At 36.1% G+C, this 144,179-nt stretch overlaps 2 protein-coding genes and 1 pseudogene across 4 annotated transcripts; 2 read left to right on the plus strand and 1 right to left on the minus strand.

The window, feature by feature from the left end:
• Positions 1-20,685: 20,685 nt before the first annotated feature.
• Positions 20,686-82,783, minus strand: EXOC5 (exocyst complex component 5). 2 transcript variants are annotated; one of them, XM_004738840.3, is made up of 18 exons: positions 82,647-82,783; positions 63,068-63,162; positions 62,276-62,423; positions 60,069-60,263; positions 55,873-55,937; positions 52,601-52,629; positions 51,318-51,427; positions 46,002-46,046; positions 45,754-45,894; positions 44,671-44,753; positions 43,425-43,634; positions 41,506-41,653; positions 31,665-31,773; positions 27,667-27,787; positions 26,367-26,453; positions 23,997-24,105; positions 23,587-23,802; positions 20,686-22,911 (listed from the first exon to the last, which is right to left on the minus strand). In XM_004738840.3, exons 1-18 carry the CDS (start codon positions 82,671-82,673, stop codon positions 22,723-22,725), a joined length of 2,127 nt encoding a protein of 708 aa, XP_004738897.1. In that variant the 5' UTR covers positions 82,674-82,783; the 3' UTR covers positions 20,686-22,722. The 2 variants fall into 2 exon arrangements, with proteins under 2 accessions (XP_004738897.1, XP_044925793.1); XM_045069858.1 differs by lacking the exon at positions 23,587-23,802.
• Positions 82,784-82,982: 199 nt separating this feature from the next.
• On the plus strand, positions 82,983-102,940 carry AP5M1 (adaptor related protein complex 5 subunit mu 1). Of its 2 annotated transcripts, XM_004738839.3 has the most exons (9): positions 82,983-83,113; positions 83,295-83,422; positions 88,344-88,989; positions 93,314-93,541; positions 95,103-95,242; positions 96,102-96,187; positions 96,273-96,391; positions 99,244-99,340; positions 102,232-102,940. In XM_004738839.3, exons 2-9 carry the CDS (start codon positions 83,349-83,351, stop codon positions 102,312-102,314), a joined length of 1,473 nt encoding a protein of 490 aa, XP_004738896.1. In that variant the 5' UTR covers positions 82,983-83,113; positions 83,295-83,348; the 3' UTR covers positions 102,315-102,940. The 2 variants fall into 2 exon arrangements, with proteins under 2 accessions (XP_004738896.1, XP_044925806.1); XM_045069871.1 differs by lacking the exons at positions 82,983-83,113; positions 99,244-99,340 and having other exon boundaries at positions 83,153-83,422.
• Positions 102,941-109,314: 6,374 nt separating this feature from the next.
• Positions 109,315-113,949, plus strand: LOC101686118 (annotated as a pseudogene).
• Positions 113,950-144,179: the final 30,230 nt, after the last annotated feature.

Raw genomic sequence — 144,179 nt, forward strand, 5'->3', positions numbered from 1 at the left:
GAGTTGAAGAGCTGTCAGAAACCACCTTTGAATTTGTGGTTCCATGTATGTCTCTTTCCTTTACCAATCAGAACTGTGAAACAACCTTTTAGGGCTCAAGACCAATAGCAAGACAAGGAGAATATTTTTCCCGTGTCTTCCTAATGTGACTACTCAGATATTAATATCATAATACCAATCATATGCAAAACAAGAAAATAACCACAATTAGCAATTGGTAAAAAGTGCCATCTTACACTGATTTCCAGCACATTTGAAAGCAGAAACTGACACAGAACCCACTTAGAGAGTATGACCAATAGTCTCAGATAGCCACTCGAGAGGGTAAAGAAAAAGTGATAGAAATGGAAATTTTAGCCTTCAGCACACTGGTACTATCCTCCTTCAGGCCACCAATACGCGTTATGATCAAAGGAAAGGCAATTTTAAATTTGTTGGGCAGAATTTTTCCCCCAGCCTATGGGCAAGGCTGTTTTATTTGCTTGACCCTCTCTAGTCCTAAAACTATTTATGGTCAGATATTACCAGACGTGTGAAGAGCCATGGAACAAAATTAGGTTTCTTTTAACCAAGGATAGGGAAAATAAGTTAATTTCATGCTATTTCTTGAGGTCAGATAACAAAATGCACATTTACCCAGGCAGAGAAATCATAAGCCTTTCTTCCCAAAATTGTTAGGGCTGAAAGTGAAAGCCGCCGAATCGAAGTTGATGAAGCGAAGATCTAAGAGGGCGGCAGCTGGGTGCAGAGCCCAGTGACAGCAGGTCAGGCTGCTTTCAGAGCACAGGGCCATTGATGACGGTGCCTTCACTGGGTGACTACTATGAGAACTACTACTAAGAGAACCCCCTCAAGATCATCATGTCTACTTGTAGTGTACCCAGGAGAGAACAGCTTCCTGTTCTCTCCTGGGTACAGGTGTCACAGCTTCCCAGGTAGCTGATTTCTAGATCAGTGGTTCTCAAACTTCAGTGAACATCAGAATCATTGGGGGGTTGGGAAGTGGGTTGCTTATTAAAACACGGACTTTAGGCACGTCTGGGTGGTTCAGTCAGTTAGGCGTCTGTCTTCGGCTCAGGTCATGATTTCAGGGTCCTGCTTCGGGCTCCCTGCTTGGTGGGGAGCCTCCTTCTCCTTCTGCCTCTGCCTGCCGCTCCCCCTGCTTGTGCTCTCTCTTTCCCTCTATCAAATAAATAAATAAAATCTTAAATAAAAAGAACACAGACTTTATACTTCCTATTGAATTGTATTTGTATGGTAGATTCCATCATACAATATGGATGAGCAATCACAAGTCCTACTAATGTAGTTCTAGCTCTGAGGTTGCCTTGGATTGATGTTTTGGGAGACTCTTGGGAGACATCTGCAGGGAATTAACAGATGAAGAAATGGGCCCTTTAAGGGCTGAGAGATGGGTGGACCCAAAGCCACTAAGATGGTTTAAGAGGAAAATGGTCCTATATCCTCAAAGCTTACATAGCTCACTCTGATGATCACAGACTATAGTGGCTTAATTTGGAGCCCTACCCAAGGTCAGATCCACAGACCCAGGAATCCACACAAATCTTTCTGATGCCAGATTCTAGGGCAGAGCCCTCACCAGAGGCTGCTGACAATGACTCTCAAGTCGAGGCCTCAGGCAGACCAGAGGATGATCTCAGCACATTTGTTCTGAAATGACCCATCAACCAAGAACAGATACATTAAAAATACCCGCAAATAATCCAGCCCTCTTTCATGCTATGCTGAATTGTTTAGCAGGTCTTTTTCCTGTAGGAGGGGGCTGGAGAAGAGGATGGAAATCCCTTGCCCAGCATGTTATAGTTTACAAAGCGATTTTCACATATATTGTCATTTAATTTTCGTAATTCTGCAAGGGTACTCACATTGTTCCCATTTTACAGATGAGGAAATGGCCATCAGTACCTTTTGCCCAAGTTCAAAGACTTGAGAGTCAAACCACCAACACTCAGAGGCTCAGGGCATGTTGCCACAGCGCCTCTCAGAGGCCATGAACAGAGGTACAGCCGCAGCCCTGGAAAGTGTTCCAAACAAGTCAGGAGGACAACCAGCAAGATTACTTAAAATCCTCCGTGCCAAGCAAAGTGAGAAGCGAATGAGGCAAGGGGCAAGCCGTTTGGCCAGCAAATAATGGAGAAACAAACAAAGGCCAGATAAAATTGGATTGATGCTGTTGTTGTTGTTGAAAGACATTTACACAGTGATTTCACTGTAACAAAATAAGACATTTCTCTGAGGGCGCACTTCCAGGTTCTGACGTGAGCTCTCCTAAGGGATCTGTCATCTCCTGACAGAGAGACGACGCAGATCTCTCACTCATCACTACGCCCACAGACATATTTAATGCTCAATTTTTTGATAGTTTCCAGGAAGACTCAGTACTACAGGAACTAAAACTGCTATTCGAAGTGGTCAACCTCTGAGAGCCAGTGACGTTGAGAACGCTTATTGAGCCAGTTTTAAAATATGTATTCATGACGATGCTCTTCTCCCATCAGCTCCTTCTCCTCCTCCCTTCTTATCTCTCTTATGTCCTGGGTCAGAGCCAGCCTGAGGCAAAACTGACAAATAAAGTTTATTTTCAGCTCTACCTCCTCATTCCTAATCTCCGCTCTCCCCATCTTCCTCTAAAAACCCCAGGTACTTCTTCCTACCTCCCTTCACCCAAGGATTCAGTTTTCTTTTCTTCCCAATCAAAATATGCCCTCCAGAAAGGATATGATCAAAATTTTCACCCTCTAGACCAACGGTCCTCAACTTTGGCTGCACACGAAAATCATGTTTTTAAAAACAATATAAATACACACACACACACACACACATTCACACACATACATCAGTACCTGATGTGTGTATATATACACATACATACATACATCAGTATATATATATATGTATATACTGATGTGTGTGTGTGTGTTTGTGTGTGTATGCACGTGTGCACATGTGTATACTGATGCCTGGGCTCCACTCTGGAGTAAATGAATCAGAATTTCTGACATGGAACCCTGGCTTCACTATTTAAAAAAAAAAAAAAATCTCCAACTGATTCCATATATAACCAGGGTTGAGAATCACTATATATACAAAAATGGAAAGGTTTATTATATAAGTCTTTCCAGAGATTTGTATTTTGTATTGTAACACAGCCTTAGTACTGGCATTTTCAGGGAGCCCCTAAGATTAATGCAGAGTAGAAGGAGAATTAGAGGACAAGAAGACGACCCTGGCGTTGAAATCACTCCCTGCCTCCAGCGGTTGTCATCTCCCTTGTGAGCTTTGTGGGATTGGCCTTTGGAGGGTCCTTCAAATGTGTATGTGGCTTATGTTTGTTCTATCTTATGGCTCACCTCTCAAGCAACCGCCCCTTGACTGGTGTCATGTTGCCTGCGATCAGAGCCCCTTCATTTATCTCTATTTTTAATCCATGCTGTCAGATTATTTTCTTTTGTGGGCTTGATTCAAATACCTGTCCATGACTCCCAGCATTCGACTAGCGTAAGGGGTCCCAATCTCTTTAACATGGTAAATGTGGCAGCAGTGGTTCTCAGGTCTTTCTGTAACGAGAAAAATAAAAGCTGGCTGTCACTTTCTGGGCAAATCTCATGGGGTGGCAATTTGGTAGAAAGCGAAAGCAGGGTCTGGCTCTCAGCTTTGTCGGCTCTGAACCTCAGTTTTATTATTGTACCTGAGAGTAATCAGGCCTTCAAGAGGTGGCCCATACTAATTTACCACACAAGTCATAATCCCAATGGACTCATTTTTTTGAGATATTGGATTGCAAAATGGACTACTCCCATTGTCCAGGCTATGCCTCAGCTTAGAAAATTTAATTAAGGTCAAGGGCTTTATTAGTGAGAATAAAGGTAGAGCAAAAGTACATAATAAGGCAGTGCCTCTACAACATACTTTTTTGAGATCTCATCTGGAAATTCTAGAAAACATTTTAGCCATACTCTCTGCCTCTTTTTATCCTTGTCTTTGAAATAGAGACTTGCTTTCTTTCTGAAAGTCAAGACTTGGGGAATGATGGAAGGATCAGTACAAGAGCAGACCTTTGTTGAGGCATATTGCTGAAGACAATCAGTTACTCTGTATCTGATTTAGTCTTTCCAACCAGACCAGTGGTTTTCAAAGCCTTCTGCACATTAGATTCACTTGGGAGCTTTAAAAAATCCTGATACCTAAGCCACACTCTCGACCAACTAGATCAGTATCTCTAGGGGTTGAAGCCCAGAACATCAACATATTACGGGTTCTAAATATGCTATAGAAACGTATCTCTAGTGAACTCAGGTTATTTTTTTTAACACCCCCCCCCCGAAAAGCCAAGTTTGGGAACCCCTGAACTAGGTTAAACCAATTGGCATATTCACAGTCAGATTCCCTTCTTCCTTAGACAAGTTTGGAAATAATCCTTTACTTCCCTTTTCTGTCTGCCATCCTGTTTGGGAGAGTTCAGGGTAAGGAAAGCTTATATTTCTATGGCAAACACTGCAGAGGCCTTTATGTATGTTGTCTCATTAGTTCTGAATATAAACTGCACTCTCTAACCCACAGGGCTGAGCTTCCTAAAAATGCATATGTCAACCACAGCCCTCCCCAGGTCTCCTTAAGCAGAAACACTGAAATTGGGTGCTGGAAATTTGAAGGTTTTTCAAACTCCCTAGATGAGCTGATTCAAAGCCAAGGTTGAGAGAATCACTGAGCCACATAGATCACCTAGATCTTTTGCCACTTGTCACAACATCGATCTTTATACAAAACAGATTATGGGGTGTCCCAACCAGACAACCACCTGTGGTACCAATATATCAAGAAGTGTCAAAAATACCACAGACTATATGGCCAGTGAACTCAGGTCTCTATACGTACCTCCTGACATATAGGGTAAAATGCAACATGGTTCCATTTCTACTGAAGTAGATGTCCTTCCAGAAGAAATTAAGGGGAAGAAAAGGAAAGGAGAAGACAGCAGAGATGAGGGGAGGGCAGTGGAGAAAAAGGAAGGGGAAAGAAGGCAGGGGAGAGGAAAGAAATGAAAAGAAAAAGGAATAGGAAAGAAAGTATTCTTGCCAGTACTGACCTACATCGCTAAACAGATGTTGAACAAGTATGTTTGACAGCCACAGTCTTCCCATAAATAAATCGAGCCCTAATTTCATATCAGATTTTCACTGATGCTCTTTGGATTGGTTGTTTCCAGGTAGATCATATGATTATATAACAAAGCCAATAATGCTGTCATTTACTGAGCACTTACTACACTTCCAGTGCTAAATCTTACTACAACTTCCTGCTTCTTACTGAAACTCTTTCCATACAGGGAGAGCACGCATTCACCCCTTTATTCATTTGCTCAACTTATTGACTGCCTGTGGGAGAAAAAGGCAGCGTGTGACAATGGTGAGTACACAGGCTTTGGAATGAAACAGCTTGAACTTGAGTCCCTGCCCAGTAAGCTGCTGGTCCTATGCCTTTGGACAAGTGATTGACTCCATCCAATCAGAGTTTCCTTCTGTGTGCAACAGGGATATGTCACCACAAACATGCAAGTCATTAAAATACTGAACACAATGTTTGATAAGTCTTCAGTAAGAGTAATAAGTATCAGAGACTGTTATTATGGCTACTATGGGTATGAACTAGAGGAGGTGCCAGACACCTTTATCTCATGAGCAAATTCACCCACCCATGTGTTTATTCATCTATTTAGTAATTTAATCAGTCAACAAATCATTCTTTAATGCTGTGCTAGGCTGTGGGAGCTCACAGGAAAGAGAAACAGACAATAAATAGTGATGAGAGCTGCAGTGTGTGTGTGTGTGTGTGTGTGTGTGTGTGAGTGTGAGGCATCCTGGCAGGGCAGAGGGAGGGAACAGTGACCTTGCTGAGGGCAGCAGGCATTGGTTTCATGGCACAGGAGATATCAGAGCAGCATCTCATAGGAAATGTGTAGCCAGTGATGTGAAGGTGGGAGTCAGGGGGGCGAAGAGGATGGCAGGCAGAAGGCAAGCCATGTGACAAGATAGGTTTCTGAGATGACGGCCATTGATCACTGACCAGAAAGGAAGGTCCTTGACTTTCCCCTGGATTTGGCATTCTGGGAGTTGAGATTTAATTTTTGAGACTGCAGACTTAACGTTTACCTCCTATACGTCTCAGAAAATCCTCATTGAGATTTGATGAATTACCTTATGAAATTTCTTATGAATAAATTGAGCAAAGCTGTAGGCAGGTAGTGTTTCCAGAAAATTTTTGCAATCGCTCAATCATTTAGTGGCAAGAAACTGCAAGACCAAGGGCAAAAAGGAAATTTGAGTTTAATAACTGTTTGCGATGGATATTCCAATATGATTTTCATACAACTTTTCTATCACTTGGATTTATTTTATTAGCCTTTAAATATCAAACGCATGATTCTGCAGCAAAAACAGGCTTTTGAAATGTTAACAAAAAGAAGTATTATCAACATTCACTTATTAGGTTAGAATATATTCTAAACACAAAGGATCCCATCACTGGGGTTTCTATGGGAAGAAAGCTCTGCGGATAGAGATAGGAAACACAGACCAAACCTGCAGCACTTCGTGTCACTCAGTGACACCCACTCCAGAGGCTGCAAGTTTCCCTTTCAGAATTCTGCATGCCCCCAGCAGCCAGGATGTCTCCCGGGAAGTATATTTTAGCCCTTAAATCTGGGTCTTTGCAACATAATGAGGAAAAACAATATATGACTATACACGAGAGTGGCTATCTCTGAAAACCAGGATTGAAGGCAATATTTACCTTCTTTATGTACTTTTCTGTACCTTCCACTTTTTTGGGTAATGAATGGATTTATTTCTTAAAGTTTTACCCCAAGTCATGATTTAAAATATCATAGTGAGATATTTTGAACAATAAATCACTTGAGCTTCATATCTAGTCCTCACTTCTTGTGAGCCCCATTTTGCTTTAAGGCAACTGTGAGAGAGACATTAATGCTAGGACTTAAATGCCTTAATGAAAATTGCTTTGTTGTCACTGTTGTAAAATTCACCTAACTTTCATCCTTGTGCATTTTCTTTTCTTAGTTATATTTTGATTTGGAGTTTATGATTAATTATATTTTAATGCTGTGTGCTTTTAAATCAATTTATTATCAAAACTGATAAAACAATGGAAATTCAATAGCAGAACACTGATGTATTCCCCACAAAGGCTTTGCTAGAAACCTTTAAATAGGAGCAGGAGGCTTGGAGGTAATTCCTAAAATTTCTCCCAAGAACTTACAGCAAATTGCACGAAGCCAATAATGACAACATGTTGACCATTTGTAAATACCAATGGCTAGTATTATATTTTAAGAATTGAATCAGGATTAATATAATCTTACAGACTGCTTCTCTTCTCAAGAAATTAAATTATAAGGGGAAAACGTCATCTCCTGGTCATAGTCTTACAACAGCAAGAAACATTTTAATTGTAAATGTGCCTTTTAGAGCCTTTAAATTTCAAAAAGATGATGAGGAGGACGGATCCCGTGTACTTACTAATCTGTAAATAGAGTACCAGGCCAGAAATCAATTCTGAAATGCGGCATCAATTGCACAGGCTTCCACTTAGTTTTAGTTGAATAAAAGCCCTACTAGATACGCAAATAACATCAAACTTGCCAGATTAAAGAGAGGCCCCTCATACTCTAAATCATGATTGTCAATCATCACCCAGGATTAAGGGATATATTTTAAAAACCTAAAAGCAAGCGCTTCCTTTTAACTTCTGCCTACTGCGCATTTTGGATTATCGCCCAGAAATAGTATTACTTGAAACAAGACTGCCTCCCTCCTACCATCTATGAGAAGTGCATTGTTACCATCTGCTGTTGTCTATTTGGAATAAAACTCAGCAAGGCATGCAGCTTAATGTGCAGAGCCCTTCAGCAGACTATGCTGGTGTTTCAAATGCAGCTTCACATTTAAATGGAGCTGGTTTTCAGTTTAGTCAGTGTTTTCTCAACGTTGCTATCCTCCCCACCAGAAAGAAGCAAATTAGTCTCAGAACTAAGACGACCACAACATATTTACATTGTAAAGTGGAAACTTTAAACCCTGCAGTGACCAGTGAAGCTTTACTTGTAAACTCTCCAGGTTTATTCAGGTGAATAATTTTCCCATTTTGTATTTTCTCATTAGCATTAGCCGCCCCAGACATTCATATGACTTTCACTATTAGGAAATACTCTTTTAAAAGGCAAGTGTTCTTAATGAATAATACCCAAAAGATGTAATCATCAAAGGGTAATAAATGTATATATATCATGTAAGATATATATAAACATATATGCATGTGTAATATATGTTAGGGAACCTTTACAAAGAGCTGTAAGAGGTCTAAAAAAAACCATATTCTGTGAATTTATATGAAATCGATGTACAAATAACATCTATAAAGAAATACACAAGAAATTGGTAATGGTTTTCTTCAGTTAGTGGTGGGGTAAGACTGAGAGTCTGGAATGGGAAAGACAGTTATTCGTCTACATTATTTTGTGCTTTTTAACATATAAATGTATTAAACACTTTTTGTTAATAACCAAGAATGTGGTTATTTAAAAAGGTGAAAAAAAGAAAAAGAATATGTCCTGGTTCTTTAAATGTAAAACAAAATCACATTCTAGGACTAATCTTATAAAAAAAATAACCTTTTAATAAGATTATTAAAACAAAGTGTTAATTTATGAAAAGTTCAGCATTCTATTAAATTGCTAACAAAACACTGAATTACAACCCAACAGGTTGCTTCATTGAATTTATTCATCTGCTCCTGGCAAGGACATTCCAAATTTGAACTTAATTAATATTCCTTCTCCTGGTTTCCATAGTTTCTTTTTAAGCATGAGTACCAGCAGAAACTGGCAGTAACTTTACCCATATTCTCAATAATAACCCCCCCCCAGCTGCCAATATGTATGAAAAGGAAAATTTTTTTATACTTAGAAGAGCCTCCCTTTTCATGTCTTTTGTTTAAAAATATGCTGGTAACATTTCTCTCTCCCCCTTTCTTATTTTGTGCATACAGTTTGACACACTTAACTCTTACCCTGCCTTTGGTTCAGACAATGCTCAGCTGAAAAATGAATGCTAAGAGTGGTATTGCCATTTTGGATCTGAACAACAGCTTTCCATTCTACCTTCCCGTAACTGCAAAATTGCAGCAGTCTGTGAAACTGGAGCCTGACAATGAAGTGTTCTGGTGGAAACCACTATCATGGCTTGAAATTTATCCAGGAGCAGAAGATTCCTTTGATTTTACTCTAACACCCAAATGAAGATCTCCTTAGCCACTGTAAACAAAGAAACACGAATTGGTAAGGAACTATGCCTACATGAGTGAATGGCATATAGGTCCACTGAGGTGGGTCGTTTGAGCACAACTAATTCACTGTATTTGCACGATTTCTTTAAGGCTAGCTGTTTTCCTAGAGTCTGAAATGGAAAGAAGCAGTCTTAGACCTAGTCTTGGACCCCTCTTCCTGCCTCATCTCCTCTTGGATCCATGCTCATCCTGGCTGGGCTGATTGTCTTCTGTGAATCACAACGTCTCCAGAAGTATGCTGCCACGCTGCCGCAGCCCATCAAATACTTCTGTGTCCACTTAGTTTTAGTCTAGACTGTCCGGCTTTTTCTGCCACGGTGCTGTTATTTTCCTGATTTTGCTCTTATTTTTCATCTAACTGCTCCATCTCCAGGTATTTGCATGTCCTGCACCGCTGGTGAAGATACTTCTGCTGATCAAATGTGTCTGTTGTGGTTTATAATAAGATGTATAGCCTTATTGATCTGGGAGGAGTTCCATTTTCCCTGGTTTGTGCGAATCAAGTCTGGACCACACACCACATCAGCCAGTGTGGTCCCTGCTCATGCTGCCCTTTGCATTCAGTTCTCATTGGCCATTGGTGTCGATGATACATATGTAGACCCCACCCAAGGGGACACGGGGTTATTGACCTTTCTAGCTACTTCTCTTTGGTCTTACTGACAACCATAGCTATTCCAACAAGTAATCACAGAGCAGTGTGTTCTCATGGCCAATAGAGACCTTGTCCTGTCCACTACTACTCTAACTTTCAGACTCACTGGTCTGTTTTCTCCAGAAAGGGATTATGCATCTGATTCCGATGAGTTTCAGAATAAACTTACAAGCGAAGCACGGCCAGGAATACAATATGCCAAAAAACACGTTTCTAGTTGTATGTTTCTCCAAAAATTTCTCCCTTCTATGATTATGAGTAAAAGGACAAAATAATGGATTAAAAAAAAAAACAATTTATTTACTTAGTTAAGTAATCTCTATACTCAACATGGGGCTTGAACTCACAACTCTAAGATCAAGAGTTGCACACTCCCCCAACTGAGCCAGCCAAGTGCCCTCAAATGCTAGATTTTTAATGTGAAAAAGAGGTGCTTTGTACTGAAATTGCTGTTCTCCCAGAAAAGTCCTAAGGAATAAGTTCAAACACAATTTAAATAAATTAAAAAAGAAATGTGCTGACCCTAAATAGAAAATGCCTATTTAGTATCACTGAAGGACATAAAACCAGATAGAAAATCATACCATCTTTTTGAATGGAAAGAACTTAATATTTTAAAAATACCTAATTCTCCCAAATTAGTATGCCAATATACTGCAGTTTCAAGTAGAATCTCAACAGACATAAAAATTGCCCTCTACTTATATACATACTCCCTTGTCCCATCAGACTTCACTTGAGAAGCATAAGTTCAAAGATAAAATAAGAATTTCAAGATGTCAGCAAAACATCAAAACAAGGTCAGTCCCTTCTGCATGGGCCATGTGCAACTGCAGATTGCACACATACAAAGCTAATCCTGCCATCCTGACCTCCATATTTAAAGTGGAAACTCCTCCCTGCCAAGTCTTCTTTTTCCCTATATCCAGATCTATTTTATCCCCCAAAGCATTTATCACCATCTAATGTATTTTAAAATTTACTTGTTATACTGTTGGAAAAAAATTATATTGGCTTCTGCTGCTAGAATGTAAGCTCAACAACAAATGGGGTTTTTGTTCACTGATATATCCCCTGTGCCTAAAACAGTGCCTAGCATATGGTAGGTATTCAGTAAATATTTGACTTGAATGAAAAAAATAAATCAAGTGCCAACAGGACCTCTATGCCTAGGCTAATAAAACTCTATGAGGTAAAGTTTTGTAGTGATTCCTCATTAGAAATGTGCTTTGTTAAACTTCTGAATTTGGGGCACCCTTCCACAAAGAGCAAAGGAAACACTGCGACCTCTCTATTCACACACTTGTATTGCTGCTCATTCACAGATTTGTTAATTGTGTAAAAGTATCCTTAAAATGGGCCTAAGGAGTCTTTACTGCCTGTCTTGGAATCTGGACCATGGACCAGGTTTGGGTCTGGGCTAGCCTAACGTTTAGGCAACATTATCAACTGGCCAATGAATTCTTACCCACTGGCTCTAAATAAGAAAGGAAAGCCTCACTCTCCAAACTCTTTATGCTGATTAGGTATTTTTGCTCATGTTACAAAGGGCCACATTAATGTTCAATCTATACACTGAAAGTGAAAAATATCAATTTAAGGGTAAGAACAAGTTGAAAAGATTATACCAGTCGAAATCCATGGCTTGATTATTAAGAGTTATTAAGAGTTTAACTCTGAGCAAGATTACTGCAATTTTTCACTTTTTCAGTATTCTGGCTCATTTGTTTTATAAATGATCTAGCTTTGGGGGATTGCTGGATAGTTAGGATACCCAGTAGTAGATAAACGCATTATAATTTGAGATGTACCCTTTGTTTGGGGAAAATTATGCAGGATAAACTCTTCACCAGTTGATCTTGAAGAAACATGTGAGGTCATCAGAAGTCTAAATCCAGATGTTATCATCTAAGCAGCTGATTTTCTCAGAAATGTAACATGGTAGAGTTAAGAGTTACGGGCACCAATGTCTCACTGCCTATGTTCAATTGTTGCTCTATCTTTGCCTACCTAGGTAAATTTGCACTGGATTTTTCCATGCCTTGACTCTTCCATCTATAAAATGATGACAATATTAGTATCTATTCACAGAGTTTTTCTGTAGACTGGGTGTAAAATCATTAAAATAACATCTGGCACAAAGTAATGCTTCATGAGTGTTAGCTATCATCATTAGTTCTGTTTAATAACTGAATGTGATTGGTGTTGGCTAAGCTTGACTCCTGAAACATTGGAAAAATGCTTTCCTATATGTAGATTTAGATAGAGGACTCTCAGTGCTTCTTTGTGGTATTATTAAAATGAACTGACTTGGGCTTTGAGAAATCCACTCTACTGTAACTGACCTTCTAGTCCCTCTCTCAATCATCTTAAAGCAGAAAAATGAAGGGGCCTTGGAATTAGGAGTGGGAGGGGTCAGAAAGAACTTCTTTGGGTCTGGATTTGGAGCATGAAAGTTCTTGGAGAGTTTTTTAATGGGCATTAAATTGGCCTCAACATTTGGGAGCTTGATAGAAACTCCACAGGGTCCCGGATATTGAATTTGGGTCTCATGAACCTGAGAAAAAATCACTGCCAATGGCAGAGTAAATCACTTTTGGAGCTGTTCTTTGGTTATCCCCCAAGCATTCAGTAAAGCTTTATTAACACTACAACTTTAGGTTTGGGGGCGGGGGAATTGAAGGTGTTGGATTGGAATTGCTAGAATTTCAGTATTTTTAAAAAATTGACCTTGTGTAGACTTAGCCAGGAAAGCAGCACACTACACTATCTATCTCTGGTTATACTACGTTGTATATTTCTGTAATGTTTGGAGTATTTATAGTATATACACATTATTTTAGAAATGAGAAAAGACAAAAAATATTACATATACACAGGTCTTAAGCACCTACAAAAGAAATACCATGGTAAGCGTTTTATTTTGAAGTCAGATAATGGTAATTATTGAACATGTAAATGATCCAACCATAGGAAGTCATCTATATACTTCCCAATTTAAACTTTCTAAAGGACTGACTTTGATGGGGAGGGAGGGGAAGAGGTGTCATTCCTTTTGAGTCTATCCAATATACCTATACACTAAAACACTAAGAAAGCTTTTTTTTTTTTTTTGTCTAAAGTAAAATACAAAAACTGAACAACTACAAAATCATCAAATAATATTATTATTCAGATTTCAAAATCATTCCCCTATTTCAAAGCCAACAGAATTTTTAAATTCTGCTAGAACTTCCAGTATTTCTGAAAAAATACAGATTAAAAAGTTTAAATTTTTTATATGATCTTAACCAAGTTCTCCTCATGAGAGAACAGATATTCTTCTAGCACTCTTTCTCTCTAAACCTATTTTGCTAAGGTATATGATATTATACATTATCATGTAAACCAATGTTAGCGTTCACCGGGATACGGAAGCTAAGAATCTTGGAATTGCCTTTGATTCCTTCTCTTCCTTGTCCTCCACATCCAATAAGCAATAGATAGGTCCTATTGGTTTACTCTTCCAAGCGTTTCCCGAATTCATCACCTCCTCTTCATTTCTGTGCTACCCCTTAGTTCAGGCCTTTACCTTCCAGATTAAAGCAGTAACCATGCTTCTGCTCTCTTCTCCCCTCTCATCCACTGCATACATTCCTATCAGTCATCTTTTAAGAGAGGTTCATGTCATTCACCTGCTTAATCATCAATGGTTGGTTTGTCATCTTCATGATAAAGCATAAACAACAAGCATAACATTTAAGATTCTTAATAAGCTAATTCTGACCCAAGTATTCCACCTTTACTTTCCTTTTTTGATAGATTACACAGTTGGAATTCTATTCAGTCTTGCCATTCAATGAATATACCAGAGACTCATGTGCTACATACTCTTGAGTGAGATACTTCCATCTGGAATGCCCTACCTCCTGCCCCATATCCTGACATATCCTTGCTTTTTAAAGCCCAACTGAAATGTAACCTTCTTTAGGGAAATCTTTTTAGAGGTAATAAAACAAAGTAGTTAAAACATTGGCTCTGGAAGCTTGTGGGTACCATTTGAATTCTGACTCTATCACTTTTTGGATATATATAACCTTAGTCAAGTCATCAAACTTCTCTGTGCCTCAGTTCCCTCATTTGTAAAGTGGGGATAATAACAGTACCCACCTTGCAGCATGAGAATTAAGTGAAATAATTAAGTGACTTAGTAGGTATTTAATAAATGGTAATTTGAGTAGTTTTAATTACCTACCTCACCTCCATCTGCCCACAAATTTGAAAACAGTTTCTCTGAGATTTTGTAGCACCTGGTTCCATGCTACTATTACCGTACTTATTATAGAGCACTATGGTTAGTTGCATACATTCTCTCATTACACTAGATTCTTGAGGGCAGGATCTTATTAATATCCTTAACTTCTAATGCAATACCTAGCAAAAATAGAATTTCAATGTTTATTAAATGAAGAATGAATGAATGAAGTGATGCTTCAGGGGATTGGAAACTCCTTTAAAAAGCTCATAGAAATCAGTGAGATGGCACCTGGGTGGCTCTGTGGGTTAAGCCACTACCTTCAGTTCAGGTCATGATCTAGGGTCTTGGGATCAAGTCCCGCTTTGGGCTCTATGCTTGGTAGGGAGCATGCTTCCCTCTCTCTCTCTCTCTCGGTCTCTCTGCCTACTTATGATCTCTCTGTGTCAAATAAATAAAATCTTAAAAAAAAAAAAAAAAGAAATCCGTGAAAATGGAAAACAATCCTAAGTATCTCTTCTCCCCACTTTACAATATTTGCACAAGGTTACAAAGCCAAGATGTGCATCTGCCATTTGTTTGATCAAGAGCCTTAACTTTTAATCATTGGTCATTGCATCCTGGTAGCTTAGGGCTCTCTCATATTCTCAGCTGGGCTCAGAGGTGGCTTGTTGAGCTAATCTATTTCTGACATCACTATAAGCTCTTAATAGAATGCCTGCATCTTCTTGGATTCAGAATCAAAGAGTTTTGGTAATCATAGAGACCTAACAAGGAAACTGAGAGTTGAGTAATTTGTCCATGCACAGACTCCTATTTCACATGAAGTTCATTATAACATGTATTAAATTCATCCCAGATACTGACCCTTTTCTCATATAGTCTGTCTTACTAAAACATATACATATTTTGGCCTATAAAATGACAAATGTATGATCCCTTTCCCTCTGAGCTTTATTAGTAAAGATATCCTATTGGTATCAAATTTGCATTCACACAGTTTCTCTGAGGTATCCTTATCTTTAATTAGTAACTACTCACAGTGGGAAAAAGAAGAACATATGACATGGGCTTCAAATTTAATTTTCAAAATTAAAGTGCCGTGTTTTGGCATAAACACTTTAACCATTCTCAATGTGACTTTTCTCACTACAGTAAAAGAAAACACACCAAAAAATAATTTTTTCTGAGTGATTAAATTATGAGTAATTTTTATTTAAAATTTTTACATGTTTTCTGTAATGACCACTTTCATTCCCCTTTGTCCTAAAGCCAAAGCTTTGGTGGCTGAATGGGGTGAGGAAGCCCTCCAGAGTGGGAGAGAAACCCAGTATGCACTGTTGGAGCTCAAGTGGAGTGAGAAGGATGTTACACAGGAAAGGGAGTGTATGTGTATAAATTAAAAAAAAAAAAAGTGTGTATAAACAAAACCCCCTAGCACTGTCCACTGATAGTGAGTAGTGACAGTGACATCTCAGTCATCAAAAACACATCTCACACACAAATCATGGTTTCTAGATACCAATTCCCACTAAATGGTAGAGAAATTGCTGATTCTAGGGCTGGGGTGAGGTAAGTACAAGATGAGTTTGGGAATCCCATGTGCCTGAGGAAGTGCTTTAAAAAATGATGGCAACATATCAAAAGAGCATAGGAGCCAACATGAAGGGGCTTGCACTGGCTAAATGTGGGACAATTTGAGATTCAAAGGAAGTAACAGATAATAATCCACTGACTGGAAAATCATGAATTCATACTGGTATCAATAAATTGAAAATTTGATTAGCAGGATATATACACAGCTTCAACTAATTCTCCCAAAAAATACTTACAAAGAAAAAAACCCAGTAACTTCATAGTGGAAAAGCCTGATACATAAACAAGTGATCAAAATAAACATCAACAGAAATGGGGCAAAATGAAATTATGCACTATCTAACAGAATGCAATGAGAACACAGAATTGCTTCTATAATATCCTGCTAAAGAAGCACAGTTAGAATCTAACCAAAAGTAAACAGGCAAATCCAAATTTAAAGACATTTTGCAAAACAACTGGCCTATAATCTTACAAAAGTCAAGGGTAGCAGAAGTCAAGGAGAGACTGAGGAACTGTTAGAGTAAAAGAAACAAGAGATAATGCAGCCTAAGGCAACATGTGATTTTGAACTATATCTTCATACATTAGTGGGACAATTAATGAAAATTAAATAGGGTCTGAGGGAGAAATATGTGTTAATTTCCTAATTTTGATGGGTGTATTATGGTTATATTGAAAATTTTCTTTTTGGAAATATAAAAGTACTGTAGGGTGATAGGGCATCATGACAGCAACTTAATCTCAAAGTGGAAAAATTTTATTTGTACAGTATTTACAACCTTTCTGTAAGCTTGAGATTATTTCAAAATTTTTTTCTTTAGAAAGCAGAATGCAGAAAACTAATCAATAGATTATTCTTAAAGAGCTGATAATGTAATTCAATGAGCTATATAACTCCAAAAACATAATTATAATGAAATTTCTCCAATTCCTGTGTCCACTGTGCACATACAGGTTCACCAAAACTGTCTTAGTTTTATGTCATTAATTGACCCAGAAATTTTTCACATGACTTTCACAATCTTATTTAAATGGACATACACACATACAAACACACATTCTTCCTATCAGTTAGGATAGTGATATGTTCATAGGTGCTGTTCAGTAGAGAGAAACTATGTGAGTTCTGTTTTTAAAATCAAATAAAAATGTAGATATTATTATAAAAATAACTTCTCCCCCTGGTGGCAAAAAATGAAAGTACATTTTACTGGAGAATCCTAATATAGAGGCACTTAGTATTATTCCTTATCAAGTATTTTCACATATTTTAATGTGAATCCTCTAAACAGCACACAGCATTTGCAAACAATACACTTAGAGGTAGTGTCACAGTTCTCCTTAGGTCAGCACTGTTCAGATTCCGTTTAGATAATATTCTCTACATCAAAAAGCTGCAGATTTGATAGAATTTCCACTACAAAATACCAGAGTTCAAAGGAACCAAATTTACCCACAATATAAAAGATTAAAATGATAGGCAGGTAAAAAGGGATGGTCTCACTTAAAGGCACCTGCCTGTTTAAGATTACAGGGGTTATCAAGAAGGCTTCCTACCTCTCCAAGTTTAATCTAAAAAATTTTACAGTCCACCATTGGAGGTTAATTCCTTGGGAGTTGGTTCCATCCAATCTTCAGACTTAGCGTATTAATATGAAGATACTCTGGAAGGGATAAGACATTTTCCTTCATTTAAGACTGCTAATAGTGAAAATAAAAGGAAGTCATTCGTCTGAGCTATAAATAAATGAAACTTAACTTACTCACTGCAGATTCCTAGCCCTATTCTTAACCCTCCACACTTCTTCCTATTAAGTCACCTATTAAGTCACTGATAATTCTGTTTTACTGACCTTCTCATGATTATAAAGTAATTTAAGTGGTTTTTCAAAGTAAACTTAATTCCAGTTTCAGACTTTTAAATTAAAAGTGGCTCAGTTGGATACTGTTTCTTCAACATAGTAATATAAATATTAGTATCTTGACTAAAATGAATTATTGACAATTTTAATACATGTTGCACAGTACATATTAATATAGAAAAATACGTTATCAGCAGCATAATGTTGACCATGTTCTAATCCATTCCACCTGCTCAAATATTAGCGCAAATAATTATATATTTGTAATGCATCACTGCTGTCTAGCACAAATCTATGCTTTCTGAATAAATGACTTTCCTCTGAGGTTATTTGGTGTTTGGAGTATGATGTGATATATTCATATTTAAATTGGCTTTGTATGGTGAGGCAGACTGCAACCATCTAAGACACTTATAAAATGAACAAGTATGGTTAATTACTTTTCCCTCCCCTCAAAAGTGATATTTATCACAAGAACTGAAGTTTATGTTACCACCCAAATAAAAGTGTTAAAGTATACAGGGCCAAGTTTAAAAATATCAACCTTGTTAAGCCCAGGGTTATCAGCCTAACTGCTCCAAATCACCAGTTAGAATTCTTACACTGTTATGTGTAAGGTTTCTTTCCCATATACACTTGAGGAGTTGTTTCTCCCCTAAATTTGGAAAGAGAAAGGACTTATCAGTGGTAAGAGTAAAAGAGTTAAGGCAATTTTTAAAAGATTAAGCATGCAATTTTTGATTACATGAAAATACCTACCTATTGCTAAGACAGAGTACGTTTTCCCTGTATTTTCACTCCAGCATTAGTCACTTAAAAACTACGAAACACATTAAATAATTAACAGAATTGGCAAACCTATAACATTAAAGTAGTCTTGTTTTTGAAGGTAAAAATATTGATTTCCTCATATCTTCCAAGGTAGAGTTGTCATTTACTCCTATGTTATAAAATATGAAACAAAATATCTGGGCTCTTCCTTCTGTAAAAATTCGTAAGCAGACCTAGTACTATAATTATGTAAAATAATATTAAAAAGAACTTTTTGGTTGAAATATTTCTACTAAATATAAACTTAATATTAAATTAAAATTTCATGACCACTTATAAAATTTTAAAAACCAAATTTAAAAAGTATGATCACACACTGGGCACATTAAAAAAACCAATAGTAAATTAGCTACTGATCCTGTGTACTAACTTCATAGTCTAAACACTACAGTGAACCAAACATTGGATGAGAAGAGGATTAGATTAAAAAAAAATTAATAAGGCTATCAAAACTAAGAGCCTATTTAAATGTTAAACAAGAAGAGTGTACAGAACATAGAGTGAGAAAGACTTAGGTTTCAATCTGAGCCTTTTATTAGCTATAGACCTTGAGTAGGTCTACTTAACATTATTGTGCCTCAGATGTTTCATCTGTCAAATGGAGGTAATAGTACCCAACTCCTAAGGCTGCTTTGGAATCTAATGAGATCATGTATACAAATGGTTAGCATAGTACATGGAACCTGACTAGATAAATGTAACTATCATTATTTTTATTATGCATCAAAATTTTAAAATTGCTGTTTTTACTTTAGGCAGAATTATTTACTCTAACAACATAGACTGGTCTTTTCCTCCAAAGTACACAATATATTTCAGGTCCAATTTTCTCAGGCAGAAGGGAGTACTACAGGAACTGAATATAGTTAAGCTAATTTCACTTGGATAAAAGCATAAAGTACTTTTGATGTTAAATTCTCCAAAAGAAATCATAAGAATTCAGTACACTTCTAGGAAACATCTCACACTTCTGAGTCAATGAGTTAATATATGGGTAATACACACCATAATTTTGTATTAAAAAAAATTAAATTCCCAGAAGTGAGCTTTTTAAGTCAATGACAAATTATGCCCTAAGTGAACCTTGCTTATTCTCATATGTTCAAGCATGCCTTAGCCACTACCTTATAAACATGACAACCTTAAAAGGCTTTGTGGCATTTCAGGAATCAAAATCTCTTTATCCAGATACTAGTAACCATTCATCATCACAGATGAAAAAAAGGCATTTTAAGGAAGCAGTAAATTCTCCACTTTGAGTCGGTCTGATAATTCAATTATTTCATGGTAAGTCAGAAGGCTGATATTCAGATAGTGAAATATTTTAAACTATAGAGGAAAGAAAATAATTTAAATGTATCAAAACAGCTCTTATTTAAAAAGGGAAGGTGCTAGATGCTCAAAAAGAGGCTAAATACTTGAAGTAGTCAACTATCTAAAGGTCCATCCAAGCATCATTTAATAATTCTTCATAAGGGCTATTCATCTACTCTGGTTGACTGTCATTTTCAGTATCATAACATACACACTAGACTTCTTAAACTTGTGTTCTGTATTTCACTTTCTGTACCATTTTATGCAAACAGAATATACTCAAGTTGAAGAAATATAATTTGCAGTGTTTTGGTGCATATTTGCAACTTCCAAACATTACCTAAATGTTGCCTTTTAGCTCATGTGGAACTGTAGAAAACTGTAAAGATCTTCCTTATTCAATGTTGGCTAAAGTTAATAATACACAAAGTTCTGATACTGCTACCTAAAATTTTACCATGTGCACATGAAAAACATCTTACTTATTGATCATCTCTTTTGAGTCATAAATTGTGGATATAATTTTGTAGTGGCCACAAATATAAAAAATACTTTAAAAACTGGAATACAAAGAATGCAAGGAATGCATAAGGGTTTATAAAAAAACCCATTTTTTTCTTAGAGAAAGATAATCAGTTTAGGTTAAATTTCTAATCTTAGCTATAAAATACTTTTCTGCTAAAAAAGGAAGTGAGAAGACCTATGCTATAAAAAATAAGGAACATCTTAAAAACTTGAATAGAAATAATTTATAAAATTAAGTACAGATATCCTAAAGATGTAAAAATGGAGTGAAATAAAAAAACAACTGCAGGGAATTTGTTTATTAAAGCATTAATGTTAACACTTCTAAGTATTCACTTACGAGTTTTCTTTGTCACTGCCTTGGTCAATGGACATAATGGAAAATATTGCACAAAACTCAAGCATGGAAATAATAATTAACAAAATATCTTTGCAACATGTATAGGCTTTACATTTTAAAAATTAATCCAAACAAAATAATTTGAAGCACTTCTCCGATTCGGAAGTCTTAAAATGTTTCTCATGTTTTATTTAAGTTTTTTTTTAGTTTTGTTTTTGTTTTTTTTTACAAATTGACACTGTGTACAAAGATTTCAAATGGCCAGTAAAACTACTGCTTTAAAATTGTTGGCTTTAAGTAACAGAGGTATAATTTGAATTCACATCAGAGCTTTCTAAAATGGCAATAGTACAAGCATATGACTTTTTCTAGTATCCAAAATCTGTTCTGGCTTCCCTTGGCTAAGGAATAGAAAACTAGACAGCCTTCTAAAACTGCCACGATTTCCTGAAATGCTTTGATAAAAGTTGGCATACTTTGTTTCTCTTCCTTACCTTGGTAACACTGGGCTAAACAGAAATTGAAGAATATTCAGTCAATAGTAATTTAAACAGTAACTAGTGCTGTACCTGGAAGTTTTGGTAAAATTGATGACCATTCAGAAACATAGTCTTAATAGAAAAGTAGTTTGTCAAAATTAGGCCAAAAATCTTCTTAAAGGGAAAAAAAATGCCAAGAATGAGCTGAACATTAAAGTTTATCTGTTCCTAGATGATTATGAAAAACACAAAGGAAGCTGAAACACTACATATAGATAAGAATGAATTCTTACAGAGCAAGTTTATAGAAATTGTAGAGTAATAGCCTTTCTACATTTCCACTTGATGTTTAAAATTTTATAAGTGATTTATTATGTCACCACATTAAGCCAATCCAATCAATTCCAATCAGTAAGAACTGCTTCAGAAATACCTTGAAAAAGATAATGACAGAAACTATAGATTTGAAAAGCAACCAATTTTTACAAAGCTCATCTCCAGATGTAGAATATGTAACGCTATCAATTCCTGGTTCTCCTTAAAATAGATTACTTATGTTAGCCATCCCATCAAATTCCAGTTTAGCATTAAGAAAGAAATCTTAAAGGACTGTACTGTTGCTAAACACTGTCGATATTTCTCATATTCACCATTTAGACTATACCTCATTTTATTTCCCTTATAATATTAAAATAATGAATAAATAGGGTCCTTCAGTTAAGGTCCTCCACCTTATCTTAAGTGAAATATAAAATAAGGCAGACTTATTAATTTCTTGCTAGCATTGGCTTAAAATCCGTTTACAAAATAAGAAATAGTAAACTTTAAGGTGTTTTTTTTTTTTTTTTACCCAGAAAGCAGATGTATCCTGATCCACACCTAGTATCTACATAAAGCATTTCATCATTTTAGTTTAGTCTGTAACAGTTTTCTTGGAATATTATTATACCTCAGAAAAAAATCCAATTAACCAACTACAGAAATTATGTTCAATTACTAACCTTTTGAAAGAGGCAAAAGTTCAATAGGAAAACCTAAAATAACTTGTTTAACAATTACCAAGTGCTGAAAAGGTCATTAAAAATTGGTAAATAATAAATGCAGTTTTGTTGTATTTTACCATTAATGCAAAATAGGATGGTGAAACTTCCCAATAGAATGTGTTAAAGAATATCAACTGGAACACTGATAACATCACATTTGTCTTCTGACACCAACATTTTCCAGGATGAAAACAGTGACATGTAGTTTCACAGAATATGAAATTTAGAATCTGAAATTTGTAAGTTCAAGAACAGAATTAAAACTCAACTTAAGGGGAAAAAACAAAATATGGCCAGTAGTGTCCAAATTTCAAATAAAATCTCAAGGGTAAGTATGGCTGCTGTTTCTCCAAACAGTCATTTTTCCATAAAATGTTGGCTGTGTCATAAGAAGTCTCCTGTGCTTTCTATCAACCAAGGCCTGCTGAAGTACAACACGTTTCCCTTGCATATTCAACCTCAGCTGAAATGTCGAGCAAGGCGGGCAGATCTATAGTCAGCACGAAGTTGTACAAAGGAGTGAAGAATGTTCTTGTCCAGATTAGCAAGTTGTTCTCCTGAGCAGACTTGCTTTAAATTATCTGGGGCAACTACCAGAAGATTGCAAAGTGCATGCAGAGTATCAAAAAGCTGTAATACCAGTGGAATCTGAATTGAAATAAGAGAAGAAAAAAATAACATTGACACAAAACAATTTTTAGTTTTATAATTATTTTATAAATTTTTCTCATTTACATACTGTTAAGACTTACTAACGTGGGAGGATTCAATATTAAAAACTATAAAAACTCCTGAAATTGTTAAAACCTAAATATTTTAGACATTAAATAAACTTGGTATAATCTTTTTGAAAAGATCCATGCCAATTTCCTTCAACAGTTGTCATTTATACTTCTATGGATTAGAATTAGTTACCATTAATATAGCACTTTTCTTAAATAATTTAAGCCTTAAGGAAAACTGATTTCACAGAGATGTACATGAAGAAAGAACTTATTTTCCTGATGTGTGATATATACACAGCATTGGTTATGGAAGTCACAAATGTCATTTGGACTGTTGAACTGAAATATGGCCTTGTCTAAAATACAGCACAGAGCAAAAATGTGTTAAGACTGAAAATATGATTAGAACATTACTCTTTCAATTAGGAAATGTTAGATCTGTCTCACTACAGTATCAACAAGTTTTAAACTTTTCAGTAGTGATTACAAGTCAGCATGCATTTTTAATGGTCTGACTTATGTTCTTGAGCCTATTTACAAACTTATGTTCTTGAGCCCATTTATAAAATTTACAAGTTTTATATTTGTGAATACATACCTTGAAGTCTTTGGCACACTTCCTATATTCAGCTACATCACAAATTGCTAACATGCCACCCCCACAACTGTACGAATATTGTTGAAGATGCTCATAAATAAGTCGATGAAAACGTACTCCAAGTTCCATCAAAACTGTATCCACATTCTTCCCATCCATGGAATTTTTAATCTTTTCCACTTGCTTTCTTACATAAGCACAGACTTTAACACAGGCCTGTAAAATTTTTTCTACACTTATTACATAGAAATGTGTATCAGCTTAGCTAATAAGAAAATACATACAGTGTCTCATTTAATCTCTAAGTATAAAAGAAAATACTTAAAGCGCAGTAAGACACATCAATGAAAATGTTAATGAAAATATTATATATAGATCTTCTTACTAGTATACTGAATTATTTTACTCACATTAGTATATTGAATCAAAACATTGTTTTCATCCTCTGGCTTAAAATCTGTTTTCTTTTGTTCTGCAGTCAAGATATGCTTCATCTGTCCAATCATACAATTTAATGTCCTAAAGAATTAAGAACACCATGCATTTTATCCATTTATTTTAAATTTCCTTTAATTTATATTATTTATACTAAATTAAATTATTTAACTTCAGAGCACCATAAAATTATTTACTATCGGTAGACTTTAGATTTAAAAAAAAATAAATTCTAGGCCTTGCTAGAAATGAACTCTTGGTTTTATTAGCTTCCTGCTCTTGCCCAATACTTTAATTATGGTAGTCTTAAAGATGTGAGAAACCTGTCACTAACTTACTTCCTTAACAACCATATATAGAGGGGCACCTAGGTGGCTCAGTTGTTAAGTGTCTGCCTTTAGCTCAGGGCATGATTCCAGGGTTCTGGGATCGAGCTCCATATTGAGCTGGCTCCCTGCTCAGTGGGAAGCCTGCTTCTCCCTTTCTCACTCCTGCTTGTGTTCCCTCTCTCGTATCTCTCTCTGTCAAATAAATAAATAAAATCTTAAAAAAAAAAAAAAAACCAAACCACCATATATAGAGACTGGTTAGGAAGAGGGGACGATAGAGGATTTAAGACAAATGGCCAACGTTTGGAAGAATTGGTGAGAAGAATAGGAGTTTCACAGTCTAAGGATAAGCAGGAAGCTGAACAAATGGTACTAACGATTCAGTGGGGAAATGAGAACATGGGTTTACAACAGCACCGATAACGTTCAAGTTATGTGTTACTATCCCAACAGCGGTCAGCCATCTAGTTATGGGAATAAAAGAGACTGCACTGATCCAAAACCTTGGATCTGCAATAAGATAGGTAAGGTTAATGGAAACAGATTTTATGGTAATTATAAGGGACTAATTTAAGAGATGGACCAAACAACCAAAGCATAAAAATAAAGAAAGAAAAGGATAGTAGATTGGCAAAAGATAAATATATTAAGGGCTGGAGTTTCTGATGAGGTCAGAAAGCAGGTTATGGAGTTGGAAGAACAGGAGATTGTGAGCAACGAGTGGGATATTCAAGTTTGAGGTTTTTGTTACCAATGATAATGAGATCTAGTAGGATATGAAATTAAGTAGCTAAAGTAAAGATGATCAAGAAAGTGAATGGGTCATACATATGGAAGTAGAAGTAACCTAAAATTTAAGGTTAAAAGAAAAACTGTAAGCCAGATGCCCAAACCCTCAATAAATGCAGGAGACTAACATAAATGATTGAGAGACACAGCAATAAGAGAAGATGATGTGAGTTTTAAAAGCAAGGGGGTTCTGACCTAACACCTATAGATGGATACTGGTCTGAAAATATCAGAAGGTAACAGATGAATGCTCTGCTCACCTCTTGGCCCCATGGTACATGGGTAAAATATGAGAAGTTCACATTCATGAGACCACTACAGAATACTGTGCCTTCAATTCATCAACTAGTGCAAAGACTCTGAGATTAAGGCTCATACAGAAAAATATTAAGAAGACGCCAAGAAAATACATCTTTCCTGTATCTCTGAAATTTTAACATATCTAACCTCCCCATGTCCCTAGCATACACCAAATGCTTGAAGTGGTAACTATCATCATTAATATATGCCTACCACATCATCTCGAGAAAAGAGACCCACTGCTCTATAATATTAATAAGGTGATTAACTACAAAAAAAGTTACAAAAAATGTTTGAATACAGAATATGTATTCACTTAATGAAATTTACAGAAAATTAAAGCATTTCAGATAATAAGCCTGAAAATTCTAAATGAAAATAAAATCCTCTATGTTACATACCATTTTTAAGGAGTTTGGACAGAGAGAGGGAAAGAGGAGGAGGAGGAGGAGAAAGTGGTGGCCTATAAAAATGGTTTTCAATTCAATCTAGTTTAAAAGCATACCTAAACATACTGAAAAACATTTTCAGGATGCATTTGTAATGGTATTCTTACAATTTAAAAAACGTAAGAGAAAAAGGGGGCTACTAGCTGGCTCAGTTGGTGGAGCATATGACTCTTGGTCTTAGGGTTGTGAGTTTGAGCCCCACGTTGGGTGTGGACTTTAAAATAACATCTTAAAGGAATGCCTGGGTGGCTCAGTCAGTTAAACACATGACTCTTGATTTTAGTTCAAGTCATGAACTCAGAGTCATGGGATTGAGCCCTGTGTCTGGCTCTATGCTGAGCAGGGAGTCTGCTTGAGATTCTCTTTCCCCCAGAGCTCTCTTTTCTCTAAAATCAATAAATAAATCTTTTTTAAAAATCTTAAAGAAATTAATTAAAAATAAACATAAAAAACATAAAAGGTAAAACTAACAACTTACCTATCAATGCCATTATCCAATTTCGTCTCCATTTGTTCAATAATTTCTTTTTTCTTCTGAAGGCATTCAGATAACTTAGGAGAAGAGCTATTAAATGTTTAAAGGGAAAAAAAAATCATATTAGCAGCCTTATAAAAGTTTTTCATATGCACATGTCTATTGTTATAAACATTTATAAATACACATGTTTTGTTTTAATTTGTTCACAAATCCAAGAAGCACGTTACATAGTAATTGCTATGCCCAATTTAATACTAGGAAATTAAGTAGTATTACTATGCCTAACAGTCACACTAGGAAAAATTAACCAGTTATATGAGAAGGAAGAGGAAGGTTTAGATTTGTTACTTTCATGTAAGAGAAGATATCCCTTAAGAATATAAATATATGTGATTTTGAAATTTTGGGATTATTTGGTTCCTTTTTAATTAAATATCTAGATTAACAGTAAAACAAAAATGAACAAACCCCAAAGGCTATTACCAGAGTCTTAAGAATATAATAATTATACTAATTAAAATTTGGAAACTAATAGCCAATCCAGTTGTATTTAGCTTTCCTATATTATGAAAACAAATTTGACAATCACATTTGCCTTCTGAATGCCATCTAAATGTCAAAAACCACCTAAACTATTAAGGAATATGCAACCCTAATAGTCATGTGAATTTTGCACCAAAAGGCATTACAGCTCTTAAAATAGTACATTTCCTTTTAAAGTGTGATTCAGGGATCACAAGTTATCTTTATCTTTGAGATTGTTTATGAACTCATTTCTTGGGATATCAATGTGTACAATAAAATGTTTAAAATTTTATCTTTTGGGGTACTTGGGTGACTCAGTTGGTTGGGCAACTGCCTTCGGCTCAAGTCATACTCCTAGAGTCCCAGGATAGAGTCCTGAGTTGGGACTCCCTGCTCAGTGGGGAGTCTGCTTCTCCCTCTAACCCTTCCCCTTCTTGTGCTCTCTCTCTCTCATTCTCTCTCTAATAAATAAAATAAACAAATAAAATAAAATTTTATCTTTTACATTTTTCCTCTTCTTAAAAAATATTTTTCCTCTTTAATAATAGTACACATACAAATTTTATAAGGCATGTTCATGTGCGTATACTCTACAATATTTAATCCTCACATACTTTAGAAGTTCACATAAACTGATAGGAAGATATAAACCAAATCTTATTTAATGCCTTATTAAAATCTGTCCAATTAATCTTATGAAATTTTTGCTGTGTACCTGTATACATATAGCATTATAATTGTCACTGAAATACCAAGAAAAATCAATTTGACTAACCTTATTAGTGGCATAAGGTGATCATTAAACTGCTTGTCAAAAAGATGAAAAATAGTATTGGCCTGTTGCACAACATCCAAAAAATAGAGATTTGCATTCCTAGAATCTGAAGAGGGAATTCCTAAAATTGGAAGGCATGTACGTGTTAGAATCATACTTGAAGAAATTCATCTTGGCAACAGAAAAAAGAACGTGGCATAATAAATAAAAGTAAATCCTATTTTAATAAATCAGCAATGATTTTTGTGGAAAGAAGAATAAAATTAAGCTCAATAACTTAATGAAGTGAATCTAAAATTTTTACATGAAAAATTTCACCATCTACCCCGTCTTCATTATTTGCTGAGATAAACCGAAAAATCAATAAATGAATCATCTTGAACTGTATCTTCTCCTTTCCTTTCTCATTCTCAAGTCTAGTGGTTCCATATTAGCCATGCATACATTTCCACCATTTTTCTTTTAATAAGTCCTCATTATCTCTGGTAACAGTTAAAATAATTTTTTATTAGTTTCTTGGGTTCAAATCACTCTTCCCTGCTATGTATTGTTGCCAGAGTAACATACTTAAAGTTACACATTTTACTCATCTTGCTCTCCATTATTTCCTCAAAAATATTCAAAGTTTCCTCACTGCCTACAAAATAAATTCTTCATTTTCAGCAGGATACTCAGCCGACTCAATATGCTAACTCCAAAAGAAAGCTGACCTCTCCAGACTTCAGTTTCCTCTTTTTTGTAAAAGAGCAATAGATAAATTCTAAGGTCCATTCTAACCTTAGATGTTTATGTTTCTAGCTAAAATTAAAAGGCATAGTGGGTTTGGGAAAATATTCACATATGAGAAAATGAAATTAATAACTACAATTCTTTATAGGATGATGATTTTTTTCAAAGTTTTAAAAGTGAAAACAAAGATATTTCATTTTCCCATAAAAGTCAAAATCACCAACTGATAAGAAAATTAAAGGCTCCAACAAAAACTTACAAGGGAAAATCCTTACTATTAACAAAAGATATTAAAATTAAGGTAGTTATTTATATATGTTTTTAACCACTAAAGTTTTTAAAGGAGTATTCAATGTTATGCAGAAGAACAGGTACAACCATATATACCAACAGCAGTGTAAATTAGTGTAAAAAAACACTTTTGGAAAATTCTATATGTATAGAAATTTTTAAAAATTGGTAATACACCTTGTGTTGTTTTTTTTCCCCCCATTTTTTAAAAGTAAACCCTAGCCTCTATATGGGGCTCAAACTCATAACCTAGAGATCAAGAGTTGCATGCTCTACAAAACTGAGCCAGCCACCTCCAGTAACACACTTTGATCTGCTAACTTCACCTCTGGGATTTCATACAGAGAAAATAATTCAAAATAAGGAAAACACTTTAAGCTCTACAATGTTCACTGCAGCATTATTTATATTGCCAAACTGCTGAAAAAAATCCAATATGTCTAGTAATAGGAGATAGTTAACTTCATTTAACTTTATAATATATATATATACATACACACACACACACACACACACACACACATGACAAAATTTTGAACTATCATTAGAAATAACAGTAATTGCTAATTAAATGGCTACATGGAAGAAAACTTACAAATTATGAGACATTTTCATCCTACCAGTAAATTTTCTAAGCCTTTCCAAATCGTGAATATAGTTACTAAAATGAAGATATTAGATTTCCATATGAGCTAAATAACCATATGGATTCAAATTATTGTTACTTTTTTCATTATCTCTTTCAATTTTCTTAGTATCTTTGAGGTATTATTATCCCAATACAAACTGCCACATTAAGTCATTTGCAAATGGCAAATGTTAAACACCTGAAGTCAAGAGTCCGCTATAATTGGGGTGCCTGGCTGGCTCAGTTAGAAAAGCATGTGACTCTTGATCTTGGGGGTCATGAGTTTGAGCCCCACACTGGGTATTGAGATTACTTAAGAAAATAAATAAACTTAAAAAAAAAAAGTCCACTGTAATAAGTTTAAAAAAGAAGCAGGATAAAAATGCTTCACAAGTTTACTGAATTATGGGTAATTTTGCTTCAGTGTTAAAAAAAACTTTTTAAAAGGATGTGATATACAATCAACAAACATTTTTGAGCATCTACTATTTGCTAAGGACTAGATAATAATGGTGAATAAGGCAGATAAAATTCCTAGCAAGGGGCACCTGGGTGGCTCAGTGGATTGGGCCTCTGCCTTTGGCTCAGGTCATGTTCTCGGGGTCCTGGGATCGAGTCCTGCCTCGGGCTCTCTGCTCGGCGGGGAGCCTGCTTCCCTCTCTCTCTCTGTGCCTGCCTCTCTGTCTACTTGTGATCTCTGTCTGTCAAATAAATAAATAAAAGCCTTAAAAAAAAAAAAAAGATTCCTATCCAGAAGAGCATATATGCTGTTCTCTTAAAATACTTTCTCCAAATACTCCATTTAACTCTTTTACACCATTCAGCTCTCTGGTTCATACATCTCCTTGGAGAGGCATTATCTAACCCACCTCTCTAAAAAAGTCCTTTGCTCCTGAATTCCTCCTCCCACCTCCCCAACACTTCTCACTATCTTTTACTCAGTTTTTTCTTCATTGCACTTTCTAGTCATTTATCTATCTTATCTAAGAATGAAAGCTCCATGAGTACAGAAGTAGGCACTTAAAAGGTATGTGTTAATGAATGAATTCTGGTAAATGGAGGCAGACATCAACAGATGAAAATTTCATTGTGATAAGTGTTATGAAAAACACTAATTGAGTGATGAAATAATGAGTAACTAGGCTGAGACTAGAGGGTTATCTTAGTTAGGGTAATCCACAAAACCCTCTTTAAGAAGATGATATCTTAGTTGAGATTAGAGGTTGAAATGTTGGGCATGAGAAGACCTAAAGGAAAAGGAATTGGGAAATAGGGGGAAAGCCTGAATCAGGGGGGAAAAAAAAAAAAAAAGAATGAGGGCCAGAGGGGCTGATGGCTAAGGTAGTGAGAAGAAGTACAATATGAGAAGTGGATGTACACATAAGAAGATGACAGATCAAAAGCCATGTTTTTGTAAAGTTTGTTATTCTTTTCCCCCTAAAAGTACCAGTAAATTCCTAAAGGGTCTTAAACAAAGAAATAATAATCAAACTGACTGTTAACATGGAGTCAGTCATGTGGAGAAGTGAGAAGACACAGAAAGACCAGGTAGGAGTGGATAAAGATGATGGTATTTAAATTAGGGTGGTATCCGTAAAACTTGAGAAAAGTAGATGAATTCAAGTTATTTCTGAAGTATACTGATAGAATTTGCTGATAGACTGGCTATCAGGATTGATGAAAAGGAAGAATTATGGCAACTCCAATGTTTGGGGCCTGCGCAACTAGTAAATAGTAATGCTTTTTAAGGACATGGGGAAGAATGAGAGTGGACCAGGTTTAAATGGAAGACGAGAGAGTTTCAGTAGGGATATGTTAAATTTGAGATGCACACCGAACAGGTGGAAAGTTCAAGGAGGAAACTGAACTAATGTGGCTGGAATTTAGGAAAGAAATCATTATTATCCTATTAATACCAGTAAACCCAAAAGACGAAAAGCAAAGGAAAAATTTTAATATGAATCTATTACTTTCCAGGCTTATTTTGGAATATTTTCCTTTCTAAACTTCACATTACTCAATTGTTTCAACCAGAACTGTTTTCACCTTCAGTTCTGCTCCTCTGATATTTTATAACTTAAGCATTGTACCTCATTCTGTATACACACACTATAGTGACTTATGTAGCTTACCCTGTCCGCTTGATGTAAGTAATGTGAGAGAACTGTGTCTTTGTGTAACTTTCTGCACCTGACAAGTTCTTGCATTACAGATGCTCAAAAAGCATTATTCATTGCATTGAACTGAATTTGACACATATATAGTGTTGAATATATACAACACATTATGTGTATAGTTAAGCATGATCAAAGAATTTAACACAAAGTATAATACAAATAAATATACTTACCAGCAAGTCCTGTTTCCAAAGCATAATCAATATGTTCAATACATAAAAATTCCACAAGAATGGTAAAAATTCTAAAGGCATTCCTTGGTAAATCAGAAGGATCAGAGAGCTTCAAAAACAAAAACCAAATACATCACTCCTCCAGTCTTTTTAAAAAGTGCTTTTTTTTTTTTTTAAAGCAATCAACTTTGTATAAGATATAGCCAGTATTCAGGTATCAAAACAATTACTTATGCCTCTTCCTCTCCACTCCCAATGCCTTGCTCACATACACTGACACATAGTTACAATGCTCCATATTTACATACAATTCTCCTGGCTTACATCAATGTTTTTCTCACCTGGGTTGCAATCCATTAGTGGATTGTGACAACAAAGAAAGAGGGAAGCAATGAGATAATCAACCGGAAATAAAGTACAAGGTACATATTAAAGCCAATATAGTTTTATGAAATAAATACACACAAAAACATCATATACATACACATACATGTAACAAATGTCCACTGACTGCTATGTAAAATCCATTTCTTGTGGGTTGTTGTCAAAGAAGTTTCAGAGTCACCAACTTTAAAAAAAGCTACTCTAGCAAAACTCAGAATAAAAAGGATACTTTATTCTATTGAGGGGTAGGAATAGGGAAATCAGTAACAAATGCACTATAAAATATGACAGGTTCAAAGCCCAGTTTCATCACCCCTAAGATATAACTTAACCCCCAAAAGGCCTTAATTTCTTCATCTGTAAGGTGGAAATTATGTTAACATTACTTACATCCTAGTCCTGAGGTGAGAATAAAAATATAAAAATCCACGTAAGTATTTTAAGCACAAATGGTACACAGTAAACTTAATAACAATAAAATGTTCATTTTTTCTGTTATACTGCTGATTATTAACTACTCAGAAAAATTATCAGTAATTAGAGTGAGAAAACTATCTCTCTTTTAAAAAGTTAGAAAACTACCTCTCAAAATCTTATTATTGCTTCCTATATTATTTATCAACTGATTGTTGCCTCTGTAATTCATTTACCTTTAAAGACCCAATTTAGGTCTTTAAATTTGGTATTACCCAAAATTCCCTTACTGACCTTAATACCACCTCAAAATTTACTCTTCACTAGTCGCTCTACCACTATCCTCACCTCCCTTTTTTGCTCAGTCATGCTCAACAGATGCTCTTAACAAGCAATAAAGAATAAATTTTCCACCCGCCTATATACATTCATATATCCATGCATAATCAATAGAAGAGGTAGACAGAAAATTGATAGGCAAAGAGAAGATGTAAACCACTGTGTCAATCAACGACCTGAGATTTATAGAATACTCCATCTAACAACATCAGGATATACATTTACAAAGTTGGATCATATCCTGGTTTAGAAAACAAGTCTCAACAAATTTAAAATGGATTCACATCATACAAAGTACATCCTCTAACCATAACAGGATCAAATTTGAACAAATAACAGAAAAAACTAAAAAATACCCCAATAGCTGACAACTAAAACACTTCTAAATCACTCATGGGAGTATTTTGAACTAAATGAAAATAAACACAACATATCAAAATCTGAGGTATACAGCTAAAGCTTACCTTAGAGGGAAATTTATAAGGCTAAATGTTTATATTGGAGAAGGAAAAACTGTCTCAAATCAATAACCTTAATTTCCACCTTAAAAAACTAAACAAAGAAGGGCAAATGAAATCCAAGTAAGCAGCAGAAAAGTAACAGAGTGGAAATTGTTAAAATGCAAAATGAATAATCAGTGACACCAAAAGCTGAATCTTTGGGAAAATCAATAAAACTAATAAACCAGACTGATCAGGAAAAAAGATACAAATTGCTGATATCAAGAATGACGAGGTGACATCACTATAGATTTTTCTGATATTAAAAGGGTAATAAGGAAGTATCATGAACAACTTAATCCCAACACATTCAAACATTTATGTGAAATATACAAATCCTTAAAGACAAACTACCAAAGCTCAATTAAAAAGAAATAGGTAACTTAAATAGTTCTAAATCTATTTTAAAAATTGGATTTGTAGTTAAAAACTCTCACAAAGAAAACTGCAGGCCCAAATGACTTCACTCATAAATCCTACCAAACATTTAAGGAATAAATAATACCAATTTTAAACAAATTCTTCCAGAAAATTGAAGAGGAAGAACTATCTTCCAACTCATTCTACAAGGCCAACATTGCCCTGACAACCAAAACTAGACAAAGACATAGTGTGAAAAAATATATGTGTAAGTCAATATCCCTCATAAACACAAACACAAAAACTCTAAACAAAAAAATTCAGCAAACCTAATCCAAAAATATATACATAGGATAATACATGATGACCAAGAGGGTTTATCAAAGGAATGAAAGGTTACCATTTGGAAATCAATGTAACTCAGCACATTAACAGAATAAAAAGAAAGCATGTGACAAAATCCAATAACTAATCTTATAAAAACTTGGAAAACTAAAAATAAAAGAATTCCCTCAATCTGATAAAGAAAACCTATGATTAATGTCATACTTAATGGTGAAAGACTCAATGCTTTATTCTTAAGATCAAGAATAATATAAGGTATTTGCTCTCATTACTTCCACTCATCGTTGTAATGGAGGTTCTGAGCAATGCAATAATGCAAGAGAACAATATAACAGGTTTCTATACCAGAAAGGAACAAGTAAAACTGCCTTATTGGCAGAAAACATGACAGTCTATTTAGTAAATCCTGTGCAACATACACATACACACACACACACACACAGGCTATTAGAACTAATACATAAGTTTGGTTAGGTGTAAAGTCAACAAACAAAAATCAATTGTTTTTCTCTACACTAATAATAGAGTATCCAAAATATAAATTAAAAAAATACCACTCACATTAAAATAGCACTAAAAATTACAAAACTCTGGTAAGGAAAATTAAAGAAAACTTAAATAAATTAACAGATATACTTTGTTCGTAGTGTATCTAAAAACTCAGTATTACTAAGATGTCACTTCTCCACAAATCCAACCATAGATTCAATGCCATCAAAATCCCAAACTTTTTTCCCCCAGAGACTGAAAAACTGATTATAAGACCAATGAGAATACAAAATAATTTATAAGAAAATATTAGAGGATGGACACTACCTGATTCGAGACTTACTAGTTACAATGATCAAGACAGTGTAGTATTGGCACAAAGAAAATAGTTAAGTGGAATGGAATAGAGTCCAGAAACAGATCCACATACAAACTGTCAAGCAGTTTTTGACTAAGGTTCTAACGTAACTTAGTGGAAAAAGGACCATCTTTCCAATAACACTTAAAACAACTGGAGAGCTAAATGCAAAAAAACCCCTGAACTTTGATCCATACATCATGGGACATGTATAAGTTAACTCAAAACTAATTACAGAACTAAATATAAAACCTTAAACTATAAAACTACTAGAAGAAAACATAATAGGATATCTTTGTGACCATGGTTTAGGCAAAGATTTCTTTCATACAAAATACCATCCATAACAGAAAAGTGTAAAATTGGATTTCACTAAAATTAAGAACTTCTAGTCTTTGGATGCAAGGGTGGTTCAACATTCACAAATCAATCAGTGTGATAGAACAAATCAAAAAGAGAAGAGAGAAGAACCACATGGTCCTCTCAACTGATGCAGAAAAAGCATTTGACAAAATACAGCATCTGTTCCTGATTAAAACTCTTCAAAGTATAGGGATACAGAGAACATTCCTAAACTTCATAAAATCTACCTATGAAAAACCCACAGCAAATATCATTCTCAATAGGGAAAAGCTGACAGCCTTCCCTTTGAGATGAGGAACACAACAAAGATGCCCACTCTCGCCACTGTCATTCAACATAGTACTAGAAGTCCTAGCAACAGCAATCAGACAACAAAAAGAAATAAAAGGTATTCATATTGGCAAAGAAGTCAGACTCTCTCTCTTTGTAGATGACATGATACTTTTTTTTTTAAGATCTTATTTATTTATTTGAGAAAGAGCACGAGAGAGCAGAAGATCAGAGGGAGAAGCTGACTCCCTGCTGAGCTAGGAGCCCAATGCGGGACTTGATCCTGGTACTCCAGGATCATGACCTGAGCCAAAGGCAGTTGCCCAACCAACTGAGCCACCCAGGCACTCTGACAAGATACTTTATATGGAAAACCCAAAAGACTCTACCCCCAAACTACTAGAACTCATACAGCAATTCAATAATGTGGCAGGATACAAAATCAATGTATAGAAATCAGCTGCTTTCTTACACACTAACAATGAAAATATAGAAAGGGAAATTAGAGAACTGATTCCACTGATTATAGCACCAAGAACCATAAGATACCTGGGAATAAACCTAACTAAAGAGGCAAAGGATTTGTACTTGAGGAACTACAGAACACTCCAGGAAGAAATTGAAGAAGACACAAAAAGATGGAAAAGCATTCCACGCTCATGGATCAGAAGAGTAAACATTGTTAAAATGTCTATACTGCCTAGAGCAATCTATACTTTCAATGCCATCCCGATCAAAATTCCACTGGCATTTTTCAAAGTGTTGGAACAAACAATCCTAAAATTTGTATGGAACCTGAAAAGACCCTGAATCGCTAAGGAAATGTTGAAAAAGAAAAACAAAACTTGGGGCATCATGTTGCCTGATTTCGAGCTTTACTACAAAGCTGTGATCACCAAGACAGCATGGTACTGGCACAAAAACAGACACATACATCTGGGCAGAGAGCCCAGATATGGACCTGCAACTCTATGGTCAAATAATCTTCAATAAAGGAGGAAAAAATATACAGTGGAAAAAAGACAGTGACTTCAATAAATAGTGCTGGGAAAATCGAAAAACTACATATATAAGAATGAAACTTGACCATCTTCCTACACCATATACAAAGATAAACTCAAAATGGATAAAAGACCTCAATGTGAGGCAGGAATCTATCAAAATCCTAGAGGAGAACATAGTATACAAAGGAGTATACTAAGTAATACCCCTTTGACATCAGCCACAGCAACTTCTTTCAAGACATGTCTCCAAAAGCAAAGGAAACAAAACTGAAAATTAACTTTTGGGACTTCATCAAGATCAAAAGCTTCTGCACAGCAAAGGAAATAGTCAACAAAATAAAGAGGCAACCCAATGAATGGGAGAAGATATTCATAAATGACACTACAGACAGAGGGCTGATATCCAAGATCTATAAAGAACTCCTCAAACACAACACTCAAAAAAAAAAAAAAACAGATAATCATGTCGAAAAATGGGCAGAAGACATGAACAGAAACTTCTCCAAAGAAGACATACAAATGGCTAACAGACACATGAAAAAATGTTCTTCATCATTAGCCATCAGGGAGATTCAAATCAAAACCACACTGAGATACCTTACCTCAGTCAGAATGTCCAAAATTAACAAGACATTAAACAAGTGCTGGAGAGGATGTGGAGAAAGGGGAACCCTCTTACACTTTTGGTAGGAATGCAAGTTGGTGCAGGCACTTTGGAAAACAGTGTGGAGACTCCTTAAGAAATTAAAAATAGGGATGCCTGGGTGGCTCAGTGGGTTAAGCCTCTGCCTTTGGCTCAGATCATGACCTCAGGGTCCTGGGACAGAGCTCCACATTGGGCTCTCTGCTCCGCGGGGACCCTGCTACCCACTCTCTCTCTCTGCCTGCCTCTCTGCCTACTTGTAATCTTTCTCTCTCTCTCTGTCTCTATGTCAAATAAATAAATAAAATCTAAAAAAAAAAAATTAAAAATAGAGGTAACCTATGACCCGGCAATTGCACTACCGGGTACTTAAAAATAGAGGTAACCTATGATCCGGCAATTGCACTACCGGGTATTTAACCCAAAGATACAGATGTGAAAAGAAGGGCCATATGTATCCCAATGTTCATAGCAGCAATGGTCACAATTGCTAAACTGTGGAAAGAGCCAAGATGCCTTCAATAGATGAATGGATAAAGAAGGTAAAGTCCATATATATGATGAAGGCCTAAGTATTAGGCCTCCATCGGAAAGGATGAATACCCAACTTTTCTATCAACATGGATGGGACTGGAGGACATTATGCTGAGTGAAATAAGTCAAGCAGAGAAAGTCAATTATCATATGGTTTCACTTACCTGTGGAGCATAAGGATTAATATGGAGGCTATTAGGAGAAGGAAAGAAAAAGTGAATTGGGGGAAATCAGAGTGGGATTGAGATGAGAGACTGTGGACTCTGAGAAACAAACTGAGGGTTTTGTTTGTGGGGAGGGGAGGGGGAGAGGGATTAGTTGAGCCTGGTGGTGGGTATTAAGGAGAGCACGTATTGCATGGAACACTGGGTGTGTGGTGCTTAAACAATGAATCATGGAATACTGAAAAGATAAAATAAAATAGAACTTCTAGTCTTTGAAAACACTGTTAAAAGATGAAAAAGACAAGTCACAGACTGAAAGAAAACATTTGCTTATCATCTATCTGATAAATGAATATGTCATTTATTATCTACGAATATATCATTTATTATATCTATGCATATAGAACTCTCAAAGGATAACAAGAAAATAACTTAATTTTTTAAATGCACAAAATACACAAAATACACCAAAGAATATGTACAAATAGTAAATAAACACATGAAAAGATACTCAATTAGTCATTAGGAAAATGCAAACTAAAACTAAGATATTACTACACCATTAGGCTATCTAAAATTAAAAAGACTGATCATATCAAATGTTGGAGATCATGGGGAGCAAATGAAACTTTCACACACTGATGGTGGGAATATCAAAAGAAGCAACAACCTTGGAAAACAGTTTGGGAGTTCCTTTAAAAGAAATACCATATGACTCAGCCATATTGCTACTAAGTATATACCCAAGGGAAATGAAAGCATATGTCTGCATAAAGACATATCCCTGAATGTTCACAGCAACTTCATTCATAATAGTCAAACACTGAAATCAATCTAGATGTCTATCAATAAGTAAGGAGATATACTGTAGTATATTCATGAAAGGAAATAAGACTCAGCAACAGAAAGGAGTATACTAAGTAACATATACAACACAGATAAATTTCTAAAAAAATCATGCTGAGTGAAGAAACCAGAAACACATGTACATATTATAACATAGTATTCACAAAAAATTCTAGAAAATTAATGAACCTCTTAAAGATATCCTATTTAGCTTTTAAGACTCAGTCCTCAAATGTCACCCTCCTTTTGAAAACAAATCTACAGTGACATAAAGCAGATCAGTGGTTCTCTGAGGAAAGAAATGAAGGAAGAAAAGGGGTTTATAAAAGGACAAAAGGAAACTTTTTGGGGTGATGGATCTGTCCATTATCTTGGCTGAAATTAAAGCTTCAGAAATGTAGACGTAACTTATCAAAGTTATCATATTGTGCAGTTTAAATAAATGTAGTTTACTAAATGTCAAAGGTATCTCAAAGTTATTAAAAAAAAAAAAGGAAAAAAAGCACCAATCTGTGTATTACACTGCCCTTTTTAAATAATCCTTTAAAGCTTGCATCATCATCATCTACAAGGTGAGATCTAAATTTTCAAGCATGGTATGCAAAAAGTCTATTTATCTTTTCAACCTCCTTTCTCATTACTCTCCCATGTATATTTTTATTTCAAGCATTTTATGCTGCACAGCTGATCTTTGCATACTACTTTTTACATGAACTATTCTCTCCAAGAATCACCTTCTTGAAGATAACTTATGTAGCTTTAAGACTCAGGCCTAAAATGTTCCCTTCTTTTTGAAACCTTTTCAAATAAATACTCTTCCTCAATTCTTTAACCAGGCAGAGCTGGTTGCATTGTCTTTGGTTCCAGCAAGGTGTACCTATTTTGCACTGATCATTTATATGTCTCCCTTCTTTCTCTACAGTATGCAAAAGTAATATATATGTCTTATTTTTACAAACTCAATGTCTAACATATCAGCTGCTACAAAGTAAACATGTGTTTCTTGGATCAGATTGCATTGAACTTCCAACTGAATTTCCATCTTTTAATTTCCAGACAAAAGGTCATGATACAGAGCTAGTTACTATGATGCAAACAATATAATGTTGACAGCTTTAGGTTCAATAATCTTTAGAAATATTTTAACATTATTTCCAGCATTCAGAAAACTAGAGACAGTAATTTACCAAATACACCCATCATCCACCTAGATGTGTTGTATATTAACATTTTTCCAAATGTACTTCAGATTTTTTTCTTTTTGCGGGGGAGGGAGGAAGGGAAGTCCTACATATGAATAAAGTCCCTTAGGTACTCCTCCCTCATGGCAAACACTACCCTGTATCTATCATGTTTTTGCTTGTGCACATCCCTAAACAATATGAGGTATTCTTCTACTTTTTAAATAACTTTATATAGTGGTATTGTACTGAATATATCTTTCCCCCATCTTGTTCTTTTCTCTCAACACTGTATTTTTGAGATATATGATACATATAACTCTAGTTTAGTCATTTAAATTGTTCTATAGCTTTCTAGTGTATGAACAATGTCAATTTATCAATTCTCTTTTCGAGGCACACAATTTGCTTCTGATTTTTCACCATGATAAACAATGCTGCCATGATGTTAGACATGGTATATAGACCCATGAGTTTCTCTAAGGAATTCTCAAGTTACTATCCAAACTATACCAATTTTTACTTCCACTGGTAGCATAAGAAAATTTCTATTGCTCCTCATCCTTACCAACACTTAGTATCATCAGACTTAATTTTTGCAGACTGAATGAGAATAAGATAGTCATTTTCCCATTTTAAGTTTCATCTTCCTATTAGTGAGACTGAATATCTTCCTGGTAATTTACATTTTCTGTATTTGTTTACATGTGTTTATCAAAACTTCTTTCAAAATAACTTGCATATATTATCTCCTCTTTGTAGGTAAGGAATCTGAGCTTTAAAGACATTAGGTAATTGGCCACAAGAAGTGGTTGAGCCAGCTTTTGCGTTCTCTGGCTGATTCCAGAGACCTCACTCTTGGCTACCACATATAATGGACTCAGATGATAGTTACTTTATGTACTGAGAACCCCGACGGGCATTTAATAGTCTTTGTTTTCTATTTATTTATATTTAAATGAGTAATTTATACTGATTTACTGTCCATCAATATAAAATATAGCCCATATATATCAATACAAATAAAAAAATTAAGACTACCTCAACTCTCCATTCTATTGCTTAAGAAGTATGTATCTCAGTTTCTTCATCTGTAAAATGGAATAAAAACCTCACAAGGTTGTTACAATGATGAATTGAGCTATTGGATATCTAAAGAGCATTGGGACATAGCATATGCTGTACAATTATTTCCCACTATTTGTTTTACATAATCTTCTGCTAGTAATATTGGTTACAATACCTTCTCACAGGCTGTGACTTATCTGTTTCCTTTGTTAAAGTGTGTTTGTTGGACAGAAATTCTAAATTTTAATGGAGTCAACTTTTCCTTTGCTATCTGGGTTCTTAAAACACCCTTCTTTCCCTAATGCTCTCTTTCTTTATGAGATGGCTCTAAATCTGCCTTTCATATCTTGATTTAATATCGCTTATAGAAGAAAAATTTGTATATTCAACTTTAAAGTTATATTAAAATATGCTTCTAAATAATTTTAAAATAATTCTGTTCTCCAAAACAAACCCTCTATCATTTTTTATTACAAAAAATAGTTATTCCTAACCAGAGAGCACATTTATATATTATAAACAAGGCAAAGATTAAAAAACACAACCATGTAAATAAAATAAATTTATAACTACTCTTACCCTATGACATCTTTCAAAGGCTTGTTTGGTTTCTTGTAAAAGATTAACCACCACTTCTTGAGATAGGAAAGTTTCCCCATGAGTATCGATACTTGGCCCCAGTGGTAAGTTGGTACGTTGTCTAATTTTCTCTTTCAAATCCTGAATACTAATGCATCATAACAACAAATGAAAAGAGAACACTTTACACAGATTTCAAGTACTCTTCAACTTAGTATACATCATCAGAAAAAAATGGACTAATTGCCAGACCTAGAAGTTCTAATTCCAATAATTAGTTCTACAAAGTAAAATAAGCCTTCATCTTTTAATCTTTTTAAAAAAATATTTTATTTATTTATTTGACAGAGAGAGACACAGTGAGAGAAGGAACACAGCAGGGGGAGTTGGAAAGAGAGAAGCAGGCTTCCCGCCAAGCAGGAAGCCTGATGCGGGCTTGATCCCTGGATTTTGAGATCATGACCTAAGCTGAAGGCAGCCGCTTAACGACCGAGCCACCCAGGCGCCTCAAGCCTTAATCTCTAAACAGAAAATTATCTTCTGAAAAATGAGTATATTTGGAGTTATGACCCTTAAATTCTCTCTCTGCTCTATAATTCTGACTCAACAGCCAAAAGTTTCTTGTTTGGTTTCCTTATAAAGTGGACTATTCCAAATAAGTTAATATAACTAACGGTCCTGCTTAAAATAAACTTTAAAATTTCATGTTTTTTAAATACATTTAGTCATTTGAGCATATTGCACATTTCTTTATCATTATTAAAAAACAAGATATATTAAACATAATTTAGCTTTTCTTAGTGACTGAGGGTTACTTTGAACATTTACTATATGGTGGTATCTCTAGAAGATTGGATTTCTTTTGCTCCTAGAATACCTAGCTCTAGACCACTATGAATTTTTTTTTTTTTTTTTTAAAGATTTTATTTTTTTGAAGCCTGGGTGTCTCAGTTAAGCATCTGCCTTCAGCTCAGGTCATGATCCCAGGGTCCTGTGAATGAGCCCCGCATCAGGCTCCCTGCTCAGCAGAGAGCCTGCTTCTCTCTTTACCTCTGATCCTTTCCCTGCTTATGCTCTTTCTCTCGCTCTCAAAATCTTTTAAAAACAAATAAATAAAGATTTTTTTCTTTTTTAAGTAATCTCTACACCCAACATGGGACTTGAACTTAGAATCCTGAGGTCAAGAGATGCATGCTCCACTGACTGAGCCAGCCAGGCACCCCAAACTATTACTTTTTTTTTTTTTTTTAATTCTCATGGTTGTTCTTTAGTTTATCTCTTCCCTTACTTGCTGCTGCCTTTCAGATGTCACTTCTTACTCCTAATTATAACCACTCCCTGATCATGATTTAGTATATGACCAACTGGGAAACAAGAAACTGATTTGAGTGTACTCTATATTCTAATTATATGGGTCTGCTTAAGTCATTCTGCTTCATTCCAGAATCAAATGGGTTGAGATCTGGATAAGAGGTACCACTAATCCTATAGCAAATCATTTTTTTGTAGTATGTGAATAATTACAGGTTTCAAGATATTAATTTTATCCCCAGATCATCAAAAAGCTCAAGGTATCTAAACTGTAAACTATTTGCTGTTTTTTCCCCCACACCTGCAACAACAGAAACAACGTATTTCCTAGTTAATAACCTGGAATAATTCACTCAATCTGGGGGGGAAAAAAGGAGACTATAGAACTCTTTATAGTGCTGGTATTCTGCTTTACATTTTAATTATATTATGTTGCATTTCAACACGTGGCTCAAGAGACAGGATTTGATCAATGGTGTAAATGAGCTGAGTTAAAGGAGTTCTTCACAGAAAACTCACTGACTGTTAATATTTGACAACTTTGTCCAAATATAATAAAGTTCTTAAAATCTTTAGCTTTAACTACAACATTTAACAAAAACACTTACCCTCCTGTGCCAATGGATCTCTTCTGATGGTTTTTTGAGTCATAATAGCGCTGTAGGATCATAGCACTTCTGCTTTTCAAATATCCAGTCTCCACCTCAATATAGTTCTCCAAATAGGAAATGAAAATGGATTTGATAAGCTTAGACAAGAAAGTCTGTTTATCAGTACCTAAGTTAAACTCCATCAACTTGCTGGAAAGATTTGTGGTTCTTTTCATGGAAAAGGGGGAAAAAAAGATTAATGTATATTTTAGGTATAGTGACAATACTAAGGAATATATATTTTTACAATGTGATTTTAATAACATGTTAAACCACCATTTCTTAAACCTTGAAAGGCACTTAGGATACAAAGAGCAGCTGCACAGGGCTATATGTAATGCAGAAAGGGTATTACAAACAACACTGCAGTTTAGAAAACTGACTACAGATAATTTTGCTTCTCGGAGAGGAAACTGAGGCAACCAACCAGTCTAGAAATGGCAACAGTGGCAGAATGACTTCAATATGTTCTAATGCCATTCCTGATATGGTATCTACGTCAGAATACTGAGAGATCTACTTTCTTTCATTCTCTTTTTTCTTTTTCCATGTAGACTTTCCTCTAATTTTTTTGTTTCACATTATTAAAGACAGGCTCACGATAAAAGTTTTCAAATAAATACTTGGGATGGACTTCCTGACTATGATTAATTTTGAAAACCTTCCTCTCAAAATGATAACACTGATGAACAGCAAAAGGACTGGGGGGAAAACTCCACAAGAAGCTTCTGATACAGTATTTCCAAATATTACACTTTCGATTACAAAGCCCAAGGTAAATTTTTATATATACTTACGGCTGAAACTGTCATTTGCTAAGAATTTGTGACTTTCTCAATTTCTAACGTTTTAAATGCCAGATAAATGTAATTATACTATCTCTTAGAGAAAAAAGAATGAAAGAACAGTGAACTAGCTTACAATTAAAACCAGAAACAAAATTTTTGAGTCTTAACGTAAAAAAAAAGTTAAAGTACATGACTATACAGCATAATATCCAATTCCTTAAGTTAACAAGCTAAAAATACTGCTCTTTGTACAATAGTAGTCTATATAACTAAGATTTAATGCTAAAAGGTATACTGCTATCTGACAATCTATTACTCAAAAATTCCTGAATACTTCATTTTCTATTAAAAAAAAAAAAAGGAAAGGAAATCTGAGCTGCTACTATTTTCCCATTTTCTAGCAATTAAAAGTATACCTTGTATATAAATCATAGAGATTTTTGAGATACTGTTCTGCATCAGACTTCCTGCATTCTTCTAACTGGTCTTTCACAAAAGTCTGGAAAAAAAAAAGTCAACATTTTGTCATGTAAGTAAATACATTTTTCTCTAAAATTATTCTACATTCTTTAATTGCTCTGATTAAAATACAATGGTAAAGGCAATGCATGGAAAATATACCAATATAAAAAAAATAAGGTTTTTAATTTTTAATGCTTCTCATATTTACATGTTCATCTATAGCCCTCTTGGGAATAAGTATTAAGAATTTCAAAATATCTTTTCTTTTGAAACTGGCCCATCTTGCCTCATAAAGTACATTTAAAAAGCAAAACCTGAGGTTATATTGATATAGTCAATTCCTTAAAAGCAGTATTTCCCAAACTGTGGCCTGGATATAACCCTAGTGTTCCTTGAGACATTAACAGATACTACTCTAAAATTGGGAAATGCTGTACTTTACACTCCTGTTTCCAGAGAATTACAATACACATTAGTACTTTCAAAGCATATGAAAAGTCCTGAATTATGTTTCAAAAAAAAACACATCAGTGTTGCTTAATCCATTAGTAAACACAGTTTGGGAAACGTTGCTTTAATGTATAATGCTATGGGAGTCAGGTTTGTAAATTAAATTACTGTGTTTTTTCTTTTAATATTAGTACATATTATAAAAAAAAATTCTACAGATTGCACTTGCAATTTTTACTCAACTTCACATATGCCATCTATTGGTCAAAGTGAGCACCGAATAAAAATTAAAATCTGAGGCTACCCCTCTATCCCCTCTATAACCTGTTACAACTACTACTGCTATTGGAATAAATTTCAAACGTGCTCTGATGATGCTTAGTGATTATGATTAGTACCTTTTTTCTTGATGAACAGTATTTTTTTAAAAAAGCATGATATTGTCATTCCTTTCCCCTTCACTGAATAAACAGATTATTATCCCAAAGGGCATTATATGAATAAACTAAATTTAAAAAAACTTTAAAAACAGAGGAAAAAAATTCACATATTGCTTTAAGAACCATTTAGTTGATGTTTAAAATTACCTGCAGTTTGATTTCAAATACATTTTGAATAAGTTTAGCCAGTACTGTTTCTGGATTACTAAAGATATCTCCAACTTGTTTGTTCACCCGTTGACAGAGTATTGCTGCATCTTCAAATATATCATTTCTCAAGTAAGCACCCTAAATAGAGCCATTTTACATAGTGAATATATAGTTTTTAAATGGTTCTAAAAATACAGATTAGCATAAAATAAAATAAAATCCAATAAAGTGTACTATTATGTTACCTCTTGGCACTGCTTTATATAAACATCAACACAGTGGGAATAACCCTATGAAGAAGAAAGAAATACATTATCACAGTTCTGGTTTAACTATAATAATAATCATAATAGTAATAATCTCAATAAAAGAATTATTATATGCAATAAAGCTATGTCTATGTCCTAATGAATCACCAATAGTAATAGTTATTGGACTTAAGTAAAATTAAATGTAGAAAACTAATAACATAGTATCTTCTCTCAGTTGCTTCCTTTGAAATTGATCACCTGGTTCATATCCTTATAGCACTTTAGAATGAAAGAACACTGAGATAAGATTTCTGTAAAGTCTTTTGCCCTATGATCACCTAGCCATCTCCTTCAACTCTAAAACATGTTGTGTGCATGCACCCACACACCGATTCACAATCTTGAAAAAGGGTTTACATACGTACATACGTATACCTTGTATGTATGTACATGTATACTTATGTATGTACTTCCTTCTTTACTCTCTTGGGTTCAAAGCATTTGTGTTCCCCTACAAGAATTTGAACAGAGCTGTACTCAACTGGCCTTCTGGAAATTTACTTTTAAAACTGAATCTATTTTAGCAGAACATATTTAAACAAATAATTTGTCATATTAAGCTCTCTATAATGATTTTTATTCATTAACAATTCATACATTAAAAACAAGTAAGCAATGCAAAGTATACTATTGTTTAAAGAGCCATTCTCAATACTCATACAGGTATTTTACTTAAATGAAAAGTCTAAAAAATTACTTCTATTTCCCTACTTAGATACAAATATAAAGTTTTTTATATATATTTTTGTATGTATTTATTCTTTTCTTTTAGATTTTATTTAGTTAGTTAACATACGTCATATTATTAGTTTCAGTGGTAGAATTTAGTGATTCATCACTTACATATAACACCAAGTAATCATTACAAGTGCCCTCCTTAATGCCTGTCACCCATTTACCCCATCTCTCTCCACCTCCCCTACAGTAACCCTGTAATCCTTATAGTCATGAGTTTCTTGGGGTGCCTGGGTGGCTCAGTCCGTTAAGCGTTCTGCCTTCGGCTCAGGTCATAATCCCTGGGTCCTGGGATCAAGCCTGATGTTGTGCTTCCTGCTGAGCAGCGAGCCTGCTTCTCCCTCTTCCCCTGCTTGTACATTCTCTCTCTATCAAATAAATAAAATCTTAAAAAAAAAATAAAAATTCCTTACGGTTTGCCTGCCTCTCTGTTTTTATCTTGTTTTTCCTTCCCTTCCCCATGTTCACCTGTTTTGTTCCTTAAATTCCACATATGAGTGAAATCATATGCTATTTGTCTTTTTCTGCTTGACTTATTTTGCTTAGCATAATACCCTCTAGTTCCATCCACATCACTGAAAATGGCAAGATTTAATTCTTTTTGATGGCTTAGTAATATTCATACATACACACACACACACACACCCACACACACACACCCTCATCTTCTTTATTCATCAGTTGATGAAAACTGGGCTCTTTCCATATTTTGGCTACTGCGGACATTGTTGCTATCAACCTTGAGGTGCATGGGCCCCTCTGAATCAGTGTTTTTGTATTCTTCGGGTAAATACCTAGAAGTGCAATTGCTCATTCATAGGGTAGTTCTAGTTTTAACTCTTTGAGAAATCTCTGTACTGTTTCCAGAGTGGCTGCACCAGTGCATTCCCACTAACGGTGTCCCTTTCTCTATATCCTCACCAACATCTTGTTTCCTGACTTAATTTTAGCCATTCTGACTGTTGTGAGGCGGTATCTCATTGTGGTTTTGATGCTGATGTCCCTGATGCTCAGTGATGTGGAGCATTTTTCATGTGTCCACTAGCCATTTGTACGTTTTCTCTGGAGAAATGTCTTCTGCCCATTTCTTGACTGGATTTTTGTTTTCTTTCAGTGTTGAGTTTGATAAGTTCTTTAAAGATTTTGGACACTAACCCTTTATCAGGTATGTCATTTGCAAATATCTTCTCCTATTCCATACATTGCCTTTTAGTTTTATTGATTGTTTCCTTTGCTGTGCAGAAGCTTTTTATCTGGATGAAGTCCCAATCATTTTTGCTTTTATTTCCCATGCCTCTACAGCCTCTACAGAAATGTTTAGTAAGAAGTTGCTGTGTCTAAAGTCAAAGAGGTTGCTGCCATGTTCTCCTCTAGGATTTTGATGGATTCCTGTCTCACATTTAGGTCTTTGAGTCATTCTGAATTCGTGTATGGTGCAAGAAAATGATCCAGTTTCATTCTTCTGCATTTGCTGTCCAATTTTCCCAATACCATTTGTTGAAGAGAATGTCTTTTTTCCATTGGATATTCTTTCCTGTTTTGTTGAAGATTAGTTGACCATAGAGTTGTACGTCCATTTCTGGGTTCTCTATTCTGTTCCATTGATCTCTGTGTCCATTTTTGTGTTGGTACCACACTGTCTTGAAGATTGCAGCTTTGTAATACAGCTTGAAGTCCAGAATTGTGATGCCACCAGCTTTGGTTTTCTTTTTCAACATTCCTTTGGCTATTCAGGGTCTTTCCTGGTTCCATACAAATTTTAGGATTGTTTGTTCCAGCTTTGTGAAAAATGATGGTGTTATTTTGACAGGGATTGCACTGAATGCACAGATTCCTTTGGATAGTACAGACATTGTAACAATGCTTATTCTTCTAATCCATGAGCATGGAATGTTTTTCCATTTCCTTGTGTCTTCCTCAATTTCTTTCATAAGTGTTCTACAGTTTTCAGAGTACAGATCTTTTACCTCTGTGGTTAGATTTTTCCTAGGTATCTTATGGTTCTTGGTACAACTGTAAGTGGGATTGATTCCTTGATTTCTCTTTTTGCTGCTTCAATATCGGTGCACAGAAATGCAACAGACTTCTTTGTGGTTTTATTACCTGTGACACCGCTGAATTTCTGTATCAGCTGCAGCAGTTTTCTATGGAGTATCATATCATCTGCAAAGCATGAGCTTGAATTCTTTGGTAATTCGGACGCCTTTTCTTTTTGTTGTCTGACTGTGGAGGCTAGAACTTCCAGTACTATGTTCAACAATAGTGGTTAAGAGTGCACATCTCTGTCATGTTCCTGACCTTAGAGAAAAAGTTCTCAGTTTTTCCCCACTGAGTATGACAGTAGCTGTGGGTATTTTATATATGGGCTTTATTATGTTTAGGTATGTTCCATCTATTCCTACTTTCTTAAGGATTTTTGTCAAGAAAAGATACTGTATTTTGTCAAATGCTTTTTCTCCATCTATTGAAAATATCATACGGTACTTATCCTTTCTTTCATATTAATGCAGTGTATCACACTGATTGATTTGTAGATATTGAACACCCCTGCAGCCCAGGAATAAATCCCACTTGGTTATAGTGAATAATCCTTCTGATGTACTACCGAATTCAATTAGATAGTATCATTCTGCATCCACATTCTGTATCCACATTCACCAGGACTGTATATTGGTCTGTAATTCCCCTTTTTAGTGGGTTCTTTTAAAACCTTCTGGTTTTTGGATCAAGGTAATGCTGGCCTCAAGAACAGATCTGGAAGTTTTCATTTCATTTCTATTTTCTGGAACAGTTTCAGAAAAACAGCTAGTAATTCTTCTTTAAATGTTTGAGAGAATTCTCCAAGGAAGCCATCTGGCCCTGGACTCGTCTGTTGGGAGATTTTTTACTACTGATTCAATTTTTTTTGCCGGTTATGGGTGTGTTCAGGTTTTCAATTTCTTCGTGTTTTAGTTTTGGTGGTTTATTTGTTTCTAGGAATTTATATGTTGGCATATAATTGCTCATAATATTCTCTTATAATTGTATTTCTGCAGTGTTCCTCTTTCATTTATGATTTTATTTATTTGGGTCCTTTCTCTTTTGTTTTTGGTAAGTATGGCTAGGGGTTTATCTTTTGTTAATTTTTTTTTCTTTTTTTTTTCTTTTTTTTAAAGATTTTATGTATTTATTTGACAGAGAGAAATCACAAGTAGATGGAGAGGCAGGCAGAGACAGAGAAGGAAGCAGGATCCCTGCTGAGCAGAAAGCCCGATGCAGGACTCGATCCCAGGACCCTGAGATCATGACCTGAGCAGAAGGTAGCGGCTTAACCCATTGAGCCACCCAGGCGCCCCAATTTTTTTTTTCTGATAATCACTCTTTTCGTTGTTGTTGTTGTTGTTAATTCTTTCAAAGAACCAGCTCCTACTTTTGTTGATCTGTTCTACTTTTTTTTTTTAATTTCTATATCATTATTTCTGCTCTAATCCTTATTACTTCCCTTCTCCTGTTGGATTTAGGCTTTATTTGCTGTTCTTTTTCCAGTTCTTTTAGGTGTAAAATTAGGTTATGTATTTGCTTCTTGAGGAAAGTCTGTATTGCTATATACTTCCCTCCCAGCACCACCTTTGCTGTACCCCAAAGGTTCTGGACTGTCATGTTTTCATTTTCATTTGCGTCCAAGAATTTTTTCAATTATTCTTTAATTTCCCGGTTGACCCATTAATTCTTTAGTAAGATGTTCTTTACCTTCTATTTACTTGTAGTCTTTCCAAATTTTTTCTTGTGGTTGACTTTGGTTTCATAGCATTGTGGTCTGAAACTAAGCAAACACTATTTCTTTAAGCACTTTCTTTGTAGAAATACAATGCCATACAGGGATTCTTTCCCTAATTCAAATTCCAAGAAGACAATATTCCTTTGTATTACCATATGATCCTCTGAATTTAATTTAAATCTTTTACTAGTTACATTCCATCTACTCTCTGATTCCTACATTCCACTAGAAATTTAAAGCTTAATCTTTTTTTTTCAAAGATTTTTATTTATTTATTTGACACAGAGAGAGATCACAAGTAGGCAGAGAGGTGGGCAGAGAGAGAGGGAAGCAGGCTCCCCGCTGAGCAAAGAGCCTGATGCAGGGCTTGATCCCTACCCTGAGATCATGACCAGAGCGAAGGCAGAGGCTTAACCCACTGAGCCACCCAGGCGCCACTAAAGCTAAATCTTCTTGCTTTCATCCTATTACATGTTTGACTAAAAACATAAATTATTTAAAAACAAGAAGACAGTATGATTTTCTCTGTCAACCTATATAAAAATCAACTGACAAAATATCAATATTTTTGAATATAAAATAATACCTAAAATTTAATATTATTTATGTGAAATATATATTCAAATATCAAAACAATAAAAATTGTCACTGTGATACAGTTATACAACTATAATAAAATCAGAGACTATACTATACAGAATTTATATAATTTCTACAATCTTAAAAACTAAACTTCGTTTTTATTAATTACTATTTACCTTAAAATGAAGCAAAACTGCTGCTACTTCTCTCATTCTGGAGATTTCACCTCTTCTTTGAGCACTAGTAAACTCCTGAATCAGTTGGCATTCTAAATCATGGTATTTACCTAAACATAAAAAGAAAGTCATTCATCTACAATGGGACATTCAAGGTATTCAAGTTATTTACAAACATATAAATTATTTACAAATATAATGACAATGGATCTACCTTTCTTTTTAAAGAATTACAAAAAAAAAGTGAATCTAGCCTTATAATGTACCATGATACATAAATCTATTATTTTCAACACAATAAAATATTCCCAACCAGTGATCTGATTACCATTTACCAGTGTTACTTAAAAAATCAGTTAACTGAGATAAACCTCTGGATTTCATTTTTGATAATAAGAGATAGGAAAAAATCTTAAACCTAAAGCTATAGAAAGGGTGAAGAGGACTATAAAACTCCTTACTAGAGATCAGAAGTCTTTACCATGAACAATGGTGGATTCAACACCAAATCTCACCTTAAGATAATACATAGCATCTGATTCACTCCATTACAGAGGCTACTAATGTTCTGAATGAAAACCTGAACTTTGGACTTATCTATAGTAATCAAAAACAGTGCCAGGAAGTCCAACTATCTATGTCATTCTGATGTAGCACTTCTTGGAAAACAAGTGGCTCTCTGAACCTTCTATGCAATGGCATCCCAAACATGACCCAGGTTACCACAGGAGCCTGCAAATATTGTGGCTTTTCCAGAAACCTAGACTGACCTACTTAAAATATAACCCAAAGATTGAAAAGAATAAAACTAATCATGTAAGGAGTAGTATCAGTACCAAAATGCTTATATGCACTTGGCCTTTAAAAAAAACACCTTCTTGAGACATATATGTATGGATATAAAATAATCTCCAAGATACATTGTTAAATTAAAAATACATGGTATAAAACTATTTGTATAGTATGCTAGCCAATTATTTTAAAATAACTGGGGACAGTAGAACTAAATTCTATACACACACATGCACGCACGCATGCACACCCACATGATTTTTCCGATGCTTACATATCTACAGCACACTGAAGAATACACAAGAAACTGGTAATGATTATTTTAAGGAAGAGGAGTCAAACTCAGGGATGGGGAGGGAGGATGACATTGTTTCCACTATCTCTCTTTTTACTATTTTTTTTTCTTTTACACAAGTATTTTTATTATCTATTTAAAACTAAATACTTTAATATGCTATTTTAAATACTTTTAAATACTATTAAAAACTTACTTGCAATTTTGGATTTTACTTCTGAAAACCTGAAAGATAAAAATCAATAATAAGGTTCATTAGTAATGACAAATATACCATAGTAATCTAAGATGTTAATAAAAGGGGAAAAAAGAATCTGGGGAGTATAAGGGAACTCTTTTTACTAAAGGTCATCACTGGGAAGAAGAGATGGAGGGAGGGAGGAAAGGAAAAGGAAAAGAGGGAGGGAGGGAAGGATGGAGGGAGGGAAAAAGGGAAGAAGGGACGTGAAGAATAAAGAAAGAAAGAAAGCAGGCAAGACAGCCAGTCAGCTAGCCAGCCAGCCAGAAGAGAAAGCAGGCCAGGTAACAAAACTGAACTGGGGCAATTCAGATGGGGTAACTGGTTCTCATTAATGAAATTCTCATTGAATAACCAGTAACTTCTTTTTTTTTTTTAAAGATTCTACTTATTTTTTTTTTTAAAGATTTTATTTATTTATTTGTCATAGAGAGAGAAGCGAGAGCAAGCACAGGCAGACAGAGTGGCAGGCAGAGGCAGAGGGAGAAGCAGGCTCCCTGCCAAGCAAGGAGCCCGATGTGGGACTCGATCCCAGGACGCTGGGATCTTGACCTGAGCCGAAGGCAGCCGCTTAACCAACTGAGCCACCCAGGTGTCCCAATAACCAGTAACTTCTTATAGAGGGAGAAGTTCTATATGAGACATTAACAACTCCACCAGCTCCAACACTGAGCTACTATTTCAACACATTATTCACTAACATTTTAAATTCCTTGATACTTATCTATTTGCCCCTTCTGTTGGATTTTTTCACATAAAATTTAAAAGAAAAACAATGATAAGTATATGAAAAATAAAAAGGATCCAGCAACATGTCTTACAGACTAACCATTCAATCTTTGCAAATTCAGAAACCAAAATATCACATACTAGCATACGCTTGAAATTTTTAAAAACTTAAGTATTGGGGTGCCTGGGTGGCTCAGTGGGTTAAAGCCTCTGCCTTCGGCCTAGGTCATGATCCCAGGGTCCTGGGATCGAGCCCCGCATCGGGCTCTCTATTCAGCAGGGTGCCTGCTTCCTCCTCTCTCTCTGTCTGCCTCTGCCTACTTGTGATCTCTGTCTGTCAAGTAAATAAATAAAATCTTAAAAAAAAAAACCAAAAAACTTAAGTATCAAGGGAAAAGATACATCATGGAAAATTAATGTTGAGAGATCCTATGCAATCAGTTTGGAGAGGAGGATAGCTGGCAAAAGAGATGGCAAAGGCAGATAAAGAAGGTAATAAAAATTCAGAGTTATACAAAATTGATGTATCAAAGTCATGGTGGATTAGAGAGTGCATGTAAGGCCATATGATCGTTCTGAAAAAATTAAATCTAATTAGGACATATATTCAATTCCAAGTCTCGGTAGAGAGGCTAAAACAAAACTGTCAAGAGAATTATATAGGTGAGAAGTGAAAGATGATGAGTATATATAGAACAGGATGGACAGATTATCCAATAATTATCAAGCACCTTTTGTGAGCCACACATTTAACCTACTTAAGTAAATGGTCCAACTCTGAAATGAGATAGAGAGGTTTTGGGGATGACTTTAAAAATCATTGCTCATGAAGCACCTGGCTGGCTCAGTCTGTACAACATGATTGTGAGTTCAAGCCCCATGCTGGGTGTAGAGATTAGTTAAATAAACTTTAAAAATCAATCAATCAATCAAGGAGATGGGAATGATAGTTCTTGGTGAGACTAAAGCAATATACTGTAATATTTATATTTTGAAGATACCATTTCTTTTCTGATTTTTTCGAAGTATATATATTTTTTAAATACTCTATTTATTTGAGAGAGAGCAGGGGAGGGGTGGAGGAGAAGCAGACTCCCCGCCAAGCAGGGAGCCTGACACAGGGCTCGATCCTGGAGCCCTCAGATCATGACCTGAGCCAAAGGCAGACACTTAACTGACTGAGCCACCCAGGCACCCCTCAAAGTATATTTTAACACAAAATATGAGCTCAATCTCTTCAATAAATTTTAGTAACATAACAAAGATTTTCCCTAAGATTTTCAACTATGTTTTAATGACTTAATATTTCTTTATAAAATATATGAGACTATCTTTCTGGCCCTAATAAAATATTATGTTAATAAACAAAACAGAGGGTGCCTGGGTGGCTCAGTGGGTTAAACCGCTGCCTTCGGCTCAGGTCATGATCTCAGCATCCTGGGATAGAGTCCCGCATCTGACTCTCTGCTCAGCAGGGAGCCTTTCTCTCTGTCTACTTATGATCTCTGTCAAATAAATAAATAAATCTTAAAAAAAAAAAATAAACAAAACAGAATTATTCAGAAAAAAAATCATGATTCGTCATGCTGGGAAAAATATGAGATTATTAGCAATAGCTAAATGATACATGACCATCACAGCTCATTCTACATGATGACTCAGAGTTTGCGGGTAGGGAATTCATTCTCACCCTATGTTTGTATTGCAAGCTTTAAGTACAGCAATACATTTATATTCTACCTGTACCCAAGGATCCCCAAGTACTGCCCCAAATAATAACAGATATATTGTCTGTTATATGAAGACTTGTTTTTTTCAGACATTCATGAGGAAAATAAGATTTTATTAAAAAGTCCACCATTCTATGGACTGAAGGGAAATCATGAAAAAAAATCTTCTCCATAAAGTTTCTTTTAAAATGAAACCATTAATACCTGACTTAGCAACGGCCATAGGGCCTTGCATCTAAAGCAAGGTTTCTGAACCTGGTGTCCCTAGGGAAGAGTCTGTGGCTAGGCCAAGAGTCTAAAATTCCATGAAGTTGCATATCATAATCTGTGTGTATCTGAGTTATGAGAAGAAACTTTACAGCTTTTATCAGCTTTCTGAAGGTGTCTAAAACCCCCAAAAGTTTAAGAATTCTTATCTACATATAAGAAAAAAACAGCTGAATGATCCCATGTTTAAATTTTCCCTGTCCTCTCCCACCCAGGTAATCACAGTCCAAAAAATGAAAATTCAAAATAATCATGTTAGTAAATTTCAAAATTCTCCTTCAGCAATTTCTTTTCAGAAGAGACAAAGGACTAAAAGTACTTCAAGGTATATCATTAAATGTAGATATTAAGAGACTACATTTCTTCAGTCAACTATTATATGTGTTGTACAAAGGGGTTACTCAATAAATTCTTGTTGAATAAGCAAAACCGTACAGGGAAAAATACAACTTTATCTATAAATTATAGCATATTTTCAAATTAGCTCTTGAGAAATAAACTTGCCTGTCAAAAGGTAACTCCTGGGCAATTAGGTGCAACTTCTGAATGATGTCTGCTGCCTCCTTTATCTATTCAAAAGTAAATGAAAGCAGTAATTAAAAAAAAAACCCTATGCATATCAAAAACATTTTTATAATTGAAAATAGCCCACAGACCCTCATTCCAACAATTTTCTTTTAAAATTCACAAAAATAAAACCTTGCGAGCAACAGAAAGACATCTGGGATATCACTAATACAAAGTCAATAAAACATAATATTTGTCTCTCTGGTATTGAAATTTTGTGATTTTATAATGCCACAGTCCCTTCCTAATGAAACCTGTAGCTCAAATTTACTTGGAAAAAACTTAAGTCATTGTTTGCTAAAAGCAAGAATTTCTCTTCTGGTTTATGAACTCAAAAAAGACAAATAAGATTTATGAAAGTAATTCAGATCATATTACTGCATATATGTTACTTTAAGCTAAATGCATAAAACAATAAAAATACCTGTCATTTAATAAATACATAAATTTATAAAACTTGTTCTAAAAGCAAAGACAGAATTTAATATGAAGTCTCCTGAATGAAATATGGTACAAAAATATGTTTACTTATTTATAAGTGGTAAAATTAAAGGGCTAAGGTCAAGGGTCTGAAGTTCTTATTAGCAAATATGTGACTGTGATTACTTACACTAATACGTAGGGTGGTTATGTAATAGTCACTTTTTCTTTAAATGTCACATAAGTACTGAGTTTTATTTCAGCACACCCTTAATAACTGATTTTATGCTCATTCTCTATTACACTAAAACACAAAAAAAGACTTAAAAACATGAAGGAAGAGCTAAAAGCATTACTATAGCTCTTTCTAAGTATCATGTGAAGTCTGGAAAGTAACAGTGGTTAACAGCAGGGTCAAAGAATAAATATCACTGTTCTCAAACAGTGATTATAGATTTCAGTTTCACTTATCTCTTCTCTCCTAGTCAGCAAGTGACTGTCATTTTCAGTTATCACTCACTCAATCCTGCTGCACATGGGCACAGGTACTACTGCAGTATCGCTTTTCACCATGTCATTTAGTTGGACTAGCAATATCCATCCTTTTCTCCTCACCAATATCCCCTTCAGAAAAGACCTGCCTGGACCACAGCCATTTCGATGTTTCCATCAGAAATTTGTTCCTATCTTTTAAGAGATGGAAGTTCCCATTATGTACTGTTTGCAAACTTTGCATAAATGCAGTGGGAATATAGTAGCAAATAACACTTAATTTTATTGAATTTCTATAGGTAATTGTTTTGGAAAAATCATTTAAAGCACTATAGTTCTTAGGGTCGTTCATCACTTAAAATGTACTACAACAGTAAGTACAGAAGTTGTCAAACCACAATGTAATCATTTGCTAAATCTCGAGTGAGGTGAGAGACCAGCCATACTAGCAAATGGTGTTAAAGATAATCAGAGTCATCAGGCGTTATCTACATGAAGCACAATAAGCTGTGATTCTAGGAACAAAAACAGCTAACATATTTTGTAAGAACAGAGGTAAGAGGAAATATGTACTATGGACATAAAATAGGTCTTTCCTAGGGAAGAAAATTAAAGATTCTGAGAAACAAAGATTAAAAAAACAAAAATGGCTATGGAGCAGGAAGATATCTTCTCCCATTCCAATTCCTTCCACAATCATACACTTCCCTAGCTATGTGGGTGATTTTCTTTCCTTTGGGAAGATAGAAATTGAGATAGCCAGAAGGTTATCTGATAATTAACAGTCTAATACCATATATGAGTTCCTAAGTATAGTTAACTGTGATAGTACAAAGCCAAAAATAATGATTCACAGTTAGCAAACAGTAACTCAAAACTTATGGAAGACATGAGAGAAAAATAAAACAATTGGGGGGAAAAGGAACAAAATATAAGAAAAAGAGACACAGGGCACTTGGGTGGCTCAGTCAGCTGAGTGTCCAACTCCTGGTTTTGGCTCAGGTCGTGATCTCAGGCTCATAAGATTGAGCTCCACATCAGGCTCTTTGCTCTGTGCTTAGGAGTCTGCCTGAGATTCCCTCTCTCTCCTTCTGCTCCCCCTTACCCCCAATGTGTGCACATTCTCTCAAGTCTTTAAAAAAAAAAAAGAACACAAGATGAAAGAAAACGGAATATAAAAAAGAGTAAAGCAAAGGAGAAGAGGAATTCACTTAAAAACCGTAGGTCTATACTTAGACCTCAAAAATTATAGTTAAGTGACCAAGTGAATGAACTAGCAATTTGAAGACTTCTTCCAATTAAAACCTCAAAATTTAACAGGTAACAATAATACCAAGAACTATACAATTACCTGAGGATAATAAAAAAAATTTTTTTTAGGATTTTATTTATTTATTTGACAGACAGAGATCACAAGCAGGCAGAGAGGCAGGCAGAGAGAGCAGGAGAGGCAGGCTCCCTGCTGAGCAGAGAGCCCAATGCGGGGCTCGATCCCAGGACCCTGGGATCATGACCTGAGCTGAAGGCAGAGGATTTAACCCACTGAGCCACCCAGGTGCCCCAATTGAAATGTTTTTTAAAAAATGTAAAGAACCTAATTTCAAGATGTAAAATATTACAAGTAATACAAATCAGATTAAAAATATGCATGTTCAGGCATATTTTTTCCCCTAGATTATAAATGGCTGCCTTGGCTGCATTCAGATAAACAGGACAACTCACATTGGATAAATTATCTACATTTGGTTTATAATAGCATAAATAGATTTCATAATCCTATAGGTATAATCCAAGGTAATCCAAGTTATAAAATTTAAACTATATACTTTTCATGTTTAAAACATATTTATAATATGCATAAATATATACTTTTATATTATAAATACATGTTTATATTTAGTAAATATAAAATAAAACATTCCATAAACTATCCTGGAAAACAGTTCATTGTTTGAGCATGGGGTGTGTGTCTGTATATATGCATATCTACTCTTCTGCTTAAAAATCACATAAATCTAATAAAAGCTAGATATGGCCACTGTTTAACAAGTGTTTAAATATGATAATGTTCTTAATGCTAATCTTGTCAATTCAATTTTATACTATAAACGCAACTGCTCATACTAATTATTTATTTATTTATTGAAAGATTTTATTTATTTATTTATTTGACAGCTAGAGATCACCGGAAGGCATAGAGGCAGGCAGAGAAAAAGGAAGGAAGCAGGCTTCCCGCTGAGCAGACAGCCCGATGAGGGGCTTGATCCCAGGACTCTGAGATCACAACCTGAGCTGAAGGCAGAGGCTTTAATCCACTGAACCACCCAAGAGCCCCATACTAATTATTTAAAATACTGTCCTTTCCTTACAGGAATTTTGTAAAATATGTAACTGTTTCTTCAAAGATCTCTAAAAATTATAAATTCTATAAGCCTATACAGTTCCTACTCACAAAAATGTATTGCTTAATTCAAAGTAAACTTCAACAATACCTAACTTTTAACATTCCACAATCAAAAATATTCCATGGAGTAAACTTGGAATAATTCAGGGAGAACTATATTTATATATTAGAGGACAATGTTACTATATGCATATACTATCTATTAGAATTTTTTCATGCATTTTGATTTTTCTCCATGGGAGGAAGAAAGTCACCTAAGTATCTTCCTTTCAAGACTGTAGAACAGCCAATACTTAATACTTAGACCAGTATTAAGTGACTTGTGCTATGAAAAGGATTAATATAAACAATTCAGATTTTTCAATTCTCTTTATTCCAAACTATACTTGAATTCTTTATAAGAGCTCTTTATTCAAGTAATAGAAATGAGAAGCTCTGCATTCCTCATGGAGAAAGATACTTCAGCCTGTCAGACTATATCTTCACCCAATGGAATATAACTGTTAAATTACATTAATATTAAAAGTCAACTATGGAAAAGAAAAACTTATTAACACAGTTATCTCAGCATTATCAAAACACACACAATTTCATAAACAAAAATTCCATACAATCCTGCAATTAAAAATCTGAGTATACACACTTCATCAGTACTCTGCAGCAAGTGCATTAAAACATACTTCAGAACAATAAAAAGTTTTAATAAGTCAGCTACTTGGTGATTTGAAAGTAGTAACTGGAAAATAATAAATATAGTTCATAATTTGGGCATTGTTATTAGTGATGCAGGTGCTTTTATCCTTCTGATAGTACTCACCTTTTCAGAATTTGTAAAAACATCAGATTTCAATTCTCCATCTAGAAACTCATTAAAGTATTTCATCAATTTCTGAGCTTCCACTGCCCGCTGTCTAGGTGTGTTTACCCCTTCCAACTGGTCTCCAAGGTGACAGACCTTGGTTGCTACATAGCTGATGTGCTCATCTAGTTCTTGGAAATGTTGGAAGGCAACCTAGGAAAAATGCGCAGAAGCATAAAATACAATCAGAGAATCCAGTTTATAAGTGAATTCATATCAAAACTAGACCATCAGTCTCATCTCTACTCTCTAACTTAGGTAACTAAAGATAACACAGAAGTTATATGTGAGCTAACTAGAACAATTTATGCCCATTAGCACTGCATGATCTGAAAACTTTTTAACAAAGTTGGACACATTTATACCTTTAACTATAAAAATAATATTTTATCATGAATATTTGTTAAGCAATAAAAGAGTATCCTATTTAACAACATTCCCAGTACAATTAAGTCCTAAACAATGATTCTGAAATCAACAAACTAAGTATCAAAGGGACCAGTGATTTGAACAATTTGCTTGCTACTACACTGAGTCAAAAATGTCAGAAATAAAAGGCATTAATTAAAAATAGAGCATTTAACATTTATTTCAAATATCTGAAGAAAAAATGCTAGTATTAGAAATAAGGTAAGAAGATTTTGCCCAGTTTTGAAAACACAAAAGACTGTAACAATTATTCAATTGAAGCAAAGGTAAATACTTCCTCACATATTCTTCCCCTTTTTCCAGGGTACACAGGCTGTCATGTGGTATTTGAAAGTTACATACTTAACTTGTAATGCCTCAGAATTGCCAATAACAAAACTGCTGATAATTCAGTATGGCACTTTTGTTCTGACTTTAAGTTATGAGATGAGGGAGGAAGAAACTGCAAACATTCACTAAGGACTTCCTCTGTGCCAGACACTGTTCTAAGCACATTACATGTATTTAATTATTTAATCCTTTTAACAACTTATTTTATAGATGGAAAAAACTGAGGCACAGGGAAGTTGTTTGAGATTATAACATTAGTAAGTGGCAGAGCAGACAGTCTCCAAAGCTTCTTTTTTTTTTAGTCTCCAAGCTTCTTAAATTAACTATTAATACTATTATTATTACCAAGAGAAAACTGCATTATAAGTATTTGGAATCTTATCACTTTGACTACTTAAAAAGGCATTTTCTGTCTTACATAAATTACTGACTTTATTAAATATTTTTCCACAGCCATATATACTTAAGTGAAGGAAATCAAATAAATATAATGTGAGCGGAAATCAGTTCGCTAATTCCTAACACTAAAGAACAGACCCTGGGAGGCAGCAATGCTAAGCAGGACTCCATGAACTACATTTATAAAGGGCAATCAGGTTCCAGATAAGGCCCAAGCTGTAAAAGGGATTCACATGATCCAGATTCAGTTTGGGACTTAAGAATGGCTTGGAAAGGGATGCCTGGGTGGCTCAGTTGGTTAAGCAGCTGCCTTCGGCTAAGGTCATGATCCCAGCATCTGGGATCAAGTCCTACATCAGGCTCCTTGCTCCACAGGGAGCCTGCTTCTCCCTCTGCCACTCTGTCTGCCTGTGCTCTCTCTCTCTCTCTGACAAATAAATAAATAAAATCTTAAAAAAAAAAAAAAAAAAGAATGGCTTGGAAGTTGCTTACTTACCACCGGGCCAGGCTAGTGATTTGATTTTACTCCAAAATGGACTAAGGAAGAGTTCTGAATCCACTCTCACTGTGGCATCACAGTTCTCATTTGAGTATATACCACATGATTTGTAGAAAACTTCCCAGATTAGGGGAAAAACTGATCCAGGCAATAGCTGTTCTGGTATTAACTTTGTTTTATGCTTAATGAGAATACAAATGACTACTTAAATATCCAAGCTAATCATGAGCCCCTAAAAATGCAGGTCTGCTAAAGTTTGCACTGTGACTGTACTGGATACCACTCCAACCTAAGAAGGATCTACCATGATCACAAACCACAGATCAACAGCAAGTCAGTGCTAAGAGTGGCTGTTAACAATTCACTGACATTTTTCCCCAGAAATGGGAACAGTTGATAGAAACCTCAACAGTTACTATTACGTGACTAGAGTTTTTAAAGAACTTAATAGTGGAAGGAAATAAAGATATTATAACCTGTGTAAACTATTCATAGCTTAACTGTTTACCTGATTGCTTTTCTGGAGCTCTTGTACCTTCTTGGCAAATTCCTTGGCTTCTTTCTGACACTGTTGCTCTAGCTTCTCTACTTTCCTTTGAATCCTTTCATCCATTATCTGTAGTTCCTGAATATGATTTACAAATTCTTCTAATAACCTAATAGAGGAAAATCAGAATATATATATCAATTCATCCATGAGTAATCTTTAGGAACTGGCCAGTTCACTTGTAATAAAGTATCAATAACCATCCCCTGAAGTAGGGATGACCATGTTAATTTTCTCAAGAACATCTTTGGGATTATCTTTATGATGAATGAAAACCTCACCCAGGAAAAAAAAAGAAAACCTCACCCAGAATCTCTTCTACTTGCCAGAATAGAAATCAATTTTATAGAAAATAGTCAAAAAGATAAAAATATATATTTAATATATATACTATAAAAATATTTATAGACTATATAAAAATAACATTGTGCATTCCAGGGAATAGTGACATATTCAACATGCTTTTATTTTAGAATATAATCAACCTTTTCTAATTTATTATTAATTGGAGAAAAAATTAAATTCTTTTAACACAATAAAACCCCTCCCCTAACACTATTTGAAGTCATTCTCTAAAATAAAAGAAATATAAAAGAAAACAATCCCTAATTCTAATGCTTTTATCATTACTGGCCAAGTATTAACTAAAATCCCTTCACACAAACTTTGGAAGGAATTTCAATAGTCACCTCTATTCCAAACACAAATTTGTACTAGACTGGATCTATGGGGAAAAAAACATTTTTACTTCACCTTTTGGGATCGAAAGCTTCAGGACCCCCTCTAGAGCCTCCTCCTGGGGTTCTCCACACAAGTCGTTCAATATACTCATCTGCCACAAAAGGCTCCTAGTTTACAAAATAAATGTTCTTTTAAAAAGTTCGGAGGAGATAAATTAATGCTACTTACAAAAATGAAACAGGTTCTACTATGTGAGGTCTTAAAATGGAATTAAATTTCCATTTAAACACATCAATATTATTAAAATGTACAAGGCTGTTTCATTTTTTTAAATGAATAGATTAATAAAAATTAGGATATTAAAATATTAGAATAGTATTATAATTAGTTAGAACATCCCTATGTAAAAATGAACAAAGGATACAATTTATAGAAGACATACGAGAAACATGAAATACTTGTGGCCTCACTAATCATCAAATAAAATCAAATTATCATTTTTTTTTAATGACACACATTGAAAAAGTGGTTTTTTTGGTAATTACAATATGCAACACAGGAGAGGGTAAACTGAAATTCACACACTCATGTTTTAGAAACATTGATAGGTAGAATATTTTTGAAGGACAACAGAAAATGATTTAATAACATCAACAGCATTACAAATGCTTATACCCTTTAACCCAGTAATTCTACCTTTAAAATTCTAAGGGGAAAGCAGATACGAACACAACAATTTTTGCTGAATGTTCACTGAGTATTATGTATAATACCTCAAAATTGTCTCATAAATATTCAATAAGTCATTATTTAAAAATAATGACAAATTTGCAGGATGAAAAACTATCTTCCTATTAAAATCATGCTAAAAAATTAAATGCAAAAATGTTTACATATAATACTGATGAATACACATACACTTTTCTAAATTTTCTCAGAAAAAAATTGTGAAAAAAAAAGAGTATTCAAGTAGAAGACCCAATCAAGAAACTAAACATTCAAATGTTCACCATTAGCTGACAATAAATTTTTTAGACTAATACACACTAATTTATGTACTTTTCATACTACCTTCTTTCACAAAACTGGATATCATATATTGCCTCCCATTTAGCATGTAACTTAAAACTAGTAGCATTTGCTGGTGATTCTAGTTTGAATTCTCCATTTGTTAATCATATGTTAAAAATATATTTTCATTGATAAACATTCATTGAACAATAAAATTTCCAGTGCCAAGCACTGTTAGGCTTTGAAATAAAAAGATATATTAAAAAACTGTAACCTCAAGAAACTCACATCCTAATAGGGGAAAAATTATAAAGAATGCATCATATGTGATACATAAAAGAAAGAATGTGTGCAAACTTTAATATTAAACACTTCTAGTAAACTTTTACCTCAGCAGGTAGTTGGGCAACAGAAATGTGGTATTTATTAATTCAGCAAATTTTGCTAAGCAATTGCTATGTGCTAGGCATAGTAGTAGAATATAGATGTTAATTCAACAGACAGGGTTCCTGCAAGGCCTCATAGGAATGATCTAGGTAAGGATGCCAACAATAAACAAGTACAGACAAAACTAGTTGTAATTGTGATAAATGTAAGCAAAAGAAAAGTCCTGGATCTAAGCCTACACAATAGGAACAGATGATGGGAAGACAGTAAGGGAGAGAAGACTGGCAAGAAGTAGGCATTACATATGCAAACTTTCAGAGGACCTAACAATTCAGCTGAGACTAGAATAAAGAAGAAAAATCAGCCAGACAATAATGGAACAAATATTTTTCCTATTAGGAAAGAGCAGATAGAACCTAACCTATTAGAGGAACTGAGAAGTAAGATAGACTAGATCACATGGACAACATCTGGAGAAACATGAGAGATGACAATTAGGGCCAACAGATAATAAACTTGTTTTTTATCATCATCTTCATCACCACCACCACCACACTGGTATTTGAGAGAATCGTTCACCAGTCTCATGTGAGAGGAGGAATGAGAGCACGAATTTCAGTCAGGCTGACAATAATCATCATGATAAGAATATGCATTGTGCACATTCTTATTATATGTATCAACAACTTGTATGTACCAACAAGAATAACATCTCACATAAATACTTTACATGTATTACTTCATTTACTATTCTCTTCATAAGACCTGTAAAGAAGGTCCTATTTTATCCTCACTATATGATGAGGAAACTAAAATTAAGAGAGCTTAATTACTTAACCAAGGTAACACAAGCTGAGCTGAGATTTGAATCATTCTGTTCTATTGCTATGTAAAACTGAATGGCAACTATGGGAAACTACAAGTAGTTCCCTGTACCTAAAGTTAGATGGTAAGTATAACAAGTGAAGCTAAAAAGTTAAAAACTGCCACATGAAGGCATATGCACATCACTGATCATGTCTTTTAAAATTTCTACTTATATTTATAAACATTCCAATCATATGACCCACCAATAATTCATACCAGTAATTTTATCAGACAACTGATACACTGTCACATGCCTGTCTGAAGGCAGAATCCAATATCAACTTTCAAACTGGTTCATATTTTATAAGAAAACCATAAAACCTTTACGACTGTTAACATCACTAATTGCTAAAAGAAAAAAGTAAACATTGAGCAGTAAGAACACAAAACAATATAAGTAGGTATTAAAAAAACTTTAAAACTTTACATTTTACCTATAAAGTCTCTTGTATAGCAGTCAAATAACTGAAAAATAGCTGTAATATTAATGCAGTTTCTCTCATAAGATTGCCATTATAGAGAAGCTATCTGATAGAATGGAGGCACAGAAAGTAAACAAGGTTGTTGGCTACTTTAAAAAAAAAAAGAACAGTTTATCCATGTGCTGACATGTTTGAGAATTAAGTCCTAACGATAAATTAGATCTCCCACGAAAGAAAACTTTTGGCCCTCTGAAATATAATTAACACATTTAACAAACATATGATCATTTAAATAATCAAACCTCTTCTCTGTCTACTTCATTTCTATTGAGATAAAAGTTTATGTATGTCAAAAAATTCTTTATTTACATATGTAAATTGGGAAACATTGACTCAAGATAAAGGAATTTGCTTAGAGCTACTTAGAACTTTAGAAACTGAGCTACTTCAAAACTTAAAATCTGACAAGAATATGAAATACTCCTAAATAATGTTGACAACAGCTAATTTTTAAGGGCTTATTATGTACCTAATACTTTACATACTTTAGCTCATTTAATACAAGTCTATGAGGTAGGTTTTATCAACATTGATTCATTTTATACCTATGCAACTGTGTGATACACACAGTTGATTTTATCTGATTTCAGAGGTCCAAATATTCACTTCTGGTAAAATCCAGAGCTTTTTCTTTAAAAGAGGCTAAATTGGGCACTTGGGTGGCTCAGTTGGTTAAGCGACTGCCTTCGCCCCAGGTCAGGATCCTTGAATCCCGGGATCGAGTCCCTCATCGGGCTCCCAGCTCCATCGGGAGTCTGCTTCTCCCTCTGACCTTCTCCCTTCTAATGCTCTCTCTCACTCTCAAATAAATAAAGAAAATCTTTAAAATAAATAAATAAAAGAAGTTAAATTAATTTAGAAAGTAGTCACGTCTTCCAAAAGTCCACAATACTCCCATAAATAACTTTACATAATAATCATGTTCCTTTTCCTTGTCATATTTTACACATGCACATCTAAGTAAATAATTAATAATCATAGTTCTCATGGGTTATTAATTTATTATTCGGTAAGAATAAATTGCAATTTATTATGGCAATTTTCAACTTTCAAACTTCATTGAAATTTATAGTTTGTTAATTTCAATATACCAGTTTTATTAAATTATATATATGTTCAAAAATTTATACATCAGCAGCCAAATATTTGACATGGTAAAAAAAAACAAGCAAGCATTTTTTAATATGAAATATTTCAATTTTCTCAAAATACAATATTCCTTCATTCAACAAATATTCATGGAGGGCCTAGTGCAGGTTACTGACTATTCTACAAACCCAGGAAATAGCAGTAAACAAGGCAGGAGAAAAATCTCTGCCCCTATGGATGTCATGAAAGGGAGGGACAAACAAATGAACAGATAAATGATAAATAAGAACTATGAAGAAAACTAAAGAGGATACAGAGTAATGGATTAAAGTAGTTATTTGGCAGAAATAATCAGGCAAGGGCTCTCTAAGAAAACAAATTTTGAACAAAGACCTGAACACAGCTAAGGAATAAGCTATGGAGGAAAGCAATGCTCCAAATAGAGAGAACAAACTGGACATAGGAGCAATGACAAGAGGCCAGAGTGACTAGAGCAGAGAATATTGTAGATGAGATACAAAACAGGTAGTAGGAGTCCAGAGCTTATGTCAAGATCATAGAGGATATACTATGATATACTTCCAGCTATTTACTGAAAAAAGGGCCAGATTCTGGAAGGGAGGACTCTCCAATATGCTAACAAATATATGCAGTTATGATTCTACTACTCCTTCCCCCTAAAAGAGCTATGACCATTTACTTGAGTACTGTGCACTAGGGAAAGGGGAACACTCAAACATTTTGAGGTCTGTTGTTTAGAAGGTCCTAGGTGATTCCAATACTTGATTGACTCCAAACATCATGGACTCAAGAAAGTGAGGACTTTCAGGAACCAAGAAATAAACGGATTCTTAGCCACGATCCAGTGGCTCCACTACTCCAACTACTGGCCATTTCCCCAGTCTGCAAACATGTAACAGTGATAGACACACCTGATGACTGATGTAACTCCCAGCTGGGTCCTTGGTCCATAGAGTAAGAGCTTTTATAGTGGGGAAGTCCAAGGTGTCTCTGAAATTGCCTCTACTCGATGTAGTAAATGAGGTGGAAGGGCAAAATTTAGTGTCACTCTTAAAGGTCTAAAACAAGGATGAGCAATTTTTTTTCTTAAGGAGCCAGACAGTAAGTATTTTAGGCCTATAAGCCATACAGTTTTCTTACAACCATTAAACTCTGCAGCCATAGTACAAATGTAGCCATAGACAATGAATAAACAAAAGGGCATGGCTGTCTATCAGTAAAACTCTAAAAACAGTGTCTACCCCATGCCAACGTCTTATCTAAAGAATGCTGGAGTTACATTCCTCATAATTTTCTCACCTAATTCATTAGTCTGGGTCTTGCCAGACAAATCCTGGGAGGTGATTATCTCAAAATCAACCAGAAAGTAGCCCATTATAGGTGTCATGCCAGATGTAGTATCTCCTATCCTCACGGTATATGGCTAATGATTTGGCAGATACACTATTTTCTATCCCTATTAAAAAAGAGGATCAGACATGGAACAGACAATGGTATACATTACAGCTTTGCTTCAAGACCATGTGAACTCTCCTACTTCTATTATAACATAATCTGTACCATTTGGACGTTCTGAAGAACATCTTACTGATTCATCATATGTAACTAACATCATTGGAGAGGTCTTCATAAGATATATGCACTCAAGAGACTGCTATATACTATACAAAGATGCAAGGGCACATTGAATCGGTAAAATTTTAAGGTAATCGGGGCATGCCAAGACATCTCACCTAAAGTAAAGGACAATTATTGTACCTTGTACCTTCCACCACAAGGACACACAATACCTGATAGGCCTTTCCAGGTTCTGAATGCACATGCTCTGGCACATATATCAAGTGACATAAAAGCAGGAAAGGGCTGTGCACAAGTTGGGGCCAGACAACCAACACTGCTGTCTGGGTCATACAACTTCACACACCGTATAGTATTAAAGGAATCAAGTGTTTACTAAAGGTATCAGTTTTGAGAAACAATGCCAAGTGGAGTTGTGGCAAGCCGCAGTAGGATAATCACAATACAGATATCTGGATAATAAAGCAAGACCATGTCATCTATAGCAGAGAACTATAGACCTTTTAAGAAATAACTCCTGATGTGCCACTGGACCCTGGCAGAGATAGCACACCTAACCACACGGCATGAAGTGAACATGTATCCAGAACTTTACAGCATCAGTTGGGTTCTAATAGACTCATGAAGTTATTATGTCAAGTGGACTGAGGAACTCGTCATCTTAAGATGGATGGAGTAAACCCAGAATCAGATATGAATAAAACCAGAAAGCTAACTGCATAAGCATAAAGTCCAAACTCCCATGATCTCTACCATTATTGCACTAGCATTCCTCCTTCAATTAACATATATAGCCTTATGGGGGATCTCTTACAACCAGGTGATGGAGAAGGAAAAAGCCTGTGCTTGGTTTTGGAGAGTTGGCTAGGCATGCAGGTATCAACTAAAAATGAACAGCAGCTGCAATTAAAACCTCACTCAGGTGGCCTTGAAATTCAGCAGCAAGAAAAAAAAAAAAATCCTCTGAACAGGCAAAGCATTGCAAAATATACCTGCTCATCAGATTAGGTGGACAGAGAATGGACCTTAGGTTAGCATATATATGGAGTCAAAGACAATGGCAAAGGGACTGGCCCAGTCCCCTATGAGAGGGGAAAATTAGAAGACTGAGGATGGAGGAATCTGGGATAGAGGCATGTGGATGGATACATGTAAGTGAGCACAGAGTGTGAAGATCTCTGTATCACCAGCCATCTACCATAGAAGAAGAATCAAACAATCAGGTAGACAAAATGACTCTATCAGTTGACATCAGTCTGCCTTTGCCTAGCATCAGCACCCTGGGGACATGAACAGAGACAACACAGCCCCAAGAGCATGAGGTCCTACTTACTAAAGCTGATCCAGCTATCATCAAAGTTCAATATCGAGCCTAACAGTAACAAAGACCAACTTTAAGCCCCTGAAAGAGCCACATCCTTCAAGCAAACTAATCAACCACGTAGTAGCATGTTGATTACATTAGTTCCTTTCCAGTCTAGATAAGTAATTCATTCTGACAGGAATAGAAACATTTGAGTTGGTTATGCCTCTCCTCAGAGGGAATATTGTTTCTGTGGCACTGGGTCCCACATACCACATCACCTCAAAGGACCCACTTTACAGCAAAGGAGGTGACCATGGATCCAATGGTCATATCATAGACCACACCACCCAGAAGCTACTAGTCTGACAGGGCATTGGAACAGCCTGCTAAAGGCACAGCTGAAGTTCAGAGAAAATAACTATAAAGATGGAGCACTATTCTCCAAAAGGCAGTATATATTCTGAATTTAAAACCTTTATATCATGCTGTGTTCCCACAGGAAAAACATAAGTCTGAGAACAATGCACAAAAGCAGAAGTGGTCCTGCTTATAATGACTCTCAATTTGTGCTTTCTAGTCCTACAATTTTGGGGTCTAGAGAGAGGTCTGATCTCCAAAGGCAAAGATCTCTTCACCTGGGAATAAAGTAAAAGTCCCATTAAACAATAACTATGAGTGCTGCCTGGGCACTTCAGCTGCTTACATCCAGTGGATAAAGGCAAGAAGAGGAATGACTATCTTTGGCAGAGGCAACTGATTCTAATCAGAAGGTAGGGCTGCTATTACATCATAGGTGCAGGAACAATATTTGTGACACACAGATCTCTTCATGGAGATCTCTTGGTACTCTTTTGACCAATTCTGAAAGTACACAAACAAGCACAGCAACCCTGGCCTAAGAAGGGCATGGTAACCAGTAAAGCCACCAAGATTAGTAGAGGCATTTAGGTGAAGGTAAGGGAGTATTAGAATGGAGACTAGAGAAGGGAAACAGAGACTAGAGAAATGAGTATCAGTTGTAACCTGAAACCCGCCACAATAGTGGGAGCCATAGTTCACCCTACTTACCTCCTAATTTTCCCCCCAATTGGAACGTGAGAGGAGCTGCTTCCCAAGTATATAGGAAAAGGTGGAGTCTAGTGGCACAGGAGTGGTTTGTGGTAGACATAATGATATGTCATCCAGATCTCCCTTCAAGAAAGGTCTTGTTCTAGCAGCTAGCAGTGTGGTGCTATCAGCAGAGAACTTTCAGCCGGCAGTATTTTCAGGGATCACTTCAGTGGCAAAGAACCAATTCACTCAATGTCATACTTTTCCCAGTGTGATCTAGCAATACCTAAGATAGGGATTTTTTTTTATAAAGGCCCGACCACTTTGGTTCAAAGCAGGACAACTCTGACAGTTCATTTTTGTTCCAGAACCCCCCACTGGGGCCAATAACACTGTCACGCGGCCAACACCATAGCTCTCTCTCTCTCTCTTTTTTTTTTTTTTTTTAAGGTTTTATTTATTTATTTGACAGACAGAGATCACAAGTAGGCAGAGAGGCAGACAGAGAGAGAGGAGGAAGCAGGCTCCCTGCTGAGCAAAGAGCCCGATGCGGAGCTCGATCCCAGGACCCGGAGATCATGACCTGAGCCGAAGGCAGAGGCCTCAAACCACTGAGCCACCCAGGTGCCCACCATAGCTCTCTTTATCCACAGGCCCAATCCTGCATCCTAACCTTGTCCCTTCACAGATATTCATTCCAAGGGTTCCTCCTAGTAAATATTCTGCACACTAAACTCTGTCTCAAAGTCTGCTTTTCAGAGAACTCAACCTGCAATACTGTGGTAGTTGAGAGATAATGGTAATAGTTCAGATGAAAGTGACAATGGTGAAGATACTAAGGAATGATCGGGTTCATGACATTTTAAAGGATGTATTCATTCAAACTGCTGGATTGGATATGGGGAGAAATTTAAAAAGGAAATTATGATTACTCATGGAGGATTGCAGCCTGAACAACTAACTGTGTGAATAGTGGGTGGTGTCATTTACCAAGACTGGGAAAAGATGGAAAGAGGGAGTGAGGAAACAACTTATGCTTTGCATATGATCTGTTGTGGACATCTATTCGATATACAGTAAGAGAAAATGCAGAGCACATAATGAGAAAAATAAGTTTGTATTACAGGGAAGAACTAGAGCTAGATATAATTTTAGAGTTATTTAAAATCTCAGAACTAGATGACATCTAGGAAAGAAAAGAACATGTCAACAACATTCAAATAGATGGAGGAAAAGGATCCAACAAAAGAGACAAAAGCAGGAAGGATCAGTAGAGGGAGGAGGAAAAATCAGAAGAGAACAGTGTCCTGGAAGTAAAGTACAGGTTTTACCCTCAAAGACAATTGAATTATGACAAGAGTTTAAGATAAATCAGCTACAGCTCTCAATGGAATGCAAGTTCCAAAAAAGCAAAAAGCAAAACAAAACAAAATGCTTTCTGCTTATAAAACCAAATAAATCCCAGGAACTTGCTCTCTAACATGTAACCTTGCTGCAAAGGCATTTACAATAAGAAAGACAGCCAAACTAACAGATTTTAAGACTTCCAAATGACCAACTCACCCCAAAGTATTCTCAAAGACACCTGTCAACAATTCCCCCCAAAAAATCTTTTAGAATTTCACAAACCTAAGTTACATCCTTACCTTCTACTTTACTACAGTAATTAAAAGCAAAAATTGTCCCCCAAAAAACAAAAACCTCAGAAGTATGCACCACAGACTAAAACACTACCATATTAAGTTCAACTTTACATACTTGATTATTGTGTCAGTCTGTTAAACTGATTTTGTATTTTTTACAACTGCTACCAGTTGTAAGGAAACCATGGAGTTTGTGGTCACTTCTACTAAAAATTAAGAAATCATGCTCTTGGAGAGGAACATAAATCCCTAATTTAACATTGTTTCTTTGATAAAACTAAACTTCTATGTTTTCTTAAAGTATCTTTCCCAAAAATAGATTGAATGCAATGTGTTACAACCACCCACAAACTAAAAATAAACTGTAATATTTTCCCCTAGCCTAGATGAAAAAAAAAAAATAAGGCTCAGAGGATTTCATAAGGAAGTATTTCGGGGTCCTATTAAAGCACTAACCCATGGGTTCACAAGTACTACCTATAAAGTATTTTTATTACATTTATTGTGCATATCACTGCCAAATTAATCTTTAAAACACTGCTTTCTTTTAGTCAGAAACTTCCTATGCAATTCCTAAGCTACTAAGCTCACACTCTAACATCCACCTTTAAGGTTCTTATCTTACACTTCCTATCCAACTTCTTTTACCTCCAAAATGAACAGCCATATTACCATCAGCCTATTCCAGTCTTCTCTTCACATCTATGCTACCTCTGCCTCTTTACCTGTGGCCAGGTAACTCATCCCACGAGGATATTCTTTCTCTTCCAACAATCTAAACACCTTTTTATATTTACTCAAAGCCCAGCTCAATTCCTATTTCCTCCTTGAAGAGCTCCATCCCTACATGACTTTCCCTGATTTTTTCATTTAAACCCCTAACAACGCTTAAAAATTCAAATCTCAACACAGAACAATACTGACACTTGTATCATTTATTGTTTTATAATAACTTTTATAAGTTTCACTCTTCTTCTCACTTAAATTGAAACCAAGCATAGCATCTGTCATACATTTCGCTTGCTTCCAACTGGGGTCAACAGAATAATACTGAGCACCACAGATGCACAGTAAGTCAAAACACTTGCTAAATTGGGGCCATGGCCAAATCTCCTGCAAAGGATCTTGAAAAATCAAGCCTTGTTCCACATATCCAAAACCACAAAGGCAGTACTACCACTCCACACTCCAAAAATAAATAACAGGCATTCCCAATTTTGGAAAACTCAAAATTTCAATAAAAACCAAATATGAACCTTATGCAATTCTGGCACTGGAACTAAATTTTACTACATTTAGCCTCTCCCTTTTAACCTCATTTGATTTGTTTTTCAAGAGACTGTGTTTTATGGGGGATTAATAGATAAAGTACATTTAGTAAGTATTGTTTTTTTTCTTTAAAGCACTATAAACCCTTTATTTTGTGTCAGTCTGGTGAAGTAGAAAGGTAGGAAGATAAAGCACATTAAGACACTTAAATGGCAACTAAGGCAAACTCTGCCAAAGTAAGTTTGAAAATTATCGGCAACACTATAAGATGAATAATTTTACTTATTTTTTTTAAGATTTTATTTATTTATTTGAGAGACAGTGTGCACTTGAGAGAGAAAAGAAGAGCACAAAGTTGAGTGAGGGGCAGAGGGAGAAGCAGTCTCTCCACTGAGCAGGGGTCCCAATGTGGGGCTCCATCCCAGGACTCTGGGATCATGACCTGAGCTGAAGGCAGAAGTTTAACTGAATGAGCCACCCAGGTGCCCCACTTTTCTAAAGTCAATTTTAACATTCCAACTTGAAGGGCATGCTAGCTCTTTAAACTATGATAAAATTAGCCAATTAATCACATTAGAATTATTTTGAAGATGACTAATTCGTGGTACTTAAGAATTTTATGAAGTATTTTAGATTCTGTTATGCAAAATCTCTCTTCAGAATAGAATGTATCTCACTTCTGACAGTAAAGTAATATCTGATTTCTATGCCCCAAAGAGAAAGGTAACAGAATGTTATAGTATTTTTTTTATACCAGTCTCAAAAGAACCACAGAATAGGGTTAAAAATTGCAAAACTAGGGGTGCCTGGGTGGCTCAGTGGGTTAAAGCCTCTGCCTTTGGCTCAGGTCATGATCTCAGGTCCTGGGATCGAGCCCCACGTCAGGCTCTCTGCTCATTGGGGAGCCTGCTTCCCCCTTTCTCTGCCTGCCTCTCTGCCTGCTTGTGATCTCTGTTTCTCTCTCTCTCTCTCTCTCTCTCTCTCTGTTAAAGAAATAAATAAAATCTTAAAAAAAAAAATTGCAAAGCTAGAGGGGTGCCTGGGTGGCTCAGAAGGATAAGTGTCTGATTCTTTGATTTCAGCTCAGGTCTTGGGATCTCAGGGTCTTGGGATCAAGCCCCACGCTGGGCTCTGTGCTTAGCGTGGAGTTGGCTTGTTCCTCTCTGCTCCACTCCCATTCGTTCTCTCTCTCTCTCTAAATATCTCTAAAATAAAGAAATAACATTAAAAAAAATGTTTAAAGCTAGAATGGTCATTAAATATCATCTTACTCTAGACCCTTCATCTCATTTTTATATATAAGTAACTAAAGCAATGAAATTTAAATCTTGTCAAGGTATTAAACCAGTATTCAAATCAGGTATTTTTCCACTCTATTATGGTGTCTTTTAAAATTATATAAACACCCTGAAAATTATCACTTAAAGTATCTAACAAATCTTACATTAGCATTTCAAATCAAATATATTTACAAATTTACACATTACATATATTTACACACACTTAACAAATGCCTCTGGGATCAAATTAAGCAAATAGATCCAAGGACTCGCTCACTTAAAAAAAAAACTTTTTACAGATTTATTCATTTTAGAGAGCTAAAGGGGGGGGGGGCAAAGGGAGAGGGAGAGCAAGAATCCCAAGCAGACTCCCTGCTGAGCGCAGAGCCCGCCAACTCAAGCTGAAATTAAGATGTGGACGCTCAATAATCGTGAGCCACCCAGATGCCCTGGAATCATTTATTTTTTTGATTCATTACATCCCTAGAAAGCCAAGATGTCTACATATGATAAAGTTAACTACATTCTGTTACTACTATTTTTATATTTCAATTCCAAGGAAAGAAAATCGCATCAGAAAAGTTAGCATACATTTTTAAAATATCTTATATATATAAATTTTTAAATATTTATTTATTTATTTATTTGACAGACAGAGATCACAAGTAGGCAGAGGCAGGCGGAGAGACAGGAGGAAGCAGGCTCCTTGCTGAGCAGAGAGCTCGATGCGGGGCTCGATCCCAGGACCCTGAGATCATGACCTGAGCTGAAAGTAGAGGCTTTAACCCACTGAGCCACCAAGGCGCCCCTATAAAAATTTTTAAACTGTGTATCACTCAACTCCTGAGCACAACAGGGGCTCAATATTTTACACTAATTACACACACACAGTCAACAAATGATCCTCAACTTAAAGACTTATTCATTTCAGAAGTTCACCACCTGGTTGGTTTGATTAGAGAATTCAGACTACAAAATACTCAAATGTAAACCCACTACTCTTTAAGCATCTGCCTCTACCTCCACCACTCTAAGGAGAGTGATAGAGGTCTACTAAATCTTGGTGTAGATAAGGAGTTGATCAGCCCTGTTCTAATCATTTACTGCTACATAATAACCACTCCAATAAATGAATGACTTAAAATAAGAATGATGATGACTTTGTTCACAAATCTGCTATTTAGGTAGGACTCAACAGAGAAATCTCATCTGTTTCATGTCACATCTGCTGAGGCAGTTCAACTTGGGGCTAGAAGACCTACTTTCAAGTTAACAAGTTGATGTTGATCGTAGTCTGGGAGTTCAGTCAACCAAAAGCCTGGATTCTCCCAATGGGCAATGTAGCGTAGTTGCTAGATTCTAAGGGGGGAATCTAAAGAAGGTCAAGCACATCGACTTTCATGATCTAACCTTGGAAATCACATAAGCAACACTTCTGATACAGTTATAGACCTGCCTAGATTCAAGAGGGGAGCACGGGCCCTACCCCTCTGTGGGCACAGCATCAACATCCCATTATAGGATAATTAAGATCTGCAGCCATCCTGAAAAACACAACCTTCCACAGCACCTTTCTGTTATTCTCTCCTACTGTTATCTCCTCCCTCTAGGATTATTTCCTATTAGTCTTCTTTGAAGATTTTTTTCTCCCTGACTATTCTCAATCTAGTCCTCTTCCCAACCCACTTACCAATAATAATTTTAAAAAGCTATACTCTTCTATGGCATTCTGCTAAGCCATTTAAATTTATCAACTCATTTAATCTTGCAAATAAACCTCTAAGGTACGTACTGTTACTATCCCCATTTTATAGAGAAGAAAAAGGTATGAAAAGATTAGGTAACTTGTCAAAGATCACAAAATAGTAATAGACAAAGCTGAGAGATGCCATCCATTCCTAAGTCTATCTAACTGCCACCCATAAAGAGTAACAACTCCCATGATAATTTGTATCTCTAGCTGTAGTTTTCTTCTGAGTTACTAATTCATATTTCCCACTGCCCTCTGGACTTCTCCACCAGAATATCTTACTAAAAATTTAAAATGTATTTAAAAAAAAAAAATACATTATTCCTTCCCCCTGAAAGGTTCCTTCCTGTTTTCTCTGTCACAGTTACTTCCCAACTTCAAAAATTTGGAATTAACTCCTCAGTAACCAAAATTTTTTGATTCTTCTTCAAAATGTCATTCCACATTTGTTATCTTCTCTGTCCCCACTGAATTTCACCTGCCTGAATTAATCAATCAATAGATAATTCTGGACTACCTACCAAGACAAGAACTATGCCAGGTTGGGTACACCCTCTATTTTCCCAACTATCAATCTTTTCCCCCACTGAAAGCCATTCTTCACAGTAACATTAAAATCATCTGCCTCTCCACTCCTCTCTCCCCACTCAAAAAGTCGTATCAGCTTCCATAAGCGTAGCCTGTAAGGAGGCCTTCTCAAAGATTCCACCAAACTGCCTCTGTGGTCTCAGTGCCTTGCTATGGGCCACCACTCCACATGCCTAAAACATGCATACTCAGACCCTATCTTTCCTAAACACACCACACCTTAAAAATCAGTCACTTCTGTCTCTGCCTTGGAATGCCCTTCTGCTTGAAAAGTCTCTACTCACCTATCAACACCCAATTTACATGTCATTACTTTATGAAACCTTTCCTAATTATCCCAGGAAGAGATTCTGTACTTGTACAACAGTCTTATCTATTAATGTGTTTCCCTGTGATACCATAAAATAATAAGAAATGTATACTTTATTTTAAGAAATACATATTTTAGTCTTTGTACTCAACTCCTAAGGCCTTTGTTTTTTCCTAAGTGATAAATGTGCTAGGAACATCTTTTGTTCTAATATTTGATCTTTGACCCTGGTTCCTGACACAGAGCTCCTAAAACCCTTGTAATTTCCTAAGTGATGTAATTGATAGTACTGTCTTACATGGAACTCCTAAATCTTGTAATTTCCTGAGTGACAGAAGTGTCTTTTGTTCTACTGAAGCAATAGGGCTCCTGGATGGAGGCTGGTCACCAGAAAGATCAAACATGATTAGAAGCCCCTCTACTCCTGAGTTAACTAAGTTAATAACTGGTAATTCCTATGTGATGAAGCCTCCATAAAAATCCCTAAAGTATGGGGTTCAGAGAGTTTCTAGGCTGCTGAATACATCAAGGTACTGGGAGGGTGGTACACCCAGGGAGCGCTTGAAAGTGCTACACTCTTTCCCCCATCCTTGCCCTAGGCATCTCTTCCATCTGGTTGTTCCTGAGTCATATCCCTTTAAAATAAACTAGTAATCTAGTTAGTAAACCATTTTCCTGAGTTCTGTGAGCTGTTTCAGCAAATTATCAAACCTGAAGAGGGAGTCTTGAGGACTCCAATTTATAGCTAGACTGTCAGAAGCACAGGTGACAACTTGGACTGCAACGGGTATCTAAAATGGGGACATACTTATGGTACTGAGCCCTTAACTTCTGGGTTCTGAGGTAACTCCCAGTAGACCGTGTCAGAACTGAAATGAATTACAGAACACCCAGCGTCTGCTGGAAAACAGAAATGTTGTAGGTGAAATCCCCATATATCTGGTGTCAGATTCATATATTTCACTCCCCCAACTAGGTTTTTAACTTAAACCATGTTTTAACTCCAGTACTTGAGATGACTTCTGCCCTAGTACTCAATAAATGTTTGCTGAATGAACACATTTTCTCAAATACATGATAATTAATTAATTAGTAGCCAGGTTCCACAATTATCTAACAGCTAATATGGCTAAAACAAGTAGCATTTCAGCAACCAGAAGGTAAAGGGGGCAGTCTTTACTTATATATCTCATGTTTGTTAATATATATTTACCTAGTTAATTGAACAAGAGAGATCTTTTTTCAGTAACTGTGTTTAAATATTTTGTAACTTAGTTTGAAAACTCAAGAAACATAAATGTATCTGTGTGCAAAAATGTGTTCTTGGCTATTTAAATTCTAATCTGGAGGTCAAACAACCATTGTTACCATGTTCAAAATACCTGACCTCAAATAAAATTATCAAGGCGCCTATATTTAACAAGAAAGAAAACACTTAAATTCCAAATCCTGGCATTTAGGATCTCGATCTCTACAGTTAAACCCCCAATTTACCTTACATGCAATTCCTCTTCTTTATGCATGCTATACTACAGCCAAAGTAGAACTCTTCCCTTGCCTCAAGGATCTACACTTACTTCCCTTTTTTGTCTTGGATTTTATTGTCTGCTTTATTAAAAAGTCCTTCCACCCAGCTGTACAAACTCAAATCTAGCAGATCCTTACTGTATCACTCAAATACCACTTCCTAATCCTTTCCACTTCTGGAGGTAATCTTCCCATTCTCTCAATTCCTATAACACTTTATCTTTAACACCATTTATAAATTTATTTCCAATGTAAACCGTTATATATCTTCATTCTCTCTCCATATTTAATAATAAGGGCAGGTTCTATATGTAACTCAACATTGTCCAAAGTACATTTCATGGAATTCACAAAATTAACAAGCAGTAGAAAAGATAACCGTCTCATGGTCAACTAGTTTGGGAAATAAACTTCTCAGAACCTTTAATATACTAAGGTATGATGTAACTCTCTCAGAAAGCAAGATATGCCCATTTCCAAAACTTACTTGGTCTCTAAACCATTTTCGATTTTTTGCAGCTCATTCCATAGTATTACTATTTCTAAGGCATGCCTTTGATATATGTGCTGCCTAAGCAAGCACTCTATGGCATGCTTTTGAGACATGCAGCCTCATTAATCTTGGCACCTTATCTTGAACTTAATAGGTATTCAACAAATATTTGTTGAATGAATGGGTAATAGATCCTGGTTAACAATAGACTCTACCATAAAGGCAGCCTGCCCAAAAAGAAGACTCCAGGAATGACAGAAGAGAAAAACAGCAAGTGAGAGGGAAGTACAATGTCCTCAATTGTGCAGTAAGAAAAGAAAGAAATACTTACAACAACAGAAGAATTCACTACCCCAGCCACTTTTTTATATGCAGGGAACATAATCTAAACCACATGGGAAAGCCTGTTTACAATGTCCACCCTGAAGGAATAATTTAGCTCACTGGAGATAGAATCTTTCAGAAAATTTGTCAACAAGGGTTGAAACTATGAAGGTATTCTTGCCAATTTCTAGAATATACACTATTAAAGTAACTGAATCATCTAAACTTTAGCATTTCTGCCAAATGAAGAAATATCCTGGAGTTTGATTTCGTCATATGAGGGTGCTTACGTTATAAAAGGAAGTCTCACAGGACCAACACTAAGATTTTAAAAGAAGTAGAGTTAACACTTAAAAAACTTCATGGATTCAAAGCATAATTTTGTATTGATGTAACCTCTTTTTCAATGTGGAAATGAAAGGAGAATTCAACTTAATCATGCATTAAAACCAGGATGCATAAAAACAAAATATCCTGACTACATCCTGAACTGTTTCCTACAGCTCTCCAGCTGTGACTAAGAAATGGAAGGGAAAAAGACACTCCCTGACATGTCCTACAATCTAGATCCTACGGCAGTAGCAACAGGAAATAGCAGCAATGACTGAGGTTTGTTTTTTATTTTCCTCCTCACTCTAACGCAAAGACCAACTTTTCACGTAGGGAGGAAAGCTTACCCAAGAATAGAGTGCACTGTAGGCTGAAAAGATAAATACATTTCTTAATTGTAACTATTAACATTTAGTTATAACTTTTAACATAATGGGCTTTTAAATGTGATGAAGCAACAAGAGAAGGTCACATGATTTAAGATCTATAAGCATGTTTAAGGTTGCCCTATGAACCCTCTGGCAGACAGGACTGGTCTGTCTCTATCACTGATCAGTTAAGACAATTACCAGCTATACATAACAAGTCACTCAGCTACATTACACCCTAATTTGGTTCAATTACTTTACTAAATAGCATGATCTTAGAAAGCAAATATATATTTATTTCACAGTCATACACACACACACACATACACACACACACACAAACACACACATATATCCCCTTTACTCTTGGGGGGGCAAAAATCAAATATATTTTCAGTTAAGTTAGGTGGAGTCATGTGGTCAAACATCTAAAGAAAAATAGACATAATATGCATAATATGGTCTGAGATACAGAATTCATTAAGTCACAGGTTAATGCTTTATGAACTCTGTAAGAAAATAGTAAGTTTTCTATGAATAGCTGACTGGTCACATATTTCATTTAGCAAATTAAAGATCTCAATTTCATATACAGCTTTCTATCTTCATAAGATGTAAAAGTTAAAACAAGGAACTACAGAACTGTTTAGAATCTTACCCAGAAACACACAGTAAAAGCTTTTAACAAAAGAGTGTCTCTCTGCTCCTGCATCAATCAATAAACAGATGGCACGATTTTGGAATTAGAGAAGTTAACACAATATACCTCTTAACACATCTGAGAACATACAATTAATATTTCCAAATTCTTTCTTGTAATTATAATCGTTCACTCACAAATTACTATTTGATTATTAGTTATTATAACAATGGTACGTTATTCCTCTCAACAAAAGCATTATCTACCCAAGAGCTCACAGGAACCCAAAATATAGTAACAGTAACAAATGAAAAGTTCCCAAATGTTGTAAAAACTGTGGCATTCAAATTTTAAGCCAAAAACCTGCTGACTCAAGCAGAAAAAGAATCCAATCCTCACTTGCAGAACCCTAATCTTCTCACTTACCACACTTGCGCTATTCAATTTGAAACACACACACAGAAAGGGATTTTGCTTCCTTTTCCTTTACATCTCTGTTTTCATTTCTTTTACAAAAAGAGATCCTTCGTATGTTTCATTGTTTGGTGGTCCAATTAGAATTTTCCTCTTCTATTTATCTCAAACATCATAGCTTCTTCTTATATTGAATTTCACTAAATTAAATTTTAAGTTTTAGGGAGTGAAAACGTTCAAGAAAACACGTTTGAATCCTCATTGTCTCAGGCGCTAAGGATTCTCCAGCTTGCGGTTACATGGCTTTCAAATACATTTAAATTCCTGGAGACCCGAACATAAATGTTAATTTCCAGTTTCGCCTCCCCCTTAAGTCTGAAGGGCTAAGTAGGCCTTTATTGTCCTAAAAATAAAAAACACTTCAACCTTCTCGAATGTGAAGGAAAACTGGCAGGCACCTGAGGGCCACTTGTACCGTTTACTAATGGAATAACTGCAATTACTCAACAGCAAGAAGCCCCCAGTCGTCCCAATCTCAGGTGGTCCCCTTCGAATATTACGCGAGGATCCAAGCGACAAGACGGGGCTCGCCCAACCTGGGGCTGCAGGCTCTTCTCTCCGCGCCCTGAGTCAGCCTTTCCCACTTCTCATCCCGAGCACATCTTTCAAACCCTAAACCTCCGAGGCTCCCCTCCAACCCTGCGGACAAAACCAGCCCTCCTCCTTTCGGACTCCAGTTCCCTTCCCTGCCCACCTCCCCACCCGGGTCCCCAAGCCACCCCTCCCCCATTTCACGCTCCGCCCGCGCCGCCACCGGAGCCGCCACCCCACCCCTCGCCTTTCGCACCTTTCCTCCCCTCCGCCCGCCCACCTCGCTGCCCGCACCCCGGGCCGGCCACTCCCCGAAGAGCCGCCGGGGCTCACCTCGAAGAGCTCGGCCGTCGTAGCCATCCCGGCCGGCTGAGACGCTCGCCTCGCACTGGAAGCCGTCTCTTCTTCACATGCTGCGCCTCAACGGCGCCGCGCACAGGTCCCCTCTTGGCTCGCCAGCTCTGGCTCGGGGACGCCGCGGGCTCCCCCACTCCCCACAGGGCCCAGGCAGGGCGAGAGGGCGGCCATGAAGCGAAGCCGCAGACGCCTGTCAGCTGCCTCCCGGCGCCGCCCGCGCCGCTCCCATTGTCACCGCCTCGTACGCCGGAAGTGGAGCTGCGCGCGCCGGTTTGGCTGGCGGGAGGGGCCGGAGAGGGAAGCCTGCAGACGGCGAACGGCAGAGACACTCGTCGCTGGGGCGAGTGAGGAAGCATGATCCTTGCGGGCCACCGTCCCGGAAGTGGACCTTAGAGGAAGAGAGTGCTGGGGTTCCTGGGGAGGATAGATTTTCGGCATTCTAGGTGAGGATTCACAGAAGTGTTGTGGCAGGTGTTGACAGGAGGGACTCCGAGGTTTTAGTCACTTCACCAGAAGGAGCCAGCGTCTCTGCTGAGCCCAACCTGTTTGTGGTGGGGCAGAAAGTGGCCTCGGGTCTTCTGGTAGGAGCCCATCAGAAAGCCGGTCCGTGTCCTTTTTCCGTAGCGACTTTAGGGACGTGGCGACTTCAGGGATGAGCTGATGCTTTAGTGGCTTGTCATGGCCCAGCGGGCAGTGTGGCTCATAAGCCACGAGCCGGGAACTCCTCTTTGTGGCACCGTCAGATTCTCCAGGTAAATGCAGCTTGAATTCTCAGGGGTGATGGATCGGAGGGATGGATGATGTACTGTACTTTTGGGATGTGTCTTTGTCCGCGGCCTTGGTCAACTTACTTAATTTCTGTTTTATCTTTTAATTGGAAGTTTTAACACCACTACGTAATAGTATTTTGAGAATTAAGTGTGTTGATGTTTAGCACATTTAAGTATTATGAGTTTTTCAATATTACCATTACTATATCTTAAAATTAACTTCACCTGGGGCACCTGGGTGGCTCAGTTGTTAAGTGTCTGCCTTTGGCTCAAGTCATGATCCCATTGTCCTGGGATCGAGCTCCACATCAGGCTCCCTGCTCAGTGGGAAACCTGCTTCTCCATCTCCCACTCCCCTTCCTCTCCCACTCCCACTCTCTCTCTCTCTCTCGGTCAAATAGATAAATAAATCTTTAAAAAAAAAAAAAAAGATTAACTTCACCTGCTTAGGGTTGAGATGGAGATGACCAAAGGCAAGAAAAGGAAACTAACTTACTGAGCGCTAAGCATGTTTCATATTTTTCTACTTTCGTTAATAAAGATCACTCAAGGACATTTTAGCTCATTCTTCCGGAAAATCTGGGCTGATCAATAAAAGACTATTATTTTCATATTATGTTTCATTCTTAGAAACTTGCAAATGGGTTACTTTAAAGTTCCTAATTGAAGAAAATTGGAAAAGTACAAAAAATAAAATCGTATTCATTTCTTCTTAAATGGTGTAAACTGACCTGGCTCCACTTTTAGAATTTGCCACATTCTATCAAAATAGCTCTGTGATGAGAATTATACAGTAACTCATTGTAAAATGTAAGTGGCAGTTCTGTAATCTGTATCACCTTTTATTCTTAGTGGCTATTGACAGTTCTTTCTTGCCAACATATTTATTCTTCCCTGAGGAAAGCTCTGTAGGGAGGTAGCAGAGCTTTGCATTGAGACTGAGGCAGATAAAGATGAGTGTGATTTTAAAGGAAACTGGTTGGTGGTGTGGGTATGAAAGATTACCTCTTCACAACCCAAACATTCTTTTTGTTTGTTTGTTTGTTTTTTGTTACTGAGGGTATCAGAATTAAAGTTTACCATTTTCTCCTGAATACCTGGCTTGCTTTGTTGTTGTTGTATCTCAAGTAAGGAAGGAGTTTAATAATACTTAGTATGTTTCAGCAACCTCATTGGTTCATCCAAAGTGCTTATATTCCTTTGAGTATCTTTATTTCTGCCATTCTTCTTCTCATAGGTGACTCTTGGGTATTTTTTGCTATCCCTTTATTTGTGTTTGCCTATGCATTTTTCAAATTACACAATTAAGTGTGTTATAGACTTCATTTTCTTATATTTGCCAGACTTCTCAGCACTATTTTTTTTTAATCTTTAAAAAGATTTTATTTATTTATTTATTTGTCAGAGAGAGAGATTGAGAGAGCGCATACAAGCAGGCAGAGTGGCAGGCATACATAGGTGGAGAGAGAGCAGGCTCCCTCCCAAGCAAGAAGCCCGATGCGGGACTCGATCCCAGGACTCTGGGATCATGACCTGTCCTGAAGGCAGGGGATTAACCAATTGAGCCACCCAGGTGTCCCCTCAGCACTATTTTAAAGAAATACCCATATTACTTTGTGTTCATCCAGAGCAGCACTGTCCAATAGAATTTTCTGCAATGAAAGACATGAGAAATGTTCTAAATCTATGCCGTTAATATTGTAGCCACTAGCTACATGTAGCTATTGTGCTTTTGAAATTTGACTCTTACAACTGAGGAACTCAATTTTGTTTAATTTTAAGTTTAAATAATCACATGTGGCTAGTGGCTCCTATTTTGGACAATGCAGGTCTAGTCCATTGCTCTGTTGTACTCTATGGTTTAATCCTCCATGTTTTACCTGTACTCTTCCCCTAGTGATGATAATCCCAGGTTGCCTCCAACTCAGCCATCAGAACGGTGATGTAGTAGGCAGCCTCAAAAGGCTAATAGGACCTATCTATGCTGATTTTGACTAAATATTGCCAAGTAATTATCTCTTCAGAATACTTTCTCTAATCTACACTCTTCTCATCAGCAGTAAGCAAAAGTTCCTATATCTCCATTCATTCTTTCCTAACCTTTATTCTAGTTTTTGTCAATATTGCTCTAAAGGAGATCTTATTTTCATTTGCATTTCTCTGTGTAGCTGTGATTGTTAGCCCTTTGGATTTCCTCTTGTGTGGATTGCTTGGACATTTCCTTGTCCATTTTATCTTTGTGGGTTGCTATTAGTCTGTTTGTTTTCATGTTAATTTTCTCCTGACATTAATTTGCGTGTATTCTTCTGTATTCGTTGTATATTCTTGATACCACACCTTTGTCATTTTTAGGTACTACAGATATTTTCTCTCATTTTGTCACTTTCAACTTTATGTATCACTTGATTAAACAGAAACCACTAATTTTATTACAGTCAAAGTTATTAGTACTTTGGGAGTTTTCTTGAAGTCATTCTCTATCCTTATTTTCCAAAGATATCTTGTTAATATTATTTTCTTCTATCATTTTATCTGTCCTGTTTAGGTTGTCTTTATTCCATCTTCAGGCGTGGTATTAATAGAGGGATCCATTTTTCCCTATAGGGTGGGCCAATTTTCCTGTATGTTTAATTTATTTTTTCATTATATATATATTTTTCATTGATTTGTGGGGCTATTGAGAGGTGATTACGTTTCTCTTATAAATACTGGTCTGTTCCAGTTCTATTACTTTATTTCCTCTTCTTGGACCAGTACCATACTGTATTTATATCTATGGCTTTGTAACTTATCTTAATATCTTGCAGAGATAAGATTTTTTTTTACTGCTTATAAAAATAAGTTCCTTGAAGAACTCATTGTTGTTTTCATTTTTTTTTTTTTTTCTCATTGTACTCAGGGTATTTCAGAAGAAAAGTTCAGATATGTCTGGGTGGGCTTTTCAGCATCTCTGTGGAGGGAGCAAGTTGGGTTCAAATAATTCATCTGTCATTTTTTAATTCTGTATCATTAAAGAAATTAGTTTTGTTATTTTTCATTTTGTGGCCTCTTGGGCCTGGTGTAAGAGCTAAACATACATACTCTGGCATATTATCCACATATATGCCAAAGGTTAATGGCCATCACTTAAGAGTTTTAAAAGTCGATGGTCTGTCTGTATGCAATTACATTCCCAAAACAAAACTTGGTTTAGATTCTGATTTAGAAGTTTGCTGTCCAGATGTATGGGAATAGTGTCTTAAGTATGGCTTAGATTGTTATTGTACCCCATAATTGTAGGGCCCAAAATTTGAGTCCTATTTTAGAAAAGGTCTAGAATAAATTTGAAATGGTAGGTTGAGTTATTCAACAAAATATTTATTAGCACATACCAGGGTATTGTGTACATTCCCAGATTAACTTCTTATCTTTACATCCAACATTGAAATTCTTACACTTAAGAAGGACTTTAATTATCCTCCAGATAACCAAAGGATAAGACACTGGGCTAGAGCTTAGTCCAAAGTTCTCAACTATTATATCCAGAGACCCAGAGAAAGAAATGGCATGGCATTCAACTGCTAAGCCATTACTGGAGGGTAGCTAATTCTTTTCTTTTGTCAATCAAGAAGTACATCAGAATGTAAGTGAGTGAAGTTTACTAATATACAGATAAGTTGGATACATTCCTATTTTTCTTTTTAAAAATTATTAGTAAATATCAATATCTAATTAGGGGTATTAGTGAAAAAAAATATGTTAACCAGGTGTGTTTTGATTTTTGGTGGGAATTGCTGATGTATTCTTTAGACACCCCCTTTATTTTACAAATAAGAAAATAGACTTAGGGAAGTTAGGTGACTTACATAGAAGTTAATAGCCTATAACTAACTTTGTTCTGGACATGAGAGTAGAGCAAAAAGGAATAGGAAAAAATACATCTTTTTTTTTAAACTAAGAAAATGTGATGTAACATTTTATAAATGAAGCATCTTCTAGTCTTTTTCCCCAAAAAAGGATAAATTAGTAACTTACTGTTCGGTCTAAGATGTGCAAACCATAAAAGATTATTCAGATTTTATTTTTATTACCTCTTTCAGGGCCATAGAGATAAACATTTTTATTGCTAAAATATTCTTACATTTTAAGGAGTTGGCAAGAAGACCTAGGATATTTGTTATTCACTATTAATTGAGTAGAATAGAACATTCCTTTTACATTTGCATCATCTCAATTAATGAATCCGAAATTACGGCAGATTAAATTGAACCACTTCTTTTGATTCTCCTCTACTAAGATGGAATCAGGGGGTGGGGAGGGAGTTCTTAGAGATGCTTGAAAAGTCCAAGTATACATTCCTGGCCTACCAAGCAGGAATCTGAGTGGCCAAGAAACTGGAATTTTGAATTAGAACCATGTGTTCTACCTATTTATTTGTTTGTTTGTTTTTTTAGATTCTTTAAAATTTATTTATCACAGAGATAGCGAGAGAGGGAACACAAGCACAGGGGAGCAGGAGAGGAAGAAGCAGGCTCCCCACTGAGCAAGGGATCCCAGAACGCTGGGATCATGACCTGAGCCAAAGGCAGACACCTAACAACTGAGACACTCAGCTACCCTGTGTGCTCTACCTATTTAAAAAATTAACTAAATTAGGCTATTTTCAGTAATAAATAATGACATTATAATTTCATATAATATACCAAGTATACAACAGTTAGTTACTTCAGTAGAAAATTTAATATGTGATAAAGTTTTTTGGTTGTGGTTTTTATGGGTATATGTGTTTGTTACTGTGTGTTTTGTTGTTATTACTCTTAGCCTTGTATTTTGGGTTTATTTTTATTTGGGGGCTTTGGGGGGTTTTTCTGTTTTTATTTTCCTTGGAAGAACCATTTATAATATTTTTGTTTCCATAATTCAGACGGTATCCAACTGTTGAAAAACGAGCCAGAGTCTTCAATGGAACAAGTTATGTGCCTATTCCTGAAGATGGTCCCTTTCTTAAAGCACTGCTTTTTGAACTTAGATTATTGGATGATAATAAGGACTTCGTAGAAAGTCGTGATAGCTGTTCACACATCAATAAAACATCTGTCTATGGACTCGTAATAGGAGGTGGAGAACTCTGGCCAGTTGTTGCTTTTCTGAAGAATAACATGATATATGCTTGTGTTCCACTAGTTGAACAAACTTTATCCCCTCATCCACCATTAATTAGCATTAGTGGAATTTCACAAAGCTTTGAACTTCTTTTTGGGATACAGGATTTTCTTTTCTTGGGTCAAAAAAATGACACTGAGTTAAATACAAAATTGAACCAACTGCCTGATTTGTTTCTACAAGCTTGTCCATTTGGAACTTTGTTAGACGCCAACTTACAGAATTCATTGGACAGTATTAATTTTGCTTCTGTGCCACATCCACAAAAACAGCCAGCCTGGAGAGTTGGAACATACAAAGGAAAACCACAAGTTTCTATTTCTATCACTGAAAAGGTAAAATCCATGCAATATGATAAACAGGATATAGCAGATACATGGCAAGTTGTTGGAGCTGTCACTTGCAAGGTGAGATTTTCTCTGACACTTGTTTTATCATACCATTCAACACCAGTGAAGAAAAGTAAAATTTTCTAACTTTATTTTACATTGTTATATGACATTATTGATTTTTATCATAAATAGCAATCATTAAATATGTGAAATTTTGGAATATTACCTTTTTGCATTCATTATGAATTGAATTTCTTTTAAGATTTTTATTTATTTGAGAGAGAGAGAGTGCACAAACCAGAGGGAGAGGGAGAAGCAGACTCCCCACTGAGCAGGAAGCCTGATGTGGGCCTGCATCTCAAGACCCCAGGACCATGACCTGAGCCAAAGACAGATGCCCAACCGAGTCCCTTCTTATGATTTACATTAGCTATATATGGCTGCATACTGAATTGTCCCATTATCCCCACAATAAACATTTATTATCCTCATAGGAACATCTAGTGTAGAGTCTACCATGAGATCACAGTCAAGATTGCAGCTGGAGCTATAGTCACCTGCGGGTTTGATTGGGGCTGGAAAATCTACTTGCAAGGTGGCTCACTCACATGGGTAGCAAGTTGGTGCTGGTTGTTGGTGGGAGGAGTCCGTTCTTTTCCATATGGACTTCTCAATAGAAGAATATATTAAAGAATATATTTAAGAACATCCTCACAACTTGGTGACTGGCTTCCTATAGATCAAATGATGAAAGAGAAAGAAAGAGAAGGCACATAATAGAAGCTGTTCTTTTTATTACCTCAGCTAAGGTCAGATGGTACCACTTTCACCACTTTTTGTTCCAAAGAATCAGGTCACTAAGTCCACTCCACATTCAAGGGGACTAGAATTAGGCTTCACCTTTTGAAAAGAGTAATGTCAAAAGAATTTGTGAAAATATTTTAAAACTATCATACCTATTTTCCATTTTTTCCAAAAGGATGAAATTGACAAATCTTTGTTTTAATATCTAAAACCATTTTGAAGGGCTCTTATATTATTTAAACATATTTATAGGTTAATATAGGGTTCTCTGGTTTCAGGATAGAAAAATAGGAAATGACAATAGGAGTAACAATATAATTAGTAGTGAAGAGTGCCATTTTGAATAATAATTGAAAATTAAACCTCTCTATAATTTCTACTATATAGCAATAATATTCTTAAATGTTTTTCTTTTTCTGATATCCTTTATTCTCTGCACTTAGGAAAATATACTTTTTTAAAAAGATTTCATTTATTTATTTGATACAGAGGGAGTACAAGGTGGGGGAGCAGCAGGAGAGGGAGAGGGAAGAAGCAGGATCCCGCTGAGCAAGTGGGGCTCCATCCCAAGATCCTGGGATCATGACCTGAACCAAAGGCAGTCACTTAACTGACTGAGCCACCCAGGTGCCCCTGAATATAAACTTTTTAATCAAGCTTAATGTAGAGGGACTATGTACAAATGCTATAGGTAAAAGTAGATTTCAAGAACAGAAAATAGAACAGTCCTGGCAGACAAATTGGATCTTTTCCTCTTTAACCTTAAAGTAACACAAGAGTTTATGTGTCTGTTTTAAACTCACTTCTATCATGATCAAAAATACATTCCAGTTATTAATGTATTAAAAATAACTATTATGAATGATGGGGCACCTGGGTGGCTCAGTCAGTTAAGTGTTCAACTCTTAATTTTGTGCCAGGTCATGATCTTAGGATTGTGAAATTGAGGCCCATGTCAGGCTCTGCACCAGGCATGGAGCCTGCTTAAGATTCTCTCTCCCCCTCATCTGTCCTCCCCCCAATAAAAAATAAGAATTATTATAAATGGCTCTATGTCATGGCTTATGTCATTCATAAAACTTGAAATAGCTGAATTCTTCTTTCTTGTAAGTCATGAAATAAAAGGAAAATTCACCATTTTTGTTTTTTCATTTTGTGGCAATGAATAGGGAATATATTATATATAATTTGCTATTAACTGGTATTAAATATGTCAGCTCATTGATAGGCTGACCCTAGTTTATTGCTAAGAATTTTGGATTAGTTTCTATATAAATCATCATGATGGAGAACTTTCTTCTTTAAAAAACTTTCTTCTAAAAATAAAAAGAATGGGGGTATGCCATCATCCATGCACTAAATGTTTCTTAAGGCGTTTATGTAAATAGTACATCTGTTAGCCAAACATTTTCTAAAAAATTCTTCAGGAGCTTAGTATTTAAAGTTTTATTATGAGCCCTAGTATAAATGGAAATAATTATCTTCATTTAATCTTAGTCCTAGTAGAAAACCTGGTGAACCAAAAGCCACTGGACTGAAGTTCTAGTCCTCACTCCACCACTAATTCTTTGATGTCCTTGGAAGAGTCATAATATTTACAGTCTTTTCTCATTTTTAAAATCCGTTAATTTCCTAGGTCCCTTCTGTTTTTGTAATACCTAGTTAAAATTGAGATTTACATATGCCAAATTGGTTTAAATGGTAGTACCCACATTTCTCAAGAATGACGGTCCTCATTCTATAGTAAATGACTGATGATCTGTATTTTAAATGACTAGCCAGCAGATAAACCATTGGTGGTTTCTGTAATGGCTGTAATTTTCCAAACCCTCTAAGAATATTAGACTGATTTAATAAGTATAAAATGAATATTTAAATATTGTAATAATACTTACTATTGATATTTGCTCACTTTATTATCTCCATAAATACCTGTCAAAAAACAGAACTTTTTTTTTGTTCTTTCTAGTTCACATATAGAGTGAAGTAGCAGATGGTTTAAAACTCAAAACACTAAAATATTTTTAAGGTTTGTGGTAAGGTGTATTGGACATCTTTATTTTCAAATGTGATAGACATTTTGTAACTGTTACCAAAAAATCTTTATGAGGTACTAATACCTGGTACTGTTCATAATGCCTGCTGGCTAAGTGTTTACACTGTATAGCAGATATATTCTTGAATTCACACATATGTCAAGTGATAGATAAAACATGAGCAAAACATGTCACATTAGGAAAACAGAGGTAGGGTCCACAATTAGAAAAAGATGCCCATTCAGTAAACATTTTTTTGAATGTCTCTTGTACATAACAATGTGCTAGGCACTAGAAATACAAAGAAAAATATAAGTTCTTGCTTTCAAAGAACTTAAAGTTTCAAGAGGGAAACAAACAGGACACCGACAAATACCTGTAGAGGGTGGGCAGTTACTACATGATGTGGACTGTGTATGTGATAGTAGAACTAGCTGCTTGCATTTGGAGCTAAACATTATACCTGCTAAGTTCTATTAACTCTTAAAATATTTGTTTTGATCTACCAAACAAAACATATCAATAAACTTTTTATGGCCCTTTTGACTAGTTTCAATTGGATGCTTTTAATAGAGGTTCATGGTTAATTACCATGTAATTACACAATGTATGTAATTACACAATGATACACAAGTAAGGTGTATCATTCTGGTTGGGTCAGAAAAAGAGCCATTACAAGGTTTATGGGACTAATGATATTTAATATAGGATTTACGGCTTACTAAAAATAACAATTAATTTAAAACTTTATGAAAGTGTGAAATAATTTTGAATTTTTTGAGGCTCATATCAGGTGTAAGAGGAGTTGAGAGAATAAAAATTCTGATCTTCTAGCTGCAGCCTCCCAGAAATAATTGCTAATGACTTTAGTCTGGAGAAGCCAGAATTCACAGATAAGTCTGAGATGCCACCATGTCTATCTGTTACAGCCTCAAAGCAGAAATTCATGGAAATTTCTGAAAAGTACTGCACCTGGCCACCACATCCTTAAAGCAGGAGCAGAGAGTTCTGTGAAGCTGTCATATCCAACTTCCATAACCTTCCAAGAATATTAGCTTCCCAATTGCAGGGTAGAAAATTATTAAAGAGGTAGATGGGAGCCAAGCAATGAAAGGCTTAAAAGTAATGCAAAACTGAGGGGGAACCATTGAAAGATCTTGAGCGTGGATACAATATATTTAGAATTCTGTTTTGTTAGGGTAGCTCCAGGAGATGGATTGATTAGAGGAGAACAAATCTAGATACATTTGGAGGGCTGTGACAGGAATTGTAGGGGCCTGTACCAGTGTGTTTGCAATAGAAATGAAGAGATGTCAGTGGATTTAAAATAGTTTTTTAAGGATTTAGATACAAGCAGAGGGCTCTAGGAAGTTTCTCCTCATTCCTGTTGGTGTCTGAAAGTATAATAGAACCACTGCCTGAAAACAGAAAGTAAGAACAATACCTTAAAAGAAAAATGAGTTAAGTTGTGGGAAGTGACTCAGATAAATTTATAAAAGCCTCACAGAGGATGCATGCCTCTAAGATCTTGGTAATATCTGTTTTTGTTTCTGTTACAGTGTGATTTAGAAGGAAACATGCCAAATGTTACCATCAGCTTGAGTCTCCCCACCAATGGGTCTCCACTTCAAGATATTCTCGTTCATCCTTGTGTGACTTCTCTTGACTCTGCCATTCTGACTTCTAGTAGCATTGATACAATGGATGATTCTGCATTTAGTGGACCTTACAAATTTCCATTCACTCCTCCTTTAGAGTCATTCAACTTATGCTACTATACTTCACAGGTAAATAACCTTGGAAATGTTGAGACTTTACTAATCTTTGTGTTTATGAATTCTGTTGTAAGCAAATTGTTCATACTTTTGGCCCACATGAGAACTTTTCATTATTTACCAGATAGTAATTGTTGAATGAAGATGAAGATTCAGGTCTTTCAATAAGATGCCTCTTCTCTCTGGTGTCTGGTGTCTCTAATAGCACTGAATGATTTTCAAAGTCATGGGATCTTTTTTTTTTTTTCAATGTTCCCTAATAAAGACTCCATGGTCCCACAGTAGATCCTGGTATAATTTAGTCATGGTTTGAATTATGAACATAAAAGTCCTGTAATCCTAGGCAATTGGCGTTATAAACGCATAATATTATTTACAGATACTGTGTGTTGAATAACTTTTGTGTCAGACATTGTCCTAGGCACTTTACATGTGATTTCTCCAGTACTTTGAAAACCCTTAATATGGGTATTACTTGCCCCATTCTACAGATGAGGAAAGTCTCAGAGAAGTTAAATAACAACCCAAGGTCTTATAACTGAAAAGTAACAGTCTAGATTTAAACCCAGATTTTCTTCTTCTTCTTCTTCTTTTTTTAAGATCTTATTTATTTATTTGAGAGAGACACAGCGAGAGAAGGAACACAAGCGGGGGAGTGGGAGAGGGAGAAGCAGGCTTCCCACTGAGCAGGGAGCCCGATGCAGGGCTCAATCCCAGGACCCTGGGATTGTGACCTGAGCTGAAGGCAGCCACTTAGCGACTGAGCCACCCAGGTGCTCCTAAACCCAGATTTTCCACACTCTAAAACCCAACCTTTTTGTTATACTATTTGTTTTTTGTCCTGATTATGAGTCAATAGTTTGAAAAACCTACTCATGCTAGCTTACATAAAGGGAATTTATTTTGATAATGTAAGAGGCAGTCTGTGTTATTCAAGGATAAAAAGAAAATCAAAATTGAAATCACTCTGTACTCAATGTTTGTACTGTCTTTCCCATCTCTGCTATTCAGTTTTCTCTTCCAACTGGCTTTCTCTGCTTCCACATGACCTATAACTCTGAAACCTTACTCTACATAAGTAGAGTCTATTTATTACTTCAAATGTACCAGAAAGAGTGATTGGCTTACTTCAGCCTACAGACAGTGTCTCCTTCAATCAGTTACTGATAACCAATTGAGTAAGCTACTGTTAAGCTAGGAGGTGGGGGAGTCACAGATAAACATAGGGAACTATGAGCAGCAGGCACTGTGAGCAGGGCATCAGGAAACAATATGTCTAGTGCACATCTTATGTTGCATGTCATAGAGAATCTGGAGGATGGGAACCTAAATGAGCAAGCGAGGAAAACAATGTATTGCAAACCTTTGTAAGGCACCTTTCTTATCTCTGGAAACAGAGAAGGAAAAATCCTTGCCCTTAGAACAATAATGGCTCTCTCATCTATTACCAAAAAAGTGTGGAGTAATTTATACATAATAACTACATTACTGCAAGGCCTTTTTCTCAGTCATCATTGGTATTTTAAACCCATTAACCTGAGAATTATACAAAAATTTGTTTGTTTGTTTCCAGGTCCCAGTCCCACCAATTTTGGGTTTTTATCAAATGAAAGAGGAAGAAATACAAGTAAAAATAACAGTTAACTTAAAACTTCATGAAAGTGTGAAAAATAATTTTGAATTCTGTGAAGCTCATATACCTTTTTATAATAGGTAGGAATAAAACAACATGATGCCATGATTTCTGCCTTTCTTAGTACATTCCCATTGCCCTACAAAATTATTTATCTTTGTCTTTTTACCTTATTTTTAAGATCTAAAAACTTTATTTTACTCAAATGAATGCTGATTCTGAACCAAAATTCAGTCATAAAAGTAATCTGTTACCTTTAAACGTATCTTTATTTTTCTAGTTAAACTTACTAGTAAATACGGGAGGGAATATGATATAATGATGAGTAACAGACCTGTACCTGAAACCAGTAATACATTATATGTTAATTAATTGAATTTAAATTTTATAAATGTTAGTAAATACATAAACTTACTAGTAAATACAAATTTAAGCCAATGTAGCTTCTTCAGGGATTATTTCACTGCTGGCTTTATATCTAGCAATTTCTAGGTACTATTTACATATAAGACAAAGCCAACTATCAGCTTCCTGGTGAATTAAGCCAAAGATAACAAGATTTTTTTCCTCTATAGTTCTGCTTTTAAATTTGTTCTACAGCATAGGATGTTCTTTTCATAGGATGCCTAAAGATAGAGTAAAATAATAGTTTTAACATTATGTCAATCCATATGACTGTTAGGGCTGTATTAAGACATTCTATATAATTTTATAGTTGTCTTTAGAATTAATAATGTCTATCATCACCAAAAACTTTTATTGTTTCTGTTGTTTTGTTGTGATTTTTGTTATTTATTCTACTTTATTCTGCAAACTTGAATATAAATCTGCTTTTATTTTGTCCTTCTATTAAGTAATACTAGCTACATTTAACTTAGATCTCTTAAAACTCTTTTATGATCATTTTTTCTTTCTGTTGTGTCCTTTTCTTTTTTAAAGAGGTCCAATCACACATGTGGAATGCAAAGTTAGTTTTGGCCAACTTGAAGTATTTCGAGAGAAAAGCTTATTGGTCTGGATTATTGGTGAGCTTTTATTAATTTTTTTTCATCCATCTGTTGTAGAATCTACTTACTTTAGAATAGTTAACTGGTACATTTGTGTTTTTAGGACAGAAGTTCCCCAAATCAATGGAAATTAGTCTTTCTGGAACTGTAACTTTTGGAGCCAAGAGTCAGGAGAAGCAGCCATTTGATGAGATTTGCATTGGAGGTACAGCATATTTAAAGGTAAATACATTTATGTGGCTCACTACAGTAGAAACCCTTCCCTTGTTTTTAAATTGCATATATCTAACTGATTTTTATTGTTTTCTAGCTATTTTTTGTGGGGGAACTTCTTGTCTGTGCTAAGTCTTTTTTCAGATTTTTGTAAGATTTCCTTTTGTTTAGTATTAGTCACTTTCTACTTCACTTAATACTTAAAAAATTTTTAAGGTGAAACAGTTAAGTATAACCTTAACACATCGCAGTAATGAAGTTGTTTCCCAGCCCTTAGTTATCACATTCAAGATTCGTATGTAAAAAATATAAGATGTAGCCCTTGCCCTCCAGAAATTTTCCCCTGATGCATGTCAGTAATTGATCAGTGCTAACTGCTTTTGGTATTTGAAGGAAACTGAGCATTTCTGTCCAAAGTGGTCAAGGAAAGCTTTGCAATAGAGATGGAGTTTAAGCAAAACTCTGAGGCCCATATAAGCATGAAAATGAAACTTTGATGATTGACCAACATTTATATAGGTAAATAAGTGACTTAATCAAAGGAATGAAGGATGACAAGGCACACCTAGGATCCAGTGCTAGAAATAGTAGTAACACATCAATTTAAATAAGTATTTAGGTCTAGACTGTAGCTTTGGAAGGTCTGCATTCCGACTTTTATTCCTTTGTTAGAAAATGTTTATAGTTTTTTGAGTATGGGAGTGGTCTTTCAGAAAACAATACTTTATGAAGATCAATCTGGAATGGATGTGAGAAGGAAGGTGAGTAGGAAAAAAAAATAGTAAAACTTGTTTCCTGATGAAAGGTATTAAGTTAATGACTCTGAGTGTCAGAGAAAGAAAGACTGCTAGAGAAGCTATGATAAAGGTAAAGCATTGATCACTAATTAAATATAGAAACAAAAAATAGTTTTATGTCCAAGATTTAAAAACATTTAAAAAAATGTAGCTTAAGTCATACTTGAAGCTCCAAGAGGGTAGAGACCATATGAATGTCATTCATTCGTTGTTTTTGTCACCAGCATCTAGTTCATTTCCTACCACAAATATTTGATGAAGGGTGAATATACTTAGAAAAAGTACTAATATGGAGAAAGTTGGGAGGAAGTGAGCTACATATCATGTATGCTGATGATAGCTGGACACAATGTAAGTGTCCAATTAGTAGCTGAAAACCTAGAGTTCAATTTTCAGGAGGAAATTCAATAGTGTATAAGGATTTAGGGGTTACCTATGGAGAAAAAATAGTTGAGGCAGTGAAAATGAGTAAGATCCAAAAAAAAAGAAAACAAGTGGCTGATTTAGAAGACCCATTGAGAGGAATTGAAGGGGTGATCAGAAGAGTAGCAGGAAAATCTAAATAGAATGGTAGAGAAATCAGAAAGATTGAAATCTATTTGATAAAAAAAATTAGAGGAAATGGTAATGAAGTCAGAAGTATACTAGTGATATTCATTTGTTCTATCTTGGCTTCAGCTATATACACAAGCTTTGTTTCAAGGATTATTATAAAAATTCCTACTTTCAGATATTTTTTAGAAAAAATGTGGGATGTTACTACACTCTGGGTCTTGCAGAGGTAGGGATTATGACTTTTTTTTTATTAATTTTTATCACCTACTCAGTTATAATCTCATTGCAAGCATGTAATACATATTTGCGTTCACTGAATAGATTTATTTTTATAATATTTAGTTATATGGAAATCAATCTTCTTATAACTTCCAGAATCCAGAATTATATCAAACAAGCAAGCTAAAGCCCTTTATAATTAGAGATAATATGAGCTGCTATAGGAAAAAAGTTGCTTAGAAGATCGGAAAATTTATATTCTATGTATGTGGCAATCAAAAAGAGATTTGGCAATCAAAAGGAGAAAGTTTGGCAATCAAAAGGAGAAAGTTAGGAAATGGGAAAAATTTGCAGGGATGAGAGATGGAAGAAGAAATGCAGAAAAGAAAAAAAAAGAAGCAGAAAAGATTGCAAGATATTGCAAAATCAGGAGCTTCTAGCAGCAAATATGAGGACAGCAAAAGGAGACTGGAGCTCCCTCGATAAGACATAGACCTTTGATAGTTCATGTGACTATCACTATGACTTAGGCACCCCACCACTATGCCTTCAGAGAAAGTACTAACGGCCCTTTCTACAATAATAGTGTAATAACTGGTATTTATACTGATGATGCCACATTATCAATTAAATCCAGAAATATGGATTACATTTTAGAAAGTTTTCATAGGTGAGAGAAAGGATGATTTCTGAGCTTAGTTCTAGAAAAACTGAATTTCAGTTTTCTGGAACATTAAGCAGAACATCTCATTCCCTCCCAACATGAGACAGATTGTTTCAGCTTTAGTAATTGTAATCTTGTGTTTTGCTAGAAAGTGTATAATTTCTGCTTGTAAAGGAATTATGATCTGAAATAGATCACAATCATATAGCCTTAGAATATGCAGAATACCAGACACCCTAAGGGAAGAAACACCAGCTTTTGTTGTCTGTTGAGTCTGAGTTCACATGCCAGCTCTGCTGCTTACATTCTGGAATGGTAATTGCTCCCATCTCTGAACCTCAGTGCCCTCATTTGTAAAATAGGGAAGCTTTGCAACATAGATTAAAGTCCATATTAGTGAAGTATCTGGTGGGCGTTAAGCATTTCATAATGACAGCCTTACAAAGAAATGTTCCTAATGCGAAGGGGGAAAAGTGTATATGTGTATGTATGCACACATGGATACACACATTTTTATTTTGTGAACTACGTGAAGTAAATTCGAAAAATTGTGTCAAGGGAAAAAATGTGGCCATCACTTTTATCAATAATCACCTCAATTTGGTATATTTCTCTTCTTTTTCTAGCTTCACTTTAGGATCTTAGATTATACACTCACTGGTTGTTATGCAGATCAGCATTCAGTTCAAGTTTTTGCATCAGGAAAACCAAAAATAAGTACACGTAAGTTGTACAGATTCAAACTAGCTTGAGAGAATTTAAATGGTGCTATGCAATTATTACCAAAGATAAAATTAAAATGTAACAAAAAGAGATCAGAGAACAATCCCAATTTATAAAAATTCTGACCTGATCCTAGCCTGTGTAACAGTGTGTGTACTTTACATCGCCCTCTACCTTCTCTTGTTTATATAATGGTCTGGGTGAGCAAGGATTGGCATAGAGGTGGGCTTTAGTATAAAGTTGGATTTGTTTTGCTCTGGTTATAATATACTCTTTTATTCAAAAATTGTTCCCAGGGGCTTTGGTATTGGATAGACAAGAGTCTAAGTCTGGCTCAGACAATTTATTAGCTGCATAAATTTGGACAAACTAGTAAACTTCTCAAAGTTTTAGTTTCCTCATCTATAGAATGGAAATAATAGTACTGTTTATCTCGGGATTGTTACAAGATTTAGATAAAATTATATCGACCAAGTGCCTAGCATGATGCTTAGCGTGTAGCATGGTTTCAATAAATGTTAGATGTGATTATTATTTAAAATTTTATTTACTTATTTTTTTAAATTTTCATTTATTTATTTATTTATTCGTCAGAGAGAGAGAGAGAGAGTATGCACAAACAGCATAGTGGAAGGCAGAGGCAGAGAGAGAAGCAGGCTCCCTGCTGAGCAAGGAGCCCGATATGGGACTTGATCCTAGGATGCCGGGCTCATGACCTGAGCTGAAGGCAGCGGCTTAACTGACTGAGCCACCCAGGTGTCCCTATTATTTAAAATTTTAAATATTTTTAGCAAATGCTATAGTCAATGAGCATTATTTTTTTTTACAAGTAGGAGGGCAATAGAAAGAAGGTTTCCAGCCTTCAGTGAGTTCATTGGTTATAAGTAAACATATACACTGTACATGAAAACACAGGGAGATAAGAAGCAATTTATAAATGAATTCAGAATTATTTAATTCAGATCAAATACTTACAGTATCACAGAACAGAAGAGTAACTAGGATGAGGTTAAATGTTAGCTAAACATAAGCAGAACTGTTGTTTTATTTATTTAAGTAATATCTGTACCCAATATGGGGCTCACACTTATGACCCCAAGATCTTCTGAGCCCAGGGACTCCTAGATAAATATTTCTTAAACTAAGGATTAAGATCCCCAAAATAGTTAGGGTAAGACAAGACTTTGTACATGAAAGTTTCAAAAGGATTATAGAACTCAGAACTACAGAATTCTGAGCAATTGCTTTCAAATGGCAATAATAAATTCTGTGTAATCAGAATGAGTCATATTCTTTACCTCCTTAGAATTTCCCTGTTTTCTCATGCATCATTTTTTGGTTGTATTTTAAAGAAATACATATACATGGAAGAGTCTTCACAATGCATTTTTTTTTTTAAATAAAAGCATGATATAATTATATCAATTTAAACAAACCAGTGGTTTTGTCTAAATGCAAATATTTTGGATTCTATCTATGGGATACTGAAGGCAAACAGGCCAATATTTTAGATTGTCTATGGAAGATATGTTTTCTATTTAGGTAATGTCTAAAATATTTTAAGTATCTTATTTATATTAGCTAAACATATTATAGCAATTCTCAGAAAGCATAATATAGGATGGGGCTATTCAGTAATATACTGGCTTAATGTAAAATATTAGTATATCTTAATATAAATTAATATAAAATATTAATATATTGAATAAAAGAGGTTATTTTATAATGCATAATTATGACCAATCTTTTATTTCCTTCCTCTGTTAGTTTCAGAACGTGATTGCCACTGTGTAACTATATAAGACCTTTCTTTTGACATCATCTTGACAATACTATCTATTTTCAAAATATACAACTTAGTTCTGAAAATATTAATGCCAGTAATATTAATTTAAATAATAATAGCTAACATTTATTGCTTACCATGTGCCAGGCACAGCCTTGTAGCACTCTATGTGAGAATTATTATCTCCATTTTTATAGGTGAGGATGCTGATGGAACAGAGGGATTAGGGTTGTGTAGCTAATAAATGGAGGACTGGAAATCAAACCAAGCAGTCTAGCTCTACAACCTGCCCGCTAATCAGTATGCTGTGTTGCTTTTCAATGTTAACTAGGTTTTCAGACAGAAATTAAATAAATAAATAAATAAATAAGTAGTAATACATTCTACCTCTATCTTTTTCATTATGAAAAAGGACATGAAGAAGAAAGGTAGAAAAGAGAGAATTAGATATTTACTAATGTGTGTAATAAACAGAATTTATATGGGTCTAACTCCAAATGAGCATTATTAGCTCAAATTTACATATCACAAAACTTTAGTTGAAAGAGGTCGTCATTTGTCCAAAACTACAAAGCTATTAAAACAGAAAGCTTAAATTTGATCAGAACTTTAAGAAATTGTTGAGACAGCTTTTTAAAAGTATTACTAGAAAGTAGGATGTTTATTTCTGTCTCTAAAATTTGGAATGGGCGAAGAACAGCAAGATGAGACTAAGGACCATGGTAAAGAGAGGTCACAGAATTGGAAACCAATAAAAAATTTTAAATTTTTTTGTAGTTGATGTCATGGTCTATAAGAAACAGAATTTGAGGAAACCATGAGAAAAATTGATCAAAGTGGAATAAATGAGGGATATTGGAATAAATTTGGCATAAATAAGCTCAAAGATAGATTTAAATATCTAATAAACCCATATTTTTAAAGTTGTAAAAATTATAATGCCTTGATAAAGTGAAATTAAAGTGAGTATTTCAAACTGTTGCCTTTCTTAAAATAATTGTTTCCCCATTTTTAAAATATCATGACTTTGCTCTTCATTGAATTTTTGTTAAGGTAATACAGTCTTATCATTTGTTTCTTTTTTTTTTTTTTTTTTTTTTCGTAGACCGGAAACTAATTTCTTCTGACTATTATATCTGGAATTCTAAAGCTCCTGCACCAGTAACATATGGATCATTATTATTGTAATTATTTCATATTTAAATGGGATAACTTCAATTAAATCATTAGTCTTTTATATTTAATGTGTGTGCATATAACCTGTGAGAGAAAAAGAGTCATTGGTTTAATTATAAAATGCTCTTATTTAATATTTTTAGCCTGATATAGTTTAAAGAACATTTTGAAGACTAATGTTGTCAATTTTGTTACCCTTTTGATTTTACCCGAATATGATTCAAAGCATAAAATAGTAGTGATTCATGTTAGGTTTATTTTAAACTAGTGCTGGATCACCCTACCATATATACTTTCCTGCTCCTGTGGCAGGCATGGCTAATCATTCGTAGCCTTCTTTTTTCATTGTGCCTTCCTGAATATGGGCTCAGGCTCCTTCTCATTGCAGAGCTGCAAACAGCCACTCCTGATGGATTGTAGATAAAAAGATGGATGTGAAAGATAAAAAATCCCACTCTTTCAAAACCTGAGTAGTAAGCTTCTTGTACAGTGTATTGTTATGGAATACCAGAAACGACTGTAAATCTCTTGGGGAAAAAAAATAACCAGTCAACGAAAACAAATGGATATTGTTTAAATAGTAACCTATTCTTAATCAGAGCTATCTTTCTTACTAATAAAGAATCTGAATAATTATATTTAAGGTGTTTGTTTATCTCTGTTCTAGAGTTACTTTTCATAAGTAATCTTATTCATCTGCCACAATAACATTTTGCTCAGGAAGTCAGTAAGCATACTAAGAGGGGTGGGGCACCTTCAGAAAATGAGCATGGTGTTTTGTGATCACTTTATGCCTGCAGCCAAATTTTTTAAAGATAAACTTAGGTATAATACTGTTTTTCATGTTTATTATATGAAAATTATTAATGAACTCAGGTAAAAATTCAAAAGTTGTTCTGTGGGTAGAGAGAATTACTTAATATTATTTCAATGTTGAGTAGCCTATTTCCTTTAAATTTGTCACTCCTGCGTTTTTATTAGCATTCTCTTGATTTCTTCAGGAACCACCCAGTCATAACTTTTTATTTGTTGTCTTTACAAATTATATGTCTTGTTCTGTTTTCAAAGCAGTTCTTTGTCAAGTTGAACTTTAAGTGACCATTCATGAAAAGATGAAATCTCAAGATCCTCAAAACTTAATCCATGTCAAGTTTCTTTTTTATGGAACAGAATTAGAAGCAGTATAAAAATATGCATTACAGATTCATATTCAGTTAAATTAGCTCTTGGTTTCTATTTTTTTAATCAGTCTCCTAAGGAAAAGCTTAGAAGAAGCTTCTAACTCCTTGAAGAAGAGCTATGACAGTTTGAAGGGAGAGTGCATATAAATTTAGGATTTTAAATATGATTTTTTAATTAAGGTCAATCTCACTCATTATAAATTCTCATTTTCTGCAAGGCATTATCATGGCGGAATGCTCTGTGTTCAAAATTATCCCAAGTAACAAAGAAAGTAGAATAACTGCCTGACCAGGACTTTAACTTATTATTCTGGCTTAATCATAGATAATCAGTAGTAAAAACTTTCCTTTTGGAAGAAGAAAAAACCCATTTCGCTTAAGTTATTTGATCTCTCTTAAACTGAAGGAAAGCTTAGCGTTTAACTTATGTTAATATTAATGGAGCCATTTGGACATCTTGATTGTATAAATGTTGAGTGAAGTACACTAAGATAGGCAAGAGGCATTTATCTAGTAAGTACACAGATATTCCGTATAATAATCCCCTAGGGAAAACTTTCTTTATAAGCAATCAGAGAAGCCAGTGAATCTTTGGTTTGACATTTCTAGAAGCCTGAGGAAAATCTAGGGAATACTGGAAAAGTGTAGGGTGAAGGAGAACCTGATGCCATCTGTTGCCATTCCATTCTAACATAACGCTACAGAACTAAAACCAACTCATGTTTTCATCCTGTTGAGATCAGCTGGGCACACTGCGATGCTTTTGATTTTGTCTAGAAACCTGTCACTTCAGGATAATTTCTGAAGACAAAGTCTGTTTCCCGTTTGGTAGGTGACCTGTTTAATGTTTTCCCTGTGTCTGGGAACTCCTTAGTGTAATTAGCGACCTTTGAACTCCACAACTAATCCTGAGCTATTTTGTATTCCTTACTCATCTTTAAGGCTGGACCTTTCTTTTCTTCAGAGTCCGCTGCCACAATTAAAGAAGAAACAGCTGCATTTCAAAGGGATTCCGATTCCAGAAGCTTAATCGTGATTGACATGTTCTTATTCTAAGCTATAAGACACTCTAAGAGTCCTTTCTTGGGTTAAAACTTCAATCATTTTCTAAAAAATTATCTCACTATGGATTTTATTCATTTTCTTTGATAACTATTCTTTGCATTTTTTAACTTGAAAGATGCTTTGCATTTGCAGTGAATATGAGCATCTACTTCCAGTAAAAGATTTGGATGGTGTCAGACATAACTCTAGATGCAAAATTGCTAAATTCCTTTTTAGTGCCAAAATGTGATTATGAAATTTGATGTCCTATCATAAGGGTAATTATTCTTCAGGAGACCCAAAAGGTACAAGATGTGTTAAATTTCTGAAAATATACTCTAAAAAAAGTAGTTAATGAATTTTATAAAACCCTTCTTCATTTTTTTACTGAACAATATTTTTAAAACTTTTTAAAGCCACCAGTACTCTTACGATGTAAGGTAATACCCTTAGAGGGATGGGCACTTTTTATTTTTCCTTTTTAAATTATTGATTTAAATGTCAGATTTGAATTAAATAGCCTTATTAGGAATTCTTAAGGGAATTATTTGTGTAAAAAGTTTTTTTTATTGTTTTGATTAAACAGTCTGTCTCATAAACTTTTTTTTCCACACCAACTTAGTATTTCTGAGTTAAAATTATTGTGGCTTTTATACACTGTATGATTTAAGGTCTTTCAAAGCACAGTTTTTACACAGTAACAACTAATATTTTTCTTTTATTTTTTACTATAGTATTTCACACTGCTTTACAGACATTCGTAGACTCCTTCCTGTACCACCCCTGTGAGGTAGGTAGGTCAAGTTATCATCCAGAGCCTCTGTGGGGACTGCTGCCATAGCAGAATGGTTGTTTCTAAGACAAAGGTCAGAAAAGGGATGTTAATAAACAGTCCTCAGGTTTAAGGGACTTTTTTAGGATTACATCTTAAATTCCAACAAATCAGATTTAGGAGTTACTGAAAGTGAAATTGATCCATCCCTCATCCAAACTTTGCAATACTTTCCTGTTCTGACATCATTTAGATAGTTAGCTGTATTATCAGATTAGAAACCATTGTACGCGGCTGCTGAAAGGAAAAGGAGGCAAAAAGCTAAACATGGGATGAATTCTGAACCTTTTAACCTGGCTGAAGTACGTTGGTCCCTGTTATGCAAATACCTTCAATCCTCTGCTAAGTTCAGTGGAAATAATTTTCTTGAATGACAGGTTTATTCAGCAAGGATTCAGTTGGTGATTAATCCCCCTTTGATCTAGGGTATTTCACTTAACTACCAGTTACCTCGTTCTGACAAAGTGCAACTGAGATTAGGGAGATCACTAGAACACTACCAGGGTGTGCGTTTATTCTCTCTAACCTTTTAAAGCAAGGGCCAAGAATGCAATTTATTTTCAGTATTTGAAGATGTAAAGTCCTGTCTGCTAAGTTAGAAAGTCAATTGAATACCAAATGAAGTTTATTTCTTTACGTAATAGAACAAACATTTCTTTTTGCTTCGACTAACAATGATTTTAGGAAACATAGGCTTTGAAGAAAGAAGAAACAAAGACTACATTCTAAGTATATCTTCTAGTTTTGTTTCATGTATTAGAGAGTATACTTATTGGCCCTGAGATAAACCAAAAATCAAAGCAGTGGCTATAACTTAGGTTGAGAAAATGCTTCTATTTTATTAAACTGCATGGTTTCTCCCTGCCCTCCCCCCATTAAAAAATGTCATGCTCTGTGGTAAAGAAATCCAATGAGGAAAACATATTGTAATACACAATTATTCATCTTAAGACTTAGAGTTTCAAAGCTTTATTTGTTAACTTAGTCCTTCCTTGAGAAAAAGGGCTTGTTATATTGTCACCATAAGAATAATCACATTCTTTTCCAGAATGATGGGGTTTTTTTTCCATAAAGGTAAGTGATGCCATTACAAAAATAATCCAGATTATTTTAAATTATCAAAATAACTACTTTCTGCTATATTGTTTACTATTTCTTCTGCCTTTTTCTCATTTGATTGTCTTCTCTTCTTCCATAACTTTGAACTTTAAAATACTTTATGGAATTTTGCACAATATTTTAAGAATAAAATTTTAAGATGTGTTTTATTTTAGGCTTCTTAAAGAATTAGCTTTTGAAAACTATTAGCAACATCCATGTCAATATTCATCTTCCAAGATACCAAATTTGGAGATTTATTCCTTTAAGTATATTTCAAGTTTGACTCTTTAAAAAAGAAACATGATAATTTGTAACAAAAATAGTTTTAAAACACTAAATTATTATTGATTAATTTTATTACAGACAAGGCATTTTTTAAATGCTTTATCATTGTTCATTATTCTAGTAGGACTTTAGAATACAAGTTACATGCTTAAATAACTTTCCCTACACATTTTTTTTTGTCTCAAACATTCTGTGATCCAATTTCTGAATTGAAACAATGACTTGTACACATCTAATTCATGTTGGTGCCAAGCCAGTCTCTCTAGTTCCAAATTAGTAACCAATTTGTTTCTAAATATCTTCTGATAGCAAGTTACCTAACCAAAGCAAAATTGACCTTCTCACTTGGGCAGCACATATACCAAAGCAAAATTGAAAAGCAGAAAAAGATAGAAGGGCAGGATCCCTGGCTATATTGCTAAGAAACTAGTATGTTTAATAATTAACTACTCTATGCCATCAATATTTAGTTGATAAATGTTGCAGTATATTTTGAAATATGCCATCGGAGACTCTAGATGAAATAAATGTATGTATACACATATGTGTATTTGTGTAATATATGTTACTGTATCTGACTTGGTGGGTTTCCCTATGAAATGTTTGTGTTCATGTCAAAGGAAGAGTATTTAAAGTCAAATATCTTCTCTCCAAACATGTTAACAGTAATGGAGAGGCTCAATAAAATGAAAATTCATGGAGAGCTCGTGCAATTACTCTGAAAAATTACTCTTAGGAACTAAAGCCTTTTCAACCAGCTTCTAATGTTTTTCATCAGCTGTTTTATGGAGATGATAATGTTATTGTGTATGTATAGCCTGGAGCAGTCAGTGCCTTATCTGTATTACTAGTTTACTGTGAGGTCCAGATTGCTTTCTTTAGGCCCTAACTAATCTGTGTAATTGTCGGCAGTGTGGTGCTAATGTATGGTGCATAACATTTATGGATTGACAGGTACCCTGGGAGGGAAACCACCTACTGAATTGTTTTTTCCAGTAAGACATGTGGAAATTTGCATGTCTTAATAATCCATTAAACATTTGAAGTCAAACTGTATTTTTCTTCTTTTTAAATGTCTTCTTTTTAAATAATAGTATCTGTAAAAACAATATTGTTTAGTTAATATGCTACTATTAATAAAAATGAAAAATGAATCATTATTATGCCTCTTAAGATTTTTACTTTTTCTTTCAAAGGACTTGAGTGCCCTCTGCAGGCTATAAAGGGATAATTAATGACTGTATTCAAACCCTGTGATTTTTTTCCCTTTAAGAAGCATAGCCTGAATTAAGTGGGATCCATTTTATTTATATTGTTAGCTTTGTTAATTTGTCAGTGATTGAAGCTAGAGTTCCTTTGTCAGTTTTATAGTTGTATTTAGTGTGAAAAGTATTATTACCATTGATTTTCCAAATCACTTAGCTGGGTCTCTTTAAATGTTGGAACTATATACATTGGAACTAATAATACACATTCCCTCATAGAAAGGAGATCAGGAAAACATTTAGCTATTTTGAAATTTATCAGGGCTGTAGAAAATAACTTGGTTATTTCCCTTTACATTTTTAGGGTATTGTACATTTGGTATGAAGCCTTTTTCAATATGTATCATGTAAAATTTTTAAATTATATACAAGTTTTATGTTTTGATCTTGTTGATGAGTGATGATTGTGTTCAAGTTAAAAACAAGGCTTCTTAGAATTTCTTTAAAGAAAGAATTAAACAGATAATGGTTTGTTGTGTTATTGTATAGGTCTGCTAACTAAAAAGAGCATTTCTGTTTGAAGAGCAAAAAGCAGAGGTTTCATTGAATCCCTCATTTCAGTGTACCCATACTTTCTCAGAAGGTGTAACAGTTCTGTTCCTAAAGAATATAGGAGTTCATTTTGTATGTAAGCTATAGAACCGGAGTGCCAGTGGCACTTCTGATTCACTTAAAGCTGCCAGGGAAACTAAACATGATGAGAACAAGGGGAATGACTGGGTCAAATTAATAGAAATAGATCTTTTTGCAAGCAACATAATGATCCTGATCATCAACCTTGAAAAGTAAATTGGAACAAGCAAATTGCTGTTGAAAAATTCTTTCAGCACTCTGCTGTTGCTACTCAGCTAGTCATGGCTCAGCCGGGGCAAGGAAAAAAAATGCACTCAGTTTTGTATTAACAAAGGCAACATTATTAAAGTGAATGTTTGCATTGTGTTTATTGAAGTGTTCAAAGAATATTTGTTGCATCTTCAACGCTATTCTCCAGACTAGTACGGTGCATGAGTGATAGTAAAAATGAGTTATGTATACATTTTAGAAAGATAACATTTGACTTAAATGTTTCTTAACTAATCTTCAAAATATTTAAGCATCAGACTTCAATATTCTTTTTTGAAGATTTTTATCTAAAAAATGTATCCCCTAAAAAAAAAAAGACTCATTTGCTTGACTATACTACTTCAAATTACTTCCAAATTGCTCAATAAAACTTTCCTCCCAGAAACAACAGTGCATAGGGAATAATGGGCTGAAAGCAATCGAACAAAAAATGAAAAACAGCTGTGAAGTTGCTGAAGCGAATGTATAATATATGTGCATTGGAGAAGCAGCGTGGTAAGTGTGAGCACTTGTGTGAGCTGCAATTGTCCTGAACTACCTCATAAAAACTAAGCTGAGAAAAGTCAAGACAGCAAATGATAATATGTCAGTCTGACATTTAAAAATTTAATAAGTATATGTTCTGGTAAAATGGATAATTAATAATTAAAAGTTCAGAAAGAATTTTAGCTTTCACCTATCTAAAATGAACAACTTAAATCACTTATATTTTAGGAGTAAAAAAAGTACAGTACTTAATGGGGATTAAAGTACAGTATTTTACTTGGTCTCTTAATAAGTGTTAATGAATGCAATTCGGTATTCTGCAGTCTCCTATGCACTCACTAATTTCTGAAGAACTGTTTTCTTAGATTCACCACCAGGACAGGTTGTCAGTCTTCTACATTTCAACCTAAAAATTTATCTGGCACAATTAGCAAAGATTATTAGCCCATGCTGGAGGCTGTTGAGAACCTCTTTGCCAGATATTTTATTTTTACCATGTCTATAACATATATTTACAGAGTATTACATATCTATTACTTTAAAGTCCAGAAAGAATTGATAAAAATTACCTTAAAGTTATGAATTACTATATAGAAGTTTACATTTAAAATGAACTTTAACATTTCCCTAAAGAACTATCTTTGTCCATAATCTTTAAAAAAAAGATTTTTTTTTTAAATAAAGCAAATACCAAGCCTCTAACTCTACTTTTGCTAAGGAAGTAATCAGAAAAAGTGGTTAGTAATGTGCATAGCTTAATTATAATGGCAAGAGGACTTTTTAACTGATGTGGATATCAGTAGCTTCATGCCCAGGATATGTATTTCCTTCTATTAAAAGAACATGCCATTATATCTAATATTGAAGACCTAAACACAATTGAACATAAGGTGTGACTTCACATTAAAAATTACTGTGTAATCTAGTTGAAAGGGAAACCTTAATTTAGTCAATAAAAACTCAATGTTAGGGCCCCTGGGTGGCTCAGTAGGTTAAATCCTCTGCCTTCAGCTTAGTTCATGATCCCAGGGTCCTGGGATCGAGCCTCACACTGGGCTCTCTGCTCAGCTTCCCCTCCTCTTCTCTCTGCCTGCCTCTCTGCCTACTTGTGATCTCCATCTGTCAAATAAATAAATTATATCTTTAAAAGAAAAAAGAACTCAATGTTAAACTCTATTGTATTGTACTCTTATGTGCCACTCCAGAACTAAACACAAAAACAAAAAATAGTATCTGATTTTGGATGGTACCTTATGACTCCCACAATGTATTAGCATTGTAATATGGAAGGCTACTTCTATACATTTTTTAATACAGAAACTTCAAAGAAGTGATGGTTGGTATTCCCCAGACAAACAGGACAGAAGGGCCTCCCAAAGGCAACATCGTATCTGTGCAGGTCTGACAAACAGAATTCCAGAAACCTGAACGTCTAAGATAGTAAGTGTATACATGGAATATTTTTTTGGTTTCCAATGTTTGAGATTTGGAGAGATAGATAAATATAAATTTCTAAGGAAATTATTGCTATATTTAACTTCCACCCTAGGATGCAAATACAAAAGCACATCTGCCTACTAAATCTACATTCCTCCACTCTGTCTCCTTTTCTTTGATAATTTTGAATGCCTATTCACATATGCTAGTATGAGATTTGCCTTCGTGTGATCAATGAATAAAACAGAATGGTGTATAAAGGGGATTATAAAGAAAATATGTAAGGGAAGAACTTACATAACTTGGTAGAGTAAAATATGTTATATTTGATAAGCTAATGTTTTCTCTAGTTCACCTACAGTAGAACTTCTACCTTCGGAATATATTCTAAGCCTTGTTTCATTTGAATATGTATACATGCACATATATACATGTGTATAAGTAAGTAAAAGAGAAATATAAGCTCCAGAGCACTGGTCTCACCTATTAGTTTACAAATCTTTCCTCCACCTCCCATGCCAATATTTTGAACTTCTTGAGGACAATGACATTTATCTTCCCATCTTTGTATTCCCAGTGCCACCGAGAAACACAAAAGAAGCTTAGTCTTGATTCAGTGGAGTAGTTAAATGTTAAATACATAATAAAGCAGATTGTCTTTCCACCTAAAACAAATCAATGGTGTTTGAGTGATCATGGTTTTGCATGTGTGTATAAGAAGTTCATTGTTCAAACAGTGGTTCGGTCCACATTCAGCACAGGTGATTTCTGCCCTGTGATTGCCATCTATAGCACTATTCAGAGAAATTGTCACCATTTGTGACACTTCTTCAGACATACTGTGCAGAGCTTTGGCTCAGCCTGTTAGACCAGCAACAGCTGAGGCCTGCGGTTGCTGCCCATCATAGGACACATTCTTTGCAGTTATGCTTCAGTGAACCTTAAAGCCCTTGGTGCTCCCTTCTCAGAAATCCTTTCTGGAACTCATTCTACAATGGCTTTGTGAGTTCCCCACTATTCACCAGAGTTGATCCTGATTTTGTTCAATATAATATGACCTGATATGCTGTGACTCCTCTCATCCCATAAAGCCAGAGCTTTCAGTGATTCCCATATACTGATGTAATAGTGTCACCAGTATCCAAGAATTCCAAATGATTATTTTGAACATATCCATTAACCACAAAGGCAGAGTGGTGTAGAGGAAATCTACAATCTTTGAAGTCATACACAGCTGATTTCAAAACCTGCCACTTACAAGTTGGGTGGTCCTGGATAAATTACTTAACTTCTGTGATCCTCCCTTTCCTCCTAGCTTCAAGGATTATTGCTTTAAATGATACCAAGTTCTCCACGTAGGTATTCAATGTTTTTTCCCTTCTATATCATAAGTTAAGAATGGCCTTTTCATGTAACTGTCTCTGCCTATAATGAGACAGTTATAGCTTCAGATTATCAAAATTATATAGCTTTGGTTTTATTCAGATTATTCATTTCAGAAAATCATATGCAGTTGTCCATTTGAGGCTCCCTGCTGAGCAGAGAGCCCGATGCGGGGCTCGATCCCAGGACGATTTGGTTTTATTCTTGTTTTTTTAAGTAAGTTCTATACTCAACATGGGGTTGGAGCTCACAACCTCAAGATCAAGAGTCACATGTTCTGCTGTTTTGTGGTTCCTTTGACATGAGGAACCATGAGCAGCAAAGTCTCCTGTGACCCTGTATGAGGTGGTACAGGAAGTCCTACATGGGAACCAGTGCAAGTGCTGGAAGTTTTTGGAGACGGTGGAACTGCAGATCAGCCTGAAGAACTATAACCCTCAGAAGGACAAATGTTTCCTGGCTGCCATCAGTCTTAAGTCCACTCCCTGCCCCAAGTTCTTCATATGTGTTTTGAGGGACCAGTGGCACTTTGATGAGGCCAAGGCAGTGGAGATCCCTCACAGGTCCCTCATGTGGACATGAAGCACTAAAGAAACTCAACAAGAATAAAAAATTAGTCAAGAACCTGGCCAAGAAGTAGGATACATTTTTGGCTTCAGAATCTCTGATCAAGCAGAGCCCACGAATTCTGGGCCCAAGCCTGAATAAGGCTGGCAGGTTGCCTTCCTTGCTGACCCACAATGAGAACTTGGTGGCCAAAGTAGTTGAAGTGAAGTCCACCAACAAATTCAAGATGAAGAAGGTGATGCATCTTGGAGTGGCTGTTTCCCACATAAAGATGACAGGTGATGAGCTTGTGTACAACATCCACTTAGCTATCAGTTTCCTGGTGTCATTGCTCAAGAAGAACTGGCAGAAAGTCTGAGCTTTATACCTCAAGAGCACCATGGGCAAGCCCCACCACCTGTACTAAGGCACAGTTTAATAAACCCTAGGGCTTACATTTAAAAAAAAAAAAAAAAAAAGAGCCACATGTTCTACTGATTGATCAGTTAAGTGTCCCTTTTGGGCTTGGGTTTTATATGTTCAGCTGTATCTTATCTTGTAGGGATGCCTACTCCACTGCTTGACCAGGCCCTTGGAATTAATAAACCGGCTGTAGAATTGAGTGGGTGTGGTTTTTTATTTTATTGTTTTATTTAAATTTCAGCTAATATACAGTGCAATATTGGCTTCTGGAGTGAATTAAGTGGTTCATCACTTACATAGGTGTAAGAGTTAATAAACTTTACTAAAGTTTAACAATTCGTCATTATTCATAGGAGGACATTCCCTCAAAATTCGTACTATAAGGTTTGAAAAAACAGTCACCTGTCAAAAGTGAGACTAAATTAAAATAAAATCCGCCAATAGAAACATCGAACAAATAACAATAATAGCCCACAAACCTTTAATAGAGCTTGATTCTAGAAGGTTTTTCTGTATGTCATCCAAGATGTAGTCTATGCCATTCATAACTAATTGTTACATGTGAAAGTCATTTCTTCATAAGATGAGCCACTGATTAAACCTGAGTCTGATGTCTGGTAAGGAAATGAATGTATCCAGAATATTGTGAAACATACATTTATGTGACATACTGTACTAGGTATAGGAAAAAATTTAAAGATTGCTTGCTTTCCCAGAATTTATAGTCTAAAAGATATAGAAATGTTTTAAGTATTAGCTGTTATCCCTGGAGTTTTCTTGAAATACTTTTTCCTCTAAATAGGAAAATATTTATTCAGTTGGTAACATAGCTTTTAATGTCAAACTGCTTGATTTATTGATATAATAAAACACTTCTTGAATTGTCAAATTTAGCTTCCTGAAAATCTAAAGTTACCGAACAAGGATACTTAAATCTTAGAATGCTAAAAAGGGTTGAAAATAATTTGCTCTTTCCCCACAGAATAGGGACATTTTGTTTACTTTTGTTTTACTGACCCTTTTGCCCAAATTAGCTTGATTGAATAAAATACCCTAAGCTGCAGAGTTCTGATAGAAGGTGGGCATATTTCTTCTTCTCCCCAGATCTGAGTCTCGACCATAATGCCAAGCCTCTCTGATGTCTGAAAGTGGAAAAATGAATGGTAGGATAATATCGAGGCCTCTGAGACCCTCAGTAACTCCCGCTGAAGACCATTCCTCTACACCCAAGGAAGGGAGGACCTTCCTAACTTCCCAGACCTGCATCAGAGGGTTCCCTGGGGATGCCCAGTTGGTGGCGCCTGAGAGCTTCCTAGGGGCTGCATGAACCCACAGCTACTAATGGGTATCTCTCTCTACGTTTGTTTCTAGCAAATGTACTGGTTTTACGTTTTTAGTAGTCCTATAAAGTTTCCTTCTTAAATATAAATTAGAATTGAATATATAACAGTATAAACTATACTGGAATTTAAATTAAATTTAAAAAATAAATTGAAAATGAACATTTATAAAGAAAGGTATCGAGTAAATAATAGTTCAGGTGGTATACGGTGAACAGAAAGGTGGAAACACAGATGAGTGTAGAAAAATTATTTTGGGGGGGTTTGAGAATCAGAATTCGACACTTAGGGAATCTAAAATAGGAGTAACTTTTCATTATGCTACTCAAGATAGTTTTTCAGTAAAGTCCTCAGAGGGGCTAATAAGCAGTGTAGTCTGTGGAGAATATACTCTGGCTTTTGGGCTAGGCAGACACAATTCAAATGCCATCTCTGCACAAGTCAGCCATGGGCTCAGAGTCCTCACTTGTAAACCAGGAGTCTTAACTTCATAAGGTTTGTGTATGAATTAATGGCATGGTACACAGAAAGAAAAAGTACATAGGTGTTGCTCATTTATTCCTTTTGACTCACCCTTGAATAATGTCAGCTGTTTCTATTTTCTTCATAACTTCTGAACTAGAAGTAGGTCCCAATTATTTCCATTCCAATTTTTTTTTTTTGCCATGTGCTAGCAAAATGTGGGAAAACAGCATACTGAATTCCCATATTTACTGCAGTACAGAGAAGTTCAAACTTTGTGTTAGTGGCAAAGTCAGATGTAGGTTTTCTTTTTTTACATATTTATCTTAAAAGATTTTATTTGTTTATTTATTTGTCAGAGAGAGAGAGAGAGCACAAGCAGGCACAGAGGCAGGCAGAGGCAGAGAAAGAAGCAGGCTCCCTCCCTCCGAGCAAGGAGCCGATGTGGGACTTCATCCCAGGACCCTGGGATCATGACCTGGGCTGAAGGCAGCAGCTTAACCTACTGAGCCACCCAGGCATCCCAATTATTTATTTTTTTAAATATTCTTTTTTAAAAATTTGCATTGTGTTACGTTAGTCACCATAAAATACATCATTAGTTTTTGATGCAATGTTCCAAGATTCATTGTTTATGTACAACACTCAGCGCTCCATGCAACATGTGCCCTCCTTAATACTGACCACTAGGCTCACCTGTCCCCACCCCCCAAAATGATCACTTTGTTTCTCCAAGTCCACAGTCTTTCATGGTTCATCTCCCCCTCCGGTTCCTCCCCACCCCCGCCCCATTCACTTTTCCTTTCTTTCTCCTAATATCCTCCATGTTATTCCTTACAGTCCACAAGTAAGTGAAACCATATGATAATTGACTTTCTCTACTTACTTCACTCAGCATAATCTCCTCCAGTTCCATCCATGTTGATGCAAAAGTTGGGTGTTCATCCTTTCTGATGGCTGAGTAATATTCCACTATGTATATGGACCACATCTTCTTTTATCCATTCGTCTGTTGAAGAACATCTTGGCTCTTTACACAGTTTGGCTATTGTGGAGATTGCTGCTATGAACATTGGGGTACACATGGCCCCCCTTTTTTTTCACTACATCTGTATATTTGGGGTAAATACCCAGTAGTACAATTGCCAGGTCATAGGGTAGCTCTATTTTTAATTTTTTGAGGAATCTTCACAGTTTTCCAAAATGCCTGCACCAACATGCATTCCCACCAACAGTGTAAAAGTTTTCATCTAGGTAGGCTAACCAGCTTCACTGCTTCTCCTTTTATGCACTGAATAAATGAACTTAAACACATATACATTCCTCTAACAGATAATTTTCCTCTGCTTTGGTAACTAAAAGCTAAGAGCTGAAATGTTGACCTTTATTCAACATTTTCTAGAGCTTTTAAAATATATTTTTGGTTATCCTCTTCATATTGTGTTCCTTTTACTATTCTCTATTTTCTCCTTGTATCTAATTTTTATTTGATATTACTACCCTGTTATATGGATTTTCATTAATTAATCTTTATTGTCATATCCTTTATTGCTGGTTTCCTCAAGTCATTTTTAGAATAAGTTTAAGAATAATTATAGATGCAAAATAGTGTCATTAGTCTACCACTGATAGTGTTCTAGGCAAAATTTAAGAGAAAAAGATTGGAGAGAATTTAATATGATCCTGAAATTGGTCATGTCAGACAGTTCCCTAGTGACTTCTAACTTTAAGCAGTTCATTCTTGCTAAAACGCAGTGAACTTAGTTAATGCCACCAATTATTGCTTTGTATCAAAAGCCATTAGAATCTGTTTGACTATTTTTTTTAAAATGAGACTCACTTCACTAACTCTACCAGCTTATGTATTCAAATGCATATCGTCTTTCAAATTAGTCTCCTCTAGAGATGGTTCTAGTGAATCCATCATAGCCAGAAAAATAATGAGGGGACTTCTCTTTGCAAAAGCCTTCAAAGCCAATTTAGAAGCTACAGAAGAAAAATAAACTTTATGATTGCCTCTTCTCTTTAAATAAAACCCACTTTATCTAGCTTAATCAACTGTCTTATATTCATGGGACTCAATTTTTAAGAAATCAAATATTTGGAAGAATATGCCACATGATTTGAAGGCCATTCACAAAGAAAATGGAATTTCCAGAAAGACTTGGTATGATGACAGACTCAATGGAATAAGTGTTTAATTAACCAAAGAGACTACTTTGAAGCTCTATTGCAAGTTTGGATGTTTGTTTCTAAATGCATCTCAGTAATAAGCACATCCCATACAGATAATTTACATGTTTCTAGGAAGCCAAAATATTTTCAATATCAGGATTTATTTGAGTTTTGTTTGATTAAAGCATAAAAATAAAATTTTAAAATAAAAATAATAATTTGGGGGTCTTTATAGCAAAGATCTATTTTGACAGGAAAATTGCAGCAATTGAAACTCTAGTGTATAGAACTGGGGCTGCCTAAAATGAAGGGCAAATAAAGGAGTAGTTATGCATGTGTTTTCATATTCTAATTTGAATACTCTATCAAGAGAAACTAAAAATTATGTTTTGTAAGTCATTCTCATTCTTATAACAATCTTGTGATTATTTGTATTTAATGTTAAATATTACCTGACATTTTTAGTTCTATTATTTTTAGCTGTTCACCCACAAAGGCAATAAAGCTGACATAATTACCCCCTTTTAATTCACAAGAGACATGTATTTACCTATTTGTTATAAGGCTTTTCAAGCTAGCATGCTGTTACTGTGACAAGACTACTTTGAACACACAGTAGGTAAAATAATATCGTCTGTTGCACAGCAACCTCAATAGCTGAATGTTAATTTAACCAGTAAAGACAAAGTAATTGTAATAATAAGAACTCTTTTCTTCTGATGAAGTTAAAAATGGAACTCAAATTGTACTTACATGGATCATTGGCTTAGTAATCACTGGAAAAATCAACCACAAGGTAAAGCCTTATTGCAAAGCAGCAACTTGTTACTAGATCCTACTTGAAGATCTCAGTGTAGAATCAGTGTAGATATTAGTGGCGTACTAGAGTATTTGGCACCTGGAGTAGATTATTTTTAATACCTATCACCTCCATGTGACAAAATTATTTTCAGTGATAATCATGAAAGGAATAAAAATGATGTCCAGAAAAGGAATTCAGATAGTGAAAATTGTCTTTTATTGACTGTATATATATGGATATTTTGGGAAGGTATTTTATTGTTTTGTTTTGATTTGTTTTTTACTGGCATAATAATCATGCCAATGGGGAAAAAAATAAAATGAAATATTTATTACAGAACAAATAAAAAGTATGAATACTTGTAAGTTACACTAATGCACTTTAAAGGGGGGAATTAATACCTACACAGTGGTCTGTCACAGTTAATGCATAATAGCATACAGTAACTGATATAATTTTAATAAAATCAAAACATCTGTAAAAAGTACAATTTAGATAACTAAATCATACCACTATGTAGCATTCTATTTCCTTGAGTTATTCCTTTTTTTAAAGCTTTTTTAAAAAAAGATTTAATTTATTTATTTGACAGACAGAGATCACAAGTAGGCAGAGAGGCAGACAGGGCGGGGGCGGGGGGAGGGAAGGAGGCTCTCTGTTGAACAGAGAGCCTGATGCGGGTCTTGATTCCAGGACTCTGGCATCATGACCTGAGCCAAAGGCAGAGGCTTTAACCCACTGAGCCACCCAGGCGCCCTCCTTGAGTTATTTTTCACTTGAAAAAAAAAAAAATGATTAACGATAAAAAAGAAATACAATTCAAATAAAATTCAATACAATTCAAATAAAATACAATATAATTCAATACAATACAAAAGAATTCAATACAACAAAAGAAATACAATTCAAATAAAATTCAATAGAAAAGAAATACAATTCAAATTTAGTAAGAGATTCAATGTTTGAAAAAAGATTTACACTTTTCGGGCAAAAAGTTCATATTTCACATTTAGCATGTTGTCTCACTGTTGTAATTAAAAACTTCCCAGGGACACGTGGGGGGCTCAGTCGGTTAAGCGGCTGCCTTCGGCTCAGGTCAGGATCCCAGGGTCCTAGGATCAAGTCCTGCATCGGGCTCCTTGCACAGAAGGAAGCCTGCTTCTCCCTCTGCCTGCTCTGCCTGCTGCTCCCCCTGCTTGTGCTCGCTCTCTCTCTCTGTCTGACAAATAAATAAAAAATCCTATAAAATAAAAAAATCCTATAAAATGACAAATAAATAAAATCCTAAAAAAAAAAAAAAAAACTTCCCATAATGACTGGATTGAAGTGACTCAAGTTGTTTCTTAATCTTTAAAATCACTGTGATAAATTATAAATTTCAAGTATACTGTTTAAACACAGTATTATGTAGTACCACGAAATTTGAAGATAGAAATTGCCTTTAGGGACACCTGGGTGGCTCAGTTGGTTAAGCAGCTGCCTTCGGCTCAGGTCATGATCCCTGCGTCCTGGGATCGAGTCCCACATCGGGCTCCTTGCTCAGCGGGGAGCCTGCTTCTCCCTCTGCCTCTGCCTGCCATTCTGTCTGCCTGTGCTCGCTCTCTCCCCCCTCTCTCTCTGATAAATAAATAAAATCTTAAAAAAAAAAAAAAAAGAAATTGCCTTTAGAGCAGGCTTTAACAGTCCTCAATAGCTATTACTTTGGAAAGGAATGGATGCAGCCAAGTCCATGTGTGGGGGCTGAGGTATAATTGGGAATTCTCCAAATTAACTTACATGCAGGATGCATTGTTTCTTAAAGGTAAGTTATCAGAATGTGCTAATCTGTGATTTCTATGTATTTTATTTCAACTCAACAATAACCACAGGAATTATTTAGAATTTAGACCAACAAGATACAGTTTTGCCACTAACATTGTTTAGAATTGTTGGCACGCGACAATAAAAACCAGACCAATGTTTGGTCAGTTTTATGTTGTGTTTCAGCTTCTCTACACTGCCTACATCAGGAGGTGACCACCCTGCCCTCAACACGTGACGGCACACTTTCATTTCATCTCAGCCTACCAAACAAGCTTTGTTTTGTGCCAGGTACATCAAAGGAAGAAAAGACCCAGAGATGTTCTGTACCAATCTTTACATGTTCATCAGTATTCACTTAGTGAAAAGGACCAAGAGTTAATTAGTAAAATTAACAGTTGTTAAATAACTGTGTCTCACTGCTTCCCAGGGCCATTGTACACCATGACTAGTTCTGCATCATATCCTACCATTAACACTATAAAGCCTTTTTTTTTTTTTAATTTATTTAACCCATTTAACTGGAGAAGAAACTCAGAGCTGGCCTTAAGTAGGCAGCAGACTCTCGGCATGTTTGCTTCATCTTTGAGCACGTTCCTGGTTTCCACTCTGTTCTTTCCCCAATCCTAGAATCTCAGTGCTACTGTATCCGAGATTTCTGGGACCACTTCAAAGTTTCTGTGTCCCGACTCAAGTATTGGGAACCTGTGTGTTCCACCATTCAGAGGATTTGCTTTTCAAATAGGACTGCAGAGTAAAGCTGAGCATAAAAACCAAGGGTGTAATTTCTGACACCGAGAGTGTTCTGTATCTTGGGTTATAGGGCCTTCATACCACCTCTCAAATCACACCATGTCAATCACTCTGCTCATCTTACTCACACGGTCCATCTGATACAGTGACTTATCTCATGTCATTACCTCAAGATTGCAAATGGGCATCATAAGTTTATGGGAGCTTCTGTCTTGATAAGGACAGGTTTCCAATCTTTTTACAAAGTCACAAGACTTTAAAAAAAAAAGTCACAAGACTTTTCTATCCCAAAACTAAAACAGAAGGCAGTGCTGGTGCATGAACAATCATGACTATATCACTTATTGTCAGTTTCTTTATCCCAAAAACGTGGGAAGAAGGCAAGGTGACTGGATGATTTCTAAGGTCCCTATCACCCTCTGTATTTCTATTGTACATATAAAACAAATTTTACATGAACCAAATTTTATCATTTCTAGTCACATAATTTTGGGAAAAGAGAAGAGACAAGTTGTTTGTAATAGGAAAATGTGATGGCAGTGACAATGATCACAGGACTCGAGGTTAGGAAAGCAAGTTGTGGAGTTATAAAAATCTTTCTCTTATGGAAGCTTCCTGACCGGGTTTCTCTCTCTCTCTTATTCTCTTTTTTCCCTTTCTTTCTTTTTTTATAATTAAATGTATTTATTTTCAGCATAACAGTATTCATTATTTTTTCACCACACCCAGTGCTCCATGCAATCTGTGCCCTCTATAATACCCACCACCTGGTTCCCCAACCTCCCACCCCCCCTTTTTTCCCTTTCACTTTGCCTTATGGTTTTTGTTGAACTGTGGCCTACCATCCCATATCCTGGAGCTCTAAATGTTAACAAAATCACAACAGTAAGTAAAATATGTAGTATGTCAGTAGTGATAAATTCTTTAGATAAAAAAAGAAGAAGAAGAAGAATGAAGAGTTCTGGGGGATGGAAATGGGGTGCAATTTTTACAACATAATAATGTACAATTGTCATAGAAACCAAAGGCAGGTGTGGTGGGGGGCAAGAGTGAACTTTCTGGTGATCAGAAGAGAGCAGCAAGTGCTATGAAAACAACTTCTTCACCATTCAGCAAGTGACCTTGCTTATCACAAAACAGCAAGTGTCACAAGGACAGGTGAAGGACTTTTACTTTTAAAATACAGTATCTTCATACAAACTAAATGATTTTAAAACAACTGTGGTGAGGTGTCTGGGTGGCTCAGTCAGTTAAGTGTCCCACTCGATTTTGGCTCAGGTCATGATCTCAGGATCGTAAGATCGAGAGCTCTAGGTTGGGCTCCACACTGAGCATGGAGCCTGTTTAAGATTTTCTCTCCCTCTCCCTCTGCCCCTCCTCCCATGTTCTCTAAATAAATAAATAATAAAAACCTCCCTTGAAAAAATTAAACAACGGTGGCAATATCATAAAACACCTAAATTCTAACTGCAGTTGCAAACTACCTTCCAAAACACCAGCAAAATCCACAAATACTAAGGATAATAATGCTTCAAACACCCTATCCCAGGGAATGCTGTTTCTCAGTAAGATAGAGTCTGCTATTTGACTTGACATTTTCCTTTTCAGCTTTCTATCAGTAATTATAGGATTTAAACTGAGAAGTTACCTGATTCCTGAAGGCGTGCACTCCAGGAAAGTGTGGTAAGAGAGGCTTCTGTGTTGAACTCATTCTAATTCAGAATTACTGAGGCCAACAGGTGTCCTGGCGGTCCTGGGGTATAAAATGGGGAAAGGCTTACACTGGAGTTGACCTTTGGTCAAAGCCAGCTTCAAGGAAGAGGAGTTGGCCTTCACTTAAGAAGTGCTTTGTCCTGCCCAGAGACTTCTTTGTACAGGTGGGGCCTGCTGGACTGGGGGCACCCAGTCCACGAAGCAAGACCAGTTGTGGATTAGTGTGATCAAGGTCAGTATTCCAGTTCATGGGATGGAGGAGAAGTTGGACCAAGCAAAAGCCTCGTATGCTCTGAATAACAGGGGCGGTGGGGTACTTGTTATATGTCCCTATCTGTCCATATATTTATGGACAGATTTGTAGAACAGTTCAGACAGTTGCCTCCCCAAATTGCAAAAACATCTCTTACTTCTTAAATTGAAAAGAAACAAAGTCAGCTGTTCACCCTCTACCACTCAAGTGAAGTTTAAATCTTGGTCCTCCAGATGGAAATTTTAAGGATTCATTACACACAAATATTTACTTATGCCATACAAATGCGTAATGCTCTAGGCTGATTCCGAACGGAGATTGTAGCAACTAGCATTTGTTAGGCACTTACTGTTGATTATAATCCTTGGGCATTTTCTCCCTCAATCCTCCCAATGACCCCTGGAAGTTTGGTACCTCCGTTTCGTAGAGGAGGGGAATTGGGAGTTCGACAAGGTGGGGTGATGGGCCAGAATCTGGGCACGAGGCAGCCAGTCTCAGGAGTGCCCTCCTCTATACAGTGCCTCCCAGGAAGCAAACCTGATTCTTTGGCAGTTGGAATAAAGAGACCTCACATGCCTTTCCAGCACCACCCCTACCAACTGGTCTCCTTCCTAAGACAGGTAAGAGTGAAGTTACTCTAAACCCTGAACTTACTGATTCAGTCCATCTGTTCCCTAATTAGGTCAGTGTGACCATTTCTCCACTTTCGTCTTTCAGAGACCTCCCTTTAACAAGATGTACCACTCAGTTTATGTGTACTTTCCAGCAAGCCTGCCAATGGTACTTGATCATCAGCCATAAGATAAACTTTCAGTCCCTACTCCATTTCCACAAGCAAATAAATGACTCACTAAAATTTCATAGTCAAGAGGTGAGAGAAAAACGTAAATGTAATTCTTTGAAATGTCTCCTTTGGGTTCAGGGAACATACATGGTAGGGGCTAATTGTCAGAAAGTTTAATTGTTACCCTGTACCGAGCTTCCCTTGTGCGCTGGGGCACACCATAGGTGCTAATAGTGAGAAAATTTGACTGTAGCTCTGCTGTGCTCTCTTCATTAAGCTAATGGAACATTTTGCTTTCATTTTCTCCCTAGGGTGGCTGTAGGAGTACAACCTTATAATTGTTCCTCTTACTGTAATTGGAGGTAGTAGGAGTATATATAATCTTATTGTCTTTCCTATGTGGTGGTAGTTTATTTATGACCTATTGATAATTCCCAGCCAGCAGCAGAAAACTCAGTGAGTATTACATTAGCCTTCCCTCCTAGGAGAGTGCCTACCAAACAAAGACTATTATTAACCAGAGGGAACACGTACTAGGGATGGCCCATCATACCAAATACAAACTTCATTACTGCAAAAAAATGACCCCTCTAGGTATCATGGATATTTCTTTTTTTCAATAAAATTAATGAAGTCTTTTGTCTTTCTTTACCTTTCTTTAGACATATTAACAAAGCCTCACGAATCTTTCTGGGATTCTGCACATCTTCAAAGTCATGGGGAGTCTTATTTGCCAATGAGGACCTTAGAGTATAATGGGCCATGAGAGAAACACCACAATTTAGCATCCACCACCCTGATTCAGGACACTGGGGTGTACTGAGTACAGCTCAAAGTCCGCAGGACCCTCCCCAGAGGAGGAATATGGGGACACCCTAGGAACCTGTTGATAATACAAATGAGGAGATCCGCTGAGGCACAAACATCTCTATTGCCTAACCTTGACCTCTTACAACATATTTTGATAAAAATAACCCTTTAACTATCTTTTATAAGCTGGAGCGTCTTTTAGGACATGGAGTATTCTCTGAAAATTCTCCACAACCTATGTGTTCTGTTTGGCTTTCATTAAAGGGTCACTATGGAGAAATTGCTTATTAACGATTTTGCTGTTTAAAATGGTTCCATTCAAGGACTGTCCCTCACTTCTGAACTGAAGGTATCTTCTGAGGTCAGTACACAGAGCTCATATATATAAACAAGTGAGGCTGACATCCATGAGAACATAGAATTATGTGTCCCACCCCCACTAGATATTGAATATGCAAGAATTAAATGGCGGACTAGATGCATAGTCAAACATATGAATTGTCAAAACTTAAATTCTGCAAATTGGAATTTGGTCAGTTAACTCTTATGTGGCAAGCACAACACTGAAAATCTTCACAGAGATTATTTTGTTTTCTACTCCTGTGGTACTGCAGAACAATGGTCTCCGAACAAGCCTGTGTCCTAACGGACACAGGTGGGCCAAGGTAATCACCAGGATCACTATGAGCAAGGAAAGAGGGTCAGAGTCATAAAGGAAAATATGACCCCAAAAGCAAAAGTTGAAGTGATGTGGCCATGAGCCAAGGAATGTGGGCAGCCTCACAGGCTGGAAAAGACAAGAAAATGGATTATCCCTCTAGAGACTCTGGCAAGAATGTGGTCCTGACAAGCCATTTAGGACCTCTAACCCCCAGAACTGTAAATGGTGAGTCTGTGTTGTTTTAAGCCACTAAATCTGGGGTAATCTGTTGAAACAGCAATAGGACACTATATAACTCTCCACAGTTTTACAAAACAGACTCATCGTTTCCATTTTTATAGTTGAGGGAGCTAATATTTCAGGGATTCAAGTGGTTTAGCTCACCCTGTTTCCTTTCACAACGCATGAGGGGTGTGGCCAGTTTTGAGTAGAACTGCATTCTCTCCTGAAGCAGACGTGTTCTCCCAAGGCTCTGGAAAGCTGCGAGATGCACGCATTAGGTAACTTGCTAACTGCACACCTATTCTTTTATCTCCAGGTATCAGATTAGATGACTTTTCTAAAAAAGATTTATTATTTACTTGAGGAGGAGCGGCAGCGGGAGAGGGAGAGATAGTCCCAAGTGGATTCCCTCCTCAACACAGAGCCCAGAGCAGGGCTTGATCCCAGGACCCTGAGATCATGACCTGAGCTGAAATCAAGAGTCAGATGCTTAGCCAACTGCACCACCCAAGCGCCCCTATGTTAGAAGACTTTTTCATAAGCTTAGCTGAGTTGTTTATTTTCTAAAAAGGTGGCAGTTTTGTGAAGATCAACTCAGCATTTCTGAAACCAGAGCTTCTTATATTGCTTTTATCAGAAATTTTCCTTTGTCTCACCATTCAAGTTTAGACTCAAAAACTATACCAGGAGGGAATAAACAGTCTGTGAGGGGAAGGGACTTAATTGTGTTTCCCAGTTTGCAACAATAACTGCAATCAGGTAGGGTCTTAGAGAAAGATGTCATATTCCAGTTTCAACTTGTCAGCCCACATAAGTGGAGAGCGTATTTTTGGATAGTTAATGGTCATTTTCCATGTTCCTAGCATCATGGCTCCCTGGATTCTGTAGCAAGTCTAGATATAAAGTCCTGAGCCTTTAGGTTTGTTCTGGATTGAAGCACAATTGGCTCTACGGAAGATAACGGTTCATTACACATCTCCCTTTTCTGTGTGGTCCAAGTGAAGGCAACCCCATGTGACCCAGGCATGGCCAATCAGGGTACAGTATGTTAACTCCTGACCACAGTGATTGGTTCAGGGATCAAAAAGGATGGCCCAGAATTCTTGGGCCTTTACTGCTAGAGAAGGAAAGATGTTTTCTCTTCCTCGGAAGGTATCAGAGTAATATAAGCCCAAGACTCATGCATCTGTGGCCATTTTTACTGTACATTTGAGGCACTCCTCTGCTGCGAGAGAGAGAGCAGCCAACACCCAGGAGTTGAGAGTTGACAGAAATTCCAGTACAAAGAAAGAAAGAAAGAAAGAAAGAAAGAAAGAAAGAAAGAAAGAAAGAAACTAATTTTAGTACATAAGCCAACAAAACACCCTTTTCAAATTTAAGTTAGATGGATATGCATTTGTCATTAAGGTAGTGTATATGTTAAATTGAACCTTTCAGGGCACCTAGGTGGCTCAGTTGGTTAAGCATCTACCTTCGGCTAAATCATGGTCTTAGCGTTCTGGGATTGTACCCCACGTCACACTCCCTGCTCAGCGGGAAGTCTGTTTCTCCCTCTGCTCCTCACCTTGCTTGTGCTCTCTCTCTCTCTCTCAAACAAGTAAGATCTTTAAAAATTTTGATTTTTCCAAAAGGTGATATCATACCTGAAGAAAATGGCATAAAGCAAAAGCCTCCTCTCCACCTTGTCTCATCTGCTCATTCCCATCCCATAGGTTAATAATAGTCATTCTTAATTTTTAAGATTTTTTAATTTTATAGTTGTATATACAAGCAACTATAAAAATACATTGGTATTGGGCGCCTGGGTGGCTCAGTGGGTTAAAGCCTCTGCTTTCAGCTCAGGTCATGATCTCAGGGTCCTGGGATCGAGCCCCACATCGGGCTCTCTGCTCAGCAGGGGGCCTGCTTCCCCCTCCCTCTCTGCCTGCCTCTCTCTACTTGTGATCTCTGTCAAATAAATAAAAAACAAAATCTTAAAAAAAAAACTGTATTTTCTCCATTTTACCACAGAAAATGAATTAGACATACTGTTCTCCAACTTGCTTTTTTCACCTAACAGTGTATCTTGTCCAAATTTTCCTTTCAATAGATAGAGGACTCCCTCCTTTATGCAGCTAGATAGTATTACAGAATCCATTTTGATTAGAAGGACCTTGGAAAATCAGGTTGATTTTGAGGAGTTGGGTCAAATCTATCTGAGAAAATAGATTGCTCCATGGCAAAGAATATACAGAATTTCTAGGCTCCCATCTTAGTATATCCAAATCTCCTTTTTTTGCACATTAACTAGCTTACTGTTCCCCAGAAATTAACATCAAAATTTAGGGCAACAGTTGCCATGAAAATTAAGAATGACCTACCCTGTATATATAAGCTTGAAACATGAACCCAGGATAAATGGAACTGTGGCATAGGTTGGAAATCAACAATTCAGTTTGGTTCACAAATGTTTTCTTTGTACAGTGTTTAAAATTTTTTAACTACTTGCTAATATTTAAAGACTTTATATTGGGCTATTTCATACTAATATTGTAGTATTTAATTTATAATATCTCATTTCAATATTTCATACTCAATACAGATTTCTGGTTTCCCTGGGCAACCTAGACTGCTCATTTCCACAAGGCCACAACAGGCTAAAGTTGTATAGCACGTTTCAGGTAGATGGTCAGTAAACACATGTAGGACTTCATCTGGAGATGGCAGGTTAAGCGTACGCATTTCCTCTGACACCCTTACCAAAACTCACAGGAAGTATAATATTAAGATGTTTTTGAAAAGTTTTTATTTTTTTTTAAATAGCTATAAAGTCTCAAAGACAGTAGGAAAGGAGATGATAGCAACAGAATGTTGGAAGGTGGAAAGCCAACAAAGAGAAAGTTGAGTCTTAAGGCAATTATGGGAAAGAAAAATCAAAAACAAAAACCCAGCATGCTTTGCACGTTGAATTTCTAAATCCTTAGGGATTGACAGCCCCAGAGACTTAAGAAGATGTATATGAAGATGAACTGTAAATGGGAAGAGTGGTAGATGGATTTAACTAGACACCATCCCTTCTTCTACCTGGGAGAAAACCAGTACTTTATTCCCTTACAGAGCTAGGAGAAAGAGGGCCTCTGGACTTGGGGGGAGGGGAACCTAGGAGAAGTTACTAATATTGACCCTGTATCGAAAATGTATCCCTACTAAATGTTGAAACTACTGCCCACACGCCTCCCAACCTGGCTTCCAGAAAGCAGACAGCTTTATAAACCCAGGGAGGAGTAATAAAGGTTCTTTTTTGGAAATCTGACCCCACCAAGAAAAATGACCTAGAAATACTGATATGAGCTGGGAGTTCTCATAAACAGAACAGACTGATGACTCTGCAGCAAGACCCACAATCGTCAAGCCTCCCAGGCTAACCGGAGAACTTTCACTGAGCTTTTAAGTAATCCATTCTTCATTATTATCAAGCAGCTACAGATTATTGGAGGGATATTTCCAACATAAAAGATAAAGTCCAAAATGAACCAAAAGAAAAAAACAAGTAAGCTGCAACTTAGAGGAAAACAAAGACTACAGAGGAACATGAGAACTTTTTTAAAAAGCTATCATTAAAATTTTCAGAGAAAACAAATTTTTTAAAATATCTGAGGGATATTTCCAACATAAAAGATAAAGTCCAAAATGAACCAAAAGAAAAAAACAAGTAAGCTGCAACTTAGAGGAAAACAAAGACTACAGAGGAACATGAGAACTTTTTTAAAAAGCTATCATTAAAATTTTCAGAGAAAACAAATTTTTTTCAGAGAAATAAAAGATGATATTGCATCCATGAAATAGGAGTTTCCATTACAAAGGAATATTCAGAAAAATGTAAAAGAAAAATTTATTGGAAATTAAAAGTTTGATAAAAGAAATGATAAGTTCAAATAAATGGATTAGAAGAAAAACTGAGAAACTCTCCCAGAACTCAGATTAAAATACAAATAGAAAATACAAGAGTAGACTTAAGAGAAATACAAGAGATTATACCTGAATAATAGGATGACAAGAAAGATAAGGTAGAAATCACCAACAAAAACATTCATAAAAATTTCCCAAAATTAAATGAAGAATATGATTTCCACATTGAAAACATCCAGTAAGTTAATAAAAAGTAGACTTATAATAGGCTCCTAAATATCAGATTTCAGAACTCGGAGGATAATTAGAAGATTCAGTGTTTCCAATGAAAGGAAACAGATTAAATATAAACAATCAAGATTGAGAAACAGACTTCTCTAGAGACTGCAAACAGGAAGAAAATGGTGTATTTCCTACAAAATTCTCAGGAAATATAATTTCCACTCTGTCATTCTAGGCTCAGCCAAAATATCACTTAAATGAGGGGCACCTGGATGGCTCAGTCAGTTAAGTGTCTGTCTTCTGCTCGGGTCATGATCCCAGGGTCCTGAGATCAAGCCCCAAGTCTGTCTCCCTGCTTAGCAGGGAGCTATGCTGCTTCCTCTCCCTCTGCCCCTCGCCCCAACTTGTACTTTCTCTTATAAATAAATAAATAAATAAATAAATAAATAAAATATCTCTTAAAAGAGACATTTTCAGAGATTCAAGTTCCCCAAAATTTGTTTTTTAGTGTCCTTTTTCATGTAACTACTGAAAGAGACCCCCCAAAATTGGTGAGGTTGTCAATTTTGAAAAACTTGGGAGTCCAACAGAGTGGGGATCCCACACATTCAAGAGGCAAATGGAGTCCTCGGAATAAAAGCAATCAGATGCCAAGAGGACTGGGAGGAAGACCAGGGACGTGAGTGTCATTTTTGTCACAGCGTATCTGGGATACATGCTATCCGTGTGACATCACTGATGATGTTAACCATGATGAGTTAGCCCAGATAGCATTTGCCACATTTATCCATGTAAAGCTATTATTTCTCCTTCCCACTGTCTCCTCTCCAGAAGCAAGTCACTAAGCTTAGCCCACACGCAAGGGGTGAAGAATGAAGACGGGTGGTAAGTGTCTATATAAATCAACTGGAAATAGTCCCCTCTCCCTTTTTTACTTGTATTTGTTGAACTGTGTCTTTATTTTATACTTAGGATTATAATCTAATACCGTCTTATTTATTTTGTTGCCTAAATTTTTCCAGGTGTGTCCATTGGTAGCTCTTCTAGGTTGGCTCCTGTTTTCCTTAATTATGCCTCATTTCCTGCTTGTATTTTGAGCACTTCCTTACTCTCTAACATTACAGGATACCCTCGGTTCATCTTGAATATTTGCTCCCTCAGCCCTATAATCAGCCCATGTCCCCAAGGAGCCTAGTTCCTTTAGTAGAGAATATCATATCGCCCTAATTTAATGCTGTGATTCTTTTTTCCTTTTTCTTTAGGTCTTCACCCTTCTGTCAATTTAAGAGCTATTGGGAATAATAGGGAAAGAAAAAGATTTTTGTAAGTTTCCTCAGGATTAGTGTAGAATTTATTTTAACACCTTACTCTAGCTTCTTACAAGACAGAGACTATATTAATTGTCCCTTATCCTAGAAGAACAGTGTTAGAAATTGGAATTTTCAGGGAACCTGGGTGGCTCAGTGGGTTAAGCCTCTGCCTTCAGCTCAGGTTATGATCTCAGGGTCCTGGGATCAAGCCCTGCATCAGGCTCTCTGCTCTGCAGGGAGCCTGCTTCCTCCTCTCTCTCTCTCTCTCTCTCTGCCTGCCTGTCTGCCTACTTGTGATCGCTGTCAAATAAATAAATAAAATCTTAAAAAAAAAAAAAAAGAAATAGGAATTTTCAGTCTTAACATATCCTTAGAAATATTATTTGACTAACATTTTACAACCATCTGAAGAATGCTAGACAGGCATTCCAAGAATTAGATTCAGTGATATTAAGTATTTTAAGAGCAGGAACCCCATAAATACATAGGATAGTTAACTTCTTAGCTTTGCCTTTTTATTAGGACTATCTAACAGATTTTATAATTCCCATACCCTGAGTCATTCAGTGGGTACGTAGCTGGTGTCATTTTTCTTAAGAAAAAAAAAAAAAAGATGTCTCACTAGACACATAAAATGAATAACCAACACTAGAATTTAAAAATTACTTTAGAAAGAGACAGTTAAATTAATCTGAAATCTATATTATATAAATGTGAATTCAAAGTTAATTGTATTCTTTTTCCAAAAAACTACATTTGCACTTACAGATACAAGGCTCAATTCAACTGTCTGTGTCAAATGACTTAATCTGGTCATTAGACTTATGGGGAGATTTAAGCATTTTAGTGAAAGGGGACAAATACAATATTCTTTTTGTTTAAATTAAGTTTTGCAGTTCAAAGGATTTGTTCATTTGGGCCTTCAAGTTCCTTCTTTCAACATGAGAGAGTCTTGAAGGTAGAATCTTTGCTTGAAAGGCTTTTGCATTTGAATCTAACTTTTACTTTGAAACTAACCAAAAGGAAACTAAGTGTATCAGAAGCATACCTAATCTCCTAGAAGTCAGCATTGCATCCAGTGTATTAAAATTAAAACCTTTTTTTTCTCTTCTTTAAATAGGCATCTGGTAATAAAAGGCCAGTCAGCTGGGTTAGGATAAAACAGGCAATGTTTTTCCTTCACTAGTTCATTTGGAAAAATCGCTTTGCTAATTGAGAAAAATTTAATGAATTTTACTTGTATTAAAATAAAGGTGATTGGCAACAATGTACTCATTTGAGAAAGTCATTACATTTATGTATTGTGTTTTCATGTAAATACTTTTGCCAAATGTATTAGCAAGGAATATAATATTATGGTTCATGGTTCTTGTAGTATCTGAAAAGAATAATTGTATAACTAATCAATGAAAACAAAGTAAATGTTCCTCTTGGGTTTGTACAATAAAAATAGAATTAAAATTACTCAGGCTCAAAAATGCAAATATAATGCATCTGTCTACCAGTGGAAAAATAAAATTCTAAAGGCAGAACTTGTACAGTAAAACCAGTATTTCAATTCCTCTTAAAGTCTTCATTTGATTCCAGAACCGATCACTTCAAAATTCACTTCCAAGCATTTTTATAAGGTGATCAAATATTTCACTGTTTTTAAAACAAAATTATCATTCACTTTCCTAGACAGGCTCACTGATATTCAGAACACATTCTGGGGAAAATTAATGCTAATCAGTACAGCGGCAGCAATCAAAATAGCACTGTAATGTATTAGACAGTAACATAAGATTAAATTCACATTAAACTCAAGAGCAAATAACCCATATCAATTTAAACAGATTAAATCCTGGGAAAGGGCAAAGGTTAGAAATGATCTGAAGGATAATCAAATTGTACTGAGAACAATAGGCCTTATATTAGACAACAGCACCCCCTACTGGAGGCTTGACGCTGCCTGGACAGGCATTCTTGGAGGCTGCTGGGAAGAACCGGCAGTGGGAACGGAATCTGAGGATTTCTCAGACCTCCACTTGGCAGGTGGAGCCGCCCCGGAATCCAAAGGCATCATCAGTCCCAGAATCATTTCTTCTCTATTGTGTAATCACAGACCTTAAGCATATAACCTAGATTTTTTTTCCTAAAGATTTTATTTATTTATTTGACAGAGAGAGAAAGCACAAGTAGGCAGAGGGGCCGGCAGAGGGCGGGGGCGGGGGGGGGGGGGAGCAGGTTCCATGCGGAGCAGAGAGCCCAATGAGGGCGGGGCTCTATCCCAGGACCCTGAGATCATGACCTGAGCCAAGGCAGAGGCTTAACCCACTGAGCCACCCAGGTGCTCCTATCACCTAGAATTTTTATTAATTCTCAACTATGAGTGAGCAAAAAATGGATTTCTGAAGATTTTATTAGTAAACATTTTGAGTGCCTTTTTTTTTAAAGAAACGTCAAATTCTCTGATAAATACCTGATATGAATATCAGTTCATGCAATAATTTTAATCAGGCTTCCTTTGAATTTCCCCACAGTGCTCAAAATTATTCCTGTCCTTGATGAGAATGTTTCTTAGGGTGCTTTGACCTAAGACTCCAACAAGCATGCACGGTGGCTATATTTAATATATAATATATATTATATCTCCCCTGCCTAGGGGAGATATTTATGGATACATATGTACATATTTATGGATACATATGTACATACCCACAGCATGCATATATATATATATATATATATATACACACACACACACACACACACACACACACACACACTGTGTGTAATCTGTGCTTTAAAATGGATCCTAGAGAAGCCTTGATAAGACTGCAAGCCTTCAGCATCAGTTTGCCCCTTGGGGTTTGAGTTTATGGCTTTTTTTCTATTATTCTTTGGGTGAATAAACATCCTTAACAATCACAAGAAATATGAAAACTCCTGAGAAATAATAAAAGCAATCATTTGACAAGCAGACCAGCCATATATAAGACATCTTCTTGTTAAATTAATGTAAAATGCCCAACAAACTTTTGAATTCAACAATTCGAATAAATCAAATATTTAAACTGGGTTATGTTATATAACTAAAGGACATCTCAGTCAAGCTGACTTGTTAAACCTGTTTAAATGCCATAAGCAGTAAGTACAGTAATCAGAGAGATAAAGTGAAGGCAAATCAAGAGATATCATTTTAGGTTTTTTTTTTTTTTAAGATTTTATTTATTTGACAGAGATGACAAATAGGCAGAGAGGCAGGCAGAGAGAGGGGGGAGCAGGCTCCCCGCCCAGCAGAGAGCCCAATGTGGGGCTCGATCCCAGGACCCTGGGATCATGACCCGAGCTGAAGGCAGAGGCTTTAACTCACTGAGCCACCCAGGCGCCCCCAAGAGACATCATTTTAACAGGTGGGGGCAGATACACAGAGTGCCTAGGGGAGAAAAGACAACAGAAGCATGCACGAAAACCAGGTCTGGCTTGAAAAAAAGCTGAAACTATTATGAAAAATGATCCTGGAAACAGCTCTCAGCTTTGCATTTTATTTTCTCAACACCCACCCAACCACCTCCAGCACCAGATGCTTTAGTTTCGTGACTAACCTATGAATGGTTTTTATAAAAACCTACCAGGAAGGCACATTATCCCACCAAATGGATTCTAGCTCAGAGACTGTGTTCATGTTCCCGGCCAGATGAGAAGAGAAGGTGACCTTTGAGGCAACCAGGGCCAGTCGAATGGGAAGGTGCTCAGTTTAACCATCCTGCCTATAACATGGAGTAAAATCATTTCAGAAAGGAGTTCAATATCTATTGGGAGTTGTCTGCAAGGTGGGAATGTTCATTTCCTGAGGCTAGAATGCTCAACATATTCCGCAAAGAAACAATTATAGGTGCCTGAGGGAAGCAGCTGAGTAGTGCGGGGGCGGGGGGGGGGGTATGTCAGGACAGAGGAGACCAGGATCCTAACCCAGCCTGGCTCTGCTGTGTGCCCTTGTGTGCCATGTAGCCTTTCTGTACCTTACCTTCCTCATCTGTAAAAATGAAGATATCTATTTCCAGCTTTAATAGCAAAAGAAATTTTCATGAGGATATAGTATCCAAACAAGACTTGATCTAGCAGTGCTTCATAGAATCATCATGTTCAAGAAGAGAATGGGTTCACAGAGTCAAAGAAGTGAAGTTAATGGCACGCCTTCCCCAGATTCACCCATTTATTCATTTATTCCTCAGTAGATGACTATTAAGGGTCTACTATGTGTCAGACTCCAAACCTGGCATAGGACCCAAATCTGAACAAGACCCAATCCCTTTCCTCAAAGAACTTGCAGCTTATTAGGGAAAAAACACAAATAGATGTGCTTTCACCGGATGGGGCAGCGAGACATGTGGTAGCATAAACCACGGTGCTGAGAACGCACGTCCAGAGGACCCCAGTGGGGAGCGATGAAAACCATTGCCAAAGGATGCGTGCACCAGCAACACCCGCTTCCTATCTTAATCCATCAACAGGGGTTACTCATAAAAATAAATAAAAACATACAGGAAAGAAAGAAAGAAAAAAGTATTTTAAGTAATGTGAGCAGCCTAGAGCAGGGAGAGAACTCAGTTCAGGCAACCTTGGGCTGCTGAGTGTGGCTGGAGGGCAAGGGCTGCCCAGGGAGCAGGAGCATGCCCTAAAGGGCTGGAGGGAGCAGCTTGCTCTCCCCAAGGTGAGGGTGAGCATGGGACAGAATGGAACAGGTTGGAGGTTTTTAAGGCTGGTGGCAAGAAGTCCAGTTAAGAGCTTGTGATAAAGAATTATACCATGGCCACAGCAGTGGAAATAAAAGAGAGGAAATTTACAAATATTTTTGAAGTAGAATTAATGGGGGGTAGTGACCGATTGTGTTTGGGGGTGACACAGAGAGGGAGTGGTTGAGGATTGCTTCAGATTTCTGGCTTGGATGTCTAGTGCGCTGGCAGTAATGCAGGACGATCAGTTTGGGTCGAGGGAAATGAGCAATTCTGTCTGGGCCATTGGTTGATGAGACATTCAGATAAGGACGACTATGAAGATTGTAGAGGATACAGGGTGATTAGAGCCACAGATAGTGATTTGAGAGGTCATGTGGAGCATTGTCCTGGATAGTGTAGTCTCACAGTTCATTACCTGGGGAGGAAATGTCTTCTTCCTTCTACCACCCACTTACCCAGGTACTGGAAAATCTTGTGGAAGGATTCTGACTGCTTTGTATGGTACGCCCAACCCTATGACCAAGAAGGTGTGTTTCCTTGTTGGACAGCCTCAACTGGGACCATTTACTTGGAAGGATTATTTCCCAAAGGGTAGAAGGGTACTATGTAAAGCAATGAATGTTACAATGTATGTTCCCCAGTCCACTTCTTTTTTCTCGTTAACTATTCAAAAAATATTTGCCAAGCAAATGATATCTTCAGCATACATCCATAACCTTTACATTTTTGTTCTTTTTTTTTTTAAAGATTTTATTTATTTATTTGACAGAAAGAGCGAGATTATAAGTAGGCAGAGAGGCAGGCAGAGGGAGAGGGGGAAGCAGGCTCCCCACTGAGCAAGAGCCTGATGGGGGGCTCGATCCCAGAACCCTGAGATCACGATCTGAGCCGCAGGCAGAGCTCAACCCACTGAGCCACCCAGGCGCCCCTAAATTTTTATTCTGTAAGCATTTTAATAAATAGAAGCAAACCTTTCAATTCTCTCTGCCAAAATGCCCAACGAACAGGGACCATTAAAGAATATGGTGATGAAGAATTTATCCATTTACCCCGGGAATTAAACTAGCTGTATCTATATAAAATGACCACGAACAGCCATCTAAGGAAGTAAACTAGGGCAGTGGCTCTAAGTATATGACTTACATCCCCACAATTAGGAACCTCCACAACTCCAATCAAGGTCATCTGGAATTGTGTTTAGAAAAAGGTAGTGAATTATATGGTGCCAGAACTAGAGATAGAGTGTATGAACTGTTTATGAAAGAGTGACCTCTCTGAATAACAACGCTCCATATACACTAACATTTTATCTGATTCTGTGCATTAGTGACATCTGAGTTTCTTGTTAGTAGTTGTTGTTTGACTATAAGAAGAGAATGTATGGGGCGCCTGGGTGGCTCAGTGGGTTAAGCCTCTGCCTTCGGCTCAGGTCATGATCCCAGGGTCCTGGGATCAAGCCCTGCATCAGGCTCTCTGCTGAGCAGGGAGCCTGCTTCCCTTCCTCTCTCTCTGCCTGCCTCTCCGCCTGCTTGTGATCTCTGTCTGTCAAATAAATAAATAAAATCTTAAAAAAAAAAAAAAAAAGAAGAGAATGTACTAATTTTGCAGATGAAAGTGCACCATTGGGGCGCCTGGGTGGCTCAGTGGTTTGGGCTGCTGCCTTCGGCTCGGGTCATGATCTCAGGGTTCTGGGATCGAGCCCCGCATCGGGCTCCCTGCTCCGCAGGAAGCCTGCTTCCCTCTCTTTCTCTCTCTCTCTGCCTGCCTCTCTGCCTACTTGTGATCTCTGTCTGTCAAATAAATAAATAAAATCTTTAAAAAAAAAAAAAAGAAAATGCACCATCTTCCTGCAGTCATATTTCTCATAGAAAATTGGAAATTTTCTATTAATTTGGCCATCTCTGCTGTGAGTTTAGTTATGTGAATTGGCATCTCCAAATTCTGACTGCATAGGTGGATGTAGGTTGTACAAAACTCAGCTCTGAAAGCCATAGAGAAGTAGATGCCTCTTATGGGACCCTCTAGCAGAAGGCTTGCTAACCCTCCAGCCATCCTCTTGGACAGGACCCCTGCAGGGTACCTTCTATAATAGTTGAAAGGAACCCCAGTTGATAAGTCAAGGTAATTATAGACCACACTAAACAATGTGTGATGATTAATGAAAATAGGAATTCCTATCTGTTCAATGGCTAAAAATAGTAAAAATAAGTAGTAAAAATAAAAGAATAGTTCTAGGTACTTTATGGAGATGCAAAAAAAGTATGTAAAATGTCTTCCTTGAAACTTATATGTAACAGTATGTACAATCTTATTTGTAATCAGACTGAATGTTTGTCTTTCCAAAATTCAAATGTTGAAGCCCTAATCCATACACACTGTAACGGTATTTGGAGGTGGGGTCTTTAGGAGATGATTAGGTCATAAGGACTGAGCCCTTATGAGAAGGGAGAAGGCTCCCACCAGACACTGTGTCTGCCGCCATTTTGACCTTGGACTTTCCAACCTCCAGAACAGTGAGAAATAATAAATAATTGTTTTTTAAGCCATCCTGTCTATGGTAATTTGTTACAGCAGCCCAAGCTGAGTAAGACAGTGAAAAACTGGAATTAACTTAAACATTCCACAGGCAATAATAAAATGTGATCCCAATTGGCAAAAGCATATAAATAAAAAGACTAAAGAGCTATATATGGAAACATTAACAGGCAAGATCAGATGTCTTTTTTAATAATCTGCTTTGTTATTTTATGTATTTAAATTTTTTTCTATGGTGAACATATAATTGAAAAGCTTTCATTCACTATTAATTCCTAAGAAGAAACTTCAATTTTTTTGTATAAGTCTACAGAATCTTTAGATTTTATTATTTCAAAAGAATGTAGGAGTTCTTATATTGAATTTTTAGAGGAAATATAGTGGACTGTCCCTTTGGTTTACTGAAGACTTAATTTGTCACTCTGCTTGCATATATTTGGTCCTTCGTTATAAACAAAATCAATAGAGCAGCATCGGCCCAATTTTGCTTCACTACCATAGAAACAAAAGAGTGACCAAAGCACACAGCCCCTTCTTTCCCTCCCTCTCACATACATGCCGTCTTTTTGTTTCTTTCTCACCTGTTTTCATTCATTGCCATTGTCTTCCCTCCTTTTTTTTTTTTATTTCATCTTTTTTTCAAATGTTGGTTCCTTCTTCCCAAAAAAGTTCATGTGTGGCAAAAAAAAAAAAAAAAAAAAAAAAAAAAAAAGCAGCCCATGACTAATCAAAAGGACCTAAATTCTAAATGCCAACTTGTTTCTCTTTTTTATACTCCTTGGGAGTCCTCCTTATTCACCCTAAATAAGGTACAGTTGTAGTTTTCCTGGGAAGCTTGTCTAATTCTGCATTCTGAATGCAAATAATTTTGACATTCAGAACTTAATTCAAGTGAACTTTTTTTTAAAGCTTTTATTTACTTGAGAGACAGACAGACAGACACAGCATGAGAGCAGGAGCAGGGAGGAAAGGGAGGATAAAGACAGAAAAGGGATGTGGCAACTCCTGAGACTCTTCCTTATTAGAAACTGACAGGTGCCCTTTACCTACTCTTTCTTTTTTTCTTTTCTTTTTTTTTTTTTTAAAGATTTATTTATTTATTTGACAGAGAGAGATCACAAGTAGGCAGAGAGGCAGGCAGAGAGAGAGGAGGAAGCAGGCTCCCTGCTGAGCAGAGAGCCCGGTGCGGGACTCGATCCCAGGACCCTGAGATCATGACCTGAGCCGAAGGCAGCGGCTTAACCCACTGAGCCACCCAGGCACCCTATCTACTCTTTCTTGTTTCCTTTATTCTTCTAGGTGAAAGGTGGATGTGCTAGAGGTAAAATAACAACTTGGGATGGTAGATGACCTTAGGAATGGAGACCATGTCTGGAAGAACAAAAAAAGAAGCCACACCTGAGTCACTGTTACTCTGGGTTTTCTGTCATTTACAGTCAAATCAAATACTAATTCAAAGAGAGGGATGGCTTATTTTCAGATGTGATGTCTGGAACTGCTGCAGTCATTGTGCAACCATGAAGGAACTAACCTGAAAGCCAAAGCCAAACCTAAGAACGGCCGGTGATAAGATAGAGCTGTAGAGTCAACCAACTCTCCAACTATCTTCCTGTGCATTTTATGTTAGGTGAGAAAATACTTTTGTTATTGAAGTCACTGAGTTTGTGATTTCTGTTTCTTGAAGCTGAAAGCAACCTAGCTGGTATAGAGTTTAATGGTTTCTAATGATTGTAAACTACATGCTTCTTCAGTGAAGACTTAGCTAACCAAAGATGAGGAAGAAACAGAATTAAATAAGAAAAGTTGAGAAAGATGTGTTATAAAACATTTAAAAAATAGAAAATCGGGGAAGAAACCTAATCTCACCAGTCCAAAATAACCAAGATGATAATTTTGACCTACTGGTCTTTTTAAAGAAGTTTTATATGTAATCGCATATATTTTTACATATATATAATCAAACTCTATTTTAACTTTACGTCTCCCTTTGAATATGCTACTTGGAGACTCTGAAAAGTAAAAAAAGAACAGGGAAGATTAAGGAAAGAATTCAAAATTTGAAAAATAAAGTGAAATTAAAAAAAAAAAAAAACAACACCATGGTGGTGACAGTTTTTCTGCTGGGATTTTTGCAGGGTTTGGCCTTTTGGGTTTTTTTTGTTGTTTTTGTTTTTTGCTTCTTATCGCATAGCTTTTCCTGGAGAGGGTTCAAATCAGTGAAATGCTCACTTTCTGATCAGAGGAGTGGGAAGCAGAATCCTGTAAGCTGAAAAGCAAGGGAGGGTCTCATTTTTCTACTTTGTTTCCTCTCCCAGCCCTGGGCCAGTCGTGGAGCTGCTCTGTCATTGCAGGAAAGGGGTTCCTGTTATGAGAAGCACTGGTGTGGAGGAAGCCCTGTTATTTTTCTTTCTTTTCTTTTCTTTTTTTTTTTTTCTCACTGCTTCACCCTGAAGGGGGTGGTCAGTGTGTGGCCTGTGATCTCATTCAGCACAGGAGGCTAAAACTCTTAAAGAAAAGCATCCTTATACCCAGAGAAGCCTAAGAAAAGGACCCATGAAGAAAATCTCAGAGAAGAGAGATCTGAGGAACGAACCCAGTTCTGTGAATGAACTGATACAGTCGTAGGCTCTCCTCCAAGCATAGTGAAGGCTTTGAGAACCAAACTGATAATGAAACACTGTCCACAGAAGATGAGATCCAGCTTGTGATCTAAACCCACACAGGCTGATAACCTGCCGAAAAAATAAAACCAACATTCTCCAGACATTTTAACAGAACCCAGACTCCCTGATGCTTTGTGGCATGTGCCTGCTTCTAGGAAATCAAACCAGAGTCCTACCTCAGCTTCAGAGAGGGCGAGACGGTGGAGACTGTCCTGTGCCTTGTCACTTCTGGTCACACTGTCTTTCATTTGACTTTGCTGCTACCTGCTGTTCACTCTCTCCCCGTCTGTCCTTTGTCTAGTGGGGAGTGAGCAATATTTTCTGCAGGATAGCTACCTCAGAGAAAAATTAAAATCAGAAAGCATATTAAGCCATTATGTTTTAGATAAAAAATAAATGATCTAAAACCAGGCTCAGGTGTTGAAATATTTTTTTCCCCTCTCATGAAAGTGTTTTTTTAACTGCTGTTTCTTTTGATCTTTTCATCGTGCTTGAAGTTCAGAAACTGCGTAATTAGTGCATATTGGAACACCGATTATACATTTCTTTAAATATATTTTGTTGTTACATTGTGTTGACATCTTTTTATTTCTTGCCTCTTCTTGGTTTACCTTTTAGTCTATTTTCAAGATGGTATGGTGCTACTTTTTAGGCTACTTATTTGCATATATAGGTACCTCATTAGGCCCCTTCAAACTGTGCTTCTTAAAACAGGACATTTTCCCTCCATTTTAAATAAAACAGCTATGTGCTAACACTCCAAAGTAACTCCTCGATTCACTTATTTGAAACCATAAATTTCACAGCAAAGATTTCCATATTTGTTACACTCCACACATAGCCAATTTGGCCTAACAAGCTGCAAGAAAATTCAGTACATTGTTTTCTTCTGTCTCTGTGGAGACGACAGAAGCACTTGGTTTTTCAACATAGGAGGTGGGAGCAAGGCCCAAAGCAGGCCTGGCTGACGCTGGCCATCGCTGGGCAGTTTTCTCCCATCTCGTGAACTAAAGGATTCCTGAGACTAGATGTCAGGACACAGCTAATCACGCCAGCTTCCCTCTCATTGCCAATGGACAAAGAATATGAAGAGGAATTGAAACAAAGAAAAGACCACTGGACGGGGAGAGAGTAGGTCGGTGTCATCTTTACAGCAAAATGTTCATCCATCCCGAAGAGGGGCTCTAAACCGTGACAAGGCCAGGCTGCCCTTGGGATGCTTCTCTCCTTCCTAGTGGGGTGGATTTTCTGATAATCACAACTCACCGCAGTTGCTCGTGCTCAAGTGACAGCCTTTGGGTACTTCTCCTTAATCAATTCCAAGTAAAGCTCATTTTAAGATAATGCTAAGACTGAGAATACAATTTTAAATAATTTTCTATGTTTTAGAGTGTATACAATGATTGATTTTTTTAAGGGTGGCACTGATGTTGTTTTGGAAATAGCCCTTTTATCTATTACTAAGGGAATTCAGACAATTCTGACATGTAAATAATTCATGCTTCTTTCGCATGTTATTACTTGTAAAGCATTTATCTGTCAAAAGTGCAAAACATTTTTGTAGATACCAAGTATAATTTTTTAAAATGTAGTTGTTTCAGAATTTAACTGTCCAAATAATTCTTAAGCTGGGTATGCGTAAAATGACAATGGGTACGCCGATATTTGAACCGTTCGTTAATGTCAAACATAGCAAACTGAAGATTATCAAAGTTTAAAAGAATTTTTTTTCTCAAAGTCTAAAAAAATTATCTTTGGTCTGACATAGTTTGCAAGATGATGGCTTTTTGTCTAGCCTAAATGTTCCTCCTACTTTTGTAGAACAGACACCAGAAAACGTTCACAGATAAATAAAAATGAAGAATTTCAGGCGTGAATCAAAATGGGAAAAGAATGGAAGTTGTTACAAACCTTTACCAATGATTCATGCCGACAGCAGCAGAACAAAGTGGTAGAAAGGTTTGTTGTGACAAGGATATTGCGAATCAATGAAAAGCCAGGTAGGTAAGAGAGAGGGCTCAGCGGCACTACACCGAGAAGACAGAGCCTGCGGTCCTGTGGGGAGAGGCAGTGTTCAGGGCAGAAGGGCAGGGAGCCCAGGGGAGTCTGCTCTCTGGAACGCCAGGTTGTCACCCAGAGAAACATCCATCTCCCTTATTACCCCACCGTGCTTTTCTGCCACACATCAAACACCAGATGGACAGCCAGCTGTCAGAAAACACTGTCTGCTTGCCTCCTAAATGGGAGTAGAGTGTGTGAAGGTACTGTTTTAGAGTCTTGTACTTTCATGTGAGAAGAGCTTGTAAGGCAGCAGGAGCTCGGGGTAGGGGTTACGTGTGGCAAAAATGTTCAGAAACATCAAACATTACACTCTTTGCAGAAAGGTAGACTCCAGCTTAGTCTGCTGCTTCCTTTGGCTCAAGCTGAGTCAAGTAATACACAAAGCATAGACAAAAGCCCGCAAACGACTGGCAGTCGCCACGGGGTATGACAAACCAATGCCGGCTCACTCCAGACATTGTTCTTTCTCCGCAGAAGGGAGGCTGCACCTGCATCGAGCTGAAGTGTGGTCACATCTCCTCCTCCGGACTTCTGCAAAACTCTCCACTGTGAGAAGGCAGGACTCTGGTCACCCAAGCCCCGTTGTTCCTGTGTATTTGTTTGAAGGCTTATTCCAATGGAGATTTTAGACCTCGGGCTTCACCAGTTTTAAGCTCGAGCTTTTCTTTTTTTAAATGAACTATAAAATGAGGCATGACACACTGCTAAAAATAATTTCTTCTTCGGTAACGGAAGCCCAGTGCAGTTTCCTGTTTCCAGAGGCATATGGAATTAGCTACAAGCCTCTAATATTCGTTCTCCTACTGCCCACATTACTGGTTGACAACCCAAACTAATCACGCTTTCAATTCTCCATTTACTCTTTACTGGAGTACTAATCTTCACAGACCACTGTTCTGAGTGTATTCTGCCACTTGTCATGGTAGATCAACTTCTAAAAAATATCATTGTTGTCTTCAAGGAGTAAAAAGAAAAAGCATCTTCTTTCACTTGGTATTATGGATGTTAAATATAAGATACTTATTGCATCTTAAAAACTGTCTGCCCATAGGGTTTATTTCTTCAGTGAACATTTCTGAAGTGTGTATAAAACATCCTATTACATAAGAATGAGGCACGTGTTACTCTTTCCATTTCGTAGAAAAGGAAATAAGGGCCCATTGCATGATTCCTGCAGACCCCTACCATGCAGTGGGGACATGAAAAATTCCAGGAATAATACCCAGTAAGATGGCTTGACCGCTATTATCTTATTCTCTCTTAGTACAGGAACAGCATCAAGAAATCTGCCCATTTCAGTCCTTTCTGGAATGCAACATTCTGGAAAGAAAAAACATTTCTCTCATCACCTCCCCTTTTGGATTTTCTCCTGTGTCAACAGTGGGACAGGATTGCAGACCACTGTTCACAGTTTCAGTGTGACCCTGAGCATCTCTAAGTCAGGGCCTCCCCAAGTGGGAGATGTCCAGGAGGAACGAAGCCCTCAGCGCACTGGAGAGCAGACACAAAGAGAACTGGTCTGCCATGCTGGCCTTTCTTATTTCTGACTATGTGGTTGGAAGATCCCCCTCTTAGTCAAGTGTCTATTTCTATACAAATATGTGGCTATTTTTATGTTCACAAAGTGCTCTCTTCAAAAGTCGACCTTCAAATATCCTTGAAGGTAGAAAGGCAAACAAATGTGCTATTGTTCACTCAGATGACATGAGGCGCCTCCCAACACATTTGCTCTAATCTGCTAATACCCTGTGGCAGGTGGACGCAGTCAAAAGAATTCCCACGAGAGCCATTTTCTCATTTGAACAAGATGGAAATGGCACTGGATTAAGTTCAAATATCATCTGTGACTGGACCATATAAAGACATTAAAGAAGTT

The sequence above is a fragment of the Mustela putorius genome, unplaced genomic scaffold, assembly GCF_011764305.1.
Source record: "Mustela putorius furo isolate JIRA1106 unplaced genomic scaffold, ASM1176430v1.1 tig00000129_pilon_pilon_pilon, whole genome shotgun sequence".
Lineage (NCBI taxonomy): Eukaryota > Metazoa > Chordata > Mammalia > Carnivora > Mustelidae > Mustela > Mustela putorius.

Bases quoted from the DNA above. Each gene is read 5' to 3' on its own strand.
- AP5M1 (XM_004738839.3), top strand. From the start codon at position 83,349: ATGGCCCAGCGGGCAGTGTGGCTCATAAGCCACGAGCCGGGAACTCCT. The intron at 95,243-96,101 runs GTAGGAATAAAA...TCTTTTTTAAAG, and splicing joins CATATACCTTTTTATAATAG to AGGTCCAATCACACATGTGG. The intron at 99,341-102,231 runs GTAAGTTGTACA...TTTTTTTCGTAG, and splicing joins AAAACCAAAAATAAGTACAC to ACCGGAAACTAATTTCTTCT.
- EXOC5 (XM_004738840.3), bottom strand. From the start codon at position 82,673: ATGGCTACGACGGCCGAGCTCTTCGAG. The intron at 26,454-27,666 runs GTTAGTCAAATT...AACATTTAATAG, and splicing joins CACCTTATGCCACTAATAAG to CTCTTCTCCTAAGTTATCTG. The intron at 23,803-23,996 runs GTGAGTAAAATA...AAAATTTTACAG, and splicing joins TTTTGATTCAATATACTAAT to GCCTGTGTTAAAGTCTGTGC.